Source organism: Xyrauchen texanus, chromosome 40, assembly GCF_025860055.1.
Source record: "Xyrauchen texanus isolate HMW12.3.18 chromosome 40, RBS_HiC_50CHRs, whole genome shotgun sequence".
NCBI lineage: Eukaryota > Metazoa > Chordata > Actinopteri > Cypriniformes > Catostomidae > Xyrauchen > Xyrauchen texanus.
In genome coordinates, this window is record NC_068315.1 from 31,424,857 (window position 1) to 31,547,070 (window position 122,214).

Here is a 122,214-nt window from a genome sequence, read left to right on the forward strand (position 1 = left end):
GTCGTTATAATGTGGTTCTCACTCTCAGTGGGGCACATGGTGAGTTGTGCGTGGATGCCGCGGGGAATAGTGTGAAGCCTCCACACGTGCTATGTCTCCACGGTAACGCGCTCAACAAGGCACATGATAAGATGCGCGGATTGACGGTCTCAGACGGAGGCAACTGAGATTCGTCCTCCGCCACCCGGATTGAGGCGAGTCACTACGTCACCACAAGGACTTAGAGCACATTGAGAATTGGGCATCCCAAATTGGGGAGAAAATAAATTAAATCTGCGGAGGTTCAGTCTGTATATTTTACTGAATACTTCAATGCCGTTAGGAGCTACAACACTAAATGTATGGTCAAGATTATGAAAAATCAATAACAATTCATCACATGTATTTCCATGATAATATTTTATTAAAGCACACAAATAAAAATGAGGGGACTCTGAAAACAATGAGGTTTGCGTAAATCCAGGTAATGCCGGAGAGGGATTTTGGGAAATTCTGATTCTAGGTTGACTAATCAAATATCAGGGTAACACTTTATAATAACTTTCTTTAATAATATTAACAAACTTTATTACATTATATGTATAATGCTTAGCAGATCAATTGATAATACACATTCAAGTAGCTGAAATGTTGTGAAACTTTCATTTCTTATAATCCACATTTTAAGGTACATCAACTACTGATCTGTGAAGAATATTTTTCAAGTTTTGAGAGTTATTTTAAAGTGTAACCTATATTAGTGTTGTAACAGGAAAACAGAAATATGGAAAACACCCTTACAGCTAAAGACAAATGTAATCCAAGTTTAGTTCTGTTTAGGGAACAGATCTCTACATTCCATTTTTTCCCCCATTTTAACAAAATATTGTGGTATATACAATGATATTTTAAATACATGAGCACATAGTTGCTTGTTTAAAGGCAAACTTAAATAATTTTCAGTGCAAAATGCCTGTTAAAAGAAGAAAAAATTAATAATGAATTTTTCAATTCAACTTTGAGTCTGCAACTGGACCAATTATTGCTTATTTAGTTATTAAAATGAGATTCTAAAGCATCTGAAACAAAAGCTCTCATTTCACCCTGAGAAAACTAAAATTAAATATCATTCTGTGGTGCATTTTGTGCATAATTCAGCGAAATGTAACTGACAATTTGAGATGTGCTGTGTATGCCCATACGTTTCAGCAAAGTATGAAAACAATTAAGCATCGTCATGCAAACATATAAGTTTCCTTATTTGATTTGAATTTGAACCAAGACCGACCAATGGGAAGCATGATTCCATAGAGGTGTTAAATATGTTTTTAAATATTTACAATTAAAAATCATATTACACTACAGAGAATTTCATACAGGTTGCAATATGACCACCAGTATCATGTTTGGACATGTCACCAGTCACATACACGTCTGCTCTCTCAAGTGTAGTGTCAGAATCAATGCACTTTCACAATGTACAAAACATTATTCTCAACCTTTAAAAATACATTACAAAAAAATTACTGCATAACTTCTCTTCATTTTAATCCCTTATTATTTACATTATAATCCTAAAGCAGTGAATATTTTGGCAAAAGACATGAAGAATACATTTGTCAAAATATACCACAGTACTTTGAACAGCCAGAGAATTGTTATTTTATAGCGAGCTATTGAATTTAGGAAAAAGAACCTAAGCAAAAAGTAGAAAAGAAAGTATAGGTTGCATTGTTAAAGGGATAGTTCACCCAAAAATGAAACTTCGGTCAAGTTGTTGTTCTAAACCTGAATTTGCATTTTGGGAGACTATCTCTTTAAAACCAGGCCAGTGTTTGGAGTGAATGTGAAGAACTCTAGGAGTGTTGTGACATGCCATTGACCAGACTTCTCAACTGCTTCACCACAGTCTCGATCAGTTTCTGCCGGTCACGGTCATTCTTCCTGAACTGGGAGAAGATGTTGTTCTTTTTACTTGTGTCTTTCATCCTGGAAAAGAAAAATAAGAGGACACTATTACAGTATCTATAGCAGGTGTTTTGCACACATATATAGTAGACAGATCTATGACCATGATGTTTCGTCTGCCAGTTAAACATGCACACACTGTAAAAAATGAACTTGCATTTTATGAGAGTTTTTGAGTCACAGATACAATGAAATGTGAATTACTTTGCATCTACATAAAAACACATGTTAGACCAACAATATTCCCCGAAATGTTGTCCCAACTAGCCTATGTACTAGTCTATGTTAACAATGTTGCAGATTTGCGAGTTCTCTACATGCATTGTAACATTAAATAATTATTTAATGTTATGCAGTGCATGTATTTATTTAGGCTGTTTTTTGTTGTTGCCACTGTTAGACAAATTGTTGTGTGGTGAAAAAATTTGACTCGTCCCTCCTTTTCATTAAAAAAAGCAAAAATCGAGATTACAGTGAAGCACTTACAATGGAAGTAAATGAGGCCAATTGCAGGATTTGTTGACATTACATCGTCCTGACAACGTAGTTGTAAAATTGGCCATAACTTAACACAGAAAAGGTTAGTAAGTGATTTTATCACACTGTGCATATTATGTATATCTTTTGGCTATATTTTCGAAACAGTATGTATGTGAATGTTTATGCACTGGCCCCATTCACTTATATTACTATATTATTTTTTGTGGAAATCAACATTATGTCACAAATTAGCTTAACTTGTGCTGAACCAGGAATATTCCTTTAACAATTTTTTTTTTCCATAAAATCAAATATTGAAATACATTATTATAATATAGAGTAATTTAACAATCAAATATTGGCCCATTCACTTCCATTGTAAGTGCCTCACTGTAATCCAGATTTTTGCCCTTTTTTCTTAAAGAAAAGGAGGGACAAATCTAAATTCATTTTTTGTGGTAATCATCATTACGCCACAAATGCTGTCGATTGAACTTGTATTGAACCTGGAATATTCTGATAGTATGTTACATTCTAAGATGTTGTAAAATTCTGACAAACACATTTATGACCTCACATTCTGTAAGTTTGTTGATTGTCATCATTATTGAGTCTTGGGTTTGAGGTCTACTATGTCAAAAAATAGAATGAACTGCCTTGCCTTGCAAGACTTAACTCTCTTCAGAGGCAAAGATTGCCTTGATTTTGTTTGCAATTCTTTTTTTACAGTGCAGTTCACAGAACAGATGAGAATGACAGGCTGAGTGTCTCAGACTAGGGCTATGCAAATGCAAATCTATTTCTCACGATATTGAAATTAATAGATCATTGATATATGATTTGTATCATGATGTAGTTGGTGATACCCAGCCAAATCTCTGACCAACATTTCATTCAGCCTTGCCATACCAATACTATGCATGCTACAATGGGTGTGGGATGAAGTAATGACAAAACAGAAGAAAATATTTAATAACTTTCTATTCATGCAGAAAATCACATTACAGCGAAGACAGAAAGAGATAACCATGTTGGATCTGTCTACATACCCTCTGTTGACTCTGGCGTTAGTTAGTAAAAAAAAGACAAAGGGGAAGATTATATTAGGTTTAAAGGTCAAGGTAGAGCTCTATCAAATCACTGCGTCTTCTGTTCATTGATGTGTGAATGTTCATGACAATTCCAGGTGCCAGGAACACCTGCTCTAAATGTGTACACACAAGTGACGGAAAAAAGACTATGCAACCATCATTGTTTTTATGGAAAGGGTTGAAATACTCACTTCTCCAAAAGTGCAAGAGCGGTGGAGGGGTTCACACGCAGGTATTTTGAGGTGGGCTGTCCGTAGTCTGCCAAATATGTAGACCAATCCCATACCATGAATAGATCTAGAAGCTTTAACACAAGAAATAAATGTTCCACATAATTAATGATGAAGAAAACCAAGACAAATGAACACAAGTTTCAACACAGGAAGTTTTAGCAAACCAAATAAAAAAGGCCTTAAAAGTATTTCAGTAAAGCAATTTTCTGGCCATTGAAAGTAATTTTTTGTTTTTGAAGTATTTTCATATTTTCGTTTAGCTGATGCTGAAATATAAAGTCATTATTTTATAAAATTGCTGTCACAAAAAGCAATCTCTAGCAAATGAAATAAATTAAAGCGGAGCAGATATCCTGAATTTTACAGTGACTTCATACATACATATACTGTATATACACACACAGGCAGCCAAAATTTTGTAATAATGTACAGATTTATCTGTTTCAGAAGGAAATTGGTACTTTAATTCACAAAAGTGGCATTCAACTGATCACAAAGTATAGTCAGGACATCACTGATGTAAAAAAACAGCACCATCACTATTTGAACCCATTTCCAGCACCCATCACTCCAAAACCTTATCCTTGAGTAATCATGCTAAATTGATAATTTGGTTCTAGAAAATCACTTGCCATAACATCAAACACTGCTGAAAGCTATTTGGTTCAATAAAAGAAGCTTAACATTGTCTTTGCGTTTGTTTTTGAGTCGCCACTGTATGCACTAGACTGGCATGTCTTAAGGTCAATATTAGGCAAAAATGGCACAAAAAAAGAAACAGCTTTCAATAGAAACTCATCAGTCAATCATTGTTTTGAGGAATGAAGCCTAAACAATGCTTGAAATTGACAAAAAACTGAAGATATCATACAAAGGTGTACACTACAGTCTTCAAAGACAAAGTACAACTGGCACTAACAAGGACAGAAAGAGATTTGGAAGGCAAGATGTACAACTAAACAAGAGGATAAGTACATCAGAGTCTCTAGTTTGAGAAATAGACGCCTCACATGTCCTCAGCTGACAGCTTAATTGAATTGTACCCGCTCAACACTAGTTTCATGTACAACAGTAAAGAGAAGACTCAGGGGTGCAGGCCTTATGGAAAGAATTGCAAAGAAAAAGCCACATTTGAAGCAGAAAAACAAAAAGAAAAGGTTAGAGTGTGCAAAGAAACACAGACATTGGAAAACAGATAATTGGAAAAGAGTGTTATGATCTTAACCCAATTGAGCATTTGTGGGATCAGCTAGACTGTGAGAAGTGACCGACAAGACAGTCACATCTATGGCAAGTGCTACAGGATGTCACCGTAGTATTTGGACAAACTGACAGCTAGAATGCCAAGTATCAGCAAAGCTGTCGTTGCTGCACATGGGGGATTTTTTTTTATGAGAACTCTTTGAAGTAGTTTAAAAAATTTTTTAAATTGTAAGTCATTTTTGTAATAGTCTTGACTATACATTAATAATAATAATAATAATAATAATAATACATTTTATTTAAAGGCGCCTTACTCGGCACTCAAGGACACCGTACAGGGATACATAAGACATTTAAATGCACCAAAATTAAATAAACAACAACATTAAAAAAGAGGTAGAGCAATTGATATCATGTGAGCATTTTTGAACAGATGTGTTTTGAGTTGCGATTTGAAGTGGAAAAATGAATCGATGTTTCTAAGTTGGGGTGGTAATGAGTTCCAGAAACAGGGAGCAGAGCGGCTAAATGCTCTGCTCCCCATAGTGGTGAGACGGGCGGGGGGGACAGACAGGTGTATGAAGGAAGAGGATCTAAGGGAGCGGATGGATGTTGGATCATGGAGAAGATCAGACAGATATGGGGGGGGCAAGATTGTGGATGGCCTTGAATGTTAACAGAAGGATTTTGAATTAAATACGGAACTGGACTGGGAGCCAGTGAAGCTGTTGAAGAACAGGAGTGATGTGGTGAATAGAGGGGGTTCGAGTTATGATGCGGGCAGCTGAATTCTGGACCAGTTGAAGCTTATGAAGGGATTTGTGAGGGAGGCAGAAAAGGAGAGAGTTGCAGTAGTCCAAACGAGAAGTGACAAGACTATGGACAAGAACGGCGGCAGTGTGTGGTGTAAGGGAGGGGCGGAGGCGATTAATGTTTCATAAATGGAAGTAGGCAGACCGGGTAATGTTATTGATGTGGGACTGAAAAGATAATGTGGTGTCAAGGATGACACCCAAACTCCTAACCTGGGGGGAGGGTGAAACGGAGGAGTTATCAATAGTGAGTGAAAAACTGTCGGTTTTGGATAAATTAGATTTAGTGCCAATGAGGAGAACCTCAGTTTTATCACTGTTTAATTTGAAAATTTTGGGAAAACCAGGTTTTTATTTCTGTAATACAGTCAGTGAGGGAGGTGGGCGGGGAAGTGAACGAAGGTTTGGTCGAGAGGTAGAGCTGGGTGTCATCAGCATAACAGTGGAATTGAATGTTAAATTTGCGGAATATATTGCCCAGGGGAAGGAGATAAATGATGAAAAGTAGGAGCCCCAGGACAGAGCCCTGGGGCACACCTGAAGTGACAGTAGAGGGACTTGATTTAAAAGACTTAAGTTGAACAAACTGAGTGCGGCCAGAGAGATAAGATGTGAGCCAGTCTAACGGAGTGTGGGTGATGCCAATGGAAGATAATCCATTGAAGAAGAACAGTGTGAGAGATGGTATCAAAGGCTGCGCTTAAGTCGAGGAGGATGAGGATGGTAAGGAGTCCAGAATCAGCTGCCATGAGAAGGTCATTGGTGATTTTGATAAGTGCTGTTTCAGTGCTATGAAGTGGACGGAAACCAGACTGGAACTGTTCATACAGGTTATTGTGGGATAGATGAAAATGGAGTTGAGAGGCAACTGTTTTTTCTAGGATTTTGGAGATGAATGGTAAGTTGGATATAGGGCGAAAGTTATTGAAGTTTGAAGGATCGGCACCAAATTTTTTAAAAATTGGGGTAATGGCAGCTGTTTTGAATGATGTAGGTACAGTTCCAGTGGTAAGAGAGAAGTGGATGATAGCAGAAATGAGGGGAGCCAGGGAGGGAATGCAAGCTTTAACAAGTTGTGTGGGAAGGGGATCAAGTTGACAAGTGGAAGCCTTGGATTTCCTAATGAGTTCTTTGTTTTCTGAAATAGCAGGGAGCTGGAAGGAAGAGAATGAATGGGTGGATGGGTGAATGTCGGCTGAAATGCTAAGATGAGGGATAGATCCCAGGTGCTGGTGGATGTTCTTGATTTTTTCAGTGAAAAATGACATAATGGAGTTGCAAAAGGAGGTTGTATACAAATGAGGGGGGAGAAAGTCCTGGGGTTGGGTAATGTTGTTAAGTAAGGAAAAAAGTGACTTGGAGTTTCCTTTATTGGCAGTAATCATACTGGAGTAGTAGTGGGTTTTGGTGCTAGCAACGGAGTCCTTGTAAAGTAAGATGTGGTTATTGTACATTTCTTTGTGAATAGTGAGACCAGTTTTTCTATAAAGACGTTCAAGTTGCCGCCCTTTGGCTTTCATGAGACGAAGATCGGGGGTAACCAAGGGGCGGAAATAGAAAAAGAAACAGATATATTTTTTACCGGAGCAAGGGAGTTAAGAATATTATGGAGTCCAGTGTTGTAGTGAGAGACCAGATCATCGGGGGTAGATAGATTGTGAGTGTCAGGCAGGCAGAAAGAGTGGATACTTGAAATGAGAGTGACAGGATCGATATTCTTAATATTCCAAAATGAAATAAGGTGTGGTATTTTAGAGATGGAAAGAGTGAGTTTCAAAGTAAATGAGAGGAGAAAATGGTCAGTTATAGGGAGTTCAGCAGCTGTAATGTCAGAGGGAGTGACACCAGAACAGCAAATTAAGTCCAGAGTATGTCATTTGGAGTGTGTGGGAAAAGTGATATATTGCTGGCATCCAAAACTCGGCAGTAGGTGAAGTCTTTAGTAAGAAGGAGATTAATATTGTCCATGTGGATATTAAAATCACCCAGCAGTATTATGTTTGATGAGAGATAGAATAAGTGAGTGAGGAAAGCAGCAAAATCATTTAAAAATTCACTATTCAATTTTGGGGAGCGATAGACAGTAGCAATGATGGTTGGGGTGGGACCAGACAGCTTGCAGACAGTCGATTCAAACGAGCTAGAGACAGGCACAGATATCGTTGAGACTTTCCACTTCTCGCGATAAATTATCGCGAGACCTCCTCCCCGGCCGGAGCCACGAGGTTGACAGATGTAAACAAACCCACCAGGAGTGGATTCATTCAGCTGAGAAAAGTCATTGGGCTGTTGCCATGTCTCGGTTAAACAGAGAAAGTCTAGCTTACGATCATTGATGAGGTCCTGGATGAGATGTCCCTTGTCTGTCAGTGAACGGATGTTGAGCAAAGCGAAGTTAAGTACAGTGTTGTCACAGCTGGTGTTGGTGGTGCTAGCCGACCGAGCTAGGCGGGCTAACACTCTGTGGTCGACAGCCCGGTTGGAGGGTGACGTGAAGTGGACCAGATAGACTTTATTACTGTTGAGCTGTTGTGTTGGAAATTGCGGCGGGACCCTCGGTGGATGTATCTCGGACGAGGCTGAAAGGCGATGTCCGGATAAAGGTGGAAAGCCTCCGGCGCAGGTCCAGACAGGTGATAGCGCAGCCGGAACAGGTCAATGACCGAATATTGAAGCAAACCCGTCACTAGCAGGTGAGCAGGCAGCAAAAAGAGCCAGGCACAGACAAACAAAGTGTATGTTCTACCGGTCCACATTGTAGAGGGAGATTTAAGCAGCGTCCACAGCCAGTGAAAACGCCAGTTGAAACAGGTGATCTAACAGCGAGCAGCGGCAGCTAGTTTCACTCCAACTGTGAGAAACTACCATCAAAAACACACATTGTGATCAGTTAAATTCCATTGGTGAATAAAAGTTCCAAACCACAATGTTTACCACCATTTTAAACAGTTCTGTAAGAGGTAATTGCCTTGAGTTTGTGTAATTAATCAGTCTGTTGTGCCTCTCAGCTGTGATGAGCCTTAATGCTGACATTGTTAGTTTAAAGCTATTTTCCCCAGCTTTAGTATTGTAGTAGTAATCCAAAAGATCATGGAGTGCCGATGAATAAAACAAACTGACTGAATGGCAAAGCACTTCACCTCAGCTGACTCATTAACAAACAAAAATTGTCTTTTGTCTCCACCTTCTGACTAAAATCTGTGATGTCACAAAAATAAAGGTAAAACATATCAAGCGTTTTACACATCTACACTACTCAAGCGGAGTGATACAAACAGTGAAGCGAGTTACAAAAATCAGCTATAAAAGCTGGGAAAATTGCAATTTGTTAGCATAGTCTGAGGTAAAGGGGCAACATTTATGAAACCAGCGTTGTAAGATTTACTGATGATTTGAATTACTGTTGTGTGTGTGTGTGTATATATACACACACACACACACACACACACACACACACACACACACACACACACACACACACACAGTATCTCACAAAAGTGAGTACACCCCTCACATTTTTGTAAATATTTGATTATATGTTTTCATGTGACAACACTGAAGAAATGAGACTTTGCTACAATGTAAAGTAGTGAGTGTACAGCTTGTATAACAGTGTAAATTTGCTGTCCCCTCAAAATAACTCAACACACAGCTATTAACCGCTGGCAACAAAAGTGAGTTCACCCCTAAGTGAAAATGTCCAAATTGGGCCCAAAGTGTCAATATTTTGTGTGGCCACCATTATTTTCCAGCACTTCTTTAACCCTCTTGGGCATGGAGTTCACAAGAGCTTCACAGGTTGCCACTGGAGTCCTCTTCCACTCCTCCATGATGACATCAATGAGCTGGTGGATGTTAGAGACCTTTTGCTCCTCCACCTTCCGTTTGAGGATGCCCCACAGGGTTTAGGTCTGGAGACATGCTTGGCCAGTCCATCACCTTCACCCTCAGCTTCTTTAGCAAGGCATTTGTCGTCTTGGAGGTGTGTTTGGGGTCGTTATCATGCTGGAATACTACCCTGCGGCCCAGTCTCCGAAGGGAGGGGATCATGCTCTGCTTCAGTATGTCACAGTACATGTTGGCATTCATGGTTCCCTCAATGAATTGTAGCTCCACAGTGCCGGAAGCACTCATGCAGCCCCAGACCATGACACTCCCACCACCATGCTTGACTGTAGGCAAGACACACTTGTCTTTGTACTCCTCACCTGGTTGCTGCCACACACGCTTGACACCATCTGAACCAAATAAGTTTATCTTGTGCTCATTGTCTTGGTTGTTGCATGAATCTTGTATTCGAGCAGTGTCTGGCGATGAAAACACGAAAACCGGAAGCTCCGATGTCCATGTGCCGTAAAAGTCGGGCTAAGAAATAGCACCATTTTGGATCTGGAGCGGCCGCTGCGTGCTACCGCGCTGCCATCTTGGATCAAGACAAAAACAGTGGAGTGTCGCAGTGATGGTTGTCCATCTGCAAGTTTCTCCCATCTCCACACATGATCTCTGGAGTTTAACCAGAGTGACATTTGGGTTCTTGGTCACCTCTCTTACCAAGGCCTTTCTCCTCCGATTGCTCAGTTTGGCTGGGTGGCCAGCTCTAGGAAGAGTCCTGGTTGTTCCAAACTTCTTCCATTTAAGAATTATGGAGGCCACTGTGCTCTTGTGAACATTTAATGCAGCTGAAATTTTTTGTAGCCTTCCCCAGATCCATCCAGTTCCTTTGACCTCATGGCTTGGTTTTTGCTCTGATATGCATTTTCAGCTTGTGGCAGGGTGGAGGCCAGATCGTGATTCTACACACCCGGTCCCTTATCAGGCTAATTAAGCCTCCGAGAGGGATAAAGGCCGACTGCGGAGGATGGTGCGGGAGAGAGAGATCATTTACGGACATGTCCGTCATGTGTGTGTTTGTGTCTTTTGTTTAAGTTTATCATTAAAACTATTATTTATATTGCCAAGCCGGTTCTCGCCTCCTCCTTTCCATGGAAGTGCTTTACACAGCTGTGAAACCTTATATAGGCAGGTGTGTGCCTTTCCAAATCATGTCCAATCGATTGCATTTGCCTCAGGTGGACTCCAGTCAAAGTGTAGAAACATCTCAAAGATGATCCAGAGGAATGGGAGGCACCTGAGAAATATTTCAAGTGCTATAGCTAGTGGTCGACCGATATGGGATTTCATGTCCAATGCCGAGATCCAGAGAGCAGTGCGCCTGATTTAATATAGTAAAAAAACAAACATAACATTTCTAAAAAAAAAAAAAAAGAATAAACTCTTATGCAGCACTATATTTAATTTATTTTTGACTTTTGTAAAAATTATATTGTATTTTAAATGGTAGATAGCGGTTTCTTCTGATTTCTATTTAGTCCTAATTTTTGTAATATATAAGGAAGGAAATAACAGTACACACAGAAGTCCAAGTCCACGTTAGCATTCGCATTTACTAAAAAAATGTGCATACAGTGCATAGTGAATAAGACATTTAGTTATAGCACAGGTGAAGTGCTTTTACCTTGAAGTTGCTTCAGAGACTATTTAGCAGAGATGGGCCACTTCCATTAAAAAGAATGGGAGAAATTAGAACGTGCAACTGCAGCCAACGGTCAAACGATGTAAATATGTAGTCCCGTCTTACAGGTAAAAGAGCCAATCACCTTTTAGATACAGACATCGCCTGCAAATCAACTCGAGAACACGCATGGGCATTGGCTTTAAAAGCCGGGAAAATTGCGTTTTGTTAGCTTAATTTGAGGTAAAGAAGCACCATTTATGATACCAGTGTTGTCAGATTTTACTGCTGATTTGAAATATGTTCTTTGATCATAATCTTGATCAACTGTTTTGGAGATTTCGGTCTTTCCCCATTCAAGTAGATAGGAGCTGCACTGTCATGATGGGAAATAGCCTCCTGAGAGCATTCCAAACATGGCTGACAGTGGACTGACTTGCTAGAAAGACTTAGATACTTGTGCAGATCCAGCAAGCAGCTGCAATCTCCTGACAGTTTAAACAGCCTGGATCGTCAGCATGGATTGTGACCACTGACCATCATGATTTGTGAATGAGAGGAACTTTTGATCTTGATCCTGAAGTTTTGATTCTGGGTGACAGAATATGCACTTCAGAGAAAGATATTAGATGAGCGATCGATGGGAAGAAAACACTGGATTTTTGTGAGGTTGGTTTATTACATCTGTTTAAACGAGATATGTGCATATTAGCAGACGGTATATATTATATTATTTTTATTGATATTTGCCTTTTTATCATTACATAAGACATAAAATTTACAGGGAACTGTTGAGGAGAGAGAGGGAGAATGAAACAGGTGAGCACTTTAACATTATGAGCTCAAATTTGTCTGTCGCAGCTCTGATACGCAGACTGTTTAAATGACACTGTGTTGTACACCGGACTATTATTGTAGTTACACGATGGTACGTAACAACAAAACGAACCTTGACTGGTCGTTTACATGTCTCAGTCACTTCACATGAAAGCAGGTGATTTTTGGCACCCTCAAGAAACAATTTGGCAAAACAGGAACATTTATCGTCCGATGCTGATAATGAAAAAAGTCAGATATATGCGATATATCGGTCGACCAATAGTCATAGCAAAGGGTCTGAATAATGTCAAACTGTCAATGTGATATTTCAGTTTTGTTTTTATAAATTTGCAATGTTATCAAAACATTTTTTTTCTTTGTCATGAGATATCAAGTGTAGATCGATGTGAAAAAAAAATATTTAAAGCATTTTAGCATAAGGCTGCAACCAAAGAAATGTGGGGTCTGAATTCTTTCTGAATGCACTGTATATACAGCAATGTGCAAAAGTCTTAGGCACATAAGATGTTTCACAAAAGCATTTGTCTTAAGATGGTTATTTATATCTTCAGCTTTAGTGTGTCAGTAGGAAATATAAATGTTAGACTCCCAAATATTACATTGGAAAATAGAAAAGATTAGAATAGAAGAACAGGAAGTCCTGCAGCAGGTGTCATGGCCCCCACAAAGCCCCCCATTGAACATCGAGTCTGTCTGAGATTACATAAAGAGACAGAAGCAATTGAGGCAGCCTAAATAGACAGAAGAACAGTGGAACATCTTATCTGCCAACAACCAAGAGAAACTGTGTCCAGGTGTACCTAGGAGACTTAGTGCGGTTTTAAAGGCAAAGATGGTCAATTCGAATATTGATTTACAGTATGACATCCTGTTAATATGCACACGCTTTTTGAGCACAAACCATGAAAATGACATACCTGAACTTAAATGGTTGTATTTACAGGACACTTTGAAGTATGGACACATTTGTAGTATCTTTTGAAAGAAGACACTTTGGGCTTTATTTCCCAAGTTTCAGAATTAATATATGTTGTTTAAGTTAGAGAAGCTGAGGATTATAGTAATGGACATTTTTTGTGCTGAACATGTTTTTATAATCTAAACAAACAATAATAAAAGTGCAGTCAACCAGAAACCCAGAAATACAATGTTCTCAAAGTCACAAGTCTAAAGAAGTTATGTTTCAAATTTGAAGATGATCTAACAGAAAATGAGGTTCCTGCTAGCTTTTTTCTCTGTAAAATCGCTGCCGGTGCACAGAGTAAAATTAAGGCTCCACCTTTCAAGACGACACAAAATCTGACTGCACTTCTCTGCAATTCTGAATAAAACTATGCCACATTTTTAAAAATACACTTTGTAGACAGGCTCATTTTGTTTATGAGACTCTAATATATAAGATCATATACAGTTTTACAACATGAATGCTGCACAGATTGCACAGTTTTTTGAAGAATGATGACGAAGGGTAAATCTTTCAGGCGAGATCTCATGTAAACAATGGAGAATATATCAATATTTCCCAGATTGATCACTTTTATGGACAAAAAGTGCTATTGGATGTTTTTCAATGAACGCTTGTCATGGACAATTGACCCAAGTGTGTTGAACTGGATTCATCTGACGATCGTGTTTTCATAACAAAGGTATGTAGACCGTTTTGATATTGCATGTTTTCATTTGTACTCCTGGCACAAATAACTAAATTGCTGTTTCTGGAGCATTGCTGTCGTGAAACAGGGATCGGATATCTATGTTGAACCCTTAGACCTTTGAAAAGATGAATAATTTGTTAACATTAATGATATTTATAGACAGTAAATCATATATTAAATGTAAGCAGAGTGATGTAACTACCGCGTCAACAGGTTAAGTGATAAATAAAAACTATTTATGGCATTATTTTTGAAGACATCCTCACTATGGAACATTTTTCACAAGAACTTAACATTTTTGCACAGTACTGTACATATATTAAAATATTAACTATTTATTTAAAGTCACTGTAAAAAATATATATATATTATTCTACTTATGCTCAGCTGCAATATATTTCATGCCCAAAAATAGCTTTTTAGTATTAAATTAAAGTTAATATTAAAATAATAGATTTTACTATAGGAATGTTTTGGGTTTAATAAGTTAAGCTCAATAGACTGAATTTGTAACATAAATGGTTACCACAAAAAATTATTTTGATTCATTTCTCATTTATTGAAATGAAAGAAGCAAAAATCACAGTTACATTAAGGCACTTATAGTATAATGAAAGTGAATGGGGCCAGACAACAAAAACTAAAATTCACACTGTTTAAAAAGTATAGCCACAAGACATAAACATTACACATGTTCTACATGATGTTGGTATGAAAAAATAGCTTACAGGATTTAAGGTGCTACATCGTCATGGCAACAAAGTTGTACTCTTACTGTTATGGCCATTTTTGTTCTTTTTTTTTTTTTAATAAATGGGGAATAGGTTAAAAAAAAAAATGTGGTAATTAAAATTGTCACAAATGCTGTTGATTGAGCTCAACTTGTATTGAACCAAAAACATGCCTTTAATTTCCATGACTTTTCCAGGCCTGGAAATCACATTCTTAAAATTCCCCTGATATTTCAAGCTTTTCTGTGACCATGTGATCCCTGAAAATCAGAAACTAACAGTATATTAGTAGTGGGACAATCAAACAATTTAAAAAGATGGCCAGAGAAATGTGTGTATGGTCATCTGATGGTGGGGGTTATTAGGGCACTTGTTGGGGAGCATGCACGTTAAATGCAAAAGGAAGAGAAATCCCTCCGTGACCTCAAAATAACCCACAGAGGGGCTAATCCTGCAACACAGAGCACTAGTGAGTGGACTCCCTGCATCTCTGGTTCAAAGCAGGCTTTCTGGACACATTGAACTTAATTTGCTGGAGAAGGGACAGATCACTCACCTCTATGTATGCAAATCAATATCAATCATTGAGGGGACTATCTCTGCATGGCTCGTTCATTATGGTGGGCTGTTAGAGGGAGGGTTCAGGGGGCTAATAGCACTTCACACATCCTATGTGCTTCATATTGAGGAGGTCTGGTTTTTGGAGCATTATAAAGTGCTGTTTAATGCTCCTGCTGAGCCGGGACAATTTTACTGCTAAACACACCTAGAGCCTGTGGAGCATCATGGGTTACAAAATCATGATTGTAAATGGCAATATTTGGAGACCTAGGAGGGCTGGGTGATATAGATTTATTATTATTATTTTTAAAAGGTCTCTTACTACTAACTGTAAATACATTTATGAGTTTGCCGCTGTTGAAATGTTGTAATTAAATTATTAACATTGTAAAATGAATTAATATTTTGAATTTGTTTTGAGACACTTGTTGACTACACATTTTTAAAAACTTCTTATAATAATTAGGACATTTTAGGAACCTTGGAATATAAATATAAATCCATTTGAAAATCAAGTTTAACATACTTAAAAACTTGTGTTACTGGGGGGCCTGGGTAGCTCCACTACCCCTGGAGTCATGAGTTCGAAACCAGGGTGTGCTGAGTGACTCCAGCCAGGTCTCCTAAGCAACCAAATTGGTCCGGTTGCTAGGGAGGGTAGAGTCACATGGGGTAACCTCCTCGTGGTCACGATTAGTGGTTCTCAATCTCAATGGGGCACGTGGAAAGTTGTGCGTGGATCGCAGAGAGTAGCATGAGCCTCCACATGCTGCGAGTCTCCGCGGTGTCATGTACAGCGAGCCACTTGATAAGATGCGTGGATTGACTGTCTCAGAAGCGGAGGCAACTGAGACTTGTCCTCCGCCACCCAGATTGAGGTGAGAAACCGCACCACCACAAGGACTAACTAAGTAGTGGGAACTTGACATTCCAAATTGGGAGAAAAGGGGATTAAAAAAAAACTGTTACTTATTACAAGAAATAAGCAAATATTACTTAAAATGGTAGGTCCCAACAAGATAAATATTGCCTTTATAACTTAAAACAATGGCCCGTAAAGAGATGCAATTGAGTTGGCATTAGTTAAGGTTACATGTTAAACCCATGTGAAGTCTAATATGACAATATTAGTTAAAAAATGATTGAGTTCAAAATACTAAAAATACTTAATTTATTGAGTAAAACAAGCCCAATAATTTTTTACAGAGAATGCCTAACCCAAAACATCCCTAATTCTCCTAGGTAAACTTGTGCAGTTTTCCAAGGCTGTTGGCAGATCCTGTATGTTGTTCCAAACATCTTGGAGAACTTGTCACAGTTCTATCTATTGCTTCGGTCTCTTCATGTAACCCCCAAATGACTCAATGACCGCTTTTACACCTGGTATTAAGAAGCATTTTTGGTGATCCAATCACATTTGGTCAGCGTTAAATACGGACCTAAACAGAGTCTGAAACATTTTGTGACCGGATTATTACATACGAAGGTAGTCAAAAATGCATGTGACCACATCGCATATGAGGTGTAAATAATAATCCGTCCTGAATGCGCCCGGACAGGAGTGAAGTGCCACCCCTCACCTGTTATTCAACCACTGCGCTAAAACAAGTGTAAAAACTTTGCCGCTGACAAGTGGCTTTAAATGGAAATAACTATCTGCAACGGTGCAAACAATCGATTTATCGAATCTGATTCATGGAAATGAACTAATCAAATCTAACACTGTTTTGATACTACAAACGTTTAAACATCTCTGTCTTAATGCTCTCACCTTTACAAGTTGTGAGACAAGGAAGGTTCACAAAACAAATCTAATGATGTGTTCTTTAGGACTTAATAGCTTTATAGTACACATTTAAATGTATAACGTACAGAATGTAAATAAAAAGTGCATTAAATGAATTGCTTTGTTCCCAATGGTTCTTAATTATATATTGCCAGCAAATTCATAGTGAAAACACTGTGAATGTGTAGCCAAGCACAAATGTTTAAACTCCATTTTTAATTTCATGGGGTCTTTAAAATATTGTCTCAGTGCTCTAATCTCTGAGCCCTTTGAACTTCAGTACGTACTAAGCAAAATGGGACAAAAGGGTTGCTGTGGCCACAGACAGGTCATGCTCACCTTAACATATTGTTAATAAATGGCGATGTGAGGAACCATGCAATATGGCGCATTATATGTGATAATAAAATGCCATGCTTCTGTCTAGCAGTTAAAAATATAGACACATTGACAAGTAAAATCTGTTGCTATTTTTAACTTTAACACTGAAATGGTACATTTTATTGATTAAACTGCAGTTTGCTGTTGAGCTGAATCAGCTTGATGTCACAGTGCGTGGACTTGATTGTAATCCGCTCTGCTTTTCTCCCACAGGGCACAAGAATTTGTGAAAGCTCTAATATAAGTTCACATTCATTACGACCTTTTAAGCTGAGTCAAATCTTTTACCTTTGATTCCTTTGAATATCTTAAAAAGATTCATAAATTAATCAGATTGGTTTATTTTGCGAATCAAGAACCTGAATCAAAATCTCAAGGAGGCATGCTTCGAACAACGCGTTGCATCATCTCCACTGGGTAAGAGAAGAAAACGCTCATCTAAGTTTTACTGTGTTTTGACTTTGAATTAATTTGACAACAGTATGATCGTTGTGAAATAATGATTAAGCGTGTGATCAGCCTCCCGCCTTTCCAGACCTGTTCATAGCAAGTTAAGTCAATCAATGCGGTTAGCTTTTTACGTTTAACCAAGGTTTTAACCGAGGTTTTCCTCTTTTGTATGTCGCTTTGGATAAAAGCATCTGCCAAATGAATACATGTAAATGTAAATGTAAGGTACAATGTGTATAATATAATATCCATACAGTATGTGCTCATGAAAATGTTAAACAATAACATTTGTGAAACTCGATTACCCTGAAACCGATAGTAACAGGAGAATAATTACTGGGGCATTACTAATTACTAGTGGTTGCTGGGGCATGCTATGCGGTTGCCAAAGTGCTCTGCTCTATTTTTTAGCGCATTGCTACAATGTATATGTTTGGTAGTGTGTTCTGGGAGGATGTCAGGTTGTTGCTATGCTGTTGCTTTGTTGTTCTCTCTGATTTTAGAATATTGCATTTCTGGTCAATAAATACTGATCAGGTTCCTCCTTCAATGTTCCCATTTGTTATTAACTGTTTTTTTCTTCTTCATATCAATCATGTCAAAAATACACATATGTTTAACACATAAACAGTATAAAGACTATTTCAGTTACGTTGTGGTTTAGTCCTCTTGTGAAGTTAATACTTGCGTGGTCAGAAGTCGCAATAGCGATGTAATGTACTTTCCAGAGATTTAAGTAGAAAAGAACAGGCCTGTTTTGAAATGTCCTCATTTCAATTTTACATTTTCTCCCTTGCAAATGCAACAAAATGATGCTTTACCTATCTTATTTTATCATTCTTGTGCCGCCACATATACTGATAGTAAAGGTTGTTTTATTGCACAAAACTGTCACCTCATAAACCAGCTAAATAAGTGTTATTTTTTGGCAAGCTTTATTTTTCAATGGTACAAAAATGCTTATAATCTAAACTACACAGTCAAAATACACATCCAAAATAAAATACAAATTCTCTCATTGTTTACTCACCCTCATGATATCCCAGGTGTGTATGAATTTGTTTCTTCACCAGAACACATTTTAAGAAAAATAGACAAATATCTTAGCTCTGTAGGTCCTTAAAATGCAAGTGGATGATGATTTGAATTTTGAAGCACCAAAAATCACAGACAGTTAGCATAAACAAAATCCATATGAGTTTAGAGGTTAAATTAATGTCTCCTAAAGTGACACGATCACTTTTGGTGCGATAAAGATCAATATTTAAGTACTTGTTTAACTCGAAATAATGCTTCTGGTCAGCAGCGGTATGCAAGTGCTACTTAATCATGAGACATGCGAGAACTGTGGCACATGCGTCACAGTCAGAAGAGAAACACTGTTTACTAGTGAGTAGGAAGAACGCTGTACAGAATATTTACTGATTTCAGTTTAGATCTGTATTGATCGGTTTCTCACAATGGTGCGTTTGTGTGCTCATCCTGGATGTCTCAACCGAAGGGAGAATGTGAGATTATGTCTGTATCATGCCAACGTGAAGACGTCACACGCGAGACCACGTGATCACCACCCTCTCCTGAAGTTTACCGGAAGCTTTTGATTATTGTTAAAAAGTACTTAAAGGAATAGTTCACCCAAAAATGGAAATTTGATGATAATTTATTCAACCTCACTAGTTTCTTTCTTCATCAAAACAGAATTTAAGATTTTTAGGATTTCATTTCAGGCCTCCTCCTTTAATCAATGCAAAATAAAAATTTTGACGGTCCAAAATGCATATTTAGGTTGCATCAATATAATCCACACGACTCCAGTCCACAAATAAAGTTCTTCTGAACCCAAACGATTGATTATTTTTAGAAACAAAACAATACATATATACTTTTTAACAACAAATGTTCACTTCAGTACATCTCTGTGACGCGCGCTCATGAGAGGAATAACGTAAGCTTGTTCGTAAGGTCACGCGTCACTTGGAGGAGGCAGTTTTCACGAGAAGGAGCTGTACAAAAGTTTAAATGTCTTTGCTGTAGATTTGTAAATGTATATGTGTATTGTTCAAAATGGTTGTTTGGCGTGTGTATCCTGGATGATTCAACCTTTAGAAACACCAAAGAAAATGCATGCCAGGAAAAATATGAACTTTTCATCGATTGCCTATACATGATCATGAACGATTGAAGCTCTGGCTTATTACGCTGAACCTGGATATCAGTTCACCCCTAAATTCTCTCAAATATTGGAGGGTGTGCAGTGAACATTTCACCCCTGAGGATTTCGGACCATCGAAAGAAACAAAGGGTCGATATCTGAATTCATCGGCTGTGCCTGTGCTGTTTTTCCAGCGAGTAAATTATCAGCAAATTTTCATTTTTGGGTGAATTATTCCTTTAAATATTTATCTTTTCATATAGTGAAAAGATTGTGTCACTTTAGAATACATTAATTTAAGCACTTGTGCTGAATTGATGACGTTTATGTTGACTCTCTGTGTTTTTTGAGCTTTAAAAGGGAAATCTCCATTCACTTGTATTTTAAGGACCTACTGAGCTGAGATAATTTTATATTTTTCTTCAAATGTGTTCTGGTGAAGAAAGAAAGTCATACACACCTCAGATATAATGAGGGTGAGTAAATTATGAAAGAATTTTTGGGTGAACTATCATTTTTAGTATGATGAATGGACACTTTATACAACACTATTTATAATAGCGCATAACTTGTTATGCTATTAATTTCTACATTTGCATTACATAAACAACATTTCAAATGTTTTGTTCAAGTGTGATCAAACTGCGCGGTAGCTCAACTATAGAGCGTTGCATTTCGAAACAAAAATCTAGGGTACGAGTCCTGAAGAGCAATGAGTCAACATGTATCATAGAAGCACCACAAAATGACGTGGTTGCTTCACCAATTGAGTTTTTTACCACACATTTGCTTTTTTTGTGACACTATCAGTTAGGTTTAAGGTTTAGGGTAGGTAGAAAATAATCTCGCTTTTAGCACCACACAATGAACATTTCATTTTGAATGGCCACAACACGTGTAAGGAACAACGCAATATAAATTTAGCAAAAAAATCTCACCAGTCAAATCATGAGATCAGGCTCACTATAAAGGTTTGAATGCAATACAATGCAACAAAAAATGCCAATGTAGCATTTTGTCCCTCTACACCGCATTATTTTGGAAAAAGTAGCTTGTTACTAGAAAAGTCAAAACTACTGTCATATTACCAACTAAAATATAGTAGTGTATTTTTTGTTGGTTCTTCCCAATGCAGGTAAAAATGAATTGGGCCTGCTCAAATGTGCTCTCAGATATTTCATGATTCTCAGGCATTTTAGTCTAAGTGACATGAGCACATTGCTTTTAATCAGTATTAGTACAAGCATCTGCAGTGCTGCACAGTATCACATTACAGACAACATGGACTTTAAAAAAGAAGCTTAAAATACGAGAGTAAACAAGAGTCTCCATTAGCATTTGGGTAATTGGCAGGGATATTGTAACCTCTACGTTTGGTGTCATCAAATCCTCTTAGAAATCAGTTCTAGAGATTGTACCATGCAGCTTGTGGCTCTTGTCAAGAGTGATACCCAGACCCCGCGCCAGTCTACGATAGGAGCTCTACGGCTGATCTGCGTGCATGATGGGAAGATAATCTTAGGCAGGGCTGGCACTCTGCTCTACTTATCTATGACCCTCTCTGAGCTCCCTTTGTCTGAATGGAGTCAATGCTCGCTGAGTGCACTTGAAAGAAGCTGTCAGCAAATCCTCCTGTAACCAGCCGAGGATCAAAGCCGTGTTGTGCTAATGGTAATCGAGCTGAAATCTCAGCAAGCGGCCACAGTTGTGACATGCTGAAAGATGCCACCGGAACAATGCATGGCATGCTGCACAACCCAGGACTGTGCATTTATTCATTTGAACTAATATACCGGGTTCAATACAAGTTGAGCTCAATCAACAAAATATGTGGAGTATGTTGATTACCACAAAAATTAATTAACTTGCCTTTTCTTAAAAAATTTAATAAAATCTGTGTTACAGTGAGGCACTTACAAAGGAATTTTTGAACATTAAAATACTCATTGTTTCAAAAGTTTAGCCACAAGAAGTAAACAATATTTGTGTAAACATGATTTTAGTGTGATAAGATCGCTTACTAACCTTTACTGTGTAAAGTTACACCATGACGATGTTATGTCAACAACAATTGCTGTTATATTGTGTATGACAATTAATGACCTTAAGTATGAGCTATAGTAATAGTGATAATAACCACAGCAAACACCACTGGGGCCGGAATCACAAACCGTTCTTAAGAAGAAAATTCTTCTTAACTACCATTCTTCTTAATTTCTAAATTAAGATAAAAGTTGAATATTTTGTATTCCTGAAAAAAATTATTTTTCTTAAGATTGCTATTTAGAAAAAAATAAATAAATGTCTTAAAAATTGTTGTAAATAACATCTTAAAGTTAGGATAACCAGTTCAGTATAGACGCTGACTACCACCCCTGGAGTCACGAGTTTGGATCCAGGGTGTGCTGAGTGACTCCAGCCAGGTCTCCTAAGCAACCAAATTGGCCCGGTTGCTTGGAAGGGTAGAGTAACATGGGGTAACCTCCTCGTGGTTGTGATTAGGTGTTCTCGCTCTCAATGAGACGTGTGGTAAGTTGTGTGTGGATCACGGAGAGAAGCATGAGCCTCCACATGCTGTGAGTCTCCGCGGTGTCATACACAGCGAGCCACGTGATAAGATGCGCGGATTGACTGTCTCAGAAGCAGAGGCAGCTGAGACTTGTCCTCTGCCACCCGGATTGAGGTGAGTAACCGTGCCACCACGAGGACTTAGTAAGTAGTGGGAATTGGGCATTCCAAAATTGGGGAGAACAGGGGATGAATAAAAAAACATTTGTATAACCTTAAAGTTGACTTATATCCCTAAAGGTAAGATGTTTAATACATTTACTGGGTTGTTTCAAATGTGACGTGTTCTTTCATGTTCACTGTCAGAACAAATTTGCAAAAATTGTAGAATGGTTTGTCACTGGGGCAGTACCCTCAAAGGTACACCTGTGTAACTTTAACATGGGTACATATTAGAACTCTTACAGCATGTACCTTATAAGAGGCAAATATGTACCCTTGGTGACTAACTTGGACCTCAGTGTTATGGTACTTTAATGTAACTTTGGAAAAGGTTCAAATTTGGCCTTTTAAGGGTACTTGACAAGCCCTTTTACCTTATGAATGGCAACTTGCACTCAATACAGCTTATTAAAAATTGCCAACATGATGTTTAATCATATTGATTAAATAACATGTCACATTTAATAATTTGACATTTGTTCCATTTTTGTTCACATTGTCACAAGATTGACGCTTTAAACATCTCAGAATCACAATTTGTCATCAAATATAGCAGGATACATATACAGTATCTCACAAAAGTGAGTACAGCCCTCACATTTTTGTAAATATTTGATTATATCTTTTCATGTGACAACACTGAAGAAATGACACTTTGCTACAATGTTAAGTAGTGTGTACAGCTTGTATAACAGTGTAAATTTGCTGTCCCCTCAAATTAACTCAACACAGCCATTAATGTCTAAACCGCTGGCAACAAAAGTGAGTACACCCCTAAGTGAAAATGTCCAAATTGGGCCAAATTAGCCATTTTCCCTCCCCGGTGTCATGTGATTCGTTAGTGTTACAAGGTCTCAGGTGTGAATGGGGAGCAGGTGTGTTAAATTTGTTGTCATCGCTCTCACACTCCCTCATACTGGTCACTGGATGTTCAACATGGCACCTCATGGCAAAGAACTCTCTGAGGATATGAAAAAAAAGAATTGTTGCTCTACATAAGATGGCCTAGGCTATAAGAAGATTGCCAAGACCCTGACACTGAGCAGCAGCATGGTGACCAAGACCATACAGCGGTTTAACAGGACAGGTTCCACACAGAACAGGCCTCGCCATGGTCGACCAAAGAAGTTGAGTGCACGTGCTCAGCATCATATCCAGTGGTTGTCTTTGGGAAATAGACGTGTGAGTGCTACCAGCATTGCTGCAGAGGTTAAAGGGGTGGGGGGCCAGCCTGTCAGTGCTCAGACCATACGCTGCACACTGCATCAAATTGGTCTGCATGGCTGTCGTCCCAGAAGGAAGCCTCTTCTAAAGATGATGCACAAGAAAGCCCGCAAACAGTTTGCTGAATACAAGCAGACTAAGGACATGGATTACTGCAACCATGTCCTGTGGTCTGATGAGACCAATATAAACTTATTTGGTTCAGATGGTGTCAAGTGTGTGTGGCGGCAACCAGGTGAGGAGTACAAAGACAACAGTTCCAGCATGATAACGACCCCAAACACACCTCCAAGACGACCACTGCCTTGCTAAAGAAGCTGAGGGTGAAGGTGATGGACTGGCCAAGCATGTCTCCAGACCTAAACCCTATTGAGCATCTGTGGGGCATCCTCAAATGGAAGGTGGAGGAGCACAAGGTCTCTAACATTCACTAGCTCCGTGATGTCGTTATGGAGGAGTGGAAGAGGACTCCAGTGGCAACCTGTGAAGCTCTGGTGAACTCCATGCCCAAGAGGGTTAAAGCAGTGCTGGAAAATAATGGTGGCCATACAAAATATTGACACTTTGGGGCCAATTTGGACATTTTCTCTTAGGGGTGTACTCACTTTTGTTGCCAGCGGTTTAGACATGAATGGCTGTGTGTTGAGATATTTTGAGGGGACAGCAAATTTACACTGTAATACAAGCTGTACCACTCACTACTTTACATTGTAGCAAAGTGTCATTTCTTCAGTGTTGTCACATGAAAAGATATAATCAAATATTTACTAAAATATGAGGGGTGTACTCACTTTTGTGAGATACTGTACATTATTCAGCAATTCTGCTCAGAAATATTACTACACGTTTAATTTTAACTAACATTTAAAATATTATTTAATACATGCCCAAAAATTCACGTTATTCTCCTCAGCATCCACGCACAACTCACCATGAGCGAGAACCACATTATAAGGACCATGAGGAGGTTAACCCAAAGTGACTACACTCCCTAGCAACCGGGCCAATTTAGAAGACCTGGCTTTAGTCACTGAGCACGCCCTGGATTCGACATTGCGATTCCAGGTGTGGTAGTCAGTGTCTTTACTTGCTGAGCTACCCAAGCCCCCATCCACAACACGTTTTAGATTGTTTTGTGTTTTATGTTATTTTTATTTTCAGCTATCAAATCATATAAATGTATTGTTTTGAGGATTCATTCTTAATATGGGGACCAATTATGCTTGTCAATTCAATATAGCGCTCTCTCTCTCTCGCTCTCCGTGATCTATAGAGTACATAGAAACTGGCCACCATTCACTAGAAATCCATCATTTACGTAAAAAATTATAACGAGTTGCTAAAAGTTTCATAGATAGATACATTTATCGTTTCTATTAAACAGTGTTGAAGTACTGAATTTGTTGTATTAGACAAGGCAACCTCGTGAGCAGGTTAGTGAAATCAGACAATGGCCTGTCATCTTATTCTTATGAAAAGTTAAGGGAGAAAATATTGGAGAACTTCTTAGGAAGTTTCAAAGAATTGCACTGAGGAACACTCAATCTTCTTAGAATTTATTTTAAGAACATTTTCGTGAATCTGGCCTCTGGTATCTAAAATATCAGTTAAAATTGAAACCATTTAAAAGCTTCAAGTGTCCTGAAAGCTTTTTACATAGACGATTTTAGCATACTTGCATTTGTCCTTCTGAAATTGTAAAAAGAGGGATTAAAATAGTTTTCTACTGAGCGTTAGTAACAACACACCCTAATTATTTCTCTTTATATGGCATACCTTTTGAAGAAACCTCTAGATGACCTCAGCTTTATACCTTAAGCACCTGAGGCCCAGATTAAGAGTTCAAACTCCAAGCAGCAAAAAAAAAATTAAGAAGAAGAAGAGGAAAAACCCATTGCGACTAAGTGATTTCCCCTCCTGAAGGTAAGTGTGTTCAGGTAGAGTTAATCTATTAGTGGCGTGCTGTATGGTCTCCACCCAGCCCCTCAGCACCACTCACAGGGGCTGTGGATCAAGCATAGTCATGTCTGAAAGTGTTATGTACCTGTCGGAGGTCAATGAAGGCCAACTGTAGCGTGTCTCCCTGGAATCCTGGCACAGGCTCAGAACTGGCAAACACTGAGAGAGGAACAGGAAAACATCTTAGTCATGTAGATACAGAACACAGCATTAATTGGAGTGCACTGTGTAAAGATCCTAAATCAAACTCTTATGTAAATAAAGGATGGATGATATATTAAAGGAATGTTCCGGGTTGAATACAGGTTTAGGTCAATCGACAGTATATATATATAATTATATATATTATCTATACAGTATATAGATAATATATATTAGTATTTACTGTAACCTGCATTTTCTAGAAATGATTTTTGTGGTAATTAAAATTATGCAATGAATGGTGTCAATTGAGCTTAACTTGTATTGAACCCAGAACATTCCACAGAATAAGCATTTTTTTCAAAGTGGTGTGCTTCTCTTTTCTCTTGATCAAGGCCTGACGGCAGCTGAAATAGCTTTGTGCCATTGAAGCATTGCATACATTGAAGCACTATATCGAATCTTTAATCATTTTGGGAAAAAAACATGATCTGTGATGTCCTAAGCTTCATTCGTCGGAAAATCCCATGACTGCTTTGGTATGTGGTTCAAAGCTGTGCAAATCCCAGTACAAGTTTGAACCCAATACAGTCACTTAAGCACATTTCATACCCATTTTAATAAAATGTAACAGCCCATTCCACAAGCATATTTATGTTCCAATCTAGATGTTAATAAGCAGTTATTAATTTACACTCAGATAATATTTTTATTTTTAACAGAACTCAGTAATTCTCAACTCATATATGAAGCCTTGGAGTCGTCACTTGGATATTACATATTTATTTATAAACACTTCAGTCTATAAAGAAGACAACGACATAATAGCGTTGATAATCAATTCCAGATTTATTGCTAGTTGACCAACAAATGAAAGTACAATCATTCTTGTACAGAAGCTTTGAGTACACACCCAATTTCAATATGTTTGTAATGAAAGCCCCTTTGCTTCAGAAAACTTAATTTTCCCATCATTACTCCACAGATACCAGATTACAACTGAGAGATCAGGTCAGCAGATTTGTGAGTCGCTAAATAAAACTGAGATCAAACCCATCTCCTTGATATAGAGAAGCCTATTGCAATAAACAGAAGATGAAAATAATGTGCCTTTTATGTTATTAGCTTCTCCAGGCTCCAAAAGACGTTTTCTCATGGGAAATATAAGTCGAAATTAGAGGTCGACCGATTAATGGGCCGATTTTTTGCATTTTTTACATAATCGGCATCGGCCAATATCCATGCATATCAAGCCGATTATTAGGCAGGCGCATCTGTGGGCAGCCTAGTGCTGTTGTGGAACACGTGTTCGACGCACACTGCCCCTAGAGTCATTTTCCAGCAGAGTGAGCAGACCTCATCCAGTGCCTAAGGAAGGAGCTAAGTTCCTTGGAGAAAACAGTAAGGGTTAAATTTGTATAACTTCTTTAGATTTAATTAAAAACTTTTGATATGTTACTGCCAACTTCAAGAAAAAACGTGACAAACGCGATAGTTGACATGACGTTCAGCTACTTTGGATATTGATAGCGTAGTTGAAGTTGCATTATCACAGCAGAAGGGTTGCTATCATGTCACAATAAGCAAGAATTTTGCAATTACAGACAGTGAATCTGAGACTTTTATTTGTTCTGTTTGTGTGTCTTATATTTGAGAGGGTTGTCACTCAATGCAGATAAATAAGTAATAAAAATATACCAACGCAGTATATGCTAGTGAAGGACTGGCTTTGGTAAGCTCGGACGTTATCGGTTTTGCTGTCAGTACTGGAGAAATTAAGAAAATACATTCTTTATTGCTATAAAGAGAAAGTTATTTTATCTCGCCAGCCATTTCTATGTATAATAATATGAAACCATTTGTCTGTGATGCAATTTAGCTATTCGCAGTCAGAGAGAGAGAGAGAGAGAGAGAGAGAGAGAGAGAGAGAGAGAGAGAGAGAACTCACTCACGCGGTGCCACAGCGAGCACAAAACGAGCCCAACACGAGCCCAGCATAATGAGTGACAGAACTAAACATTCAAACATAGCCTGGTTTAGATATGTGATTATTAGTCTGATTTTATTTTAGATTTCGCCTTCCAATGATTATAAAAAGAATATTTATACATAAGCCGCATTCTGTCTAGCACAACTTCCTTCCCTTCACAGCGGTGCACTGACATTTCTCCCTAAAACTCAAAACTTAACGTCAGAATCAGCACGATCGGTGATTGTTGTAAAATGCAGTCTAGCTACTGTTGCTAAATTGCGGGACGCGTTTAATAATAAAAAGAGCGCAAGAGATAGGCTACCGTTCCCAAGGCGGCGCGCGCTCCGAAACACACCGCAAAGAGACAAGCAAAGTATAGGCTATTTTGGGTTTCATGCATCTAAACGATCAACTATACACAAAAATATGTCAAAACAACTGGCTTGGAGATTCACTTAAACACAGTTTATGTCTTAAATGGACGTAGTTATGGAAATAGTTGGGGAGAAAATATGCTGCATCAGGAGCTTATTAGATCTGAACTCGGTCTTAAAGGGGAAGCTGTCTATTAAACGTGTGACGATTGAGCCACTGCGAATCAAACAACAAAAGGCAAAGAGAAAATCACTTACAGCTCTTGAATGAATAACTTCTGCATTAATAAGGATTAATCTATCTATGATAACCTATGCAGTGTTATTTTAAAATTGATTACTTTATTAGATTTCTTTTTAGACCACACCTGAACAGTAATGTTAGTAGACCTTCCTGAAATAAAATTTAATATTTATATATATATATATATATATATATATATATATATATATATATATATATATATATATAAACAAAAAGAACCATTAAGAATACCGTTAAAGTACCGGATCGATAAGCAGTATCGGTAAGATAGTAATACCATTAAAACCTTAACGATACCCATCCCTAGTTATGACTGTGCTTCTCTTGGATGCTCTGAATATTGGATTACGTGTCTGGATTGCCCCTTAATTAAAGCTGCATTTGGATCTCAACCTTCGTGTCTCGGAGCAGTTCAGTAACACCTGCTTTGTTTATTTAATATATTTGTTATACATTATTTATACAATATGTTTTTACATTATACATTTTTAATTTAAGTGTACAAGTGCAGATTGGTCAAGTGTTCAATAAATGTATTTGTTGAGAAATGTTGTCTATCTTAAGTAATTATGTGTGTTACATTTTATCTTTCAAATAAAAGGTTCAAATAAGAGGTTAAAAACAAGCACATATCGGCCAAATATCGGCCAAAATAAATCGGCAGCATTAATCGGCCATCGGCCGACCCGGATTTCAAAAGATCGGCGTCGGCATCGGCCTGAAAAAAACAATATCGGTCGACCTCTAGTTGAAATAATGAAAAAAGATAGAAATTTAAGTCACAATCGTGAGAAAACAACTTTTGTTATGCCGAGATCTCGAGAAAACAACTTTTGTTATGTTGAGATCATGAGAAACAAGTCATGATCTCGAGAAAACAACTTTTGTTATGTTGAGATCATGAGAAAACAACTTTTTTTATGTTGAGATCACGAGACAATGAAGTCGTGATCTCGAGAAAACAACTTTTGTTACGTTGAGATCATAAGAGATCAACTTTTGTTATGCTGAGATCATGAGAAAATTAAGTTGTGATCTCGAGAAAACAAGTTTTGTTATGTCGAGATCTTGAGAAAACAACTTTTGTTATGTTGAGATCATGAGAAAACATCTCGGGTTACATGTGTAACCCTTGTTCCCTGAAAAAAGCAGAACAAGATGCTGCGCTTTTGCTAAGCGCTATGGGGAAAAATCCTAGTTGTGACCAAGCTGAAATAATGTGTGTAACACGTCAATGAACACTGACCGGAATTTATAGCCTTGGCTGATGTAATCATTAGATGCACCTGCGGCCAGGCTATAAATGGATACGTCACCAGGTGTCGTCAGATACTTCTTTTTGAAGAGCAGTCCTGGGATGTCCCAGTGCGGCAAAGAAGCGCAGCATCTCGTTCCGCTTTTTTCAGGGAACAAGGGTTACACATGCTTCACTATGATGCTGCGCTTTTGCTAAGCGCTATGGGGAACGCAATACCCATGCCGGCTGTCCGGACCCCTGTGGTTGTGCAGTGTACTCACAAAAACGCGAGAGGTCTCAGACATGAGCTTGAGATGTAGAGCATAGCATAAACATCTAAACCATAAAATTTTGATGAATGTGTGCGGAGAGGACCAGCCTGCCGCATCACAAACTTGTTCAGGCATGAGCTGAGATGTCGACTCAAGGGCATAAGAGCCCGGAGTGCAGAACATCCAAACTATAAAAGTCCAATGAATGTGTGCGGAGAGGACAACCTGCCGCATCACAAACTTGTTTAGGCATGGGCTGAGATGTCGACTCAAGGACATAAGAGTCCGGAGTAGCAAAGCATCTAACCCATAAAGTTCAAAGAATGTGTGCGAAGAGAACCCTATCGCAACACAAACTTGTCATAAAAACTGATGAATGTGAGCGGAGAGGACCAGCCTGCCGCATCACAAACATGTCCAGACATGAGCTTGAGATGTCGACTCAAGGGCATAAGAGCCCGGAGTGGCAGAACATCCAAACTATAAAAATCTAATGAATGTGTGCGTAGAGGACAACCTGCTGCATCACAAACTTGCTGCAGAGGGAGACCTCTAGCCAAGGTTTTAGAGGAGGAGAGCCCTCTGGTAGAGTGTGCCCTAAAACCTACTGGTGAAGCTTGACCGCGCGCCTCGTAGGCCCGGGCAATAATGAGGATGCCTCTTTGAGGGCACCCCGCCCACCAAGCCGTGGCAAACCGCAGTGGCCACATAGAACCTGGCAGTGGCTCGCCTATGGGTGTGGCTATGTGGGTTTGCAAGTGCCCGCTGACAGTTCTTTCTACAGAAAATCCAGAACTGAAGTAAACTGGCAGTTAGCTGGTTCTGTAATATGAACTTTAGTAGATGGAAATGAATGCAGGCGCATTTGTGCTATGTATGCGTTACTACGATCAGCCCAAGTAGAGGGAGCCCTAGCACTTGAAATGGTCTCGATAACCTCAAGAGAATACCCTGTGAACCTCATTTGGTACCCTTAGGGGCCAGACATGAAAGGTTTCACAATTCGGGCCAAGGATGAGAAGGTCCTCCCTGTTCGGAATCGCCCAAGGCGAGCCGTCGAGGAGAGGTATTAACTCCGAGAAACATATCCTGTTCGGCCAGCGCAGCACTATTAATAGGAGGCAAGACCCTTGCTGGTGAACATTGCCAAGACTACCGGGAGCAGAGAAACCGGGGAAAGAAACGCAAACAGACGCATTCTGGGTCATGTATGTGTCTTAACGTCCAGACCCAAGGGGGCTGGGTGATTTCAGGGAGAAGTAGAGGAGACATTGCGCTATTCATAGAGGCGAAGAGGTCCTCTTCTGCCCTAAGATCTCACCCAAACTTGTTCCAAGTGGAAAAAGCCCGGCATTTAAAAAGGTCTCGATAACCTCAGGAGAAATCTCCCTCAGTTGGTACCCTTAGGGGCCAAACATGAAAGATTCCACAATTTGGGGCAGGGATGAAATATTGCCCTGTGCCTGACATAGAAGATCCTTCCTGTTCGGAATCGCCCAAGGCGAGCCGTCGAGGGAAGTAATTAGCTCAGAGAACCAAGCCCTGTTCGGCCAGCGCGGTGCTATCAGTAAGAGGCAAAAACCCTTGCTGGCGAACTCTGGGCAACTACTACCTTAGGGTGGAGTTCTTAACTCCCCCTTTGGTATTTTCTGTCTGGACAGTAAATCTGCTACCACATACAGGCATCCAGGGATATAACTGACCTGAGTGACAGGAGCTTGCCCTGGGCCCTAAGGAGAATCCGACGCATCAGAAATTACAGATGACAAGAACGTGGGTCTCCTTGATGGTTTATGTAAGGGGCTACCGCTGTATTGTCCACCCGCACCAAGACATGGCAGCCTCAGGAAGTATTTCAGGGAGAGAAATACAGCAGTCAACCCGAGACAGTGACCGTGACAACCGAGCTGACGACCCTCCTATCCCCTTAAGCTGGACGACCACTTAAGGCCGCTACCCCGCCCGTCAGGGAGGCGTCTGTCGTTAGCAGCCTGTGACAACAAGACGCACCTAGAGTGGGATCCAAGGCAGAAAACCGGGGTCTGAACCACATAGAAAGGGAACGAAGCCTGAGGCGCATAACCCTTATTAGTCTAGGGGTTTTGGCCCTTGGAAGAAATCCCCTGGCTTTGGGCCACAACAAAAACGGTCTCATGAGCAGAAGGTCCAGAGGGATCACCATGGACGCGGTCACCCTGAGACCTGGAAATCGTTGATACTGATAACAGTGCAATCTTGACCTAGCTTGACTTTGCTCAGGGTGATCTGAATGGACTCAATCCTAGCGGGAGACAGTTGTGCCCGCATTGTGATTGAATCTCCATACGATGCCCCGATAGACAGTGTTCTGAGTGGGAGAGAGGACACTTTTCTTGGCATTGAGTCTCAACCCCAGAGAAACAGATGAGCTAAGACGATGTCCCTGTGCTGAACTGACAGTTCCTGGAACTGCGCTAGGATCAGCCAGTCGTCTACATAATTTAGAATACAGATGCCCTGGAGTCGCAAGGAGCCAGCGCTACATGCATTGTGAATGTGCGGGTAAAAAGGGCTAGGCCGAGTGAAAGAACCTGACACTGGAAGACTTCGCCCCAGAAGCGAACCTCAGGAACGTTCCATGTTGTGGCAGAACTTCTAAATTAAGTAAAGAAGTGCGTCATAAGATCGATGGTGACCAGCCAAACGAGTTGTAGGGCTTGAGACATGACCGTCTTGACAGGCATCATCTTGGACTTGAACACCCACGGGCAGTTCAAGCTTTAAGATCTAAGCCAGACGCCACCCCTCACCCTCTATGGGAAACGGGAAGTATTTAGTGTAATAACCTAACTCTCTCTCTGGAAGGGGAACAAATACCATGGCTCCTTTAACCAGGAGATTGAGTTTTTATTTTTTTAACATAAGCCCTTATAAGACCCACAGAAAAGAATATATCTGGCAGAAGTTTCACGCTGCCAGGATCTCTGAGATGGGTATTATATTTTAACACTTCCTGTTGAGGGGTTGTTGAGTGTTTTGCGTCCTGAATAAAATGCAGGAACAGCAAAAACACCCAATTTTGACGGAAGCCTCTACAACCTGAAACACCAAGAGGTGCTGGGAATGGAGGGGCTTCGAGGGGGAACTGGGAGGGGTGAAGTGAAGCACGTGCCCCGTCCCGAGGGGAGCTACCCCCTAATCTAGGCGCAAGACCGTCAGTGTTTTCTCTTACTAGAAATTATAGTCCTGAGGTCTTGCTTCGGGGGCTGGTGAGGGCGGCGAGACTGTCCCCAATCCCTGGGAGGAGGAGCACGACTCGCCACGCTTTGCTTTTGAGCCTCCCTTCAGACAGGACCAAGGCGGGTCTGAGGCTTGCTCGTCAAGCGCAGAACCCACACTCAGGTCGTCCAGGAGGTCAGCCTGGTACGCCTGTAAAACAGCATAGTGTGTAGAGCAGCAACAGCCTGACCTGCTGCTTGATAAGCCCTTCCCACTAAAGTGGAGGTTGTCCTTCAAGGCTTTTAGGGGAGAGAGGGCTTCTTAAGTGACGATGCCGAGCCCGACGAGAGATAGCCCGCAAGCGTCTCTCCGACCGGCAGCATCACAGAATACCCCGTGCCTCAGCACCCACGATAGTCGAATATAATGACGTCGAGGGTATGTGAACACGGGAAGAATTTTTTTTTTTTAAGGGTTCCTCCATGAGCGAAAAAGCTCTTCATGGAGGTTATCAAAGAAGGGAAGGGACTCATGAGGCATTCCCTTTCTTAGACTGGAAGATAAAATCTATCCCCTAATTTAGAGGGTTTGGGGGTCTCTTTTTCGCGTGGCCAGTCCAATCTGGCAACCGCACGAGTAACAACATCGAGCAATTCCTCCATAGATTTTTTTATCGCGGACGGAAAGCTCAGAGGTGGGAAGAGAATCGCGATCCTCCTCATGATCCGAAGAAGCGTCGGAACGCGCTTCGAGATCATGTGAAGGACCAGCTGGGTTTGGGGAGAGAGCGAGAGAAAGGGATCAACCCGTCTCTTGCTCCTCAGCCAAATCCATGCAAGAGCCCCACGAACGATCTTTGTTTTTTTTCGTTTTTTTATTTCGTGAGTGCTGACTCCCGGAAGCAAGCGAGGCGAGCGCGAAGCACTTTGCCTGTTAAAGCAAATCGCAGTGCTCGCACCCGCCCTGCTGCAACGAGAGAGCAGCGTGCTCTTCCCCCAAACAAACAGAGCAAAAATCGTTTGCGGCTTTCAGTCATTCTCTCTTTATTTCTTTTCTTTTATATATATATATATATATATATATATATATATATATATATATATATAATATTTTCTAAACAGAAGAGAAAAGAGAAAAAGGTTCACTGCACACTGCCTAACAAATTCTAACTCCTAACAGAGGAAAGAAAGTTTTGACAGGGTTTGTAAAACACACATACACAGAATCGCTCTGAAAAAAAGAGTTTCTGACGACACCTGGTGACGTATCCATTTATAGCCTGGCCGCAGGTGCATCTAATGATTACATCAGCCGAGGCTATAAATTCCGGTCAATGTTCATTGACGTGTTACACACATATTCACAGTTCGGTCATAACTGGGATTGTTCCCCATAGCGCTTAGCACAAGCGCAGCATCATAGTGAAGCTTTTTGTAAAGGAAACAACTTTTGTTATGTTGAGATCATGAGAAAATGAAGTTGTGATAGAGAAAACAACTTTTGTTATGCCAAGATCTCCAGAAAACAACTTTTGTTACGTTGAGATCATGAGAAAATTATGTCGTGATCGAGAAAACAACTTTTGTTATGTTGAGCTCATGAGAAAAGGAAGTCATGATCTCGAGAAAACAACTTTTGTTATGTTGAGATCATAAGAAAACAACTTTTGTTATGTTGAGATCATGAGAAAACAACTTTTGTTATGTTGAGATCATGAGAAAAGGAAGTCGTGATCTCGAGAAAACAACTTTTATGTTGAGAAATTGAGAAAATGAAGTCGTAATCTCGAGAAAACAACTTTTGTTATGTTGAGATCATAAGAAAACAACTTTTGTTATGTTGAGATCATGAAAAAAGGAAGTCGTGATCTCGAGAAAACAACTTTTGTTATGTTGAGATCAAGAGAAAATGAAGTCGTGATCTCACGAAAACAACTTTTGTTATGCCGAGATCTCGATAAAACAACTTTTGTCATGTTGAGATCATGAGAAAATTAAGTCGAGAAAACTAGACAGAGAAAAGTGACAAAATAGGCTACCTTATTGAACGATTAGTGTGCGTAATAACTCGAAAATGTTCACCACAGTCTCCAGGTGAAATTTTACATGATTTAATTTTTACAATGTAACAATACCACATTTTGTTCAATTGGTGCACATACTAGTGATCAAAACTGTTCCTATCAGAGCAGGTGAAGAGGGAGTAATCAGGAATGTTCTTTAAAAAGTGTGTAACTCTGATAAACACTTCTTAGAAAAGCTGATAATATAAATAAAATCTACCTCGACGCTGCGGTTCACAGAGCATCATATGCCTCGACCTGCAGTCTAACTGCATATTTGAAAAACTAGCAAGGGAAATTATGCTTTATTCTTTTGGCCAAAGAAAGTGGCAAAGGACACATGACAATCCCAAAATACATTCCAACAAGCTCAGTGAAAAAAAATATACTTCTACTTCATTGAAACCTAAAAAGCATTGCTAAAAACAATCAAATAAAAAATGTATCCAACATGTGTGTATGCTATGTGTTATTTTTATGCTTTTTAATCACCTTGTTAGCTTAGTAACATGCCACATTTAAAATATTCTGAAAGCAACTGTGAGTTGTCTCACATGGGGAATGCGATTTGTACAGCGCACAGAGTTGCTGCTTATGTAGTGGATCAAATCAGTCATTCTACTTCATTTATGTAACTGCTTTAGAAGGCAGGTGTCAATAGGCAGCTTTTGTAGGACTTCAGAAGACCTGGAATATAGCACATGAGTCCTATGGAATCCTTTTTTGGTCATTTTATTTAGTCTTTTTGAAGCTTGACAGACGTGGTCACTATGAACTGTTGTTGCATTGCAGGGGTTTAAAAGAAAGAAGATTTTTTTCCCTTAATTTTGTTCCACACATTACATTTGTTTTAAAAAAAAATTTGCATTTTGTTTTGCCTTTAGAGTGGACATGCTTTTATAAATTATTATTATTTTAACGTGTTACTTGAGGTTCATTTATAACATTAGTAAAGTTTTTTTTTGCACAAAAAACTAATATATTTGCAAAATATGATCATTTTCCACCCTCATTCTGAATTTATGTCAGAAATGCTTGGTTTTGGTGCTGCTTCTCCTTTAAGACTTGACAGTAAACTCCCACTGTTCTGATTGAGTGATTATGTAAGGTATTGATGTGTTGTTGTGGGTGTTATCAGATGCAAATGTTTTCCACAGTGTGACATCACAATGTGGAGGAAGTAGTTGTGGTTTCAACAAATGCTCTTTTTGCAGTGAGGAGGAAGTTTTAAGTTCTGAAACATACAGTATGTTATTAAAGTAACAATAACCTCTTATATGCCAAAATATTAAGGAAAATGTTATTCCTCATGTCATGGCCCCTTTAATATTTTCATGTAGTTCTCGTTAAGGATTGTTAAACAGTGGCTTAATGCATATATTTTTGCACATGGCCTATTACACGCTTAATAAAAATATTGCTTACATTAGCTGTCCACACTACAGCAACAACACTGGAGGTTAACAGTTAAGATGACAGATTTTTCAATGTTAGGTGAACTTTTCCTTTAATAATCCAACCCCAAAACTCACATTCACACTGTATGACATCCAGGTTGAACTGCTGAATTGCTCCCATGCTGATCTGCTTGAGTTCAGTGTCCAACAGCATCTGCATCAGTGACGTGGCCAGGTGCTTACAGGCAGACATGCACGCCGTCTGCGCTACCTTCCCCTGAAGAACAGCACACACAAACAAACAAAACTGTGACTACAGGTGTCCTCAGCTACAAAGGGCATTAAAGATGAAGTCACATCCAGTATTCTATCTAAATTAATTTAAAGAATTTAAAGTCTGAACAGATTCTTAGTATCAGGTCGGAGCCAATTGAAGAGCTTAAAAATGAGGGGGAAATCAATAAGATCATTGCACCACTTATTGCACAATATATTTGCACATGCTTTACAGTGTTGGGTAGATTACTTCTAAAATGTAATCTGGTATTGATTACAAAGCACACATCAGTGTGTAATCTTTTAGATTACTCTTTTTAGGTGAATGAGATTACATAAAGCATCTTTTGATAAATAAAATTAAAATAGCATTAAAGGTATAGTTCACCCAAAAATGAGAATTCTCTCATCATTTACTCTTATGCCATCCCAGAAATGTATGACTTTTCATCTCAGTTGGTCCATACAAAGCAAGTGAATGGTGGCTAGAACTTTGAGATACCATTAAGCAAATAAAGGCAGCATAAAAGTAATCCATTCGATCCCAGTGGTTAAATTCATATCTTCAGAAGTGATATGACAGGTGTGGGTGAGAAACAGATCAAAATGTAGGTCCTTTTTTACTATAAATTCTCAACCCTGACCAGTAGGTGGTGATATGCACAAATAATGTGAATCGCCAAAAACAAAAAGTGAAATTGGAGATTTATAGTAAAAAAGGACTTAAATATTGATCTGTTTCTCACCCACACTTATCATATTACTTCTGAAGACATGGATTAAACAACTGGAATCTTATGGACCACTTTTATGCTGCCTTTACATGATTTTTGGAGCTTAACATTTCTGCCCAGAATTCACTAGCATTGTAATATTCTTCAAATAATCTTGAAGAACTTCAAATAAGTGTTCTGCAGATGGCATCTGAGATGGCATGAGGGTGAGTAAATGATGAGAGAACTGTAATGTTCGGTTAACTATCCCTGTAAGTACCAATTAACACTCTTTTCATTAAACAGTAAACATACAATCAAATACCGGACAGTCTTCAATGTCTGTAGTGCCATAAGTCTTGGCCTACTGCACATATTTCAGGCTCTGGCTCAGAAATTTAGCAGCACAATTAGTAAATTACACACTAACTATTGCCATTCACTGATTGGTAATCAGATAATCCATGTTATCCAAAACTGTATTGTATATGTACTGATTACACATATTTAAAAATGTAATGTAACTAAAGGCACTTGAGTTATATAATCTGACTACATATTCCAGATTACATGTAATCGGTTACTACCCAACACCAATGCTTTACTGCGTTATATTTGCGTGTGCTGCTATTGTTTAAACTGCCCACAAACTCTTCTTTTTTTTTAGCTCATGTTGCTGTATTGGCCTTATACGATGTCACAGGCATTTTCTTTTAAAGACCCCGTGAAAAAGCTTGATGAGTGCAGTTTTCTTTACTGTGTTGACATATTTCCTATTGAAACAGGAAGTTTGGGCAGGATATTTAGTTACGTCACTACTTGCTACTTGCTAGTCGGTTAAAGGTGTTATTAGGGGGAGGGGCATTCTCATAGAGAGCATATGATTGGACAAGAATCTGTGTAGTAAAAGAGGACTCATCAATATTTTTGGTCTGTTATCGCTTCAAAGCTAATACACATGAAATAAATGCCACAAAAGTCCAATATTGATTTCATGGGGTCTTTAACTGCAGGTAAACCTAAAACCATAATCCAGAACCATACCTCAAAAATACATAACATCATAATTAGTGGAAGTAATGACACAACATGGAGATGACCAAAGGTCATCCTAGCCTTGAAAATCCTCAAACTGGTGGATTTCAATTGGGACACACACAAACACATAAACACTTAAGTTGCATATCTGCAGCAGTCGTTCATGCAAGCCGACACGGCTCCTAATAAACAGGGTTGTAAAGAGGAAACCGGTGAAAGACTAGTCAAACTTGGCAAAAATAGACATCACACACTCACGAGAAAAACTCATGCAACAGCTGCTCCACCAATACATGCCGATGACTAGCAAAGAAATGAAAAACATTTATTTACCCAAAACAAAAAGACAAAGCTCTCCACAAACAATCCAGTTATAAGTGTTAATATCTATTAGATATCTATCTATTCTGTGAACCAAACACTCAAGTATCACAATGACCAACCAATCCCATGTCACAACCATACGAATAATAATAATAATAATAATAAAAGTACTTTGTGTATTTTTTTGTTGGTAATAAAAAAATAAATACAATAAAAAGCAGGGCTATATCCATTAAAAACATTCCCCATATTTAACATATTTTCAGTTACAGCCTTTAAAGGACCCAAATATAGATTATGAAAAAATTCTGTAATTTTAATGGAGAAAGAATATAAAAATGCTACAGTAAAAAAGCTGTTAGTTGGTTAACAGGTAGTTAACATATACAGCAAAAACTAATAATATATTTAACAAGACAATTTAAAAATATTTTTTAAATTGTTAGATATGTTTTTTAGATATGATTTTACCATATAATTAACAGTAAAAAATTAAATTACGTTAAACGAGAATACATTTATTTTTACGGTAAACTGTTGTTAAAATCAAGGTAAAAAACTATAATCGGTGTAACCGGAAGTTCCTGCATGACCTCTGTTGTTGCCATGATTTTAACAAAACATTTTAAAGTGAAAAGTCACTTTTTGTAATTGAAGACGGTTGGTATATTAAGTTTGCATCATTAAATCATTTAAATGGTAGTGAATTGTGAAATATTCAGACACCAGAATTACATCACGTAATGCCTGAAATATGGTCACTGTATTTTTAAGGTGAATTACAGTGAACCACAGCTGCCGCCATTTTTTTTACATAAATTTAACAAAATGTTTATTAAATGTTTATATGCAGAATTATTTTAGGACCAAAAAAGGGTAACAGGAGAAATAAAAGACCGACAGTCGACCATCACTGCCGATGTTTCTGATGAATTATTGCTGTAGTATAAGCTAGTGGTCAATCAATAAGTGTTTTTTAATGGCCGATGCCGATATCCAGCGAGCAGGGTGGCCGATACAATGCCGATATATCACAATTTAATATAGTAATTAAAATAAACATAAAATTGCTAAACAAAATGATTAAACTCTTATTTAACACTATAATTACTTAATTTCACACAAAACTTTAACTTTGTAAAAAAAGGATCTAAAAAAATGATATTGTATCATAATATATTTCTGTTTAATCCATTTAGGGCGTTCTTACACCTGGTTCATTTGAGCGCTGTCAGAGCGGTATAACGTGTATATATGAACATCCTAAGTGGTCTCAGACCCCCCTGATTCGTTTGTGGGTCCTTTAGTGGTTTGATTGATTTGTGCGATGTGAAAGCGAAGAGGTACCAGTCTGCTTTGCATTTCACGACAGAAGTACCTCGTGGCTTGCCATACATAGCTGCATTACATACTTCATATTCCAGTCACAATTTACTGTCCGCATATGGAAATTTTAAGAAAACATAGATTATATATATATATATATATATATATATATATATATATATATATAGTGTTTTTGTGTCTTATATTCCGTTTTTGTATTATTTGAGCACCTAAAATGAACAAACCGGCTGCATTCAGAGCAGAGCAGCATGTTAAGATGAACTGCTTTAAAGTGCTCTGATGGGCATACTGTCTACGGAGGTTTGCGCTAAACTCCAACAAAAATACAAGCAAGGATTTGTATAGTTTCAATTTAATTTTATTTGCGCAATGGCAAATGCAGGAGGAGATGCTTGCTTGCACCATTACTCTCGAAATGATAAAGAAACATTTTAAAATGCACACAGAATTTCAAATGCGAAATAAGGGCTTGTAGCTTTAGCATAACGTGAGAGAGTGAAGAATTTAGGACAGAAATACAGTATACATTATTAGTACTGCATAATGTAATATAATTGGCGGTGTTGTCTGGTTTCATAAATGATATAACATATAAAATTTGACTTTTTATGTATTTCTATCCCTGTGCAATTATTTTTAATTAAAACTTTAATGTATTTTTTTAAAGTCTTAAAAGTAATCATATAGCCCCATTTTATTATATGATTTCAAGTTAAATATAAATAAATTACCACTTAAGGTGTAGGCCTATCTGTACTAAGTATATGTACACCTTAAGTATGACAATTTGTATGATAATTCCTTATCATAAGCAATAGCAATTATTTATTAAAAATTATTGTCAGCCAAAATTCATAATCGTGACAGCCCTAGCAGGGGTCTGAGACCACATTAATATGAAGAGGACCAAAAAAGAAACTAGGTCCTCTTTTAAGATCACTTACATTGTGAACACCAAAAGCACTGAGGTCATTTACTGGTTCCCTTTCATGGGCCTTTTCTGCATATCGCGGCGCCATTTTGTGGTCCATTCTGTATAACGTGGCAGCTCATTTAAGCTTATCGCGGCCCATTCGGCCCGTTTCGTGGCTGACCCACTGGAACACTCGGTTCTCCCGGTGGCCAATCCACACCTGATTGGCCCCAAAGTGCGTCAGCACACTGGGAAAATGCACGGTATGCAAGATTACCAGTCCAACCCTGCGCTTAAATGACACTGTGTTGCACACCGGTCTATTATTGTAGTTACACGATGGCACGTAACAACAAAACGAACCGCGACTGGTCATTTAAAAGTCTCAGTGGCTTCACACACAAGCAGGCAATTTTGGCCCCCTCAAGAAACAAATCGGCCAAAAGGGAAAATGTATCGCCTGATGCCGATAATTAAAAAAGTCAGAATATCGGCCGATTTATCGGCCTCTGCAATATATCAGTAAAAAGTTGAAATTGACTTGTGGCTTCTGCATCATTGTTTAAACTCAGAGCTCTAGTTTTACATAATTGCAAAATGTCTATTTCTTTATGAACAAAATGGGATTTTTTCTCCAGGAACTTGACTATTGTGCTAACCAAACGAACGTCAAAAAGCTCTGACAGTCTGCAAGATCACGCTGGTAAGGTGATCACATTGACATGGAAAAAGAAGCTTTTATCGCTTGTCAATTTATCATATCATGCCAGGTTAGAACCAGTGTTGGGTACATTACTTCAAAAGGTAATCCACTACAAATGACTAATTACTTCTATAAAATTGTATTCATATCACCTTAGTGATTACTCCATCAACAATGTAATCACATTACTAATTACTTTTAAGTTACTTTCTAAAACACTTTTCACACTCCTTGTCCTGAGTCATACATTCAGCACTACACGTTTCTCCATTAAAAAGAAGAATTAGGGGGTGCACGACCTTCAGCTGTCATTGAAACGCAGAGACACACATGCATAATTCATGTTTTACATAGTTAATACTATAAAAACTATGAAAAGTAATTACAGCAGATTACAGTAACTAATAACTTTGTAATCAGATTACACCCAACACTGGTTTGAACATTGTGTAAGATATGACTGGTTATTAAAGCATGGAAATATGAGCTGAGCATCTGTCTTGTTTTGTCTGTTATCATTAATGCCGCATCTTGTCGGAATTACTATAATTACACCTCTAAAGCATTTTAAAGGTGATTGTATCACTTTAGTCAAATTATGCCAGCTTATATTAGACAGCTACATAATGTAATTTGATTTACTAACAAAGATTATGTAACATCTAAGTGTACTTCTTAAAAGCAACAACATATACGTAGCTGTCCTGATCGGGTTGTAGGGTACAATGATTCATTACTTGAGACACACTAATTACTTAGACTACCGCTATAACTTTAAATGATGGCACCAGTGCTAGTGAATCTCAAGTATGAATGGCATGTGTTCTGCAGATACTGGAATCAGCTTTAGACAATCAAGGGTAGCATGCCAATCAATCTGCTTTACAGACAGCATTACACGAGAAGAGGGAAGCAAAACAAGGATGAAGTCCACAGAGCAGACATAAACATGCAGTTTTTGTTGGTTTGTTTGCCATTTAATTTTCATATTTATTTCTTATCCCCCTCTAGGGTTTGAAGACGGTCTACTTACCGACATCGCAGCATGATCATTGTTGTTATTCTGAGCAGAAACTCCAAGAAAATAAAACACACGGACAGGGAAAGAAAATGTAGCCATAATAAATGGACAGACAAAGAAAAATCTGAAAACCAAGCATGCTTGGCAGAAAGCAAAGAGAAGGTACATTCACTTAAAGGAAAGAGGTTACATTGTTGAGAAAACAAAAGATAACCAAATTAAACTGGAGGTTAAATGAATTAATTTAAGAAGACAGGCCAGGAGAAGAGAAAAGCAAGCAAGCTGTCTCGTTCACAATGTAATGGACGGGCAGAGAGATATCTGTGTTGACAATTAAGTGCAGGAATATGCAGGTGATTCTTCAATAAGGGGAACTTTTCTGTACCTTGGGGAGATTTAAAGGGAAAAATGCTTTTTTTGATAAGAGAAATGTTTTAGTTTTAAAGGATAGATTATACAAGCTTTGTAATTAATAACCTTTTTGTCATTTTTAATAATGTGTTGAAATGTTCAATTTGCAAGAATCCCCTACCCAGATGGAAATTCTCCTAGAACTATAAAAATAACAAAATTCTCTCTCTCTCTCTCTCTCTCTCTCTATATATATATATGGTAAATATGTGCAAAGAAGGCTGTGAAAAAAAATCTGCATTGTTTATCCTTTTGAACTTTCATTCAAAAAAATCTAACCTTTTATTGAAGTAAAACAATTGAAACAGTGGAAATATCTCATTATTAAATAAATATTTTTCCCCAAAATGCATTGGCCATAATTATTGGCACGCTTTTATTCAATACTTTTTGCAACCTCCATTTGCCAAGATAACAGCTCTGAGTCTTCTCTTATAATGTCTTATGAGGTTGGAGAACACCTGGCAAGACCATTCGTCCCATACAGAATCTCTCCAGATCCTTCAAATTCAGAGGTCTATGTTGGTGGACTCTCCTCTTCAGTTCACACCACAGGTTTTCTATGGGGTTCAGGTCAGGGGACTGGGATGGCCAAGGAAGAACCTTGATTTTGTGGTCAGTGAACCAGTGTTTGTTTTGGATCATTGTATTGCTGGAAGATCCATCCAGGGCCCATTGTAAGCTTTCTGGCAGAGGCAGTCAGGTTTTGATTATTTATCTGTTGGTATTTGATAGTCTGTGATATCATGTATCCAAACAAGATGTCCAGGAACTCTGGCAGAAAAACAGCCCCACAACATTCAAGATCCAGCACCATATTTAACCGTGGGGTACTTCATCTCTGTGAACGCCAAACCCATCTCTGGTGTTTGCTGCCAAAAAGCAATTTTTTTGCTTCATCTGACCATAGAACCCGGTCCCATTTGAAGTTCCAGTAGTGTCTGGCAAACTGAAGACTTGAGTTTGTTGTTGGATGAGTGTTTAAGCTTTTTTCTTGAAACCCTCTCAAACATCTTGTGGTGATTGCATCCAAGACACTAATGCAGTTAGTGTTACTGCATTAAAAATATACATATATTATAGTAAGGATGAAGTGTACTATAAAAAAAACTGATGATGTATTTCTCTCCTATTTATGTACTATCTAGCAGTTTGAGATGGTTGACTTTCTCCATATAGTGCTTTATCCTAGAATGTTCTCTGTAGAAATAAAATGAAAATAAAATAAAAAAAAGTGTGGTTCATGTGAAAGCACACTTCATTCGCCCCACAGAGTGTAAGTTATGAGAGGCATATTTAGTGCTTATAAAGCGCTCAACGCAAGATGAATACAATTGAATTTCCTTCGGCAGCAGCTCAGTCACCAGAATTTTCAGTGCAATAAAATGTCAACCGCCAAAGTGGCTAGTAAGAGTGACAGAGTTACCCACCACGGATGATTTTTATCTGCATTTGGCAGGTGTTAATTTCAAAACCTGTATATAGTGTATATATGTATTGTATATACAAAACAGCACCGACCAGCATCTGGCACCAACAATCATGTCACGGTCCAAATCACTGAGATCATTGGCATTTATCTCTATTCTGATGGTTGATGTGAAGATTAACAGAAGCTCCTGACCTATATCTGCATGATTTTATGCATTGCACTGCTGCCACAAGATTGGTTGATTATATAATCGCATGGATGATTGTTGGTCACACAACAGTCTATATAAAAACCAAAATGCCAAAAACATCCAGTGAGTGGCAGTTCTGTGGATGGAAATGCCTTGTTGATGAGAGAGGACATTCATAATGGGGTTCAGCTGGACTTGACACACCCATGCCTGATTACTGCCAGACCTGTTCAATCAAATCAACACCTAAATAGAACTTTTTCAGCAGCATGAAGTTGGCTAAAAGGTCTCACCCAGTAGCACACTATGCCAAGGTCGAAAGAAATTCCAGAAATGATGAGGAAAAAGCTGATTGAAATACATCAGTCTGGGAGAGGTATAAAGCTATTTCAAAGGCTCCGGGACTCCAAAGAATCACAGTAAGAGCCATTATCTTCAAATGAAGAAAACTTGGCACGGTATTGAACCTTCCCAGAAGTGCTGGCCTTCCAAAATCCCTCCGAGAGCATAGAGATGACTCGAAGTCACAGAAAATCCAAGGACAACATCCAAAGAACTGCAGACCTCTTTCGCATTAAAGATCACTGTTCATGACTCCTCTATCAGAAAGACACTGTCCAAAAATGCCAAACCACTGCTAACCCAGAAGAACATTAAGGCTCATCTGAATTTTGCTAAAACACACCTTGATGATCCTCAAACATTTTGGGAAAATGGTCTGTGGACTGATGAGTCAAAAGTGGAACTGTTTGAAAGACAGGGGTCCCGTAACTTCTGGCGTAAATCAAACACAGAATTCCACAAAAAGAACATCATACCTACGTTTAAACATGGTGGTGGTAGTGTGATGTTGTGGGGAGGCTTTGCTGCTTCAGGGCCATTGTGACATTACAATAATTGAGGAAAAAATGAATTCTGCTCTCTACCAGAAAATCCTAAAGGAGAACGTCCGGTCATCAGTACGTTAGTTGAAGCTCAAGCGCAACTGGATTATGCAGCAAGAAAATTATCCAAAGCATAAGAGTAAGTCACCTCTGAATGTTTCAAAAGAAGCAAAATTATAGTTTTGGAGTGGCCTAGTCAAAGTCCTGACATGGAACCGATTGAGATGCTGTGGCAGGATCTTAAATGTGCAGTTCATGCTCAAAAACCTTCCAATGTGGCCGAACTAAATAAAATCTGTAAAGAGTGGGCCAAAATTGCACCACAGCATTGTGAAATACTGATCTCCTGTTGTCAGAAGTGTTTGGTTGCAGCTATTGCTGCTAAAGATGGCACAACCAGCTATTAAGATTAAGGGGGCAGTTCATTTTTCACCTACTTGATATAGGTGTTGGATAACTTTTTTGCTTCAATAAAAAAGATATATATTTGAAAACTGTATTTTGTGTTTACTCAGGTTGCCTTTGTTTTATGTTATATCCTGTTTGAAGATATAAAACAATTTAGTATGTAAAATACACAAAAATAGAAGAAATCAGGTAGGGGCAAATAATTTTTCACAGCATTGTAGATGAAACGTAGTTTGTTGAAGTTTCATTTATCGATAGGTGTAACAATTCACTTGTTTTCTCGATGCATCTATTACTAATCCTGCTGATTTATATGCATCAATCTTGAAACATGATTTTTTAATGGAGAATCGTTAGTGTTGGTCAAAAATCTATTTCAAATGCTAAAAATAGAATATATCACGATTCGACAAAACAGTGTACAGTATTTTAAAATATATAAATATTGAATTAGTTACATGTGATTTAATGGAGACGTGTGCGGCATCGTTCTAACTCATCTCATTGAAAATTTTTCTGAACAGCATTCTAGCACCTTGTGTCTGATCTCTCCACAGGACGGCCACTGACTCTTGTCTCGCGATAGTGAAACGCACTCAAAGCTCTGTACAGCTGCCAACTCATTGTGTGGCCATTACTAAAATAAAATGCTTTCATTGCGGGGAAACTCAGTCGTTATTTTCTACATAAAAATTGCCATTTTACAGGTAACACTGATTAATTGGGGACTTTGCATGCAGAAAATATTTTGAAGTTTGAAATTGAAGTCATCTACTCATTACTGCTTTTTTCTTTTCCGTAATTGTAAATGAGGCCTTACAAAATAGAATGTAGTTATATGATTTTACTTTAATGCTGTGCATGGTCATGGAAATCCTGGAAATAACAGGGAATTTTATAATAGTGTAATAGTCTTGCCAATTGTTAAAATCTTTAATAAATATGGAATTTATCAAGTGAATTTTTGTAGTTATGCTTGGTTCTAAAATATTTGATTGGCAAATTGCTCTCTGTTGTATTCCAAGAAGCCTGTATGTACATGTATTTAATGTGTTTTAAATAAACTATTTTAAGTACTTTACTATTTTAAGAATTTGCTAAAACCTGATTCCCTTTCAACCCAAAGATTCACATCCCTGTTTACTGAGTTTCAAAATTACAATTAATTGAAGCATCACACAAACAGAGATTTTATCATTTATTGCAATGAATGTCTTTGTGAATATTATATCTGTGTGTAATGACACCTATATGACCAAGCAAGCTCTTATGTGCATCTAATGTTTTGATTTATACCAAATTCAATGGTGTCAAACTGTAGAAAGTGAAGTAAGGGATATAAACTATATTGAACTTCTCTGTTTCTAAAATGAGCAATTGTGCCATTTTGGGGTGCTCCAGAACATCTACAAATGCAACCTCATTTGACGCCACATGCAACGACAACCACTACATAAACTAAATAGAGACTATATCACCGAAGTGCATGTTGATAATCCCACTAGTGCAGAATGATCACAAAACCATGACGTGACTGTTTGTACAGGGGAGGAAGGTGTGGAACTCACCGGAAGATGTGTGAAGACCTGGAAGGTGCTGCGCAGAAAGTTAATGAGATCCATGAGGTATCCGCTGGCCCTGCCGTCTGACTCTGCCATGCTCCATTCATAATCAGCAAGCTGAATGAACTCATCAATTTTCTGATTGAGTTTGGTATAGATCTCGCCCTCAGCTGCATGCCTGGCATCCTGAAATAATCAACCACATCAGCGCTCAACAATAAGGAAGGCAAAATGGCCCAGGGCAAGTGTGAGAGATTTTAGGTCCAGTTCATGGAACAGTCACCTGCTCAATCAGGCCAGTGCTGCATTTATACAACCACTTTAGTATGAGCGAGAGACATTCAAAATGATGCATTTGTAGTCGTGTTCCAAAACAGATCAAAACCGATGGATGGAGTGCAACGGAACAGAACTAAACGCATTTGGAACAACATCATAAAATGTATGCTCATGGTGTGAGATGCTGAAAAACAGTAAGATACAATGCAAAGGCCAAAGTCACCCATCTAAAATGCATGGCAAACATAACAAATTAGCATATTTCATTTAAGCGAGAAATCGGAATTGCACAAAAACTATTTGCGAATAAAGCAGCATTTTCATCCTGTGTTTTAACAACTCTAGAACTTCAGAAAACAAAATCAACACTTCTGGGCAAATTGGCAAGAAATTATATTTAAATGGAAGTTGAAGCCACTGTGTCTTTTTTATTCAATGCAATAAATTACTTGCAGACAAAAACTCTAATGAACATCATGTTTGCTAGCAATTGCGGCAGATGCCTTATGACTAAGAGCATAAACAGAGATCCGATCAAAGTTAAATGCGCAAAATGGAGAACGCTACTTACTAGCGCTGTGAATCAATAGTTTTTTCTGATTAATTGCTATTGAATTATGGTACATGATATATTACAACAAACTTTAAAAAATTATCATTATTATATTTACTTTATACTTTGTCTCAAAGAACTTGCAAGAAATTGGTTAGTCATAATTTATTTTAATTTGTACATGTTAAATGTTCAGTTAATTTATTTTTGCGGATAGAGTTTATTGGACATTTGTTTTCAGGTATTAATCTTTGATTCAAGTATATAACTAAAATTTGGGCAAAATCTTCTGCTGTTTTCCAGTGGACTTTTTTTAATAATAGGATAAAATGGGCAGATTCAATTCATTTCAAATTTTATTGGCAAGGGAAACTTAAGTGTACATTGCTAATGCATTATTAGACACTATACATGCAGCTATAAAACATAATGAATGCTGAAGATTAATTTGCTGAAGTTTAAAATCTCAAAACTATTATAATCTCTGGCTGTCGTTCAGTTTCTAAAAGTATACCTGTCTGTAGCTTGCTGGACGGCCGGGTCCTTCTCAGTTTCTTTGAAACTGGTTCAGATGAAATTAAGTGACCGTTTCCGGCTATGCGCAGAGATACAGCAGCTTGCCCATATCTCTTGCGGGTGAAGTCTCCATTCTCCATCCCCTAAATCGGCTCCCGAGTTTATTATGCCCGGGACATTACTTTATACATAATGAATAACATGCACTGCTCCACACAATTACTTTCTGTGCTAGGATGTGCAGCTGAGTTGAGGGTGTACCTCATGAAAATGTATACTTGTCAGTTTTAGCCACAGAAATTGGGTAAGAAACTTTGTGAAGTTTAAACCATTGTATAAAGATGACTGGGATTGTTCCTGACAGGCAGCAGATGCCCTAACCTCATCCCCATTGTTGTTCAAAATATGAATCGCCCTACTACTTACCATATTACATCAAAGGCTATGGAAACAAAAATTATCTGTCTAGTTTAGATCTGATCTTTTTAGTGAATTTTACAGACACTGATGGATAATTCAAATGCCTTAAATCACTTTGACAGTCGGTATTTCATTCACTGAACATTTTTTGGCAGACACCAAAGCAAATTTAGATAATCAGATAATTAATTACTTACGTAGCTGTATCCGGATAACGAAAACGTATTTGCATTTACACCTTCTTGTGTAAGTGTGGTCAAAATCCGTCCCTGACCACTTCCAAATTTGGTTTCAGTGATCCGATCACGATCCAATCACAATGCATCTTGGGGGTGTTTACACCTGGCATTTAATGAGGTCAAGAGCAATCCGATAGCAATCTGATCACTGAACAGACATGTTAATGCAGGTGGGTCAGTGACATGATGCAAATTTTTTTGTCCGCGTCAAATAAATTATTAAAATAATACATCAACAATGAAATTCCCACATAACAATTACTTGAATACACCTCTTCTAAGATGAACATGTTTTCAATTGCTGAGTTCAAAGTCATTTTAATATTTTTTCTGGGGCTTAAAGAAAACAAAATTAATGTGGTGCAACCGTCATGAGACAGTAAAAAAATCCAAAGTCTAATTAAAAGCTGAAATTCTAGAAAAAATAAAAGTTGGCATGAGTTGTGCTGAATAATCTTTTATATAATTATTTCTTGCAGAGAAACAATTATATTTTTAAATGTATTTCACATTTAAAAAACGTTTGTGCACCAAATCAAAGTCACACAGTGCAACCAACAAGTAGGTAGTAATTTTGAAACAGAGAAGATCTCTTTAGACCCACAAGACTGTGTGTGAAGGTTTAAAAAACACATCATCATTTTGTAATATAATTAAATATCAACACACTTGGCTCAGGTCATTTGGAAATATAATGTGGTTTCATTAATACATTTTTTGTACAAAATGCTATAAATGTTTTTCAAACAATTTGTAAAAACAACATGATTAATTGTTTACAAACTTGACACATCTGTTTTAATCCAGATTTTTTAATTTCTCAATTTTGTAACCTCGGACAACCTAATTTGTCAATAGCCCATAAATGGGGCATATATTCTTATATAAATTCTACAGGAATATATTTGATAAAGTGTTTTCATCGCAATTTAAGTGCTAATCTTCTTATAGAATCAAACTATTATCGATCTCTAATGAGCCTATACGTTTTTGTGCACATTTTGGACATTTTCTTTGCATTTGCATTGGTGTTTCCATCCAGCATTTTTTATTCAATGTCTCAAACTTTGCATAAAAATATGTGGATGGAAACCAAACTAGTGTCTAATGGTCTGAATGAGCTGTCAGTAATAGAAAATCTGTATTGTTGATACCTGCATATATTAAAGATTAATCCAGATTAGAGCAGATATTTGTCATTTTTATTAAAATGTAGTGTGTGATCTTGCAAACATGACCTCTTAATTTATTGAAACTAGTAGGTGCTGACTGCTACTCTTTAAAATTAAATCTAATTGTAATAAGCCTATAAAACTTGTGCAATGCAAACATGCAGCTACATGTTTAATCACTGAAAAAGAGGTCACTTGATAGCATAACTCCATTTAGATACATATACAAGTCGATATGGGTGAAAATAACATCTAAACAAGCTCTTTATAAAGTTCATGAGCCCTGAGGCTTCTGGTGTTCTGTGAAGTTGATGAGAGCTTTGGTCTGTTCATGTACGCCCATGGCAGAAACACAGAGTCAAGCCAGCAAGTGAAGTGTGGAATTACAGAACTTGTCTGTGAACGAATTTTACCTTGAAGGTGGAAAGCCCGTAGAGTCTTGTGGTGTGAACTGTTTCCGGGGAAACGTTGGTGATGTTCGTGATAAAATCCTCCAGGTATTTACATGCTTGCTCTAAGTGGGTGGTGTTGATGATAATTTGTACTAGCTGAAAAGGATATTAGAAATGGAGGTGTGTATTAATGTGAGGCTGGGATTCGCTGACAGAGCGAGGTGATGTTTTGATAGAGGTGTGAGCTTTACCTCAGTCAACCCGATGTGTGTCTTTTTGATGAGGTTTTGTAAGCAGCAGTTCAGCGTCCTTGTTAGCAACAGGTTTGTGGATTTACGGAGCATGTCGTCAATCTCGGTTGAGCTGCAACACAAGTTAACCAAGAAATATTTCAAACTTTACTATTAGTAATGTTACAATGCAGTTTTATTAGTGGCGCTAGCTACTATAAATTTGACTCTTCCTTCAGTTTGTGGTAGGATTTGAAGGATTTGAAGGATTTAAAGGTCCTAGAAACCCCTTACCTACTCTTTCCAATCCCACCCTGCCAACACAAATATTTAATACCTCTACACCAACATTTCACACTCGTCACTTACTCTGTCTGTGCCTCAAATTTACAACATACATAAAAAGCAGAAGGTCAGGAAAGCACCTGGACCTGATGGTATTGTGCTGTTCAGTTATCCCTTATTTTTGCTGATCTTTTAAATCAGTCATTGGAACAGTGCCTGTTTCAAATCCTCTGTTATTATCCCAGTTCCCAAGAAACTGAAGATATCATGTTTGAATGCCTTAACCTCTGTTGTCATGAAGTGTTTTGAGAAACTCGTTTTGCACCAACTGAAATCAATTACCAACACCCTCCAAGACTCACTGTATTTTGCCTACAGATCAAATAGGTCAGCTGATGACAGCATCAATCTGGCCCTACATTACATCCTGCAGCATCTAGAAAGCCCTCACACCTGTGTCCGCATTTGGTTTGACAACTTCAGCTCTGTTCCTCTGTTCCTGGTTCCTGATATTCTCCTAACTAATCTGATGCTACTCAATGTTCCACCTACCCTGTGTGGCTGGATCCATGACTTCCTGTCTAACAGGAAGCAGTGTGTCAGACTAGGCAGTCACACCTCAGATCCTGTTTTTCTCAGCACTGGTACTCCACAGGGCTGTGTGCATTCTCCTCTGCTTTGTTCACTCTACACCAAAGATTGCTCATCAATCAGTGATTCTGTCAAACTTATTAAGTTTGCAGATGATACCACCTTAATTGGCCTCATCTCAAATTGCAACGAATCAATGCACCGTGATGAAGTTAACCGTCTGGTGTCAAGGTGTGAAAATAACCATCTGGAGCTAAACATCAAAAAGACAGTGGAAATGATCATTGATTTCAGGAAGAAGTCTTCTAATGTCCTTCCTTTGGAAATACATGGTTCCACTGTTTCTTGGCACAGCCATTCAAGAAGACTTGAAATGGGACATCTCAACTTGGAAACGCATCTATTTTCTAAAACAGTTAAGAAAATTCGAAGACACTGGCTACCACCCCTGGGGTTCGCTAGTTCGAATCCCAGGGCATGCTGAGTGACTCCAGCCAGGTCTCCTAAGCAACCAAATTGGCCCGGTTGCTAGGGAGGGTAGAGTCACATAGGGTAACCTCCTTGTTGTCGCTATAATGTGGTTCGTTCTCAGTGGGGCGAACGGTGAGTTGAGCATGGATGCTGCAGTGGATGGCGTGAAGCCTCCACACACACTTTGTCTCCATGGCAACATGCTCAACAAGTCACTTGATAAAATGCGTGGGTTGATGGTCTCAGATGCGGAGGCAACTGAAATTCATCCTCCGCCACCCGTATTGAGGCACTATGCGACCACGAGGACTTAAAAAGCACATTTGGAATTGGGCATTCGAAATTGGGAGAAAAAAAGTGGGAAAAAGAAGAAAAAAGAAAAGAAAAGAAAACTCGGACTGTCTAAATCCCCTTTGGTTAAATTTTACACTGCCATAATTGAATGTGTTATTTAATTATCCATCACTGTATACTTTGGCTCTGCTTCAGCACACTCAAAGCAACAGCTGCAGCACATCATGCAATGTGCTGAGGAAATTATCGGCTGCCAACTCCCTTCTCTCTCAGATCTGTATTCTTCTAGAATAAGGAGCAGAGCTGTAAAATCATGTCAGTTCCTTCACATCCCAGTCATTTTCTGTTTCAGCATTTACATTCTCAGCGGAAACCAAGACTAAGAACACTAAAAAGTAGCACTAACATCACCAACACAGTTCTTTCCCTCAGGAAATGATTAACAGGGACTGTTCTTGCATTCTTATTGAACTTCTTGGACATTCTTCCTAAATCTGCATGACTTTCTAAATAAACAAAAATGAGCATTATTAAACCAATGCTCACTTTAATATTGGGCAAGCAGTCAGCATTTACATAATTATTTTTTTCTACAGACTACTAATTTCCTGCACTTTTGTTATGTGGCTATTGTTGTTGTTGCCGTCTGTATTGTCATCATCTGCACCATGGTAAATTCCTTGCATATTTTATATACTTGGCAAATAAATTCAAATGTAAACAAAGTATGTTTACAGTAATGCACTTACAATAAGAGATAATGAGGTGAATGTACCAGAGGGTAAAAACATGCAGCTTGTGTTTTTGTTAAAGCACATTGTTAAATACCGCAATTCCGTATAAAATGTTGTTATTTGAGCTCTAAAATTTTCTTAAATTTTAGCAGCGACACTAATTTTCTACACAGTTGGCATAACGTCTGGTTATGCTTTCCTGTTTCCAGTTCCTTTTTTTCCCATTTTAAAAGCCCCTTTCTGGAATCCTTGAGCATACTGTGCAAAAGTTATTGGTTTAACTGTCTTTACATAGTCATGACATGAGTTGAAAGAATGGATGTTTCTTATATATTTCTATATAAGAGACTATTTAACCTGAGGAGGAGCACTTGTTTTACAATGAATTGGAGAATTTGGAACAACCAATGTGTTGGGTGTAAAAAAGGAAGTCCCTCCTTACAGGTAAAATCACCTTTGAGATGCAGAAATCGCCTGCCAGTCAACTCAGGAATGTGCATTCGCATTAGCTGTACCGGCTTGAAAAGTAGTGTTTTTTTAGCATGACCTGAGCTAAAGAAGCACAATTTAAGTAGTTTAATCGTTATCTTGACCAAGCATTTTGGAGATTTCAGTCTTTCCCCATTCAAGAAGATAGGAGCTGTACTTTCAAGCTCCTTGTATCCATAGAATATATGGTTGATATAACTTTGCACAGGCAAGGTTAAAAACTATTTTATCACACTAGTATTAGGTTAAAAAATATATATTTAAGACTTAAAGCTATACTTTTGAAAGTGTATTTTATCATTTATTTTGTTGCTTCTTCCCATTGAAAGAGAATATCTATATCCGCAAGGTTTACCTTTTTTAATACTAAGAGACGCATCAACATTATTTTGTATGGTAATTCACATTATGCCACAAATGCTGTAGATACTAGATAGAGTAACTTGTCTTAAACTTTTGAAAATTCATTAATGACAATAAGGTCTTCTGGCATGATTAAGAACAAACCAAATGTTGAGAGCTTGCTATCTGCACTCATTACTACAGAACAATGCTGTTGTACGGTGTGAGTGTTAACAGGACACTGCTGGTTGGTGTTGATTATTCGGTGTGTGCCAGTGTAAGGTGATGATAAGTTGGTTATCAGGTGGGCAAACACTGCAAGCAGAGGTGCAGAGGTCGCTCATTAACAGGCTTAAATAACAAAGAAGCTATTAGAGAGAAGTGTTAAATCTACAGTGTTTTGCATTGATTACCACAGGGACAGGAGGGGTTAAAGAGCCTGTTAAATAAAGTCAATTCAAATCAAGTCATTTTTATTTGTATAGCGCTTTTTACAATTCACACACTGTTTAAAAACAGCTTAAAAAAATAAAATAATATAGTTGTCTTTAATGCCTAAAATGTATTAAAAGTCACCTGTGAGTAGCTTCACTGAAAAACTTCATTGAGAATAATGCCTTAATGTTTTTTTATATTTAAGCCCCCATTAAGAAAGCCAAAGTGAAGAAGAAAAACCAGACTCTGGTGGAGGGGCCAGTTCTCCTTCGGCTATAGCATGAACATAATGCCAATATTTGTTAGCTATGTGAAATATAAGTCATATTAATTTAGCTATCCCTTATACAGCTTCAATGGGATGCCATTGAAGCTGTATAAAAAGTGCCCCATGGTTCTTAAAATGTTGTGGAGACTGTTGCCTGGAAGAAGCAGTGCACCCATGGAGTGGCAAGGGCAGTAGCCATCTTCATACCCAAATTGTAGGGATCCACCAGCATTAGTTTCGGTGGTAGCAAGGAGGATGTCTGAAGCTGCCAGAAACCTCTGGGTTTGTGGAACATGTATTAGTAATATGGGAGCAGATCCAGTCTGCCAATAGAGATAAGAAAGACATCCATGTAGTCTGGCTGGACTTGGCAAATGCCTATGGATCAGTTCCACACCAGCTTGTAAGCTTTGCACTGGAGTTCTTCCATGTACCAGAGTGCATTAGGATCTTGGAAGACAGCTACTATGGGGACCTGAAGATATGCCATGCAACACAATGGCAGCAACTGGAAAAAGGAATAGTGATGGGATGTTCAATCTCTACAATCCGGTTTACAGATGCATTCAAGATAATCCTAATTGGTGCAAGACAAATGGTCCAAAGAATCTGTGCACAATCTGGGATGAGATTGCCAACTCTGTTACACTGATGATGTAAAAAGCAACCTCCAGAATGCTGCATGTACCAACCGGCTCTAGAAAAGGCTGGAAGAGCTATTGGCATTGGCCAGAATGAAGCTAAAGCCAACAAAATCACATAGTCTTTCTATTAGAAAGGTGGTGAGGGAAGATCAAATTTCATTTGAGGTGGAGAGAGTGAAGAAAAAGACTGGTAAAATCACTCTGGACCCCACTCACCCTGCCCACTACCTTTTTGAACTGTTGCCTTCTGGCCGATGCTTCATTGCTCAGCACCAGAACCGTCAGACACAGGAACAGTTTTTTCCCTCAGGCATTCCATCTCATGAACAGTTAAATTGCCCCATTGAGCAATAATTATTTGCAATACACAGTTAAGTCTATTTATATTATAAAACATCCACTTCTGCCATTACATACATTGCACTGTACATAATATACTGTATTTTTGTTGTTTATATAACAGATTTGTAATAGATTTGCACTACCTGTGTGTATGTGGGTATGTACGAAGGTGAGTGTATGTACCTATATGTATAATTATTTATTTTTATTATTCCTTTTTTTTTATTATTATCTATGTCTTGCTGCTGTTTTTGTATTGTCGTACACTGGAAGATCCTGTCACCAAGACAAATTCCTTGTATGCGTAAGCATACTTGGCAATAAAGCTGATTCTAATTCTGAGACACATGGCAGAGTTGGTCCTAAAGCAAGTGAAAGAGGGCCTGGATAAGATCTCTCAGGCAAATTCAAGGTTTGGTGTTACCAATTTACACTTTACCATCACCTGATGTGGCCACTAAAAAGTGTGAGATTTCTGCAGCAACAGTAGCAAGGATGGACACCAAGGCCAATAGTTATATCAGGAAGTGGCTAGGCCTGCCACGTTGTCTCTCAGATGTAGCATTGTTTGGAAGAAATGCTTTACAACTGCCTCAAAAATCACTCATTCTGGGCCATAAGCAGAAAAAAGACCAGGCTTGTTTTGGAGCTACGATAATCGATAGACCAAGCAGTGAGGGCAAGTCAAGTCCAAGTCCGAACAGGCAGAACTTGGAGAGGAGGCCGCAAACCAGGCAGTTTCAAGACTAAAGAATCAAGAGGTTGTTGGAAAAACACAGTCAGGAAGAATAGGCCTTGGATGGGGGTAGCTCCCAAACTGTGGTCAGCAGACTCCTGAAAGGAAAGCAATGGTAGTTACAGAAGTAACTAGGATGGGAGAGGAAGGGTATGAGATAAGGGCAGTCAGCCAGCAGCAGCAAGGGCGCTGGACCATATGGGAGGGGACATCTGAATGAGTGTTAGGATGGGCTGACCTGTGGAATGTATCCCAGGCCAGGCTAAGTTTTCTAATAAGATACCCTACGATACCCTGCCAAGCCCTGGGAATCTCTGTAGTATGGCAAAGAGGAGAGTTGCCCCCTCTATAAGGCCCCAAAAGCAAACTTGTAGCACATATTGGTTGGGTGCAAGACTGTCCTGGCACAAGGATGGTCCAGATGGCGGCATGATCAGGTTCTGCGGAAGCTGGCAGAGATCCTAGAGGTGCATAGAGTAAAGGCAAACAAAGGCAAACATGCTAACCAAAGGCAGGGTGTTGATTTTGTTAAAAATGAAGGTGCCGCACAAGGCACAGAATGGAGCCCAGATCAAGCTTGGCACCTGGAAGTGATTGGTCAATGATGGTCAACCTTGGCCAAGAGCTCAAATTTCCAACCGAGGGTGCCATTACCTCATTGAGGCCGGATGTAGTGTTGTGGTCGACTTAAGCTAGGAAAATAGTCATGATTGAGCTTGCTGTTCTATTGGAAGAGGGACTGGAGACAGTCTATGAGAGGAAGAAGCTAAAATATGCTGATCTGGCCACAGAGTGCAGGGAAAATGGATGGAGGACTGCAACCTACTCTACATTCATTAATGCAGAACCTATTTAGAGACACTGGCATCGTAGGATCAGCTTTAAAAAGATATTTGAAGGAATTGGCAGAGGAAGCTGAGAAAGGGAGATTCTGTCTATGGTTAAGAAGGAAGGACAAAAAGTGGGGGGTTTAGAAGTAGGAAACTGAGGAATAAGGAACCTGAGTAATATGTGGTGAGAGCTTGTGCTGAGGTAGTATGCCATACAGAACCGGTGGCACTGAGTTACTGAGAAATACGGTGCCAGTAGGGCACTGAGTACGCATCTCTGTGCCAGTTGGCCAATGGGCTGGCGCATATGGTCATGTCGAGGTATTATAACATATAGAATCCTGGGTGCAAGTAATTTGTGAAGGAAGGATGTCTGGATGGGAAGACAAGGATGAGAGGCGTTGGAGGGAATCTGGTGTCCAGCTGCGGGGGGTGTCAGGGAGATGTCCCTGACCGCTGCCCCACCACCAGGAGATGTTACGGGATTAAAGGAACAAAACAATGAAGATAGGTGGCTCCCGGCTGATGACCCAGCAGCTGGGCTGAAGGCACTGGTGGAGGTGCAGCAGGCAATAATGCCTGGCAGGTTATTACAGCTACCTGTGCATCTGTTTATTAAACCAAGCAGATTTTTGGTAGGGGATGTTTAAAACAAAAAGAATATTGAATGCACTGTAAGATTAACGATTAAGTGTCATTGAAGTCCATCCAAATCAATCTCTAACTGTTCTGTTTAGGACTTCTTTATACACATAGCTGCCAAAGACTGAAGATTACTCTTTATAGTGTTCAAGTAATGGCACTAAAACTGGTTCAATTATGATATCGTAAAAGTCAAAACATCAGGATTCATCCAGCAATACTGCATCATTCTATTTCCATTGTGGAGAACAGTGTTGGTAACTTACTCAAAAAGTGATCCACTTTTCCTTGTATAAAAATTATAATCAGATTACCTTCATGGGAAAAGTAATCACATTCCCATTTTTTCGCTCAACAAATTCAAAATAATGTCTGTATTTCCTCCTTGGTCATTGATGCATGCAAGTTAAAATGTACAGCTGTGCATTTTGGCATAATTTTCATTTTAAATGTATTATTATACATAAATTAGACATGTCTGTAACCCAATTAATGTGCTTAAAAGTAATTAACTTAATTAAAAGTCAGTAACTATACAATCTTAATACAAGAATTTAAAAAATATTGCATTAAGGCATTTTCACACCAAGTCCGTTTTTTGCGATTGTTCTTTCCAAATTCCAAAAAGATGGAACAGTGCATTCCCACAGCCCTTTTCACAATGGGTCCAACTAATTGTTCGCTGACAATCCAAAGACTGTGATGAAAACTGTGTCACCAATGAGATGAGATTTTTGTCATCGTGCAGCTGCTAAATCCAGCTCGTTGGTGGCGCTAATCAACTGGCAAACACTGGAATTGGACGTGCAGCTGATACATTATTTAACATTATTATTATTATTATTATTAGGATTATTATTTAATTAAATAATAGTGTCCTTTTGTAAAAATGATTGATAGACTTACAGGACTTTTACCTGTTTGTAGGCTATATTGATTTATTTTCATTTCTTTTAATGTTTGAATTTGTATTTATTATTCACTGCAAAATGTGTGCTTGACATTCACATTTTGCTTGACACCTCCTGCCTCCAAAATAATGCTGTTATACTGTACATGAACAAACAAACTACAATTCTGTTCCATGAAGATATTACTATCAGAAATACCAGGAGAAACCAGTTAACAACATATTCAACATATTAACAAGCCCATTTTTCTCCCAATTTTGGAATGCCCAAGTCCCACAACTTAGTACTTAGTATTGCCACAGACTACCACCTCTGGAATCACAAGTTTGAATCCAGGATGTGCTGAGTGACTCCAGCCAGGTCTCCTCAGCAACCAATTTGCCCTGGTTGCTAGGGAGGGTAGAGTCACATGGGGTAACATCCTCGTGGTTATGATTAGTGGTTCTCGCTTTCAATGGGGTACATGGTAATTTGTGCGTGGATCGTGGAGAGTAGCATGAGCCTCCACATGCTGTGAGTCTCCGTGGTGTCATGCACAGCGAGCCACGTGATAAGTTGCGCAGATTGAATGTCTCAGAAGCAGATGCAACTGAGACTTGTCCTCTACCACCCGGACTGAGGAGAGTAACCGCGCCACCACAAGGACCTAGTAAGTAGTGGGAATTGGGCATTCCAAATTGTGGAGAAAAAGAATTCTCCTTTTGTTTCCACAAAACAATATATTTCTATAGCGGTTTCTCTTACAGGTGCAATTCCGCAACCAAAGCATTTTTTGGTACATACTTTCTTGAACAGAAACAAGCACACTGGATTGAATAAGACACATTTAAAGGGTTTGAATCTCTGTTAACTGAAAGCAGATTCATGAGTGTTGTGGAGCCTGCTCACCTTCGATGGAGTGACTCTGAGAACTTCAAGCTGGCGTAAATAAACTCCTTCACTTGAGTGTAGATCTGAGGGACTGATTGAGACATGGGCAGCTTCTTTGGAAATTGTTGCTGTTGAATAATGAAAGACAATTACAGGTGATACAAAAACAGAAACAAAATCTACATTAAACATAATTTCCAAGCCATGTGATGCACTTCTGAGTGAAACAGGATTTTAAATTGGATTGACTTCATATGACAGGTGGATGGATTTGGGTTGAATAATTGCAGGGCTTCGTCGTGACACCAGGTGAAAAGGAAAGATTTTTTTGGCAGCGGAGCAAGTAACTATATTTTGATTCCATATTACAAAGCCCAAGAATGTGTATTAAATAAATAGGGTCAATTTAGATTACATGTTGGCATTAAAACACTTTCAATCCACTATTCATAGAAACCTACCAATCTTTAAAGAATTACATTTTAAAATGTATTTAAAGTATATCTGTTTAAACGTCTCTCATTTTAATGTCTCTGTAAAGCACTTTGAATAGCACCTTTGTATGAAATGTGCTATTTAAATAAACTCTCAAAATGAATACATATACAAAAAACAATTAATAAATGCAAAACTAAATTCACAAAATGCAATTAAAATATAATCCTGTGCAAAACATTCAAAACAGGTTCAAAAATATGAATGTTTTGAATTTATTGAACTTTATTTAATATGAAAACAGATGTGAATGCGTGGTTTACTGCATATTAGATGCAAATATTTTGCATGGAATCCTTTGACATATCAAGGCAATGTTGGAAAGAATCTGGCAGATGTGTGAACGTTTAACAAACCTTTTCGATCTCAGCATCATGGAAGGGGAATCGACTGACCACTGCTTTATATTCCTCTTCAGTATCCACAGGAATGGGACTATAGTTATCCTGCTCAAAAATCTCTCTGTTTCAGCAGAAGAAACACAGCTGTCATCGCACAGCACAGAATCAACACAAGCCACATTGACACACTAACAGATAAGTTCAGCAATAACGCCATCATGATTTAACTCACCTGAACACCAGTGCCCATTTCTTGAGCAATGTTTCATTGTACTGATCTCGAACCTCAAACAAAAGGTCAAATAGTCTGTTCACGGGGAAACCATAACCCTACAAAACATAAATACAACTGTAAGCAGCAGAATATACTGCTCAAATCCATATGTCAAATGTACACAGCAAAATATATAAATAAATATCATATTATGAAATAGGTGTAATAATAAAATAGAAAATATGAAAGCGGAATAAAGACGCCTTAATCAAAATGTGGTTGGAGGATACCTGTAAAGTGTCTGCGAATATAACTATCAGATTCTTCAGTTCTAGGACCAGGTCAGGGTCATTGCAGTACGACTATTGGGGATAAAAACAAGAAAGTAATGTTTTCAACAGTGCTGTTTGATCAATATGCTTTTCATAGCTCAAAAATTGTCCTCCACACTTCTTTACAATTAGAAAGTTACAAATGTGTTTAGAATACTAAAAAACATATTTAGATGAATTTCAATGAAAGACTTCAAGTTTTTTTTTTTTTTTTTTTTGGCATTTTAGTGGGGACAAAAATCTGAGACTTGATTGAAAATGCAATTAAAATTACATTCAAAATAAAAAATAATCATAATAATAAAAAAAGAATAATGCTGTTAAACTGTTTTATGACACTGAACATTAGTGTAGCAGACTTTAACTGCAACATAACAGAATCAAACTTATTCAATGTTAATTAAATACTAAAATCATTAATGAATAAAACAAAAAAGTCTGTAATAAAAACATATAGTGACTGCACTAGACAGCAACAGTGGAGTGCAAAAGTCTGAGACATCTTAAAAATCAGTAAACATTTTGTGCTAAATACATTACCGTAATGAGAGGAAAAAACAAACAACTTTAAAAAAAATCAGCATAATTTTAATTAATTAAAACAAATACTATTATATACACTTAATATAGAACTTTATCTACTTAACAATTTAAATATGTATTTTTTGCATTATATTAATGAGAATTAGGAAGAGGGGATGTGCTTAATTGTCATGACAAATTATACTTTACAAAAATATATTTAATTGAAATCATATAGCTTTATTCTTTTAGCATTTCAGTAATGAAAATATATATTTTTTTCATTACGGCATTTAGAAATAAGAGGGAAATGTGGTATATTTCCATGCAAATAATGTGACAATAAAAAAGCGTAATTCATGGAAAACAGTTGCGTTGTTGTTTTGTTTGTTTTTTGTTATATAGCCAGTACATGTATTTCAACATTTTCAATAAAGCTTGAGTTAACCATTTATCCACATGGAGGATTCAAGCTGATCCAAGAGTCCCCACTAGATTAGTTTGGCTTTAACATTACCCTCTAAATGGGTAACTCACAGCCAGTCACTTATTGATCAAATATACTTGGGTTTTAATGAGTCTTTAGGGTATATTAGCATCTAAATGAGACTGTCCCGCCCTCCCTCAGTGCTGATGGAGTTGTCCTCGTAGGAGAGATCTGTTTGTAAGGTTAAAAAGTAGAGAGCAGAGCTTGACCCAGGCAGGGGAGCGAGATTGACAGGATTAGTCTGTGCAAACAAGCCTGCCCACCCACCACCACATGCAACCCCAGAGCACTGTTCCCCAATACGCCAGTATAATACCAGTGAAAAGTTTGGATCCACCTACTCATTCTATATGAGTACTATTTTGCACATTTTACAAAAAGATTCATACCAACAAAACTGAATTCAAACACTCTATGGGAATTTCGGGAGTGACCACAAATGTTCAACCTACATCATGAGGGGCATTTCAAGAAGCTTTTTCATTATAAAAGACTGCAAAATGCTGTTGAACACAGTTTTAGTTTTAGGGGTATAACACCGCAGGCCATATCAACTTTACAGAAGTATTACATGTCAACTGCACTACACATTTCAAGCTTTTGAGCTTAAGCCTTTAGATCAAACAGATTTTCAGTTCTTAAATACAGTCAACTAGGGCTGGAAAAAAAAATCGATTCGGTTACAGATCGCGAGTCTTGAGCCAAATTATTTTAAAATAGTCTCCCTGATGAAAAATCTATATTTATTCATTTACATTTATGCATTTATCCAAAGCGACTTAAGCCCTTATTATAGGGACATTTCCCCTGGAGCAACCTGGAACCTGTGCATTGTTCAACACTAACAGTTTTGTCTCGAATTCTTTACATTTAGTCCTTTAATGGACGCTTTTTCAGCCACCAAGCGCTATATGTACACAGTCCGATATCAAAATACTCTGCTGTGACAAATGTTCCTGTTATTATGCTGTAAAGGGATCAATGGAAAGGAGGAGGCGAGAACCAGCTTTTCAACATAAATAATATTTTAATAATAAACTGAAGCACACAAACATAAACACACACGACGGACATGTCCGTTAACGATCTCTCTCTCCCGCACGATCCTCTGCAGTCCACCTTTATCCCTCTCGAAGGCTTGATTAGCCTAATACGGGACCGGGTGTGTAGGATCATGACCCGGCCCCGCCCTCCACCCTGCCACATATGCTTAATCCAAAACTTTATTAGAGAGGTGTTGTGGAGAGTATTTGTCAAAATTCAGCAGATTCTGTCTCACAATGCTTTAATAAATAGTTTAGCTGTAAAAAGGCATTTCAAACTGTTGGATGCCGTACACCCACAATATGTAATCTAACAGCCAGGGTATTCATGCAAAGTGGCGGGTCATTTTGAACATATATCTGCCATTGTCGACAAAAATGCTGCTAGACACAAAGACGTGTGGAAACACACCTGCAGGGTCGTAGCTGGAGGGGTGAAAGGTGGTAATGATTCTAGGGATTGAGAAAGGGGCCCAAAGCAATATAAAGTCAGAAGCCCCAGAATACCCAGCTACAACCCTGCACACACGATTACATTTTGCAGAGCCGACGAAAGAATTACCTGCGATGCGCATGTCTGATTTGCTTTTTTGTTCAAAGGCGAATTTGCTTTTTGGTACCAACACACGCAGTGGGATCGTGTCTCGCAGAACACGCGCAAATGGTGAGTTCTCACTTTTTTTTCTCTGTCAGTCATCTGTGACTCTAATCTTTAGCCTCCACTTATATGTTACAAAGTTATTATGATAATATTATGATTACGATTATTATGATAATAGTAATAGCCTATGGTAATATGTTATATTTTATATTCTAAAATAAAATTAGTTTGAGAAGTTAAAATTATAATTAGTTTAGCCTATATTTATTTGTTGAACAAATGGATATAATGCAGCCTTACACATAAGTTCCTTTGCATTAACTAGTTGCCTAGCTCAGACAAAGCACTGACTGGTCGATTGGTAGTTTTAAATTGGCAGTTTTGCACATCCCTACCTTTTCCCTGCAAATGTAACATATCACATACCATACCACATATCGCCATGTCATAAAACAAATTTCAACTTGGAATTCGGAAATTGGGAATGAGACTGTATGGGAGTATAAGCAAGTAGGAAACCGCACACCCTAAGGCAGAGTTCATTGTGACCGGGGACTTTAACAAAGCCAAATTCAAGTCAATAGCACCGAAACACTACCAGCAAATCAGTTTCAACACACGAAGGAACAAGGTTTTGGACCATTGCTACTCTCTCTTCCGGGATGGCTACGAATTACTCCCCCGCCCACCATTTGGCAAATCTGACCACTCTTCCGTTCTGCTTCTGCTTACAGGCAGAAACTGAAACAGGAAGCACCCACCCTCAGAAAGATCCAGTGCTAGTCGGACCAATCAGATTCTATGCTTCAAGACTATGATCACGTGGACCGGGAGATGTTCCGGTCCACCTCTGATGACGACATCGATGTCTACGCTGATCCCGTAACGTGTTTCATCAAGAAGTGCATATATGACGTAGTGCCGACGAAAACGATACGGATCTACCCTAACCAGAAACCATGGATTAATAGCGATGTTCATGTGGCAATTAATGCGAGGACATCCGGAAATTAAGGGAAAGCGGAGGAGCATAAATCAGAGCAGCCAAACGGCAATACAGTGAAAAACAGTTAATAAAACAAGAATAAAATCCCCTCCATGAACACCGCTGCCTTTCTCCCGGATGAGCTCAATAATTTTTATGCTCGTTTCGAGGGAAATAACACCGCTCTTGCAGAGAGAGCTCTCGCAGCCGAAGCTACAGAGGTTAGATCAGTAGGATGTAACCCGATCCTTACGACGGGTGAATATCAGTAAAGCCGTGGGTCCAGCCGGCATTCCGGCCCACGTCATCAGAGCATGCGCGAACCAACTGGCTGGTGTTTTCATGGACAATCTCAACCTTTCCCTCTCCTTGTCTGTGATCCCTACGTGGTGTAAAACGTCCACCATTGTGTCTGTAACAAAGCAATCCAAAATCACTTGCTTAAATGACTGACGTCCTGTTGCTCTGACCCCCATCATCAGCAAATGCTTTGAGAGACTAATCAGAGATTACATCTACTCTGTGCTGCCTGCCTCACTAGACCCATTGCCTACCGCAACAACAACTCCACTGATAATGCCATTGCATCTACACTACACACTGCTCTCGCCTACCTGGAAAAAAGCAACACAAATGTGAGAATGCTGTTTGTAGACTACAGCTCAGCATTCAACACCATAGTGCCCTCCAAGATTGATGAGAAACTCCGGGCTCTGGGCTTACAGATCGCTGTGCAGCTGGATCCTGGACTTCCAGTCAAACAGACACCAGATGGTTAGAATGGGCAGCAACATCTCCTCATCACTGACCCTCAACACTGGAGCCCCACAGGGCTGTGTTCTCAGCCCACTCATGTATTCCCTGTACACACATGACTGTGTGTCAACACATAGCTCCAATGCCATTGTTATGTTTGTTGATGATACAACGGTGGTAGGTCTGATCACTGACAATGATGAAACAGCCTACAGAGAGGAGGTGCACACTCTGACATGCTGGTGTCAGGAGCGCAACCTCTCCCTCAACGTCAGTAAGACCAAGGAGCTTGTAGTGGACTTCAGGAGAAAAGATCATGAACACAGCCCCATCTCCATCAATGGAGCACCGGTGGAGAGAGTCAGTAGCTTCAAGCTCCTCTGTGTCCACGTCACTGAGGAACTCACATGGTCTGTCCACACTGAGGCAGTTGTGAAGAATGCTCACCAGTGCCTCTTTTTCCTGAGACGGCTGAGGAAGTTTGGAATGAACCACCAGTACTGTAGAGAGCATCCTGACTGGCTGCATAACCACCTGGTATGGCACCAGCATCACACTCAACCACAAAGCCCTGCAAAGGGTGGAGCGAACTGCCAGACACATCATCATAGGTGAGCCTCCCTCCCTCCAGGACATCTATACCAGGCAGTGTGAAAAAAAGCTTAGAGGATCATCAGAGACTCCAACCACCCGAGCCATGGGTTGCTCTCACTGCTACTATCAGGCAGGCGGCATCGCAGCATCAGGACCCCCACCAGCCAAATTCATAACAGCTTCTTCCCCCAAGCAATCAGACTTTTGAACTCTTGATCGATCAGGATACATTTATCAGCACCACACTTTATAAGCCTAAGACAGGACTCACATTTTATACTTCCCTTAATAACACACTAGTAACTGACTATCAACTGACAGCTGAATGTCAACACAACACTTCATATTTATTTATTTATTGTATACAGTCTTCTTATTTTGTGTATACTGTGTATTGTATATTATTAGTTGTATATTGTGTTGTGTAACAGATGTGTATATCATCTGTTTATTGTAATTGTCATACTGCTATGTTGCTTGGAACCGCACCCAAGACTTTCACCCACTGTTGCACTTGTGTATATGGTTGAGTGACAATAAAGGGATTTTATTTTAGATTTGAGATAAACCACCACCTACATTAATACAGGGTGGCAGCCAGGTTCAGCAATTTACCAGTGCTCCATTTAAATACAGTATGCCACTGAAATTGACAACAAAACAAAAAAACATTCTCTCTCTATATTTGCTTATTTACATAGGCCTAAATATTTTTGATACGTATTTAATTGAATTACAGCTGGTGGGTTTGATAGTAAAGTCTGAGGGTGGTTGTACAGGAGCTGCTGGTTTGATTTACGACCCCTGGCACTAGTGTGATTCTCTTGTTAAACATTTAGATAGGGCGCAGACGCCTGCCTCTCAGACGCAGGGAGTGGGTGCATAAATCACACAGTTAAATAAGCACCGGTCAAGCTGCAACACGCCGTCACTCCACACTTCAGCCTATCATGTACTTCATTAACACAGCATGTGAACATGTACACAAATACACACAGAAGCCCTGACAGGGGGAAAAAAACAAATACATTACAAACTGAATATGTAAAGCAAATTGTTAAGCCTCTCATCACTAAGAAATATATTTTTTAAAATATGTATCATTTAAAAACATTATCATATATATAATAATTATTATATACTAATATCTACTATAAAATGTTTATATATTTATTTTAAAAATATATTTAAAATTATTTGAATATAAAAGATTTTATATATATATATATATACAATTATTTTATTTATATTATTTACAATATTTACAATTATAACAATTGTATTTAAATAATAAAAATTTTATAAAATAAAAAAAAAAAAAAAGCAAAACGGGAAAATAATGCTATTAAACTATTTTATTACACTCAATATCAGTAAAGCAGACTTTATCTGCTACATGACAGAATCATAATATGTTTTAATACAAAATCACTTCAATGTTAAGTAAATACTAAAAAGTTAGATACTTCCATAACGAATAACACAAATAAAGTCTGAATAAAACAATTAAAAAATACAGTAAATTAAATATTCCCCCAAATTGACCGCACTAGATAGCAACAGTGGATGAGTCCGCATCTGTATACGTTTTCATTTAAACCTGGACATGAACAGGAAGTTTTATTTTTATTTTTAACATTTTTAAATAAAAACAATGGTTTTAAGTCAAATGAAGTAGAAATATTTCAGATTCAGCACTATTTCTGGCTCACAAATCGCATGAAAGCAAATTTGTGACATTGATCATGTTAACTCCTTTGTACAACAGATATCCTTGTTTCCATTGAATCACACAAGCTTTGGAACATTCATAATGAAAATCATAATGAAAAACATGAATCATCATGCAAAATAGAAGCATTTTCAGTGGTGGGCTCACTTTTAGACCCCACTGTATGTGGTCTGCCTAACTTTAGGCAGCTCAGGAGCTAAGAGGGTTTAGGTCATGTCATTCAGTAAAGTTTATTTTGAAAACAAGGCATTTGGAATGATAATTGGAAGCATTTCCTGGTGAGCCCATTCAGTCAGCATCCATTCAGTCTGATGGAATGGAGAGGTCAGTTGGGTCTAATGAGGACAGATTGCAACAATAACAGCAGATTAACTGTGAATATTCTAAACTGCCAGGACTGAGAGTGTGTTTGCAGGGCCAGTCAGTTGTAAATCACTGAGGGATTGTGCAAATACCCTGCGGCTGGAGTCCTGCGGCTCAAACAATGATGTCAAGCCAGCTCTCTCCCACTGCTAAATCATTTTCAATTACAAAAAGACAGACTCAGGCCACAGCACAGTGGAGGGAAGGGTGTCAAATCCACGCATTAGACTCTTTATACTGTAATAACTCGTACGTTTAGAGAACTATGAGGGAAATACCTTGGAAATCTAATTTTACATTAGCCTAAACTGTCTGAAACATGTCACAGCCAAATGTAATCATAATCTTACCACAGAAACCAACCTGCTGTCCTGCTCTCAATACTCCTTACACTCAAAAAATATATATTTTAGCCTATTTTTAAGATTTACGCGTTTAAATTTCATAACAAAATTCCATTAAATTTAACTGTGATGTTTAACAAGATTAAATTCATAAAACTTAAAATATTTAAGTCTCTTAAATTTTACTTCATTTAAAGACAATTCAATTTGATGGAATCAAACGAAATATGAAAAACGTAAAGAAATGTGTAAAACGTAAATTAATTTGACTCGTTCATGTAAATTACATCTAGCTGAAAGTGCATTATAAAACAGACAAGTTCAGACTCTAAGGGCCCTATTTTCAGGAGTGCGCAAAGCACAGCTCTTCACGCAACAACTGTGCACTATGTCTTATCCAATTTCACGAGCATGCTAAAATTAAGTGCAATTTTCATGCCAGCACAAGGCACAAGTGAGTGGGTGTATGTGCACATTATATGGTATAGAAGTGGCGCAAAGCACAATTTGCTACTTTGCGCTAAGACGTTTCAGAAGCAGGTCTGTTTTCAGCGCAAAGTTTAGGCACAGGTGGTAATAAAGTTCATGTTCAAACTCTGGAACTATATTGGAACATCAAATTATGTCATCAAATTACCCTGACGATCAGAGTTGTAGACATCATATGAAGCAAAAATGTATGGGATTTGTGTTAAACTTTCTAGAAGTCATGGTTTATTTTTCATTTATTATTATTATCATGTTTGTATTTAGGGCCCAAGCCATGAAGTGTATTATTTTTCTTCCTCCCCAATGAGAGTTTATGGCAGCCCTTAAAACCATTCGTAGGAAAATTATGACATTTGGCACACTAATAGGGGTGGGTATGAATATTCCCCATAGCAAATTTGGGGTCTGTAGGATAAACTCTATAGCAGCAGTTCAAAGGGTAGACTTTGAAGACTACCCAGTTCAAAAATTAACCAGTTGAACTAGAAACAAAATTCTTCTGCTCCTGATTATACCAACTGACCCCTTACATTAAAACTCCACCTATTACATTGGCCTCCATCTTAGATTATGAACTTATCAGTTTAAACCGTTCACATCCTTTAAACTTGACCTGATTTTCACAAACAATGGATCATCTACAGACCGAGCCGCATAGATCTGACTTCACTTCAAATTGATTTTTACCATTGTTAAAAAGTTACAGTATCATCACATTAACAAGGCTGATGAGAAATTCCATTTTAGGCTAAATCTCAGCAGCTATCCTATCGGAAAACAAAACTTGGTGTGTTTCATTTCATTAGAACCATGATCTGAGGAAACATGCAAAGTTTGGTGACAATGGCACTTTTGGGTAAAAAAAATATGAAAACTGGTTAGTTTCACTAGTAACTTTTGAACCGAATGACTTAAAATTAAGAGGTTGGTGTCTATGAATTCTCTGGGTTAAAATAATTCCAACTATATAAATTGTCCCCATATTAGCCATACTGCATTTCCACCATATTGAATTTTAGTCAAAGTGATATATCTTTTGAATGCATAGTCAGATTTGAATGAAAATCGGTATGCACATTTGTCATCATGTCCTGAGGGTACCTAAGCAGTTTGGAGATAGCGCCACACAGTGGTCAAAATGCTTAGTCAATTTAGACAAAACTTTTGATGTGTTATTGCTTCCTTTTTTAAGTCTTCAGAAAATGTCTAGGAAAATTTCTAAATGTATTTATTTATTTATTATTATTTAAAACCTGCTGACTCTCAGTTTGGTACTGTATGTTCTCTTCTGCTCTATAGCGCAGTGGTCTGTCCGACATACCTTGTGTGCTATGGAGATTGAAATGTTACTGGTACAAGCCCCGCTCCAGGCAAGATGCAACAGGGCTTTTATAATGTGCTTAATGAATAAGTGGATGAACAATTTCTGCTTTCACATTTTATTTTATTTATTCTTCACCTTATTATTGTTCTTCTGATATATGCTCTTTTTATAAACATATATATCTTTTAAACATTGTGGCATGGGGGGCGTGTTCATGTGTCGGTCTGCGGGAGAGAGAGAGAGTGGTAAGGCCTGGTTCACAATGATCTTTAACACTTGTCTCTCGTTATAGTGATGGCGGGGGGAGACTTACGAGCCACGCAACAGCATCAGAGGAGAGAGACTCGAGAGCACTGCATCCAGAGTGTGCTAAACTTTATTATATTAATGTTTATTTATAATGACGGTTACCGTCGTTTCTAGAGAGAAAATAAATTGTGAATAAAGAACTGACTTGCTTCGTTGTCTCCTGATTCGTCCATAAGCTGAACTAAAGACTTTGTTACAAACACATTGTAAGATTTGAAAGAAAATATCTGGAAAATACCTGATTAATTTGGAGACAGTGCCACGTATAGTTAAAAAAATAACTAACTGTTCTGTGTGCTCAATCTAACATTGGCATGTCTCACTGCCATCAGTCAACAATGTCAACTCAATTGCACACTGTGTTAGATTCAAAGGTTCAAATCACTACCTAGGTGGGTCATCCAGGTTGATTTATCTTGTATTGGAGCTCTTCATATCGTACTTGCTATATGAAGGCTAATTCAATTTTCATTTTCATCTTTTTTTTAAAGTTACATCGACATAAAGTTGATCATGGTAACCGCTGTGCTTATAACAAAGAACCATACATAGGAAAATAATGACATTTGTTACACTGATAGAGGTGGGCATCAATAAAATAAAAAATGCACTTTTCTTTTGTGCGAATCATTTGAAACCTTTGTCCTGAAACCTGAGCAGATTGTAGACAGCACCACTTATTGTTCAAAAGATAACCAACTCTTCTGTGCACTGACTCAAACCCCGGCTTGTCTCATTGCCATCAGTAAGCCATGTCAACTATCTGGGACCAATAGGCCAAACAAGCAATTTAGGGGGTTTGGGCTGCAATGGCTGCTTGCAACTATATTTACAATCATACAAAATCTTTGTTAAAACACTGGACCTTAATATTTAGTTTACAAATTTTAAACAATGACTTGCACTGCACTCAAATAACTAATATTGGCATTATATTCATGCTGTTAGCAAGAGGAGAACTGGCCCTCATTTTTTTCTCCATTAACCAACATCTTTGGCTTGTTCACTGGGGATCTAAACACAATTATTTTATTATTTAATGATTTATTTTTATACAAAATTTACAATCATATTGAATAGAATTACACAAATTATACATCTAAGACTTTAGAGATATTATAGTTTCATTTTCTGTTAAAGCAGGATTTTCTGTAAAGCTGCTTTGAAACGATGTGTGATGTGAAAAGCGCTATACAAATACAAATGACATGACTTGACAATTGTATTTTATGATGTAATTTGTTTTGTTATTTTTCCACCTGTTATAGAGTGATTGTAAGTCACTGCAAAAGGTGTCAAAATATTTTTGGTAAAAACATTTCATGTTTCAATAAATTAATTTTACTTTTCAAGATGCTGAAATTACAAGAGAAGAACCTCAGATTTAAATTGCTATTGACCCAGCCCATTAGTGCATTGCGCATGTGATTTTGCCAAACCCTTTTGAAATTAAACAATTTCATTACAGTTTTATTTTATTTGAATTTAATAATAATACACATATTTTCGAACACAATGGGAAAATGGGTACAGGTTATGAGAACGTGGAGGGAGATGTGTCTGTATAGTAGGGCTGCAACTAACGATTATTTTGATAATCAATTAATCTAACGATTATTAGAATGATTATTCGACTATTCGGCGATAATTGCAATGATTAATCATTAGCTCTTAACCGATTATTCTGCTTGTGTCCCAAACATGCTTACTAACAATAAAGAGGAAAAAATCATCTTTAAAAATACCTCTAAATGACAGTCACTGATTTATAGGGGAAAAAATACTTTTTATAAGTAAAAAATTCACTGTAAAAAAAATCATATTGTTATCAAGTGTTTTTGTCTTAAAACAGATACATTTAATTGAGAAGCAACATATAAGATATTTAGACTTCTTTAAGAGAAGAGATTCTCAGATAACAATTTTTGCTTCTGCAGTATAGCTGCTAAAAAATGTACATTGTTTTAAAAGAGTTTTATATTTTTATATTGGAAAACAAGCCAAAACAAAAACAAATCAAAAACATATTTTGTTGCAGTGTATAATGGGGTGAAGACTACCCTCTCTCTCACCTTTCTGTTCACTTCAATCCATCTTTAACTCACAAAAAAAAAATCTCAAGTATTAATAAATCTGCGTATTGGCCATTTACTTAACAATAAGAAACGCAAAGTGTTACATATATTATGATTCAATAAGTCGCGAACCAATATGTCATAATCTAGCTGCATTAAGCACGCATACTCGAGGGATGAGCATCCCCGTGCCAGAGTGTGCCTCAGCCGGGTGCAGTTTTAATCTCTCCCCTTTAGGTCGGGACGTTCGTGCAACTCATAGAAGAGACGCTGACCACACAGAGAAATGCCAGTTTCGGAGTTTGTAGTTATTTATATGATCTGTTTCCGTATTATATGAACTGTAATAAAGCTATAACACATTAAATATAACTGCATTAAAGATGTAATGCCGGGGTGTTTCCTTTAAAGATGCTCGACACGCAAGTTTTGCTTCAGCGGAGCGGAGGAGGCAGCTCCACTTATTCCACAATGAGAGTGCTTCTGAATTTACTTACTTTCTATTTTTGCATTATAATTCCCTCATACTTTGCAATCTACATCACCTGAAGCTGTTTAGAAAGTTTAGAGTGCATCTGGACTGTGATCTGAGTAATTCTTCCTCAGTGCTGCTCTTATTCATCATCGTTAGAGTTTAATGTGATCTCATGTTATGTTAAATTAGAATAGTCAAACGATTATTCAACAATTAAATTTGGTTGACAATTTTTTATTGTCGACATTGTCGATAACGTCGACTAATTGTTTCAGCCCAAGTATATGGCTTGAATACGTATATGATTTTTGGATTCCATTCAGAGGGAAAAGAAACACAAACATCAAATACCAAAGGGAGAAAAAATAAATAAACACTTAATATTTGTGAAAAAGACTTAAAAGGGGTCATATAATGCCATTTTTGTACAAGTTAATATGAATCTTTAGGGTCTAAATGAAAACTTTGTAATATACTTTTATTAAAAATTCTCATTAGTATTTTAAGAAAACACTAATTTTACCTGCTCAAAAACAGCTCTGTTTTCAGCACTGCGTTCAGAGCATATGACTTTAAATGATAATGAGCTTTGGTCACCCCGCCCCTCCGTTCTGGAGTTATTCTCCGTATAACTGTATTTTTGACATTAGTTCTTAATCAGTAACATACAAGTAAACCAGGTGTAACTTAGTGTTACCATATTAACTGCAACACCTGTGTACACAGTTTTTAATAACACAATAACCATAACGCGTTGTTCATTATAAATGTGGGATTATGAATTATATTGAGAACGTCGTAACGTTATGGAAAACATGCCGTAATGTACCCTGAGTGTAAACATTAGCCACATTCATTGTGAAGCGTGCAAGCGATTTGCAAAGATTAATATAAAGGTTAATAAAACGTTACACTTACTTCTTCTGGCGGTGCAGAGGGAATATAAATAGTTGGTACCGAATCTTTTTTCAGCAGCAGCTTCTTAGCAAAACCAGCTTTATACTGACCCTCGTTTATAAAGCAGTCTGGTGAAAAATGATTCGCGCAAACATGAACACATTGACGTTGCTCGTGGGGAATATTCCCATCGTAAACAAAACTCAGCCACTGTGTCTTCAGCGGTTCAGATTTAGGAACATCAAAATGACTGCTGTGTTCGTTATTACATCGAAGAACAGAACACCACAATCGCTAGAGCCATTCTGCTCCAGTGTATCAACAATGATGACGGACTATGATTGACAGCTCGCTCACGAGCGAGGGCGGTCTGTGTTGAAACACTGCTGTCAATCAACAATCCTGGGAGGGGCGTCCGACCGTGTGACGTCACACGGTCGAACGGCTCGATTTGAGGCAGGGGAAAATATATAAGGAGATTAAAACAAAAACACTGGATGGATTTTTATCATAATAGGATGGTTGTGTACAGGCAGAGCCAACACACATTTCAGTACAATCAACTTGAAAAAGTGCATGTACCATTATATGACCCCTTTAACACTAACTGTCATGCATAACATTTCATGGCTTATTGATTTATTTTATTCTATTGTTCTTTTGGGATGTGGGACTCACGGAGTGTGTGCGGAGAACTGCAATGATTTTGGACAGGGCCATGTTCCACAGCTCATCGGTGAAGGCTCGGGTCACCAGACCTTGTGTGGCATGTAATATGTGATCCTCCACCACAAAGAACCTGCAGAACATGATGGCAGTTGATCAAATTCTAAAGGAGGTGAATTTCAAAAGATTAATTTTTAAAGAATACCTTGGCCACTTTTTCCATATAATAAAAGTGAATGGGCTGTCGATTTTACACCAGTAAATGTTTAATGTTACAGAAGTAATATTAAACTAGTCCATATGCCACATGCTCTAAGCCTTCTGAAGTCATACAACAGTGATGAACAGTGAGAAACAGAACAAAGTTGTTATTCACTTTAAATTTTCCATTCAACCGCAGCTCTCAAAAAATGGTGTAGCAAGACCTGTTGGGTCGGATTTGACAACAATGATGTTTGGTAACGAGATACATGTTTGATGTCATTGACGTCCGACCTGTGCCTTAGGCACCACACTGGGAAAAAAAGCTGTGAATTTATGTGATTTAATCATGAACATTTGTTCCACATTAATCACTTAAGTTACAATAACATCTTTTTTCCTCTTGGTTTAGCCCATAACTCTTTGTCAGAAAACATCATTTGTTCACATAATTTCAACACAAAAGGTTAAAGTTATTTTTAAATTACCCAAATAAGTTGCCTCAAATTGATGATAAGAGTGAAAATATGTGTCCCCAACATTCCATTCTTCAGGAACATCATTTTTGTGTTACATTACTTATTTATACTATAGGGTTATGCTCATAAGCTAACTTTTAGCTCGCAATAGCATACATTAGCATGCTAATTAGTAATTGCTCCTTGAGTAACACAATATACAGCGTGTTGTTTCTATACCCGTCCTCAACCTTAGCAAAAGATCCACTCTTAACCACAATGTAAACCCAACACAATGTAACCGAATCGGTTCAAAATACCACAATAACAACATTAAACACTACACACCTTTTCTCATCTTGCTCAATGCATGAAGGAACACTTCATTTCAACATGTCCCATACAAAGCATGCTGGGATCTACAAATCCCCTTGCCCATGTTGTTGAACACACTTCACTGGTTCACATTCACCATACATAATGCAATCTAGTACAATGAACAATTTAGAAGTTACATTAATCAAAGAAAAGAAAGCACGTTTATAAGAGAAAGACAATTTTGTTGTGTAGATCACAAATAATATGATTTAGTAAATCAGATGATAGAAAATCTCATATGACTTCAGAAGACTTGGAATACAGCACAAAAGCCATTAGTTCTTTGTTTATCTTGTTTTTTTGAGTTTTGTTTTATTTATTTTTTTTGTCCCTTTTGGAGCTTGTCAGCCGTGATTTCTATGGCCTGTCATTGTATGTAGAATAGCTAATTGATGATTCTCCCAAAAAAAAAAAGGATGTTTCAGAGAACAATAACAGCAAACAGGCTTGAAATGGCATGAGAGTGAGTAAATAATGACAATTTAGGGTAAACTATCCCTTTAACAAATCAGTCCATGCGCCAGAATCCAAGAGTAAAACGGAGGTATAACTTACCCAACAATCTGATTGAAGTACTTCCTGTAGCCCTCCACTGTCTCATGCTAGAGTGAGATATAGAGTAAAGTAAACAAATAATGAATAAATAAAAAAACTAAAAACTAAAAAAAGCAAGTAATACTCACCATGTTAGAATGAGGCTGCAGGACAAGTCTCGCTTGCTTTTTTCTCTGCTTTCTATAGTAGCTTTCAAATGTTTCTCTGTCTCCCTATAAGGAAATGAGAGAGTGGTATTAATGCATTTAATCCGGATTTTATCAGGTTATGGGACAAATGAAGTGGCTAAATGTAAAAAATAAATGTTTTTTTAGAAATGGTGAAAACAACCAAACTCTTCTGATTTTCTTTGCTGCAGATTTTAAGTATTAAAATAAGAAGTGAACACCGCATTACACTATTTGCAGTGTCTGAAAAAGTCAAAATCATTTCAGTCAATTGGTTAATTCTGACAGCACATAAAAATGAATCGATTAAAATGTGTTCAGAATGAGAATGATTCACAGATTCACTTATGTATAGCATTGGGAAGTCCAATATATGATGGTGGATCGGTTCTTTGGAATGTTCATGTATGAAGTTGTTCAACTAAATAATCCCCTGATTATTAATTTAACTGATACACTTGTGTAAAATCAACATGCAACAACTGCTTTATGCAGCACAATGAGCTAGTAGCTAACAGCTAGCAGTCGTGTTATTGTTTGGGTCAGTTTGTGTTGTGTTTAAGATGATGTCACGGCAGTAGAGGCGGCGCAACTATGACGATCAGCCTATAATCTCACCCACATTTAGGCGGCACTAAACTGCAGTGGAAATGTGCCTTAAATGGCTCTTAAACTAAATGAATAGTTGTTGGTTGCCTTAAACTTCAATCAGAATGTCTAAGTGGGTGGTTCTTGGCCAGAATAAGCAGCAGTGTGAACCAGAGTTAATGTCGATAGTCAAAAGTCTGGATACATGAGACTATCCACTCAGATTTTCCTCACAAAATGTACAACTCAAGTTGATTTCAATTTTAGCGCCAAATTTTTTTGAGAGTTTTGAGAATTGAACTCTAACCTGCCTCATGAAACAATGAAACATATCACCAAATGTTAACCACCCGCACCCTCTCTCTCCCAATCTGTGCAGATGAATGGTGTCCCTCGGCCCCTGCCAGCACCTCTGAGCGTTCGGGTAGCACAGCGGTCAAAAGCTCTCATGTTCTCATTAACTGAACCATTGAGGGGAATCCGCTCAACTCATCCTTCGCCCAGTGAATGTACCGCAGTTTGTGCACAATCTGAATGCTAAAGCGAGGAACTTATTTACTGCTTTGTTTTACAGCGAAAAGAGGGTTCCTGCTCGGTCAATCCCATTAGAAACTGCAGTCTGACCCCTTCTGTTGGCACAGGATTAGTTCTGACCAGATGAGTGATGGCACTGCACAACAAAGTGCTAACAAACTCGCTCTTGTCTCTCAATAGTTTGTGTTTGGTTTCAAACAATATTTATGCTATGACAGTCACAACTCTGGAAATCCCTAAGCTTATACAGGCTATTCATGTTTGAAGAACCACTTGGGAGGAAAGCGTTTTACAGGTAACACACTGTCAACTCGGAACATGGCAGATTATGTTCTGTGTTTACAGTTTGCATGGTGCATTTGTAGAACAGGAGCCAATGAGAATTACCAAAACAGTGTAGATGTGAAGACACCGGTACACAGGTGAAAAGTCCACCAGATCCTGTGCAGTCAAAACCTTAAAAAGAAAACAGACAGCTTAAAGAAACATTCCCTTTCCCGAGTGTCTTCATATACAGATTATATCACTTGATGATAGTGAATAAGTCTGGGCGACATATTGAATATTCATGATAAATTTGTGATGATTTTTCTGTCAATATAATATTAAGCAACACTGTGAATCTCACAATGATTTTAATGCACTTACTTATTTGGCCATTACATATACAGTATAATGCTTATATACTTGGCTATTAGTAACACAATCATCACATTTAAACAGAGATGGTTTAAAGGAATGTTCCAGGTTTAATAAAAAGTTAAGCTCAATCAACAGCATTAGGGGCATTATGATGATAAGAACCAAAAATTATTTTGACCCTTATTTATAAAAAACAAATCAAATTCTTTCCGCAATTAATCGCATGCCCACGGACCGTAATAAGGAAGATTCCTGAGAAATTCAAGCTTGTAGTAGCACCTGTTTACTCCAGAGGGCAGTAAGTGAAACTTCAGCTGTATGATCAATGCACAGTTTATACAGAGAACAAAACATTAACAAACCTTCAGCAGACATACAACACAAACATATGTTACGTTCTTGCATTCAAAACACTTGATGGAGTGCAAATCCGACTGAAGGGATCTCAAGATGTGTTCTAAGTATTAAACTATATTTAACTTGACACAGTGGTCTAAAAATTTTGTTTATGATGCCCAAGATGCTACACAAGCATGTCTGATGCAAACAAGCCCTCATAATAAATCTGGAACTGATTGATAAATTCACTTGTGAAATGGATTGCTGTGAACTGTATGCCAATGAATGGCCTATGATCAATAATATGGTTGTAAACAATACATTGTTTTCTAAAGCCACTTTTTGTATTTTTGTATTATATATATATATATATATATATATATATATATATATATATATATATATATAATTTGTAAATATTTAAAGATAACTGTATAATTATTTCATCATCATCATATATATTGAATTATTGTTATATGAGGGGCTTTCTCAGCAAATATTTGTATATTTAATTAAATGCGATTAATCGCGATTAATTAATCAGGATACCGTGTAATTAATTTGATAACAAACTGTAATCGATTGACAGCCCTAGTTATTACATATACAATATTGAAGATATATATGAATATATTATATATGTATATATAATATGTGTATATTGGTGAAAATAAATGAAAATAATTCTCATAGTGTTCATTTGGTGTGGAAAACATGCTTTGATTTTAGCTTAGATTTTAGGGGACCATTTTGAATCTACTTGTCTAAAAAGGCTGTTTGGTAAATATGATGGTTACTATGATTGAAAAAAGAATAACCCTTTAAAGTCATTTCAGAACAAATAAATAAACATAGCCACATATCCATCGAAAATCCTCAAAAGCTTGAAAAATATCAAAATATACTTTCACAGCACCAATAGTGACACCCAGCCCAAATAGTGACATTTCTATTCAATAAGACTTATCAAACCGCATATTCAAAAGACAGAAAATGTATTCATAATAACACTTCAATCACAGTATAATACATTAAAAACCTTGAGAAATTCATTTTTCCATAATGACTCCTCCAACATGACTTTGAACACACCTCCTCATCCGTCTCCTCTTCTTCCACCGTCTCCTCTGTGCTCAAGCCATTATGACGGAGGGCTGTTTGGCTGTACAAACCGTAGAGAGGTTTAGCACAGCTCAGAGTCACCTGCTTCTGTACTGCACTGTTAAATGTACGATGCTGCTGAGCCTGTGAGAAAAGGGAGTAGATCCAACCAATAATAATAACTTCATTGGCTTACTAGGTGTATTAAACCAAAATGAATTAAACTAATGAGTTTTCAACCAAAGACTTCCATTTAGTGTACAGGACATAAACTTGCTTAGTACAAATCTATTAGGCTACAAATTTAAACTAATCCAAAACTAAAGGGTAATAAGGTAGGCAAACCTATCTAAAAATCGAAAAAACATTTTCCACCTGTCTCATTGCGGTTTCACCAATCTTATCCGAGTGCTTGCGGATGCTCTCCAGGAAGTCTTTCAGGTCAGACATGGAGATCTCCTTTATCTCCTCTCGGAGTTTAGGAAGCATCTCAGCCATGATTTGGCAGAACCTGTACTGATTCACTCTGGGAATAAAAATGTTTTCTAGCTGCTCCATGGTTTTCAATGCCGAATAGTATCTGAAATTGACAATGTTAATGTCAGTGAGTCCTTTACAAAGGAAGATAAATATATAAAATGCAATGTTTTATAGAGGTGTCCAAATTAAACAAAAACAAATCTTTGGGAAGATTAGAACAATATCTGAACTAGTCCAAGTCTTGTTTTGCCACTGAAAACAGCCTGTGCACTCCTCACCCAACACAAAATCTTTAATCCAAATATAACCATTGAGAGCAGCATTCTTTCAAGAGGAGAAAAACTTTGCTCAGATGATATTTTCAACACAGAAAAGTCTAGGCCTCGACCAAAATACTTCAGCAGTAGGGACAGGAATCATAAAGAAATATAAAGATTCTGGGTCTGAATCCACTTCATGATTCTGATCCCTTGACAGTTTTATTAACAATCCTTTTTGGTCATTTTGAGGAAGAATGAAGAGACAATGTTTGGAAAACAATTCTTATTACTACCCTCAGCATCCTGTTATTAAATGATGGAATAATTTCAGATTTCATCAAAATGTTCACAAATCAGGGACTCGCTTTATATTAGGTGTCTTAACTACTATATATTAACATTAAAGGAATATTCTGTGTTCAATACAAGTTAAGCCCAATCGACAGCATTTGTGGCATAATGTTGATTACCATAAAAAAGTATTCCGACTCATCCCTCCTTTTCTTTAGAAATAACAAAAATCGAGGTTACAGTGAGCCACTTATAATGGAAGTGAATAGGGCACATTTTGGAGGGTTTAAATGCAGAAATGTGAATCTTATTATTTTATAAAAGTACTTAAACTGGTGGCCCCAAAAGTTTGGAATAATGTACAGATTTTGCCCTTATAACATTTTTATTCACCAAAGTGACAGTCAACTAATCATAACGTATAGTAAGGACATTAATAACATGAAAAAGACAGCTTTGCAGATTCTTGGCATTCTAGCTGTCAGTTTGTCCAGATATTCAGGTGACATTTCACCCCACACTTCCTGTAGCACTTGACATAGATGTGACTGTCTTGTTGGTCACTTGTCACGCACCTCACAGTCTAGCTGATCCCACAAAAGATCAATGTGGTTGAGATCCATAACACTCTTTTCCAATTATCTGTTGTCCAATGTCTGTTTCTTTGCACACTCTAACCTTTTCTTTTTGTTTATCTACTTCAAAAGTGTCTTTTTCTTTGCAATTCTTCCCATAAGTCCTGCACCCCTGAGTCTTCTCTTTACTGTTGTACATGAAACTGGTGTTGAGCGGGTAGACATCAATGAAGCAGTCAGCTGAGGACATGTGAGGCATCTATTTCTCAAACTAGAGTCTCTGATGTACTTATCCTCTTGTTTAGTTGTACATCTGGCCTTCCGCATCTCTTTCTGTCCTTGTTAGAGCCAGTTGTACTTTGTCTTAGAAGACTGTAGTGTACAGCTTCGTATTAAAATCTATTTATGAATAGTCATTCAGGTTATTTCGATATGGGACTCGTTTTACTGTGGATATATCTATATATAGATACTATAGATATGGTTTTTGGGCAATTTCAAGCATTGTATAGCCTTCATACCTCAAAACAATCATTGAATGATGAGTTTCAAGAGAAGCTGTTTCTTTTTTGCCATTTTGGACCTAATATTGACCTTAAGACATGGCAGTCTATTGCATACTGTGGCAACTCAAAAACAAACACAAAGACGATGTTAAGCTTCATTTAATGTACCAAATAGCTTTCAAAGATAGACTCAAAAAACTTTTACAAAGAGAATACTTTTGGATTTATACTTTAAAAGCTAATCACTACCCTGGTCTAAACTTGGAATTGGATTTTTCTCCTTTCTTGTAACTGACTATATGCACATGTCAAGGCTTTGCTATATGTATCTATCTATATTGATATTTCAAATTGTATCTTGATGTGGAAAGTGGTAAAATATAGAAAGTGAGAAATTATTCATCATCTGAGACTGCACATATTTTAGAGCATGAAATGAAATATAATATGTTTTACAATGTAATCGTTTTTGTAACTTGTCTTATATAAAGTAACCTCTTGCTATATGTATCTATTTATATTGATATTTAAAACTATCCTGATGCGAAAATGTGACTTGTCTTATCTAAAGTAACTTGTTGTAATTGCTCTCTATCAGGTGACATGTGCAGATGAGCACCTGTGCTTCTAGGTCATGTGACCACATGCAGATATATAGCATGCAGTCTACGGACTGCCATTTTGAATTTGCCCTGAGGAAGGCCAAAGAGGCCGAAACATGTTGGCATATGTTTTTTAATGGATAGCCAAGTTTATATAAAGGCTTTTTAAACTTATATTCCTTTTGAGTGCCTCAGACTTTCTGTTTATTTTTGGTAGCTTTCAACTATGTTGGATATAATGGCAAGTGATTTTCTAGAACCAAATGATCAATTTAGCATGATTACTCAACGATAAAGTGTTGGAGTGATGGCTGCTGGAAATGGTATCTGTCTGGATTTGATAAAAAATGACTTTTTCAAATAGTGATGATGCTGTTTTTTACATCAGTGATGTCCTGACTATACTTTGTGATCAGTTGAATGCCACTTTGGTGAACAAAAGTACCAATTTCCTTCCGAACCAGCAAAATCTGTACATTATATCAAACTTTTGGCTGCCAGTGTACATTAATTCTTCTGTTAAAACACATGTATTATTTGAGCTGCTAAGTTATTTAAATGATATTTTTTATAGTCATTTTAGGGTTTGCTGACATTTCATCATAATGAAATGTAAAACTGGCTATAACTTTACACAGAGTAAGTGATTTTATCATACTAATATCATGTTAACATGCATATTGTTTATGTCTTGTGGCTAGGCTTATGAAAAAGTGAGTATATTAATGTTTACTGATAGGCCCCATATACTTCCATTATATGTGCCTTGCTGTATTATTGCTTTTTTTAAAGCAAAGGAGGGGCAACTAAAAATGTATTTTTGTGGTAAACATTATAATGCCATAAATGATGTCAATAGAGCTTAAGTCAAGTCAAGTCAAGTCAAGTGGTTTTTATTGTCGTTTCAACCATATACAGTTAGTACAGTACACAGCAAAAGGAGACAACGTTCCTCCAGGACCATGGTGCTACAAAAAAACAACAAAGGACCAACATAGGACCACATGAGACTACACAACGAAATAAAATACCTATATAAACTACCTATATATACCTATATAAAGTGCACGTGCAAACATGTGCAAAAAGTACAGGACAGTACAACAAATTACTGACAATGAACAGGACAATAGACAGTGTAGCATCGACCAGTACTCAGTAGTGCAAAAAGATGACAGTTTCTAAAATGTAAACATAACATACTATGAGATAATGTTCTATGCACATAGCAGTTATTGAGGTAGCAGACAGTTATAAAGTGACAGTTATTAAAGTGCAACTCAGGACACGTGTGTGTCAAACCAGTCTCTGAGTATTGAGAAGTCTGATGGCTTGGGGAAGAAGCTGTTACACAGTCTAGCCGTGAGGGTCCGAATGCTTCGGTACCTCTTGCCAGACGGGAGGAGGGTAAAGAGTTTGTGTGAGGGGTGTGTGGGGTCGTCCACAATGCTGGTTGCTTTATGGATACAGTGTTTTTTGTAAATGTCTTTGATGGAGGGAAGAGAGACCCCAATGATCTTCTCAGCTGTCCTCACTATCCTCTGCAGGGCTTTGTGGTCCGAAACGGTGCAAGTCCCAAACCAGGCAGTGATGCAGCTGCTCAGGATGCTCTCAATAGTCCCTCTATAGAATGTAGTGAGGATGGGGGTTGGGAGATGTGCTTTCCTCAGCCTTCGAAGAAAGTAGAGATGCTGCTGGGCTTTCTTGGTGATAGAGCTGGTGTTGAGGGACCAGGTGAGGTTCTCCGCCAGGTGAACACCAAGGAATTTGGTGCTCTTGACGATCTCCACAGAGGAGCCGTCGATGTTCAGCGGAGTGTGTTCACCTTGTGCTCTCCTAAAGTCAACAACCATCTCTTTTGTTTTGTCGACATTCAGGGACAGGTTGTTGGCTCTACACCAGTTCGTCAGCCGCTGCACCTCCTCTCTGTATGCTGACTCGTTGTTCTTGCTGATGAGACCCACCACGGTCGTGTCATCGGCGAACTTGATGATGTGATTCGAGCTGTGCATTGCTGCACAGTCGTGAGTCAGCAGAGTGAACAACAGTGGACTGAGCACACAGCCCTGGGGGCCCCAGTGCTCAGTGTGGTGGTGGTGGAGATGCTGTTCCCGATCCGGACTGACTGAGGTCTCCCAGTCAGGAAGTCCAGGATCCAGTTGCAGAGGGAGGTGTCCAGGCCCAGCAGGTTCAGCTTTCCAATCAGGTGCTGGGGAATGATTGTGTTGAATGCTGAGCTGAAATCTATGAACAGCATTCGAACGTATGAGTCCTTATTGTCTAGGTGGGTGAAGGCCAGATGGAGGGTTGTGGTGATGGCATCGTCCGTTGAACGGTTTGAACGATCACGCAAACTGCAGTAGGTCTAGTGAGGGGGCAGCTGGGTCTTAATCTGCCTCATGACGAGCCTCTCGAAGCACTTCATGATGATGGGTGTAAGTGCGACGGGACGGTAGTCGTTGAGGCAGGACACTGAAGACTTCTTTGGCATGGGGATGATGGTGGTGGCCTTGAAGCACGTTGGAACAACGGCGCTGCTCAGAGAGATGTTGAAGATGTCGGTAAGAACATCTGCTAGCTGGTCTGCACATCCTCTGAGCACTCTGCCAGGAATGTTGTCTGGTCCAGCAGCCTTCCGTGGGTTGACTCTACGTAGAGTTTTCCTCACATCTGCCGTAGTAAGACAGAGCACCTGGTCGTTGGGAGGAGGGGTGGACTTCCTAGCCATCACGTCGTTCTGCACTTCAAACCGAGCGTAGAAGTCGTTCAGCGCATCTGGAAGGGAGGCATCTTTGTCACAGGCAACTGATGTTGCCTGTAACATGTATTGAACCCGGAATATTCCTTTAAAAGTAAATTGGCCATTTTGACAATGACCCTACCCATAACTCAACCTCGATAGCAGAAAACGCAATTGTCAAGTGCACAATAAGTTCCTTCTATCAAGTACTTAATTGTTTTAATATAAGTACATAATATAAGTACATGGGAAATGAACCATAAGTACATGGGAAATGAACCATTTCTCAAATTTCTGAGAATTTGATAGAATATAAGAAAAATTTGCAGTGCTCAAAGATAACAGCCATGCACAGTGCATGACCTGTGTATGCCCTTTTAATAGCACTTTATGAAAAAAAAACGTTTCCCGTCATCAAAATATTAATATGCTTATTAACTTGTGGTGCAATAGCCAATGGCTTGGAACTCTCCCTGAACTCACTGCTCTTAAGTGCGCATGCGTCTATGTGGAGGGCCAATGTGGCGCCCTTCCCAGCGACTGTTACATCTGAACTGTGAAATAATCCCCGCCTGATTAGACCATGTCCAAGCTTGGTCATTAGCACGCAGTGGCTACACACAGATTAATGGACAAACACATTGTGCTAATTGCCTTAATTAGGAGGAGGCCTGTCATGGGCCTGCTGGGACGGCCAGTGCTGTGAAGAAGGGCACACACAAGGTCAATTGTATTTGCATTTGTATAATTTATTCATGATGTGTTATGATTGACTAAGTAGACATTAATGAAAAAAAAAAAAAAAGTCATTATTGTCAAGTTTATTGTGACCCTACATCCACCCAGGCATCCCAGGAAAAGGGAACCAAAACTTTTCCTTACCGAGTTCTGACATGGTAGCTAGTAATATTTTAGTAGAAGTAAAACAAAGTGATTCACTTTCCATAAATATGGCAAAATCGCATTTTAGTCTGAGTAAAGTGTTCGAGTTATCTGTGGGTGAATACACGCATATTGTCTTTGTACTACAAATGCTGCGCTGCAAATTAAATTTTTCTATTTTTGTAAGAAATAAGTCACTGCGCTTTAGGCGTCTCAAAACCACATCTATTCTCAGAGCATAGTCTAATCTCAGTCCATGCCTTTGCCGTTTGGGTATTACACCCGCAGACGATAAGACCTATTAATTACTGCCAATACTAGGCATTATTTGTGTGTAATCAATCTGATTAATTCTGCTTACATTCTTCATATTTTAACACAGCCTAACCAAAGACATAACTTAAGATTTCATGCATGCTTGAACAAAAATACCAAAACAATATGGCCATCTTGACGTGCACATCCACAGTTATTGTTTTTACCTTCATCTCCTGATAATTAGTGGCGATTACACCTTCTAACACTTCTTCATGATAGCAATGGCTCAACAGTGAGTGTTGCCAGATGCCACCTTGTGGACCAACTAATTATTTCAAACAATTCCAGGCACATGCGCATTCAGAGTACACAAGGTTATAAAAATTGGGCCGCATGTGATGATGAAATTTGTGGCAAACGTACAGTACACACACCTAGCGTTCATGTCTAGAGCCAGTATAGAGTCAGGGCTTAAGACGTAACACTCTTAAAATAGGGCCCTGTGACTACAGTTGAAGTAAGAAGTTTACATACACTAAGGGTGTAGTCATTAAAAATATTTTTTTAACCACCAAAGATTTCATATTAGCAAACTAAAGTTTTGGCAAGTCTTTTAGGGCATCTACTTTGTGCATGGGTTAATTTTTCCAACAATTCTTTACAGACAGATTGTTTCACTTTTAATTGACTATATCACAATTCCAGTGGGTCAGAAGTTTAAATATAATAAGTTAACTGTAACTTTAAGCAAATGTTTCAGAAAATGACATCAAAGGCTTTAGGGAATTAGCCAATTAGCTTCTGATAGGCTAGTTGGAGTCAATTGGACGTGTACCTGTGGATGTATTTTAAGACCTACCTTCAAACTCAGTGCCTCTTTGCTTGACATCATGTGAAAATCAAAAGAAGCCAAGTCTTCAGAAAACAAATTGTGGACCTCCACAAGTCTGGTTCATCCTTGGGAGCAATTCCAAACGCTTGAAGGTACCATGTTCATCTGTATGAACAATAGTATGCAAGTATAAACACCATGGGCCCACGAAGCCATCATACCAATCAGGAAGGAGACGCATGTCTCCTAGAGAAGATCGTAGATTGGTTCTAAAAGTGCAAATCAATGCCAGAACAACAGCAAAGGACCTTGTGAATATGCTGGAGGAAACAGGGAGACAAGTATCTATATCCACAGTAAAACGAGTCCCATATCGAAATAACCTGAAAGACTGCTCAGCAAGGAAGAAACCACTGCTCCAAAATGCAAAAAAAAAAGCCAGACTACAGTTTGCAACTGCACAAGGGGACAAAAATCGTACTTTTTGGAGGAAAAAGGGTGAGGCTTGCAAGCAAAAGAACACCATCCCAACAGTGAAGGATGGGGTGGAAGCATAATGCTGTGGGGGTCCTTTGCTGCAGGAGGGAATGGTGCACTTCACAAAATAGATGGCATCATGAGGAAGGAAAATTATGTGGATATATTGAAGCAACATCTCAAGACATCAGCCATGAAGTTAAAGCTCGGTCACAAATGGGTCTTTCAAATGGACAATGACCCTCAGCATACCCCCAAAATGTGGAAAAATGGCTTAAGGGCGTCAAAGTCAAGCTATTTGAGTGGCCATCACAAAGCCCTGACCCTCAATCCGATGTAGGCAGAACTGAAAAAGTATGTTCAAGCAAGGAGGCACACAAACCTGACTCAGTTACACCAGTTCTGTCTGGAGGAATGGGCCAAAATTCCAGCAACTTGTTGTGAGAAGCTTGTGGAATGCTACACACAACATTAAGTTAAACCATTTAAAGGCAATGCTACCATATACTAACAAATTGTATGCAAACTTCTGACCCATTGGGAATGTGATGAAATAAATAAAAGCTGAAATAAATCATTCTCTCTACTATTATTCTGACATTTCACATTCTTAAAATAAAGCAGTGATCCTAACAGACCTAAGACAGGGAATGTTTTCTATGATTAAATCAGGAATTGTGAAAAACTGAGTTTAAATGTATTTGGCTAAGGTGTATGTAAACTTCTGGCTTCAATTGTAAAATTAAAAATGTGTAAAAAAAAATAACACTGCTGTATATATATATATTTTTTTACAATTATAATTTGTATAAATGTTTTGTTTATTTAATGTTTATCACTAGAATGGTTCTCTCTGCACAACCGTGCCATTCTTTACCGATATGGGCATGGTTATGTTTTGTTTTTTCTGTGGTGCTGCAAAATCAGGATTAGAATGGACTCACTATGTCAAAGGTATTCCACCGGTACAGTTTACTAGTGTTTGCTAAACGGTCTGTAATCGCACTGTACCGAATCGTGCTCAGGTGGAAATGCAAGTGAAACCGATACTCGCAGTGCTCAGAACCCTTCAACAGAAATACAAACAATGCAAACAAAAATGACAAACATCATATTAATATCATTAGCACATAGTTTGACCTCTTGAGACTGCATTCTGAAAGTTAAGCACCTCGTTTCAATGACCATTTGAAAAATAATAGACTAATGCCCACTTATGATTGACTGCTATACAATAAGAGATAGAAAATTAGCATTAAGTTACCTTTTTGATTCAAGCTGCTCCTTCAGTTTGCTGTACATTTCCAAGACTGTCGAAATAAGAGGGTGATTGAAAGAGAAAATTATACCATAAAAATGAACTAAACTGAAACATTTTGTTTGTCACTGTAAAAATTGTATTATGTTAAATTTATGGTAAAATATCAGCAGCTGTGGTAAACCAGACACTAACAGAAAAAAAAATATGGTGACCATGTTTCAGGCATGTACTTGTTAAACACAATATACAATTTTACCATTAATTACACAGTAAAATCGTACTTTTTACATCTAGAAAACTTCTTTTAAAACGTCTTTTGCAGTAAAATTACATGTACAAATGTCTTGTTTTACCGTAACATTACCAGATCATTGTTTATCGTATATATGTTAAGGTAACTACCCGTTAACCAATCGAAAAAAAAATTCTGTAGCATTTTTATATTCTTTGTACTGTTGTGTGGTTTTCGGAATTTCTATTGTAGCGTTTTGAAAGAAATAGACCACAACCAACTCTTTTTATCTACAGGATCATCCAATAGGTTTCTTTCTGTAAACCTCTGTAACGACAACAGGTACTGGTCTTGTTATTGTAAAAAGACACCAGGGAACATTTCAGGTTTACATTTTCTTGATAGTTTTTACAGTCTTTTGATGAAATGTGTGGGAAATGAAGAGAGAGCGGTTCCAAGCCATACTTCAAGACTTGCAAAAAGTGTAAACAACGGAGATGAGATTTTAACAAGCGTGTTTTATGTTGCATCTCACCAGGGATGCAGAGCTGCAATTTCTCCACCGTGGTGGCCATGTTCCTCTGTTGAACCCGGCAGCGGATGACCTCTTCTGTTTGGGCCGTCACCTTACATAAGGAAAGGTCAAAGAGTTTGAAACCCTCTAAATTAATGAGACAGTCTCCTCTACGCTATTGTCCAACAATTGACATTCTTTCCTTCTGCCGGTCTAACGGCAGACATGCTAACAAATCCAGACTGTATCATACCTCCCGTCCGGCGTCTTGAAGTCTTCGGTTGGTGTCGCTCACTTGGCCCTTAAAACATAATATCACTTTTGTTAGACAAATAAGCCCATGATTCCCTGTTGTAACTGCTCACCCTTGTAATCATATCATACTTCATGAGGAGTCAAGAACATAGCCATGCAAATTCAAATGAAATGCGCAGAGGAACTTGAACTTTTGGTCAGCTGGGAGCTTTTATGGCCGGTAATCGCTTCTGACAGCCCTTTCTAACAGATTCTGTGACAAACTTCTCAAATTTACTTGGGATTTTTGAACTTTGGTTGTGCCTCTGGCTCTGTCAAAAAATTCAAATCAATGACCCAATTGACCAGTGGTCCCTTCTTGGTAACATCAATGAGCTCTATGTGCCATTCATTGTCTGGGACAAAATGTGGAGAGCATTTTCTGGTAATTAAACATTTGTTTCTCTCTCTCCCTTCTCCATCTTTTTTTTGGCAGAACACAAACACTGGGTGGCTGATTACCACTCATCAAATGTGGAGACCTCCACACCAGTGCGCCAGTATAGTGGCACAGGTGCAAGGACCGCACGACTGCAGAGTTTCCCACATATTAATTCTCATTAGGTCATCGTAATAAGGAACAGCTCTTGGGGTTTATTAAAAATCTAATTTCTTTGTGAACAAAAGAGGACCCAGCGACCTCAATGATGCCATTTCTGCTCTCTTGTTATCTGAATATGCCTTATATAATGTGGGTCTAATTACGAGGTATGGTGAGCCTCTCCTGCACCGTTTGGTGACCATATTTCGCTCGGAGAAGTGGAATGGGAGCTAAAGAGAATTGGCATGTGATTCCTGGGTCGCTGAATCCTACGGACTCAGAATGACCAAACCGCCATGGCAGTTAGGAAATCAACAAATTCACAATATCTGCGAATATCTGTGCAAATTCAGTTCAACTCAAAACATCCTGGATAATGGTGCCATACATTTCTTGATACAATTTCCAGGCAATGTAAAGTCCACTGTAAACTCTACTGTAGAAGAATGTAAATATTTCTACAGTGCATGATTAAGAAATTGGTGTGTGTAACGTTTTCAATGTTGAAATACTTTCTCCTATCTCAGTTTAACATGCAGAGGCAACATTTGAGAAGTGAACAATTTGTAGACTGAGTTTCTGAAGAGTGTAAATACTGCTGCTCCATGGCGCTCAGTTTGTTTGATAAATCTGACTTCTGTCAACTTCAGTGTGAGTCTGGAGCGAACCTTAAACACTAAACTTTTTTAAAAGAGTACAAAGGTAGCACCATGTATTTTGGACAAGTAGCATGGTATTTTCACGGTATTCTTTGAAGAACCTTTGATTATGACGGTATTTGAATTTGATTATCATTCAGTACAATACAATGGGATATATCCAAGTACCATGTTATTACTAACTTTACCATCACTGTGCCTGATACAGTCACATTACTGTGGTATGGGCAATAAAATGCATTACATAAAAAAATCAATTTCCTCCTTCCTTAAGCTGATTTTGACTGTCATTTCCACTTACCATCAGTTTCTTCGCATCTGCTCGAACCTTCAGCAGTTCTGTGATGGCATCCACGAAGCCCTGATGATGGAAGTTGCACATTTTCTCGATCTCTCTGTCATGGTTGCGTATTCTGACATCAAGTTTCTCCATAAACCTTTTGTGTGCATTGGGCTGATCATCATACACAGATCTACCAGAAAAGAACAAATAATTCATAATTAATAAATGTATCTATTTTAAAAGTGCTAAAACTGATTTCAGATGTTTAGCTAACTTCCACAACACACCCTCTCTCCAATACCCCACTCTCTAGTGACATGTAAGACAATACAATTTCAGCAAACCTGAACGTGCCAAATGAATCACAGGTAGAAAGTTTTTCTGATTGGCTGAAAAAACATGATCACACAGGAGGTCGACATGTTGTTTCCGACAGTTCCGATACACTAAGATCAGCAACATTATGCCGACTCACGGACCGCCGTCATGTCCTCACAGACATGTCTGCAACGGCTCCAGCTCAATTGTTTTGCCCTGTGGCACAACCAGATGCACGTCACATCTGGATGCGCGTCAGGTCAACAGGGAACACCGTGGATCGAATCCCGTTGTAATTAGGGAGTAATCATTATCGCATAATCAGTGGTGGCAGCACTGCAGATGTTGCATTTTCACATCTAACATTACATTTTTCATACAATAATGGTTAAGGTTAGGTTTGGGTTGTAGAGTTGATAAAACAGTGATTCCTCATATGTGCCTCTTACAGCAGAAAATAACTCGCTCAAACAACTCAAGAGGCCCAAGAACACTTACCGCTTTGGCCACATGGGCAGAGTTCCGAATTTCGGTAAGTATACGCCGATTTTAGATAAAGAAAAGTAGACCTACTCTTTCCGATCTCACTGTGAGATCAGTCTGGAAAAAAGCACAGGCCCATCCCGTGACTTTTTTTATTTATTTCTTTTTTTATTTATTTCTGCTTTCAGAGTCTGCTAGAGGTCCGGAGAAAATATACTTAAAGCATTATAAATAAAAGTTGGAAGGTACATTTTCTATTAGGGATGTTAATAATTAAACAAAAATCGATTAATTGTCATTAATAATTTGATCGATTAAGCTTAACGATCATCGATAAATAAATTTCAGGACAAAAGCGTTTTTTACTATGACAACAGACGTTGATAAGGCTGTCTACATCTGATAGAGGGCGCCTGCGGTCAGAGATGAATTGGGCTCAATGTAAACAATGTTGGAGCGCTTCTCTATAAATTAACATTAATGTTTTCTGCACACATCGTGAAAACAAGCACTACTGATCTACTTGTTTCACCTTAACCTAAAATTACATCAGCGATCGCCAGGAAATCAGGAAGGAACATTCAGCTGACATCACACTATCACCAGAGAAGCGGTTTGTAAATGTACTGTGTTTACACAGCTTGTCATGATTTGACTTAATTTCTAATAAAACAAATAAATAAAAAAAATATGTCAAAAGGTCAGAAATATCCCACGATCAACAACATAACGTTTTAATAAATTTAAATATGTATCAAGTGATATATAGAAGTTATTTTTAACAGTAATTCATTAACAGTAATTAAACATTTCACAAATTCATACTAAACATAGCCTAAATGTATTAAACTACACTGAACTAAGAATATTTTAAGAGGAAAATGCCAATACTTGCAGTGTTTGTCGTGACAAACATTTTTTTAGTAAACATAAAATCAAGTAAAAGTTTGATTTTAATCATTTATATCACTAACATCAGTGAGGGTAAGATTATCATTCTTAAAATTCCTTCTAGGCCATTATGTTGTGCTTAAGTTACTGGCCAAATGGTAAGTAAATTTGTTTTATCTACTCGCCAAAGCCAATTTTTACACGCACTGATTTGCAGCTTGATGAGTGTTCATTTTAGACCCTGGTCACTCCGCTGTGCATTGTACCCGACAACGCCCTTTAGCCATGACTATATTCACAAAATAGCATGCCTTCTCATACTTTATTGCTTCATTGTATGTTTCTAAACATTTTAGTCTCCAACTGTCTTGGCAGATAAGTGTAGTCTGTCTTATGTAATGTAATGGCTGTCCTCAAATGATCAGACCAAGTCCAAGCTGAAGACAAATCCTCAGGTGACAGTTAAGGATCTGCAGCCATCTCTAGCACTTCATAGCATGTGTGTACACAAGCCTACCATAAGAAAAGAACCGAACAGGAGTAGTATTGAAGGGTACCACAAAGAAATCTGTTCCATGGAAAAATCTGAACTGTGGACAGAACAAACAACAGCTGAGAAACCACTCAGAACATCTTAGAAAACATATACTGTAGCAATGCCCTGACAACTACCCACAACATTTGTAAGAACATACGCACCCCAAAAACAAACTTTGTAAGTAAGCTGCTGTAGTACCGAGCACCGACTCAATTTGGTCCCTACTGACTGACAGATAGCTGCTGCTTTCAATTGCTCACATGCTTTTGAGCATGTGTTGTTACTCCTTCTATAAGGAAATGGACAATTAATCAAATTAAAATAGTGATATATCCAAGTGCGATTATTAAACCAGCAATTTAATTAAATAACTACAGTCTGCATGCTCTGTGCACTTCAGCATAGAGGAATGTGTGACGCTTCTTTCTTATAAGCTGAAAACACAGACTGATCAAAACACATCACAAGCTTTGCTTGTTGTAGGAGATGACAGAAGAGAGCAAGCATTTACTGTAAAGCGTGCAGTGTCAGTAGACTATTTATATAATTAAATCACAGCATTTTGCACTTTAATATACATAATATAATCAACGTCTTAGACAGAAATGTGAAACTACAGAAACACAGAACATAAAACCTTCACGTCAGAATAAAAGTTTGACGGGAGAATTTAAGAAATCACAACAGAAATGTATAACTACTGTATGGTACAATGTAGTATTTACTCTAATAACAATAATCATAAGTAAATAAATCATAAATCAAATAATAATCAGCAACTGCATTTTTCATCTTATGTAACACTACTGCAACATCTTTCATCTTAAATGATTTATTTAAATACATATATAAGAAGCACACATTCGTCAGCGATCCAATTTTGTCGATAACAAAGTGGATTAGTCAAAATCCTTTGCTTTCTCACTTGATTGAGTTGTCTGCCTGAAAAAGCCAAGTTGCTCATTATTTAACTTTATGAATCATAAAGGAGAGAATAATAACATAGCTTGTTCTAAGAGATGTACTCATATCCTCACATTGAAAAAAACCTGGCCTAAAGGTCTACTGAAATATATGATTCAGATATGACGAACAGTCAACAAACATTCATTTAAAGATGCATCCATGCATTTAATTTCCTGATATTTCCATAATTTTGATTATGGTGTTTCCTCTCTTCACAGGTAGCTAAATGCATCAGACACTGGGAAACACTGGACAACATATGTATAAATGGGAAAAAAAAAAACATATATATATATATATATGTATAAAATGTATAATTTTGTCAGCCTGCCTGAACAGAGATAATAATTAACATGACGTCATAATAAATTATCAATATTAGCTTCACCTTTCATTGTGGTGTAAGCATAACTCTCTTTGATAGCAGCGTACGGGAACTGCTCACGTTCTCACCAATCAGCATAGCAGAAGACCGAATAAATACACATATTTACAATAATAAATTATTTACATATTTACATTTTCTGAAGTAAAAGTAAGTGGTGCTTGCCCATGCAGAACTCTACCATGATGCTAGGGTGCAGTGGGTGGTTACGATTTTGGTCCCTTCATACGGTTTGGGTCTCTCTTTCAATGTAAGTCTATGGAATTTTTTCACCCGATTTATCGTCCGTCAGGTGAAAATCATAATACTGATTGATTAGAAACATAATAAAAGCTTGACGGGACTATTGAGAAAATGTTGCATTTGACAGTTTTTGCAATTATATAATAGCAACAGCTTTAATCTCAATAATTTTTTTATTAATTGTCCAGCCCTAAATTATCTAAAGTACTTTATGTACTAAAGTAAATAACATTTTAATTATCAATTTATTTTTTACACAAACAAATCGATTTGCTTCAGAAGACATTCATTGATTGACCAAAGTCACATGGATTACTTTTATGTTGCCTAAAGACTGTTAAAGTGCTGGCACCCATTTACTTGCATTATAAGGACCTGACAGAGCTCTGTCTTCTTCTAAAAACCTTAATTTGTGTTCTGCTGAAGAAAGACAGTCATACACATCTGGGATGGCATCAGGGTAAATGAATAAGGAGAAAATTATTATTTTTGGGAGACCTATTCCTTTAATCTTAGATTTCATGGTTATTTTAAATTTAGCCAATGAGTTTCAAGTTAAATGCCATCATAATGTATGAGTTCGCTTACTCAATATTTCAAGTTAAGAGCAATTAAAATGTGCGTATGTGACAAGGAGGAGGGAATGGACAGGCCGTGGTGCATGGCCGGCGCTGAATCAGCTGATCAGCGGGAGAGCCAGATAAAGGGGAGCCAGAGGCACCAGTTTGGTGGAGAGAGAGACGCACGTGGCCACATTGCATGTGTGTCTGTTCATTTATGTTTTATGTTCTTTAAAGTTCATTAATATCATTAAACCTTTATGTTGACTGTTCAGCCAGTTTCCACTTCCTCCTTGCCCATCCTTGAACGGTTACAGTGGTGCCGAAATCCAGGAGGAAGAAGGGATGCGCTGTCGCAGATTCCTCGCTGCTGCCATCTGCCAAAGACAAAGGACAGCTGCCTCTAACAAGGACAGAAAGAGATGCCCAGATGCTCTCTCAGCAGTCCGAACTATTCTTTGAAATCTTCTTATATCTGACTTGTTAGCTGAACCAAACCAGAAAGTTATAGAACAGTTACAGACTCAATGAATGCTGAGTAGAACTATATCAGCAGTGCCTGTGGCAGGTTGAAATTTCTTAACTAGCGAAGGAAGTACAACCTCTGCTGGGCCTTTTTCAAAATTGAGTCTATGTGGGTCTCCCATTTCAGGTCCTGTGAAATGGTAGTGCCCAGGATCCTGAATGACTCCACTGCTGCCACAGTGCTGTACAGAAGTGTGAGCGGGTTAATGTTGGTGTGTTCCACTGTTATCACTGTTTTAAGAGTGTTCAGCTCTGGGTAGTTTTGATTACACTGGCCAGCTGTTGTTTTGATCTGCTGTATGCAGACTCATCGTCATCTTGGATGAGGCTGTATAATGTGTGTATGTGGCTGAAGTGTAACTTCAGGAGATTGACAGAGTGGTCCTTGGCAGTGCAGTCATTTGTGTAGAGGGAGAAGAGCAGGTGGGACAACACACACCACTGGGGAGCACCAGTGCTGATTGTGCATGTGCTTGAGGTGAATTTCAACAATTTTCATTGTTTATTTAGTCCATAGGAGAGTGGGGTTGATGGTGTTAAAAGCCGAACTGAAGTCAACAAATAGTATACATGCATAAGTCCCTGGTCTGTCTAGATGTTGAAATATGTAATGCAGTCCCATATTGACAGCATCATCCACAGACCTGTTTGCTCTATAAGCAAATTGAAGGTGATTCAGAAAGGGTTCAGTGATGTCCTTCAGGTGAGCCAGCACCAGTCTCTCAAATGACTTCATGACCACAGACGTCAGAGTGACAGGTCTGTAGTCATTAAGACCTTTGATCTTGAGTTTCTTTGGGACGGGGATGATTGTGGAGTGTTTGAAGCAGCAGGGAACTTTACACTGCTCCGGTGATCTGTAGAAGATCTGTGTGAAGGTGGGGGCCAGCTGGTCAGCACAGTATTTTAGACAAGTGGGTGAAATACTATCTGGGTCCTGTGCTCTTCTTGTCTTGTTTCCAGAAGACCCAGTACACATCATCTTCACAGACCTTAAGTGCATGTTGAGTAGCAGCAGTTAGTAGGACTTTGCAGCTTGGCAAGCCACTGTTTCAAAATAGTTTCCCCAAACAAGTGTGGAAAAGCCATTGTTTCAAATGGTGTTACCATATGGCAAAAAACTTCAACTTTTAATCAACATTCAAATTGCATGTTCTTTATTAGAAAGCAAGGCAACCTGGTTAGAGAAATCCAAGTTCTTTTCATTATAGGAAAGGTGTGCAAGGAAAATGCAGAAAAATGTGCACCACAGGGTTAAGTTGTGCAACATAGTGTATATGTAAAATAAATTAATACCTAATAAAACCAGATGTTCAGAAATAACAGAATAAAATAAGAAAATTGCTAAATACTTCTTAGCCAGTGTAGATATTCATTTGATCTCAAATAAATCTATCTAGATTATCTAGAAATCAATATCTACAAATTATCAAGTGTATCTAGATACACTTGATAATTTGTAGATATTGATTTCTAGATAATCTAGATAGATTTATTTGAGATCAAATGAATATCTATACTATCTAGAAAGTTCCTATTCATAAGCCCTGCAGATAGAGACGCGCCATCTAGCGGTTCATGCTGAGCGCAACAATATAAAATCAATCATTATAATTCTACTTGCAAAGTGAGTCAAAATGATCGCATGCCAAATGTTGCCTATAGATGCAGTACACTTGAAACCCATCACATGTATTAATTAGCATGCAATAATTAGTAATCTATCTGAATCATCATGGAGAAAGGAATGGTGGATGTTTGATTCTCCCAAATATAGCCTATCCAAATAATTTTATAGTATTTGGTACTTTTTTATGGGTTAAAGAAAGGAGACCGTTCATAAACATGCGCACACCGAGGCCAGTAATGGTCTTAAGCTGGTGTATACCTGCATGATGGATGAAGCTGATCTACAATCAAACTGTCTACAATCAGACTGGGAATATTACCACTGTCTTTTATAACAGTCTCCATATTGTTAACATGTCACGTTCATTTGGAGCGTGCCACACACGTGCAGCTTATCAGATCGGGAGCGGCATTAAGACAAGCACTATGAAATTATTTTTATCTTACTTATTCAGCCTATGGTGGATTTACAACATATCTAACTAGGCTACAGCATTTGCAATATTTTAATGCCAAATCGCGATTTCTTGATTTAAAAAAAAAATAGTTGTGTCAATGCAAATTCAATTTAATCAGAAAAATCTGAAAAACCGTGCAGCCCGACTGTTATCATGGCACTTTGATATATACCATGGTATTGAATGACTGCCATATTCATATATCATAATATTTACATAATACTCCAAGGTACTCCATGGTATTACCATGATACATGTCCAAAACATGATGTCTTGTTAAAGTGTAAATGGAGATAGTTTGTTTCTATATGGCTAAAATGAAGTAACAGTAAAACATTGTTTTAATATTGTATGCATTATGAGGACATGACAATGATAATCAAAGCCACTGCATGTGACTGAACATTCTGTTGTGTGAAGAGACACATGAAAAGTTTTCCAACTGTGCCCCTTTGTGGACAACAGTGAATAGAACAGTGCATGTTCAATCCCTGCTGCATGTGCAGATATTTAAACAAAACCAAGATCCACAGAGAATACTGACAACACAATTTAATATATATATATATATATTAACTTTGACAAATGCATTAGTTATTTACTGAATGTGACATAAGGGTTTTATTCTTAGTATCAGCAAATGATGCAGGCTGAACTTGACATGGCCCAACATAGTATAATGTATTGTATAAGGTGAACAATCTATCAATGTATGGATCAAACTAATCCAAAATGCCAACAATTCAAATTCGCTGGACACTCCCACATCGTACTGCCAACAGTCACTGTTAATATAGCTTCAAATCAGCAACTCTGGTTGAAAATGAATAACTACCGGTTGCTTTATTGCTAAAAAAAAAAAAAAAAAGAGAGAATCTAAGCAACTGCACTGATTTAGGTTACATTATAGTACATACTGTATGGTAAAAGAGTCAAACCTATTATGAGAACAGTCTAATTAGAATCATGTTGCATGCCGCAGCAGTTAAACAGCATGAACTGATTAATGTAATTTTTCCTGAAACTTCATAAGCCTCCTTCCTATTTACTTCATATATAGTGTGTAAGTTGCAATTTCGTGAATGTTTTTTACCGTTGTCATTGAATGTTGTCACTGATTTTCGAATTTAGTGAAGTCACATCACACATGATTACTATCGATAATTTTTGTCACTTCCGAGTAGGGATGGGACACTATGGTTATCTCATGATTCAGTTAAATATACGACATGAAGTTCACGATTCGATCTTATCTCGATTCAACATAATAATGATGAAGTATGGCAAAAAACGTTTTTTTTTTAATCTTTGCGCAAAATGAACATTTAATTTCTCATCAAAATATAGATCTTTAATACAAAATATAAATGCTCAAAGTTTAAATAATAAGAGTTGCTCACATACACTTCACTGTAAGAAAAGATCACAAACAAATGAGCCTTCAATAACAGTGGGTTACATTCAGGCTGATCAGGTGCAGAACAAGCAACTGAACAGAACCTGTCCTGAAAATGTATGTTAAAGTTTTTTATTTTATTTTTTAGAATTTGTCATGATTGTTCTAATCATATTTTAGCTTTTTAAAAATAGGAAAATTCAACATTCTATCAATTAATATTATTTCAAGAAATTGTATATATAATAATGATTATGTGAGCTGTCAATGTTACAAGAATCAATTTACAAGAAATTACATTGAGTTAACATTCATTTATATAACAAGCAAGACTGTCACTTTAAGAGTTCAACGTGCGTCCCACAGACTCACACAGGTGTTGCGATTCATTTATTAGAGAAGTCACTATTTAGCACATCAGTGCTATTTGTGATTAAACTAAATATTTATTTTTACTTTTTTTTATCTGACTGTAAAGAACAAAAAAGGATCTTAAACAACATTATCCCATAAAAGTGGAGTGTGGGATGTCATCTTTGATGGACAACTTACATGGAAGCAATAGTCCGTTAAAATCTCAAGCACTTTTCATCAAAAAAGGCGATTTCCCCGGTATTCCAGTACTTAAATGTCTAAAAGCTAAATTCAAGCACTTTAGCCACTTCAAATACCTTTTGTGAACCCAATAAACAGTGTTGAAAAAAGCGCAGTTTTGATAGATGGCGATACAGAGATTATGATGCTTGACGGATCATTATATTTATGATCACATGGACAGAAAACATGACTTGTAAGGTGATACATTTTAATGCATTGTGTGATTTATTTAAATACATATATAAGAAGCACACATTCGTAAGCGATCCAATTTTGTCGATAACAAAGTGGATTAGTCAAAATCCTTTGCTTTCTCACTTGATTGAGGTGTCTGCCTGAAAAAGCCAAGTTGCTCATTATTTAACTTTATGAATCATAAAGGAGAGAATAATAACATAGCTTGTTCTAAGAGATGTACTCATATCCTCACATTGAAAAAAACCTGGCCTAAAGGTCTACTGAAATATATGACTCAGATATGACGAACAGTCAACAAACATTCATTTAAAGATGCATCCATGCATTTAATTTCCTGATATTTCCATAATTTTGATTATGGTGTTTCCTCTCTTCACAGGTAGCTAATAAATGTATGTATAAAATTTATAATTTTGTCAGCCTGCCTGAACAGAGATAATAGCCTGCCAACTACAAAAATTCATATAAATACACAATGCGAGAACTGATATTTCCCTCTTAAAGGGACAGTTCGGTCTCTCCTGTATTCCTGTTGCCATGATACAGACATAATCTCACGTTCTCCACACAGTTAAGACATCCAGGATGAGCACACAAATGCATTATTGTGAGTAAAGAAACAGATCAATACAGATCTAAACCAAAACCAATATAGCTTCTGTACAGCTTTAATTCTTCTCACTTGTAATCAGCGCTGCTCTCCCTCCATGGACATTACACCTGGAAAATGGAGTTCACACATGCACACGCACCCAATAACACTTACCGCTTTGGCAACTGGGGCAGTGTGTCCAATTTCGGTAAACACAAACTAGGGGTGGCCGATATACCAGTAGACATGATAAATCGGAGTACATTTTGGATTATCATCTATATCATGGTTATGCAAAATCGCCACCATGTGGCAAGAAAGTGCACCTCATTCTATTCACGTAACACGTGCGCGGTACACATTCTGTCAGAGAAATGGAAAAGGAAGGCGGGATGAATTGAAGAAGGTTTTTCAGGTACTGACAATTTTTCAAATTTGTTACATCCAAGCAAATTCAAATATTTTCTTTTTCTGGTTGTTTGATTACGATGATGACACACTAGATGGCAGCAGGTCTATTAGCTTACATTTATACTTACAAGTCCAACATTTGAATATAAATTAACTTTATTCTCCGCTTTTCACGTTCACTTTAAACATCACTCTCTGTGTTTACATGAATACCTCACTAAGGCATTTTGGCAGAATTTTGAAATGTATTTGACAGTTCAGGTGCGCATTAGCACGACCATTTTCGGAACACACGCGCATGTTCAGCACACACACATACGACGCCTGTCAATTAAACATGGCACAGCTGTTACTAGATCGCTTGCGAATAATAAAATTACATGCTCTGTATTACATTCAACAGCAGAATAAGAATATGAACTTTCTAATAAGTGACACAGGCCTAGACTAGGGCTGCATGATTTGGACAAAAAGTCATATTGCGATTATTTTGAAAAATATTGTTTATTGACGTTTTAATCAGTCTGCTTCTCCGGTCGGGCAAGTAAAATTCTCTTTCACTTGCCGCTTCAGAAATCTATTTGTCCCAGACAAGCGTTAATGTCGAGCCCAAATTAAATATTGTATTCAACATACACCGATAACAATTTTTACTTCTGCAGTATAGCTCCTAATGTAAATGTTCATTGTTTTAAAGGAGTTTTAGATGTTATTTTGGAAAACAAGCCAAACAAAGACTAATCAAAAACATATTTTGTTCCCGTGTATAATGGGCTACACTCTGGGCTACATTAAGGGCTAGACTAAGACTACACTCTCTTTATGTTCACTTCAATTCATCTTAAACTTTCGCTTCTTAATAGAGCTGCGTTTCGCCAATTTTCATTAAGATGCACACGGTGAACATGACACACATATTATGATTCACTACGTCGCAAGCCATCACGTTATAATCTAGCTGCAGCAAATGCGCGAGTGACGAGCGACCCGCGTCAGAGTGTGCATCAGCTGGGAGAAGATTTAATCTTTTCTAATCACTTCACGCAACTGACCGCACAGAGAAATGCCAGTTTCTGAGTTTATTTTCATAACCCGCATCCTTATTAATTGAACTTTAATAAAGGAAGCTTTAAAGATATAATGCTGGGGTGTTTTATTTTGAAACGGAATGCGGCACAATAATAATTTCGATTATCTTGTTTTCATAATCGTTGAAAGCCAAAATCGGAAGACCTATCATGAGCCAGCAATTGTGTCATCTGTCATTTTTAAACTACACATCATCACCCTTAATAAAATTTTGTTAAAATGATGTTCGATATTAAAAAACAAACCAGCTTTGCTTTCAGATATTGAAATATTGTCTACAGAAATGACTTAAGATCTTAATGAACTGTTTTTTTTTCAAGGAAATGAAAGATATTTTATTTACTCATGAATCATTTCCTTTGTTGCATTGCTTTCAGAAGATGTCCAGTCTTGAGGAATGTTTTATAATAATAATAATACTAGTCAACAACATCAGACTGAAATGTGAAATTTAGTATTGTGGTTGATTTCAACTTTTTGAATACCACCAATTTATTATTATAATAATTTTTACTCTGACTATGATTGTCTGACTATGTAATTTTTCCAAATAAGGACAAAATGATATAAGAGGAAGTAGTTTTCATTTATAAAGTATTTGATTAAATGACTGGATTTAAAAATAAATAGGCATTACAATACATATATTTAATTTATAAACAAATTGTTATAGATAAAAAATAAAGAACTTGTTATCGTGATATAAAAATAGTGATATCGTGATATAAGATTTTGAACATATCGCCCACCCCTAGCACTGACTAATTTTAGCTAAAGAAAAGTCAGATTTTACTGTGATATCAGTCTGAACATGCAAAATGAAAGCAGCGATGATTGTATAGAATAGGGGTGGGTGAAAAATCGATCCTGTTACAAATCATGATTCTTGAGACAAGCGTTTAGCTTAATGCTAATACAATGAATGATAGATAAATATAGGAAGCTATATTTGAGCAGAGTTCAACACGAACAATTTTCTTCTCTTTAATTCTTTACGTTCAGTCCTTTAATGCACCGCTGTTGCAGCCATCAATGTGCCGCTTGTTAACCGTTGGATGTAAAATCCTCTGCTTTGGGTAATGTTCCTGTTACTATGCATAATCCACAGGTTTATTTGTGAGGTGCTGTGAAGAGTATTAGTCAGGAATCATTCTGCAGATTTTGTCTGACACTGCTTAATAGTTTAGCTGTAAAAGCCTTACCAAACTGTTGGATGCCATGAACTAGCTACATATCGCACCCATTTATTAGTGATGGGTCGTTCGCGAACGAGACGGCTCTAAGAGTATGTGAACGTTGGGAGATGGCTCGCATATCAGAGCCGTATCAATTTATAAAAATATAAAAAAATATAAAAAATATTATATATCCAAAGTCCCTTCGGACAATAAGTTGCAGGAACTTTCAGATGCTGAAAAAACGTGTTCCGGAAAATACTGTAATTTTTTCTATTACATAATTCTCTACTGTAAAGCCAAGGCCAAAGTAGTTTGCTGTAGTTTCCACGACTCAATCATTATTTTATTAAACCATTTTTCTTGCCATAGTTTAGATTTTTACTTTTACTGCCAGGAATTTTAGATTTTTTTTAGTTTTAGAATGTTAGAAAAAATATATTTATACTTTTAATTTTAAATGTAACCGTTTATACGTTTTTAAATTCCTTAGACAGCTAACTCGACCACCCAAGAATTCCACATGTTGCAACTGAATGTTCTGGTGTACTGATATTGACCCTATTCTGCCGAGTTACAGGCATGTGCCATCTCCCTTCAGACATTTTTGCATCTATTCAAATGTTTACCTTTTCCTGTGGCCAACTGATCGATGAGCGCATTGCATCAGCAGCCTCAGAGACACAGGTTCTGGTCCCATAAAAACCAGTCAGTTGCATTTTCCATCAAAGATGACATTTTTATATACTCCACTGACAGTTACAACCATTTCAGTCCGATTCATTTTCTATCTAGTGTCTCCGAAGTCACAGTGAGATCAGTCAGAGACAGCTGTATAGACATTATATTGATTTTCCAAACAATCAGCCGATTCATCGGTTATCAGCGGTCTTTATTCTTCTTTCTATCTTGCTCCTGAAAACATAATCAAGCAATTCTGTAATTTGGCTACTAAAATAGAAATAATAAAGCTGAAGATGGCGGCTGTAGGAAAACAAGTCCCACCTTTCAAAGAGCCAATAATTTGGAGGAGACATTGTCAGCTTTCACAGAGAACGCACACATTAGCGCACATGAACTGAGCTAAAAAAGCACAATTTATGAGATTCTATTGCTGACTTGAAATATGTTATTTGCTTCTTATCTTGACAAACTGTTTTAGAGATTTCGGTTTTTCCCCTTTGAAAAAGATAGGAGCTGTTATTGTATCCAAAGATAACAGTGTCCCACAGACTGTCCAGAGGTGTTATGAACTATGGCTGTGACGGTATTAAATTTCATATCACGATAATTACTGAAGCATTTATCACGGTATATGGTATTATCAAGGTATTATATTCAATTATAAAACAGGATGAAACATAAATAAATTGTGTATCTTTATTGTTGTTCTTAATTACAAGATTTAGTTACTTCTTTTGTACTTTTTAAATTAAAAGTTCTCAAAGAAAGTAACTTTGCAAAGATCAAACCAGATAAGATTCAAAGAGACATGGTGGTGTGGTGGAGTCCAATGCTTCTATTTTACATTTATCTAATTTTCTACAGTTTATTTTAACTGCAAATGAACAAGTAACAACAATGATAACAAGGGATGGGCACGAGTACTCAAATACTCGGGTACTCGGATGTGGCAGCAATGATCAATCATGAAAACAATGATTGATGGTGATCATGCATGTGACTTTTCACTTAATTCAAATTCAGTGAAAATTACCTGACAACAAATTTTGAGATTGATTACAATGTGATTTTGAGGGGTACATTGGTTGTCAGAGACGTCTCATAGCAACCAAACTGATATACGATGCTGCAATACTATTGTTACGATAATAAAAAGAGTGTAGTTAACCTTGTATTGAAAATCTGTCTCTACAAAACATTTGTGAAACTAATTGTATTATCATTTTATGTAAGAACTTTGACTCGTTAATGGACATTTTTATTGGATATTTTATAAAAATGAATGTTAAACATTCCTGCCCTGGGTGCCGACATGTTTGCATGATGTAACATACACCTGCATCTCAACGAAATGCGAGTTGAAGATTTCCGCAGCAGTTTCCAAGTTAGAAGTCAGACATAGGGGGCCTGAGTAGCTCAGCAAGTATTGATGCCGACTACCACCCATGGAGTCGTGAGTTCGAATCCAGGGTGTGCTGAGTGACTCCAGCCTGGTCTCCAAAGCAACCAAAATGGCCCAGTTGCTAGAAAGGTTAGAGTCACATGGGGTAACCTCCTCGTGGTCACGAATAGTGGTTCTCGCTCTTAATGGGGCCACAGGTAAGTTGTGCGTGGATCATGGAGGGTAGCATGAGCCACGTGCTTGGAGTCTCCGTGGTGTCATGCACAATGAGCCACGTGATAAGGTGCACGGATTGACAGTTTCAGAATAGGAGGCAACTGGGACTTGTCCTCTGCCACCCGGATTGTGGTGAGTAACCATGCCACCACGAGGGCCTAAATAGTGGGAATTGGGCATTCCAAATTGGGAAGAAAAAGTGTAATTCCGTTGCACTTTCCCCAGTTGAAAGATGGAAATTCCGACCCTTTGTGTTGAATGGATCGCTTTATGAATCATCACAGCAACAACATGGAGCATCGTGACTTTTCCCACAAGAGCGAACACTTGGGCACACGTCTCCTGTTAAACAAACTGTGATTTGAAAATAGATGGTTCAGACAATCTCTAAAAAGAACTGGTGCGTGTTTACTAAGATGACTACGGTAACCTGAAGGAAGAACAGATATATATTTTATGTAAAACATAAAACAGAAGAGCGTTGTGCACATTCTTTCATTGTGTTGGGCAGCGAATCTTAACAAAATGACAAAATACAATGCATTATATTGATTATGCAATCTTTTGTACATTTTGTAACAGTTTATTTTATAACACCCTATAATAATGAATAGACAATACACTGGAACAACAAGATGCAATGCAGCAGCCAAACACGTTTGTCAGACATGTTATTATATATACAGTTATGTACATGTCATTGCCCTTCGGGTACTCGATGAGTAATTAGTCAGAGTACCCGAGTAGACAAAATTACCAAAATGTCCATCCCTAATGGTAATATTTTGAGGGAGAAGTTTATTTAAAATAAATTATGAATTTTAGAGTTTCCTAATAATTTGGTCTTCCTGTTACTGTAAGAGTCAGAGTGTTGCTAATGTTGATTTATTGATGGAAATGCTACAGTGCATTTAGAAAAATTTAAACAATTTGGTTATTAGGTTATCTAGAAATTTTCACTGTATTTTTAAGTGCTCACGATAACAATATTGTGCATGTTAATTATCACGGTATACCTCATTCTTGAACATCGGCAAATGTCTTTTACGACATGGTGGACAAGTGCCCGACTTGCCTTTAAGGGAATTTTCTGATGCTTCCAACAAGCAATCAAGAGTAATTCTCAATTTAAGCAAAATCTCATCATGTCAGTCAGCTAGAAAACATTACCTTTGTGACATTTAAATCAATAGAATTTTGCAACAATGTTCATTACTTCACAGAAAATCTAATGTTTTCAAGGAATATTAAAAAAAAAATGTTTTACCAACAAATGAAAGATATAGTGACAACAACTGACCAAAGACTCTCACAATGATCCTGGGCAGTCCTTATTACCAAGCCCCGGTTTTTCATTAAACCCCTGTGTGGCTACATGGATGGAAAATGCTGAGGGCTAAAGTCTAGTAAAAACATGCAAAGCTTCCTCAAATTCGTACACACTTCCACTGCATTTAAAAAAGGTCATATTATGACCCATAATGGGATATCCATTGTGTAAATATGCACGCACGCACATACACACACAGACACACACAGCTACTATCTGTAGGACCATGTTCAACACACGTTTCCTCTTTCCTGTTATTGAATTGAACACACCAACCCACTGCAGAATCCGGCCAATAGCCAGGAGATGCTACAGGAAACAAACACGCACAGCGAGTAACTCAAACCTCTCCTCTTCCAGAACACACAGATCATTATACATCTGCTTTACATCTTGTCAAACAAACACCTTTTGTTAATGAGTAGACAGGTGAAATCAAACTATACTGTTTTTTTGACATGAGTTTGAAGGAGAGTTAATGAGATCACACTCAGACTGATCTCAGAGTGAAAGCGGAAACTTTTTGCAGCTAAAATCGAAGCACAAACCTCTAACTACACATTATTTCAAAATACACTTACCAAGCACTTTATTAGGAACACCTTTACACCTACTTATTCATGCAATTATATAATCAGCCAATCGCGTGGCTGAATAGTGGTTATATAAGGTTTTTTGACCACTTTGTTATTTTAATTGCTTATTATTTCGTTTGTAATTTGTGCACGTAGAATTAGAATTTGGAAAAAATGTTGGTTTAAGTTTTCTGTGTTTCAACAAATTGACCCAACTTGGGTTGACAATGTAATCAGATATCATGATATTTTTTTTATTAAAATATTGTGAACATATTTCTTGCATATCGCCCAGCCCTACATGAAACAACGATTTGTTGAAATAAGAAGTTCTGTTATTAATTATTTTGCAAAAACAATAGTGTACCTGCTTAAAATACAATTATTACACAACTACTTGCAAAATAAATAAATAAATGGACATAAAATATTTATCTAATTTGAAATAATTTTATAAGCTTACTTGTAAAGATTGCAGAATGATATGATAATTAGGAAAAACTTACGTACAATAACGAACGCCCAACTCGGACATTAGCTTCACAGGTGACCTTGAAGGCTGAATAAGAACACGAGTTGGCAGAATTGTGAAAGTAATCACTGTATGTAGGCTAAATTAGGGATGAACCGATCTGATACCTGGATCGGTATCCGATCTGATACCTGGATCGGTATCGGCTCCGATACCTGGATCGGTATCGGCTCCGATACTGAAGCTTTTAGACAAGATCGGGTATCGGTCCGACGAGCCCGATACAAATCTGATACTGTGTTAGTCATGTTCGTTACTGTCAAGCACCAAAAATGACATAAAAGAACCATAAAAGCACAATTAAAGTAGTTCATGTGACTCGTGCATTTTATTAAAAGATACTTGAAGACGTGCGATAGCTCTGTGAATTACAAAATGCTGTGTTTAATAAGTAAATATATCATATGCGCAGCGCGTTAGTGAATGGTGTTGCTCTGTTGACACAAACTCACGCACAGGCTGGTGAAGCACTCACGGCTATTTTTAGCCTTCTCAGCGGTGCGCAATATTTGAGCACTACTCAAGAACAGCATCTCAGATGTAGATGCTCAATAGTTCGGTTCACTTATAATATGCATTTAGAACAGCGCAGGAGGTGCTTTTTTACCAGAATTTGAATAAGAAATGATTTAAACTACCGTGAACTTTCCTACAAATAGACACATACAGGACTTCCTGGAGAGTTTACAATGTCAAAATAAAAGCATGAGGGTTCAAAAAGTCCATGATTTAAAAATATATTACAGTTGTATTTAAAATTTAAAGTCAATAATAATCATATTAATAACAATTTATTATTAATATAGTCATCATTAGTATTTGTTTACAATTTATAACAATATTTAAGTTGAATGGGTTCCAAAAATTAAATGTGTGAATGAAAAGTGGACTGATATCTCACAACTAAATTAAACAAAAAATAAATCTGAATCCTTTTAAGTCCAGATGAAGTCCAAACATTAAAAAAATAAAATAAAAGGCAAAAAGAAAACTGAAGACTGGAAATACTGTTCATTTTGCTGCAATATTATCCAGTATTCTAGTTAATAATAAAGTATTTCTTAATAAACTACACATTTATATTGAAATATTGTGTAGTTAGAGGTTTGTGCTTCTTGACATATTAAAGATTACTCTCAATTAGTTCCACACAATAATGTAAAGATATTCTAAACTCATTATGCAAAAAACAACACTGAGATTTCCAATATCCGAATCGGACCAGAAGAGAAAAAGTGATATCGGTGCATATACACTAAATAACATATTAAGTGTGCTAACATATGAGGTCTGTAGGCCTACCTGTCATATCTGCAATGATAAGTGCCAATCTCAGTACAGAATGCATTGCCTCGGGACACGTTGCACACACTGGAATGTTTCATGACTGTGCATATATTGGTGATATGCTTTCTAGAACAGCTGGTTTGGTTTAAGCCAAAATGAATGAATCTTTCACTATTAATGTCACATAGTTCTACATATTCATTACAATAAGGGTATGAAAAACATGCTCCTCTAAGAAGCCCAACTGTGTAAAATGAGGCATATAGAACTAAACAGGCAACAATGTTCAGACTACCATAACAGAAGAGACTTATTTTAAATTATCATTTGATTTCACAACAAATTCAAGCATAATGTGGGAATATTAAATTGTAACCTAAAGAACAACTACTATTCCATTGAAAGTATTCGAACAAGATTTGTCAGATCTTCATATTCATCTTGGCTATATTATATGATACGTGAAAACCATAAAGCCAGAGCAGAATATTAATGACCGGCACAACCCAGACGAGCATCGCACTAGCTCATTTGCTAGCGCCACACCCACCCTTATTTCGTCAGCTTTCATGTTTCCACATCTGAAATGTACCTGGAAAAGGAAATGTACTGTAGATTGGACTATTTTATCGGTAGAGAGCTTTTCTTTTAGAATACCTGAAGCTATGTCTCTGCTGTCTTTCCAGCTGACAGCATCATATTCATACAACAGAGAGCCCATCACTGGGCCTGTGCTCCTGTAGCTCGTATGTTTACATTTTATGTGAGTAAATCAGAGCACTGCACAAACAAACCGATGACGAATAAATAAATAAAAGCGTAAGATCACCCGGTCGCACTATGAGAATGACATTAAAATATAAAGATCAACCCTATGTAGCCTGTGTCATTTACTGTATGAAGTCAATTTACAGTGTCATGGCAGACAACACAGGTTTCATTCAAAAATCATATGGGAAAAGTACAAAGTCGAAACACATCGATCAACAGTTTGTTTCATAGATGCATCACTAATAACAACAAAAAGCCTTATTGGGCTGCATCTTTAGCAAACAAAGGCCTGCTGTCCATCATAACACATTAGTAAACACACAGCATCGCCGTGAACGCGTTAAATGAGACGAGGTAATCCGCATCTCTCACCGGAGCGTCGGGCCAACGCATGCCGTGTCCGTGCTCTCAACCTCCTGTAATATTCGCTCATGTTCGGTGACGGTCTCCAGGTTCTCGCTCTCCGCCATGTTGGCTCTCTCGTCACAGTGTTCATGTGTGACAATGCCGATAGAGCTGCAGTAACATGAGTCGACCGAAAGGGGGAGCTGTGCAGCAATGCAAATGTAGGGCTGTAGCTCAAAACATAGTGAGCCACCTACCTAGACAACATTTCTTTTAGAACTCTCGAACGCGCACATGGAACACAAATATGCTTTATAAGTAGACAGCTTAATATGTTTTGAGTCAAAACCACATGTTAACGCTTGATAGAGGATCACACAATAAAAGGACTCAGTAGGCCAGTGTCAGACATGAATCAGGGCTCCCCAATAGTATCCCAGGGCAAAAATGCAGGCCTGTGAAATTCAAACTGTGGAGGTAATAAATGCCTCGATAGTAAATTGCTCCGTTTTTATTTATTTATTTGTTTATTTATTGATTGATTGATTATTTATGTTGTATTTATATACTACAACATATATATATATATATATATATATATATATATATATATATATATATATATATATATATTATTATTATTTTTATTTTTTTTAATTAATTAATTAATTGAAGAAAAAGAAAAAAACAATATCCAATAATATCAAAAAGTTTTCTCAGGGCAACACCATAATGACACAAACATTTCAAAATATAGACATTCAATGATGTGACAAAATAATGTTTTTTGTTGTTGCTGCTGTTATTGTTGTTGCTGCTGCTGCTGCTGTTGTTGTTGTTGTTGTTTTTATACCAGTTCACACAAATCATGAGGGTCTTAAGTAGGGTTGGGGAACAATTTTTCTTTTAAGAGCCATTTGAGTATTTTTTTAATTATTCATGGGCCATACAAGTGCTTGCTATATCTGATTGTGGGATATTTAATACATGCATTCCACTATGTGCTCATGCACCAAGAAATAAAGTTAAAAAGGTCTTCCTATTTTACTAAATGTGTTGTTATTAAAAATTATTTAGCCTTATTATTATTATTTACAGTTAATGCAGACTATCTCTACCCCTGGTCTAAAGGAGTCATCTCCATTTTTATGTTTTGTTTGTTTGTTTTTTTGTTCAAGAAAATGATCCTCACATGTTGGCCACACAACACGCCTTTAACTGGTACACCAAAGTTTTCTAAATAAAACAAAATTGTTTAAAAAAAAATAGAAAGAACAATTAAGTATTATTCTGCACTGCTCACGCCAACATTTCTATTTTTGAGAATTTCAGCTTTTAATCAAACTTATTTTTTAGCTGTCTCCGGACAGTTAGGCCAACAACATATACATTTTTTATTTAAATCCCATAAACATCATCAAAATGACTTTGAACTCAGTAATTGAAAGTATGTTAATCATAGAAAATGTGCATTCAAGTACTTAATTTTGTTATTTATTTTCTTTATTATTTTCTTTTTTAAAAAATGGTGAATTGCGTTTTTAATGTATATTTGAATAATTTAATAGATCTGGACAAAAAAATTATTAACATCATATCATTGACCCTATTACCATATTCATATACTTACATGATCTTCCAAGGTAACTTGGGGTCCAAAAATCTAGCATTTTTTTCTCCAATCAAACCTGAGGACCATGATCATCAGGTTTTGCACAAACTTGTGTAGTCCATGCCAGCATGAGTGCATGCTGTCATTCATGCAAAAGGGGGATCGACATACCAGGTACTTTTTGGTTAGTAGATTTAGCTTAATAAATCATTAACAAGCATAACAGAAATCACACAGTAGTTCATGTACATTACAAAATGAATATACATAACAATATCTAGATTAAAGTTCAAATTTCTTATTTATTTATTTTATTTCTTTGGCATTACATAATGTAATATTGTTTGTTAATGTTATTAATAAAAGTATTAAATAGTGTTATGGACATGTAAAGCAAAGAATATGTGTATTTGCAGAAAAAGAGCTTACTGAATCCTTAACAAATCACTATTTCTTCTAAGCACATGGTATTCACTCTACCTTAAAGTCGTTCCTAGGGGCAGGTCTACGGATTCAAGTTCTGCAAAAACATTTCCATAGCCCTTTTCTTCTCTGTTGTCTTCTTCTTGGGGACATGTAGGAGACATAAGGCTGCTGCTGTACATGTCTGTGTCTCTGTGTGTTGAGCTGTGGGAGATGTGTGCACACAGCAGGACATACACATACTAATGTCAGCAGAAAACTCAGGAACACTGACAAACCTTGTGATCTCTAGTACTTTGAATCCAACAAAACAGGCATAGTTGCTGTTATGTTAAATATTTCCAAGTTGTGGGATTTAGGGATTTATTACACCACTGGACTAAGTCTATATTTTAAGGCACATGACCAGAGTCACTTTATAAGACAAGAGTGCAATATTGTAAGAAATGTTTTACAGATGTTTATGTCTTTAGATAACAAAGCATGATCAAAGCAAGAGGCATTTATTTGAAATAAAGATAACACTAGCACACTTTTCAAGTACAATATTACACAAAAAGTTTGCTAGGTTTTAGAAAATGAAACAGCAGATATAGTGTTCAAAATGATGTATTTGGACACTTTCTGGGTGTCACACTCTGTGGAACATGTCCATCTGATAAAGTGCAGCTTTGGTTACTCTGCTAGAACACTTGTGTAAACTTCATGGGAACTGACTTCTTACATCCATCAAAAATGTATTTGGTCATTGCTCAGAAGAGAAAGGCCATAGCACCATTTGTTTGCAGATGGGCAGTGGTAATCCAATGACATGCAGAATTTATTTATTTGATTGTATTTTTTATTTTTAATCTGGCTTAAATACTTTTGGGGCAACTGTGTGTCTCAAATATTTCCACTTGGATACTGCTCACAAAAGTGACTTTAAAAAACAAAGAATGAAATATTTCAGATCAAATCATTTTACCATTACATTTGTTTTACAAAACTTACACATAATTACAAAACACTATGTTTTTTGCAAACTGATGTCTTAACATTTCCTCATTGCCTCATGGAAACAAGAAGAGGTCATGACCTCACAGGAAGCATCCTTGAACAATGCGATGAACCCTCAAAAGTGCTCGCACATGCTTTCATTTATAAGTTGTGCGTTATAAAAAGAGAAAACTTGCATAACACTTGTTTTTATGTCTAGTTTTCTATTTGTCTTACTTTTGCAAATTTGGGTTCCCTTTGATTTGAATGATTTGTCTCAAACTCTTCTCAGCATCATCACTTTGGATTTCACTGCCATTGTGTGAGGCAGTGAATATATTGCACAACATATATACTATTTATACAGGGGCGGAGCCAGGGTTTTTCAAAGGTGTGGCCAGGCAGGGGCAAGCGATCAGTCTGTGGTGGCACAGAAATGTTCGGGCAGTATTTTTATATCAACGGACTGGGTTACAATGACACCCAGGATGGAGAGATGCGACGACCTTGTTGTGCGCACATGTTACGTTTGTACATTTGTACAGAGATGATTTCACCTGTATAGAACTAAATTGTGCCAAAAAAATGGCCAATAAAATTACTAAAACAGCAACTGCGGATGGTGTGGCTATTAGGGTGGCCAGGATTCGGTCCATGGTGGCCACGGCCACCCCTGGCCACCCCCTAGCTCCGCCACTGTATTTATATATTTATATACTATAACTATACTGTATTTTCTGACACAGCATGATCGGCTCTCTTTCATATTGTAGCATTTTGACATGGCCTTATTTGGCTGCTGGTGTGACAGGAAGCTGAGCAACAGTAAGTGTATATTACAAACCCAGACCAATAGAGTTGTTCATTAAAAAAAATTATAATAATTAAAAAGGTAAGCACACCCAAAAACATATAAATGTGGGTACAGAGTTTAAAAATAAGTTTGATGACCTCTTTAGTTTCTTTAGGCCATCAATGCGGAAAAGGTCAGCTTATGTTGTGTTTTGGGGACTGGTCCCCCCAGCAAGGGATGCTGGTGTGCTGGTTACCCCAGCAGGCTTTTAAACTAACTTAACCTGCTAAAGTAAAATAAGGTCTGCGGATAAAATTGCTTGAATAGGCTTACATGTTTTATTCTACAACATAAATTACAGTTAATAACTAACAATAAGTTTGTATTTGTTAACATTAGTTAATGCATCAAGTATCATAATCTAACAATACAGCATTTATTAATCCTAGTTAATGTTAATTTATCCAAATGCAATTGTTCATTGTTAGTTCATGCTAGTTCATAATACATTGGCCTATGTTAACATATACAGCTTTTCTTTACTATTTTACTCAAAAATCCAAAACTGCTATTCTAAAAAGCCCATTCAAAATTACAGAGGGAACATTTTCACAGATAAGAATGGACAAGCCCTAATTATGACTTTATTCTTTGAGTCAAGGATTTTTCCCCCCTCACTCACAGGATAATGATATCACTGTGCCTGTGAATCACAATGAATCATCCAGACTTGTTGCTTATTGCACATATGACGGCCAGTGTACGGCCCATTAGCTTAAAGGTTAAAGAAAAGTCTCATAAGTTCAAAGTTTTGGGAATGTTGAATACACTAAATAAAGCATCAGTCATATCCGGTGCAGTTTTATTGCGGTTGACTGACTGACGAGGTGTTTTACATGGGCAGAATGTAGCAGGACGTGAGGCTGTTGTGCACTGTTAAAAGTGATTTTAAAAAAGCAAATTTTAAGGACTTATTTTCTATAAGTTCTGACCCTTAAAAATCACTTTCATTGGAACCTGGTGTAGTATGTTTGATTCTCTCATTTGAAATAATATGATATATTATATTTCATATATTTCTTAATATATTTAATAAAATAAAACTCTTTCTTAAAGAAGGAAATCATATTAGTTTTCTTTTATTACAGCTAAGTGAATATAGGTGTTGAATTTTAAATCATTGTACTACTTTATTTTGAGTGGATATTGCCATTTTTCAACTTCAGACATGGAAAATCTGGCCATTTACTGAGAAATATTCCAGGTGTTTCTTGACTTTTTTCGTTCTCTAATCAAAATGTTTCAAACAAAACATGTTTTCTAAGAAGTATTGTTTTAATTGATAATCATTTTATAGTTTTTTTCTTGTGTCCTTAATGTCACTTTCCATCCTGTTAGTGGTTTGCATCTCTTTAAATAACAAAGCCAATGCATTAATGATGTCATCCGTCAGGAAGTGATATCATTTATTTTCTTGATCACATTTTCTTGAGTGAAAGCGTATCAGACAGTTCTAGGAGGCAATATAGCCAATCATTTTGATGACAGGCTTTGTGTCTTTGTTTCAGAATAACCAGAGCAACATTTGAAAAGCTATGTGATGATGATGATGTTGACGATGTTTTCTGAGCCAGTTGTGTAAGTGTGCTTATAATTTTTTTATTTTGTATATATTATTCAAATCTTGGTGTTTCCATCCTGCATTTCTATATGATATCACAAACTGTGGATGGAAACCCAACTACTGAGATGTGGTCCAGCTTTGGTGGTGGACCAGAGAAGTCATCTCACTCATTTCAACTGGTAGGCCAACATATGTTGACACAGTGCTTTAAATGTTTATGTGTCATTTACTAACCTATAGGGGTGTAACGGTATGAGATTTACATGGTAAGCAAGCACCTTTTTAAACAGTGTTTCCAGAGTGCTTTAAAGGCATTGAATAAAATACAGAGTAAAAAATCAAAATAAGACAAAAAAAATACCACTAAAAGAATGCATTACCTAAAAACAAAACATTTAAGATTACAAAATTAAATACCTTGAGGAAAGGCTCTAGCGAATCGTGTGCATTGAAATGGTGCTATTTGAGTCATTTGCTCATAAACCATCAGGGAGAGAGCACCACAACTTGGGACCACAGTGACTAAAGGCTGACTCCCCACTTTTCAGCCATGTTTTACGTACCACCAGCAGTTGGTTGATCTGAGAAATCTAGCTGTTTTTGGTAATCATAGTGTTAAGGTATGTAGAGACAACACCGTGAAGACATTTAAAGGTGATTTAGAGGAACTTGAACTCAATTCAGTAAGACACAGGTAGCCAGTAAAGGGATTTGAGTGCCATGGTAATGTGACTCCTCTCCTCTAATGTGAGTCTAGTATGAGTCAGGATTCTAGCAGCTGCATTTTGAACTCTTTGCAGTTGTTTGATATTTTAGGTAAACCAGCCAAAATACTGTTGCAGTAATCAAGTCTGGATGTAACAAACACGTGGATGAGTTTCTCACTATCAGAAGGGGAGAGAATATCACACACTTTAGAGATGTTGCCAAGGTGGTAATATGCTCTTTTACAGACATTACTAATATCGTTTTTTAAACTAAGCTCACTGTCAAACGTGATTCCTAAATTTTTGACATTATTGTTGACGCTCAGAGGCAAGGAGTCTAAATAAGGCATAATATACTTTGTCTGTGCGTTATTACCGATAACAAGTTCCTCTGTCTTAACTTTGTTTAGTTGCAGAAAGTTCTGCGACATCCACATATTTCTGCTCTCTATGCAGTCCAGCATGGAGTCAATTGATTTTTGAGGGTCTGGGGTGTGTAATAAGTAGAGTTGCGTATCATCTGGATATTGATGAAAATATATTTTGTATTGATTAATTACAATAACAAATAGAAGCATATATAAGTCAAATAATAATGGGACCAGAACTGAGTCTTGGGAAAAGCCAGTTTGGTTGGCCCGAAAGCCAGACTGAAATGTTATTGGTGGTTTAAGATTACTGGTGTTAAGATGGAAAATTACCTTTTCAATTACTTTGGCAAAAACAGGCTGACTAACAATACCCAGAATGACTACAAGGAGCTCAAAACTGTTCTGAAGAAGTTGGTGATTAATGGAGCAAAGGGGCAGCTAGAATGACCTTTGTAAGTGGGTTAGGGCTGACCACTGAGAAAGTGGAGAGGAGGAATCACTATAGTAGAGAAGAGTAATCTAGGATTGTATTTGTGACTCTCAATGAAACTTGAGAAAGATATTCTGGCAGACCTCAGTTCATTATTTATTATGTTTAACTTATTTTTATAGATAGCATGGTGAACTGTATTGTACTATTCCACTCCCTTTCTGCTTTCCTACAGTGGAGGTACTATTTTTCCAGGGGGCTTTAGAGGTCCTAGAGACAGTCTTTGTTTTTAAGGGGGCAAATGAGTCAAAATATTCACACAGCCTGAGACTACAGCTGGCCACTAGAGTGTCTAAGGTGGAATTTGTAAGAGGAGGGTGAGATGATTTGAGCTCAGTGAAGGTTACAGCAGTATCAGCAGTGAGATAACGCTTAGAGATGGTCCTCTTATCACTCACACTGTTGGTACACGCTGACATTTCGAAGAAGACAAAACAGTGGCCAGATATGGCAACATCAACGATTTGAGGGTCATTAATAGTTAAACCAAATAAAATCACAGTATGAAGTGAATGGCCCTGTTAATGTGTGGAGCAGATACATGCTGAACAAGACCTAAAGAGTTCAGTAGCCTTGTGAAGTTGACTGTCAATGGATCAGTGAGTACATCCATTGGAATATTGTAATCTCCAGTAATTAAAGCATATTCAAGTTCCCCCAAATCATCAAGAAAACCTTTATTAAGCCTAGGAGGGTAACAGTAAGTTACATGAGTTTGATGACCTCTATAGTTTCTTTAGGCCATCACAGCTGAAAAGGCCAGCTTATGTTGTGTTTTGGGGATTGGTCCCCCAGCAAGGGATGCTGGTGTGCTGGTGACCAGAGCAGGCTTTTAAACGGTGCTGAAAGTTATCAGAGGTGAGCGATGCTGTCGAGGAGGTTGGAGGTGAGCATCCGAGTCCCAGCAATGTTTAAAGAAATGTTGTCTTCGCTCCCAGATCATGTTAAAGTTGAAGAACATACAGTGTGCAGCACATTTGAGGCTAGCCAAGGGTTTAGTCCTAGCAGCCTTCTGAAATGACCAGACCTCCATTTGATTTAGGCCTGATATTTGTATTTTGACTAAGGTGGAGTTCAGAGTGTACAGTTTCAAAATGTCCGATTGCTGTTTGGAAATGTCATTTAAGCCTGCACAATTATTGTCTGTTGTTGGATTGCCCCTCAAGATCTAGGGGACAATCAATGGTGTCTCATACTTTTCTCCCAGCAAAACAAAAAGTTTTAATCCTTTATGTTTAACATCTCTTATTATTGAGTCTCCAACAAGTCAGGTGATGATGTCAGTGAGTATTGGTGCATGAATCCTGTGGGGAGTACAGGTTCTGTGCTGAGGGTGGTCAGGTGGGTTTACATTTTGGTTAGTGCGGTGCCGGTATGAGTTGACGAGGATGTGCTCAGACTGATCTCATAGTGAAATTGGAAATAGAAGTTTACATTTTCTTTAGCTAAAATCAGTCTGTGCTTACCGAAATGCAAAACACTACCCCCAGTGGTCAAAGCGGAAACTGTTGTTGTTCCGGGTGTGATGTCCACGGAGGGTCATCGAAAGCAAGTTATGAAGCGAGTTGTTTTCAGATGTACAGACTGTAATACAGCGAAGAGTAATGCATATTTAATAAACTGGACCCCCAACACAAACCGCAAACCTAAACCTAAACATCATTGACGTAAAACGTAATGTTAGTGGGGGAAAATGCATCCTCTGAATTGCGCTAGTTACTGATTATGCGAACATGATTGCTTCTTGGTTTCAACTCACCACCACACCACAAGGGTAGGTAAACACACCGATACAAAAATGTCTGATAGGAGATGGCACTTCGCCATAATGTGACCGATCCGCTTTCCTTTGGCTGGGGCACAAGTCTACGATGCACCTAGTTCAGTTAGCACAGCAAAACCCCCTGACAAGATAAAGTGTGGAGTGGAGAAAGCAGAGAGTTTCTCCATAAAGCCAGTTCTGACAGTGCCTCATAACAGTTTTCAAGTAAGAGATGTTGTTGTTTGAGTGAAGAGCACTGTCTGAGGCTAATCTTATTGACCTTCCTTTTCTCCTTCTGTAGAAAATGTTGAGATTACTTAAAAAATCAATTGTTACATTTTATGCAATTCAGTATGATTAACTTAAAATTATAAACAGTGAGAACATACAATGAAATTTTGGCCTTGAAAATAGAACTTACAGGCTTTTGAGCATGTCCAGTTTGATCACTAAGGAAGCCGTTCGTGGCAGAAAATTTCCCCCTGACTGATTGCCACTATTGTGCTTTAACAGCTACTTCAGCTTGATAATTTGACAAGGAATATTTTCTTATTTTATATAATGTATTTATGATATGTAAATATTAAGTAATATTTTTGTCTGGATGATGGATTACTCCGTTACCTTACTAGTTGAAAGTTACATCTGCTACGGAGCATGCCAGTTGGAGATTTGTCTGGAGGCAATACCCATAATCCCTTGCACTTAAATGTATGTGTGTTTTATCTAAGCATGGTGACATATGAGGACATGTAACTAATTGTTAAGAATTAATAGATGGTTTTAGCTTTATTTCGTGTATTAAATTATGTCTTGCTGTAAAAGTTAACTGAAGATAAAGTTACTTTAATGAACTTCCTCTTCAAAGTTACAGTAGTGATCACCTACACTGCTTCTTAATTCAGACCATCCAACTGGTATTCTGGGGGGTTAACACATGATTCTTAGAGGAAACGGAAGTCTGCATAACAAAACCCTTTTTTGTTTTTTAACACTGAGCAAAAATTAAAAATGCAAGCTTTTTATAAAGCTTTCTCAACTTTTTTACAGTTTATTTTGTCTTTTGCACCCAGTTTGTCACATTGCGTTTAGACATTAGTGCTTAAGCCCTTCCAGGGAATAGTGGTGCCTGAGAGTGGAAATCCTGCCTTCAAGTTCTTTGTGTGAGCCTTTGGCTGACAGTGCAACTGGATGGAGAAACAGTTGGTTTTCTTAGTGCTTATCTTGACTTGCTGTTTGCCATGTTTACTCAAAAAACGTAAAGAAAAGCGTGAGAAAAATGTGCCCCTCCTATACTTCTGGGTTCTCTGGGTTACAGTGAGGCATTTACAATGGAAGTGAATGGGAAAACATTTTGAACTTTAAAATACAGACCATTTAAAAAGTTTAGCCACAAGACATAAACAATATAAAAACGTGATTTTAAAGTGATAAAATCACTTGCTAAAATTTTTTCTGTGTAAAGTTATAGCCAATTTTTACACCTTCATTTGACTACTTTTACAAGTCTTCCATTGTAAGTTCCTCAATGTAACCTATGTAAAACTACTATTCCTTGAAAAACTGAAACTAAATGAAAAAATTTTATGTTG

General features: G+C 37.7%; 1 protein-coding gene across 3 annotated transcripts; it reads right to left on the minus strand.

The window, feature by feature from the left end:
* Positions 1-391: 391 nt before the first annotated feature.
* LOC127633754 (exocyst complex component 6-like) lies at positions 392-114,114 on the minus strand. 3 transcript variants are annotated; one of them, XM_052113035.1, is made up of 23 exons: positions 111,890-112,022; positions 92,285-92,456; positions 90,743-90,790; positions 90,511-90,601; positions 89,747-89,792; positions 80,955-81,159; positions 80,571-80,723; positions 78,885-78,953; positions 77,337-77,420; positions 77,209-77,255; positions 75,629-75,749; positions 61,913-61,984; positions 61,641-61,738; positions 61,424-61,529; positions 60,591-60,700; positions 51,710-51,821; positions 51,480-51,614; positions 47,894-48,073; positions 43,013-43,042; positions 36,801-36,942; positions 25,833-25,906; positions 3,710-3,822; positions 392-1,968 (listed from the first exon to the last, which is right to left on the minus strand). In XM_052113035.1, the coding sequence occupies exons 1-23, from the start codon at positions 111,985-111,987 to the stop codon at positions 1,836-1,838; spliced, it is 2,439 nt and encodes an 812-aa protein (XP_051968995.1). In that variant the 5' UTR covers positions 111,988-112,022; the 3' UTR covers positions 392-1,835. The 3 variants fall into 3 exon arrangements, with proteins under 3 accessions (XP_051968995.1, XP_051968996.1, XP_051968997.1); XM_052113036.1 differs by lacking the exons at positions 43,013-43,042; positions 111,890-112,022 and adding an exon at positions 113,955-114,114; XM_052113037.1 differs by lacking the exon at positions 43,013-43,042.
* Between the last annotated feature and the right edge of the window lie 8,100 nt (positions 114,115-122,214).

Coding starts and splice junctions, on each gene's coding strand:
- LOC127633754 (XM_052113035.1), bottom strand. CDS start 111,987: ATGGCGGAGAGCGAGAACCTGGAGACCGTCACCGAACATGAGCGAATA. Junction 80,724..80,954: donor GTGAAACCGCAATGAGACAG/GTGGAAAATGTT, acceptor CTTTTCTCACAG/GCTCAGCAGCATCGTACATT. Junction 36,943..43,012: donor ATGATCATGCTGCGATGTCG/GTAAGTAGACCG, acceptor GCTGTTCTTCAG/GGGAAGGTAGCGCAGACGGC.